Source organism: Erythranthe guttata, chromosome 9 (assembly GCF_056151865.1).
Source record: "Erythranthe guttata isolate IM_541 chromosome 9, IM_541, whole genome shotgun sequence".
Classification (NCBI taxonomy): Eukaryota; Viridiplantae; Streptophyta; class Magnoliopsida; order Lamiales; family Phrymaceae; genus Erythranthe; species Erythranthe guttata.
Genome location: NC_142541.1, coordinates 15828050 through 15954093, shown reverse-complemented (window position 1 = coordinate 15954093; position 126044 = coordinate 15828050). Strand labels below are relative to the sequence as shown.

Here is a 126044-nt window from a genome sequence, read left to right as displayed (position 1 = left end):
TCTGTTGGAGATGATGGCCTTATAAAGAATCCAAAAATATTAGGACCAAATTGTAGTTTTCAAAAATTCTGGTTTATACCTCTCTAGTCTCTCCGGCAGCAATGTGTCACCGGAACTACCATTAACTCGTCATCTTCTACTCGCCGGAATTACATCCCACCGGCGCCAGCATCTATCGTCATCAGTAATTTCGTCGGTGGGGAGGATTTTAGGGTGGCGGCTCCGGGCCGGGCCAGGCCGGGCCAACAGTAGAGTTCGAACACGGAGCAGGCCACTACTCAGCACAAGGCTCTCAGAATCTCTAATCTCAGAATCTCAGGTTCAGCACAAATGATTGGGCCGACGGGTAATTAATTTCTGGTGCGAACTTTTTTGCCTAGGTTTCAACAAATTGTTGCTGCAATAATTGTCGATTTCATCGGTGAGGATGAGGGATTGGCCACGGCGGTGCAGTTTGAGGCGAGGGAAACTGACGGAGGAGGAGGTGTGTGGTGGCGGCGCCATCGGTAGTGACCATCACCATCGTCGGCGGCGTTGTGTTGGTGAAGAGATGGAATGGTTAGTATTAGCGTATATTATTATCAACAATTTCATAACCTTCCTGCAACCCTTGTCTTACGCCGGCTGACACAAAGAGCAAGTTGTCTTCGACCACTGGACCCCCCGTTGCTGACCCTACTCTTTATCGCAGCCTTGTCGGTGCACTGCAATACCTCACGTTTACTCGTCCTGACATCTGCTATGCTGTGCAACAAATATGTTTATTCATGCATGATCCGAGGGAACCTCATATGGCTGCTCTCAAGCGTATCCTTCGCTACATTCGTGGGACTCTCGATCACGGCCTTCAGCTCTCCCCCAATCCAGACCTCTCCCTTATCGCCTACTCCGACGCCGATTGGGGTGGCTGCCCTGACACTCGTCGTTCGACATCGGGCTATTGTGTTTTCCTCGGCAACAACCTCATCTCTTGGTCCTCCAAACGACAGGTCACCACTTCTCGATCGAGTGCAGAGGCCGAATACCGAGCTGCCGCAAATGCCGTGGCCGAAACGACTTGGTTACGCAACCTCCTTTCCGAGTTGCTCTGCTCACTTTCGAAAGCCACCATTGTCTACTGTGACAACGTTAGTGCCGTCTACCTATCCAGCAATCCTATTCAACACTCTCGTACGAAACATGTGGAGATCGATATACACTTTGTCCGAGACAAAGTTGCTTTGGGACACGTTCGAGTTCTTCACGTCCCATCCGCCTACCAGTTTGCTGATATCTTCACGAAAGGTCTCCCTACTCAACTGTTCCAACAGTTTGTTTCCAGTCTCCACGTTCTCTCCTTTCCCGTTTCGATTGCGGGGGTGTATTAGCGTATATTATTATATATATTACGTATATTATTATTATTCTAATTTATTATAGTTACCTTATATATTAGGTTACCTTGTATATTAGATTACCTTGTGTAGTAGGTTAGGGTTTCCTACATGTAACTATATATATGATTAATATACGTAAGAGATATCATTCTCTCTTCTCTCCAAATATTCTCCTTCTATCAGTTAGTTACAGGGTGTCCCCGGCGTGTTTTACAGGGGTGCTGGAGAGAGAAATTACGTGCAATACTTTTTTTGGGAAATTACAATCAAGTCCTTTATTTAAGTTTCAGAAAATTAGTATAAATTACATATTTGGCCTCTTTATTTTTTGAATTCAATTGGCCTCTATTTAAATCTTTTTATAATTTTATACTATTTTATTTAAGGGTATATTTGTCCTTTCACATTGAGTATTTTGCTGATTTATTTATCACATAAGATTTTCACTAATTCGATTTAAAACGATGGTGTTTTTTTGCAGTTTACTCTAAAATCTCTAAAATCTCTAATCAACATAATTGAATGGGATAATTAGCAAGAACCCCTTTACTTAGGAAAATGAGTTAAGAAAACACCCCCTCCCAAAAATAATTAGAGAAAACCCCCTTACCTAATATCCTACCCAAATATTATTTAATAATTCTCAAACCACCCTTATTACTTCTAACCCATTGTCGTTCTCTCTTTTTTTTTCTCGTCTTCTCTCTTCTGCCGTTCTCTCTTCATCTTTTCTCGTCTTCTCTCTTCTCGTCTTCTCTCTTCTCTCTTCTCTTCTCGACTGAAATTTGGAAGAAAAGCAAGACATCAACAGATGGTGGTGGTGGCGGTGGAGAGTGTTTGTCACCGCCTCCCGCCGCCGCGTGAAGGGTGGTGATGGATCTGTAGTTCGCGGCGGTGGTTTCCACCAACGACGTTGAAGATGATGACTGAATCGTTTCTGTTTTTTTTCTTTTTTTTTTGACATTGAAATGTTAATTTGTGTTTTTTTGTATGAATTATTTAATTTATTTATTTTATTCTTGTTAGGGATTAGTTGAATAGTGTATTGTGGCAGCGGTATGGTGACGATGGGGAGGCAGATTTATGATTTTTTGTTGGATTGGGCGGATAACGGCGCGTGTAGAGAATTTCGCGCAGGCTGAAACCTTAATCAACTATGTACATATTCATAGTCGATTAAGCTAATCAACTATGTTCTGGTAGTCGATTAAGGTTGATCGACTCCAAATTTTTTTTTTAGTTTTTTTGGATTTTTCGTTTATTGATTCCAATTGTATAAATCAATTATAATGTTTGTATATTTTTTGTTTTTGTAATATATAGGTGATTTTGCATTTTTTTCGCAGTTGTGATTTGTTATTTTTAGTAGCAGATTCTTAATCGACTATGCGCTAGTACCGATTAAGGTTGATCGACTCCAATATTCTTTTTTCTTTTGGTTTTTTTTGTTTAGTGATTCCAATTGTATAAATCAATTATAATGTTCTTATATTTTTATTTTTTTGTTAAATATAGTTGATTTTGCATTTTTTTGCAGTTTTGATTTGTTGTTTTTAGTAGCAGATTTTTCATCGACTATGCTTCATCATAGTCAATTAATAAACCTGATATAAAAAAATAAATTAAAGAACAATTTTTTTTTTTTAAATAAAGAATTCCTTAATCGACTATGAAGCATAGTCGATTTAATACTAATCGACTATGCTTCATAGTCGATTAAAAAAACGTAAAAAAAAAAAAAAAAAAAAAAAGAATTGCGGAGCGCGTGACTCAGTGATGAGGAGGCGGGCGGGGTAAAGCTGGAAAACATAGTGGCTAAAAATGGGTGTTGACTTTTCTCAAATGGACTAAAATATTTTGGACCTCCCTCCATTAAAAAAAGTAGTGAGGGGGTTTTCTCAAAAAACCCCAAATTGAATACCCAAAAATGCATTATCGTCTGACAATTTAACTCAAATCAATAACAAAGTCAAAAGATTTGCATGTACCTGTGTTTATATACAATATTTTAAGTTTTTATGCACATATTAAGAAAATTAAAATATGCATTAACTAAAGTGTTTAAAATATGTTTTTCTCATTAATTGTTTATCCAATAATTCTCTCTTCGCAAATTCAAAGTAGTAATTGTAGTATGTGTAAAATTGGAAGAAAATAAAATCTACAAATCGATAAACAGTTTACCAAAATAATTATTTAAGATTTTCCCTTAATTATGATAAACATATATATATATATATACACCGATTAATTACAAATTTTTAGCATTCCATAATCCATAAAATAAACTTTACAATATGATACATATAATCACTACATACATCATATTTGATCACAAATTTGCAAAGAACCCAACTCCTCAAAACCATGCAAAGAAGCCGCCGCCTCCGCCGCCATGGCAACTTCACCAAGGTTTTGAAGATTCAGCTTCACAATAGTATCAACAAACATCCTCGTATCTTCCCAGGTATTCCCCTCCGGTATTTCAACACCGTACGACTCCAACACCACACAGTAAACCCTATTATTATTATCACTAATCACGTCATTAACGGAGGTTACCGACACGTAATCCCTCAGCCTGTGGTCCCCACCAACAACCCTGAAGCTCAGAACCCTATTCTCCTCGTCCAGTATCTCCAGCCTCTCGTCGCTCGTCGACGCCGGCAGCCCCGACACCACCGTCACGCGCCGCCGGCTGCCGACGGTGCGGCCGTCGCCCTCCACCAGCTCGCAGCTCTTGGTGAAGTGCTTGTACGCCTGCGGGCGGCCGAACGCGCGCACGAAGTGCCAGACGGCGGCCGCCGGCGCTTCGATGCGTTGTACTATGAGGGAGGTACAAGTGTTGCTGCTGCTGCTGTTCTGCATAGGATGGTGGTACCTTTGGATGATGGGTTCGAGGAAGGCGATCTCTTGTTCGGTGAGATGGGCGTGCTTTGAGTGTTGTACGTTGGAGGGTGGTTCCATGGCAATTTTCTGGAAAATATAATGGGATGATTTTGAACGAGAATTTATTGGGGGTTGATTGAATATATACTAGAATTAGTGGGCCATTTTTGGTATTTTCTAATCTATTTAGTGCCCCAATTTTGTTGTATGGAGAGAAAAAAAAAACACACAGAGAGAATGCACAATACAAATTGAACATTTATAAAATAAATAAAGGAAAAATTACATTTTCACCCCTCAAGTTTGCACTAATTACACATTTGGTTCTCTATGTTCAAAAAAAATATATATTTAGTCCCTCGTGTTTCAACAATTTGACATTTTTGTCAATTTAACGTCACTCCGACAGTTAAGGGAGTAATGGAAAAATGCTTGATTCCATCACTGCTAACAGAAAATTGACGGAAATTGCTAAAAGTGTTGAATTTTTGAAATATGAGGGACCAGATATATTGTTTGTGAAACATGGTAACTAAATATGAAATTGGTGCAAACTTGAGGGACCAAAACTGCATTTTTCCCAATAAATACATTAATTAGCAAGAGGACCAAATATATAATATAACAATACTAAATAAATTAAAAAGATTACTTAGCAAGAGGATCAAATATATAGCAATGGTTGCTCTTGGATGTGGCAATGTGGTCCATTGTTATATTTGGTCATATAGTTTTAAAATGTTTAATTTGTATAATTTTGATCAAATATACCAACATTTAGTACTTATTTTATGTTCTTTATGACAAAAAAATCTAAAAATAAAAATTTGAGGGCGTTACACTCGAATTTCTGTATATTTTAAGTCCACTCTAATACAAAATTCGATTGTGGAAGATATTTTTATTTTGACTTTATGAGTGAAAATGAGATTAATAAATAAATAAATAATATTACAATGTCAAATAGCTATATTATAATAAATTGATGTTGTAGAAGATGACTATGACGAATGAATCCATCGAGTATATATATTTGAAAGTTGAAGCAAAGATTTTTTTTGAAATAAAATAAATAGCTCTTTGGTACCAATAATTATCATTTTAAAATAGTGTTAATTAATTATATTCCAACTTGATGAATAAAATTAAGAAATTCACGATATTTCCCATGCAAGTTGGATATAAGAAAAATAAAAGTAATAAATTTAAATATTCTAAAGCACTAATTAGGTTGACAACTTGGACACAAAATTAATGAAATTATAAAAAGGTAGAGCCACTAAGCATAATTATGAAACTCTCTTGGATTTCCAATATTTTGATGGCATAAAATATGGTCAATTTGTATTATTATTAATGAATATATTAGGCCCCATTTGACCAAGTTTCTTTCAAAACAAGTGACTGAGTTATTATATTTGATAAGATATTTTAAGGGTTGATAAACTGTTAGAGCATCTTCCATCCATTATCAAATCCTATAATTATTACTTAATTTAGGTGTTTTTGGTCTCCTAACTTAGATCTCTAAATCACCATTACATCTAAAATTATATTGATTTAGTTTAGTCTCCTACCCTGATCAAATTATATATCACTATATCCCTAAATTCTATATTTTCAGCAAATGTTTTGGTGAAGAAATTTTCATCTCCCACTCATCCACCATTTTACCAATTTTTCCACCAAATCCTATTTTTTCTATCAAATATAGAAGTTAAAATAGGATTTGGTGTAATTAATACCATTTTATAATTAGGGGTAATATGCTAGAGGTCCGTAGTTGGAAACATTATTAGATGTGGAATACAACCTTAATATTTTTTTATGAACTAAATCCTTTTTAGAAAAATAAATATGAGTCACATCCTCAACTTTTCTTTTATCCCTAATTTACCCTTTATCTAAATCCATAAATTCTAAATTCTAAAGTCACGTTTCTCTCAGATTTATTTTTCTTTTTTCCTCCGTCTCTCAATCTCTCGCTCTCTCCGTCTCTCAGTCTCTCGCTCTCTCCGTCTCTCAATCTCGCCCTCTCCGTCTCTCAATCTCGCTCTCTCTGTCTCGTCTATTTCTCTCGCTCTCTCTCTCTCAATCTTTATCTCTCTATTTTTCGATATCGCTATCTCTCTCAGTCTCTTTCGTTCTCCACCACTCCAATCCACTATTGAGGGGGCGGTGGTTATGGCGGTGGAGACGGCAGCAATAAGCGGATGGTTGTAGAGGCAAGGAGACGGCGGCTATGGTGGTTTAAGGTCAGATCAATGGTGGAAGGCGCGACGACGATGTTGGGCATGGATGATGGCGTGATGTCGGCGCTCGGTGATGGTGGTGGTGGTGGATGGTGGTGGATGGTGGTGGATGGAGGAGCGGATCTAGGGTTTGGTTGGGAAAATTAAAAAAAAAATCGATTTGGATGTCTATGGGTGTCTATGGGTTTGGCGGCTAGGGTTTGTAGGAGGAGTTAGGGTTTCAAGATGTCTATCGTGACTACGGATTACTACGGTTTCCAATGGGTTTCTGAAGATGTCTACGACCGAAAAAATTAAAAAAAAATTCATAATTCACTTTATGTAGAATTGAAGGGGAAAATAGACTTTTATATAATGATAAAATACGGGAAAGAAAAAAACGTGTTCCACGTAAAAATAAAAAAAAAATGCTAGATGCACCTTAAAAATGTTAAATAATATCATAGTTCATCATAGTATATTTACAATTTGGTGTAATTTCGAATTTGTGAGTGGAGGGGCATTTTTGGAATGAATTTAATAAAGGATGCGAAACAAATTTTAGTTAGATTTGTCATTTAGTTCTAATAAGATTTATCACCAGGGACTTATATCTTAAGACCCCTTATAATTAACATATCAAATTATTGTATTAACTAATTTCATGTGATTACCAGCTTATAAATATATTTATACCAAATATATTAATGTTAATTAGTGAATTAGTTTTACGAATAACGATTTTAATGTCTTACAAAAATCAACTTTATTTCAAGCACCGACCAATGGTACATCTATACCAGTTAATTATTCAATAAAAGGTGGGATTTATAATGTCGGTTATTATTTAGCTGACGGTATTTATCCTAAATGATCAACTTTAGTACAAGCCATTAGTGAACCCAAATGTGCCAAAGAAAAATATTTCGTACAGAAACATGAATCATATTGCAAAGATATAGAACGGGCATTTGGAGTTCTTCAAGCTCTGTTTGCAATTATTAGAGGAGCAGCTCGATTTTGGAAGATAGAAGACTTACATGAAGTCATGTTTGCATGTATTATTATGCACAATATGATAGTTGAAGAAGAACGTGGTGGGTATCTACACGGCAACATTGACTATGAAAGTTTATCCACTGTCCCGCCTGCTAAACTTTCAAGAGATTTAGATAATACAAAATATGTTAATTTTCTAATCGACATTGAAATCTGATAAATCGAGGAGAGCATAATGAACTAAGGAGAAGATTGTTAGCACATTTGTGGGATCAACGTGATCAAATAGATGATGTTGAAGATGATGAGGATAATAATGGTGAATGAGGCTCATATGCTAATAAGGGGTACTCTTTACTTGTTAGGCTAAACAAGATTTTAACGAGACCCTTGTTATCAATGAAATAATTTTTTTGGCCAAAAAAAATGTTGTATTTTTCTATAATTAACTTATGTTGTAATGTTTTTATGATTAATTTATGTTGTAAGGTTTTTAGGAAATAATTAATTAAATTATTGTTTATTCATGGTTTTATTATATGTATAATAATCTAAGTCGATTTTGATTCATGTTTCAATAAATTTTTGATACTTATCATAATTTTTAAATTATAATACTTAATAAAATTATTATTTAAGATCAAATTCATAATCAATATTTCAATAATAAAATAGACTAAATTTACAATTAACATTAAAATTATAATTTTATAATATATTTGGTGAAATGCCATGAGAGACCAAACCAAATCATATTCTCTATAAATGGTAAAATAGTGAAATATTAATATTTTATTATTTGGTGTAAAATTTGATGGAATTGGTGGGTAACTAAATACACTATTTTGTCACTAAAAATAGAGAAATTATAGAATGGTGTACTACGGGTGGGAGATAACACCATTTTTTCACCACCAAAAATAGGATTTGGTGAAAAAATGGTGTTAAGGATGGGAGATGCTCTTATGCGTTTATTTCTTGAATTAATATTTAAAGTTTTGATAATGAACTTATAAGAGCATCTCCCACCCATCACCAAACCTCATATTTATCATCTAATTTAGTATTTTTAATCTCCCAATCTAAATCTCTAAATCATCATTACACCTAAAATTATAGTGATTTAGTTTAGTCTCCCACCCTGGTCAAACTCTATATCACTATATCTCTAAATCCTATATTTTTACCAATTTTTTTGGTGAAGAAATTTTCATCTCCCACCCATCCACCATTTTAATATTTTTCCACCAAATTCTATTTTTTCTATCAAATATAGAAGTGAAAATAGGATTTGGTGTAATTAACACCATTTTATAATTAGCATATAAAATTATTATATTAACTAATTTCATGTGATTACCAACTTATAAATATGCTTAAAATAAATATATTAGTGTTAATTAGTTAATTAGTTTTCACACAAGGTTTTAACGCTGTTATCTGTAAAAAAAAAAATTTTTTGCCAAGAAAAATGTAGTAATGTTTTTATGATTAATTTATGTTGTAATGTTTTTATGATTAATTTATCTTGTAAGGGTTTTAGGCAATAATTAATGAAATTATTGTTTAGTTGTGGTTTTATTATATGTATAATAATCTAAGTCGATTTTGATTCATGTTTCAATAAATTTTTGATACTTATCATAATTTTTAAATTATAATACTTAATAAAATTATTATTTAAGATCAAATTCATAATCAATATTTTGGTGATAAAATAGATTAAATTTACAATTAATATTAAACTTATAATTTTGTAATATATTTGGTGAAATGTCATGGGAGATCAAACCAAATCCTATTCTCTATAAATGGTAAAATGGTGAAATATTAATATTTTATTATTTGGCGTAAAATTTGATGGAATTGGTGGAAGACTAAATACATTATTTTGTCTCTAAAAATAGAGAAATTATAAAATGTCCTGCCACGAGTGGGGGATAACACCATTTTTTCACCACTAAAAATAGGATTTGGTGGAAAATGGTATTAAGGGTGAGAGATGCTCTAAGCTATTTTAGCCATATTTAAAATTTAAAAAAAAAAAAAAGAAAAAAAAAAAAGTGGAGTATTTAGAAGAAATCTTAAAGCACTCAATCAGCTCATTTTTTTGATTATTTAATTTTTTTTTTTTTAATTATCAAACACTTTGAAATAATTTATAAGTTCTTAAACACCTTATAAGCCCTTTTTTAACAGTGTTTTAACAAATTCATCGAGTCTATGGGTCGGTCTAACTTGAATATATCGAAGGTAATACCTCATTCGGTTTAACATAAATAAAACAAAAAATAATTTTAGAAAAATGAAGATTTAGGTTTCTCAAGGTCAATGGATTAAAGAATATCCTTTGTAAAAATTAATCACTTCGATTTCAAGAGATTAACAAAAAAGCCTAGCAATTAACATAAACATTATGGGCTTAGTTAATTAAACCATGACTTTATTTTGGGCCGGACTATGCTCAAGTAAACTTGAGTTTCAAAATATAAATGGGCCAGGGTTTGTAGAACCAATTAATATAAAAAATATCTCGGTTTTTTTTTTTTTATAAATAGTTTTTTTGGGATTCAAGGGTATTATAATTTTTCTTTTTGAGATTCAATTTATTAACTATTTATATCTTTTCTTTCTTCTTAATATTTCCCATGTTTCGAATATTTTCTTTATAACTTGTTTTGCTAGTACTAAGATTATTTGATTTCGAATACCCCTATTAATATTGATTAAAAAGGATGACTATCGAATACTGCACTATTAATGAAGCATAAACTTTACCCGACACTTATAGAGCTCGAACTAGTAGGTAAGAAATATTTCCCAAAAAATCTTCCAATCAGATTCGTTTGATTTTCACCCATATACGATATCGTAATATTAGCAAAAAAAAAAAAAAAAAAGGAAAAAAAAAAAGGAAAAACCATAAATTTGAGGAGCAAAAAGCATATTTCCATTTCTTAACAAAAAGACACCAAATTCTTACACACACAAAAACAAAACAAGAGAGAGGGGCCAAAGCTTGACTTAGTTTTTTTCTTGGCCTAATTTTGTTTTTGGCAATTTCCCTAATTACACAAACATGATCTCCATTAAACCCCTAGTGATGAACTCTAAGAGGTGGGGGAAATGCCTCATGTGCTACCATTGGAATTTTCTCGAACTTGCAATCAACCGCAGATAACAACTGAACTCCATTATTAGCCTCTTCAATCTTGATCTTCTCGATAAGCCCGATCAGAATTTGCTCCAACTCTTTCCCGTCAATCCACTCGAATATTTCCGCCTTCAAGAGGTCTCGATTTTCACATATCAATTTCCAAGCAGGGAAATCCTTCCTCGGCATCATAAAATCTCCTTCTTTAAGCTTCAAACTCGGGCAAAAATCGCCAACACCGTCGCCTAGATATATCATCTTTTTCTTTCCTTCGTTAGCTTGAATCCTCTCTATAATCATACCCTTCATGCAAATTAAATAAATAAAATTAGTTCAAGTGTTCAAATAGTAATTAAGTGATCACTAATGAGTGACAATATGATAGGGTTTTCGACTTTTAGGGACTAGAAATTAATTATCAAGATTTAGTGGGGTCAATATAAAATAAATATTTATAAAATCTATGCCTGTTTTGAAGTCCTTTTTTCGTGCAACTTTTATAGAGAGAGAGAGTTATATATATATACCTTGCACATATTTGGAGGGCAGAGATTGCAGCCATGGGGTGAGGTAAGAAAATCAACGTAAGGTGAGATTATCAGCCTCCCTTCGCCATTGACATAGCTCGGGTTCGAGTTTATTTCCGAGAAGCAATTTCTTATTCCAAGATGATCAAGAATCGTCTCGATGAAGAACATATTTGCATCACTCACTATCCTCAAATCACACCTAGAAAAAATAAATCAAAAATATTATTACCCAAAAAAAAACAGAGAGAATTTAAATTTTAAAAAAAAAATTAAAAAAAAAATTAAAAAGATAATGTATATATAATCTTACCCTAAAGAATGGGCAATCTTGATTGCAGGAACAACCCTAGGATGCATAGGAACCCTCTTTAGAACATCCTTAATCTCCTCAATTGTCTTCCCTTTTGCATGCATCTCTTTCATCATCCTCTCCTATTTTTTTTATTTTTTTTTATTATTAATAAACCCAATAAATATTTCAAAAAAAAAATGCATGGGATGTATGAAATGCAAAAAAAAAAAAAAAAAAAAAAAAATCAAGAACTCACCATTAGTGAATTCCACGGCATGGTGGGAAGAAGCTCGTTGAACAAATCGGTGGCGCCGAGTTCATCCACCACCCAATTATCGCTATCCACCTCGATTATCGTCTTGTCGAAGTCAAAAACCACCATAATTCCGGCCATCGGATTTTTTTTTTTTTTTTAAATAGTTATTTGATGTATGTAATAGCTAAAGAAATTCTTAGTTTTTGTTTGTAGTACTATGTTTTGGGCAATTAGGGCATATTTATATATATAGTGCAAAGAACCTAGTAGAACACAAATTAGATGCCAATGGAATATTACGCAGCACATGTTTTTTTTGGTGGTGAATTAAGAGCAAGGCCATTCAAATTGGTTTCCTTTTCTTTTGGTTGTTTAAATTAAGCCGTTGGATCTGATTTGATTAGGGTGTGGTGGATGATCTGACGGTCACGGGCGGCGCTTATTTATTAGGGGGGTTTAATGGTAATTAATGTAATATGCGGCAACTAGAGGAATATTCCGTGGGAATTTGAATTGTGCCAGAATGTTTACCTGTCTTCCTTTTCCCCTACTTAACGGGGGAATATTCCGTTATGTTTCAACGGAGATTCTTGGCGGCGTGTGGCTTTTCATCTATCGGTGCCGTTTGGCATATATTCACTAGGTTTTTCAATTTTGAAAATTAATTTTTTTATTCCTTTTTATTTTATGTATTTTATTTGCCAATAATAAATTAAAAACACACAATTTATTATTTACTATTTATTTAAAAAAAAAACTCAATATTCACTATATTCCTTTTCAGATAAATACGAATATTAGTACACAAGATTAGAATATATCTGAAATAAGTATATACTCTATCCAAACATGACATAGTGCATTTTTGATAGCAACAATCAATCATGGAACTATATTACAAAAAAAAAAGAGATATAATTATGATTTAAATTTGTTTTACTCTAATTATTTTATATAATAGGATTTCAATTAAAAATTAACATTTGTTCCTTTTGCAGTATTTTATTTATTTAGAGACACTTTAATTTCTTATTAATTGGTAATATGTAGAAATACCAATGAATTTTGATCTATTTTTTGAAAGAAAAATAAACAAATTTGATTTTTTTTTAATTAGGAATACATGATTAATATTTGTCTTCAAATTAAGCATCAAATAAACCATTTACCTAGATAATATACTCAACATATATTACTAATTAATTACCACATAAATAATTTAAATTATGCAGTTTATATTATAGACACTTGTATTATTAGTATTTATAAACTATCTGTCACGTGTACAATGAAACGATAGACCACCTTAAAATACTTATGAACAAGTGGGAGAATGTGATAATATTTATTAAGAGACATTGTTATCGAGTTTGTTACTGTTAATCCCTTGTTTAATTAGGGGATTAGCAAATAGTACAATTAAATTTAACACTTAAATACATAATTATGTAGCTACCTCTTAAACTATTCTTAATTAAAGGTGACACTTGACGACAATTGAATCACGTGGTTCTTAATCCTTTTTCTTATCTCATATTAAATAATAAATAAATAAATCAATTGTCACATTTTTTTTAATCAAAAAATTTATGTTGAATTTCTAAAAGATTAACAAAATGCCATTATTAATATACAATGGCCCAAAACACGATTATCCAGTCAGCCCATACTAAACTTAAAAAGGGCCATAACATATTTATTTTAATTGGGCTCAAGTAAATTAGTCCAATTAAGATCTTCCATAAAAAGGTCCATCTTATTTTTATTTATTTTACTTTATTTTATTTTTTAAGGAAAAATAGTGAAAGGCTATTGAGTTGTAAGTTGTAACCTTTCATATGTAATTTGATATTTTCCTTTTTATTTTCAAAATAATAATAATAACAAAATTTGAAATTTGATCAAATTCAAATTTTAAATCAATAGCGTAAAACTATATAGTGTATTTCACCAGATATAAGTTCTACAAAACTCGAGTTTACAGACATAAAATGCGATAAAAACGGATGAGAAATTGTTCCTCCTTCTGGGTAAACATATAAAATGAATAATTGGGTTTGATTACTAAAACAACGCATGCAATCCACTTATGATGTCCAAACCCCCCAAACGGCCCCTCCTTCATCAAGTTGTGGGGCCCACCTGCTCCCCCTTGTGGTTGTGGACCCCATCCTAGAGTTTGCCCCCCACCACACCCCCTTTTTTTTTTTTTTTTTAATTTTAATTATTTATTCTAATTTCATAATATTATAATAATTTATTGACATGAAATAGATATTAGTTGACTTGTTGTATGGACAATATTTCACTAGTGAGTAGTGTGACATTGATAGTCTAGTAGTGATATGTGAATCATATGTCATTTTATTTAGCCAAATTGAGTCTACAATATTTAAATCATCCAAAGACCAAAGTCTTTATTACACTTTGTCATCTATTTCTTCCTTTGACAAAATCATGTAAATTTCTAATTTGTTATAATTTTCATTGAAATGTGATCATACTATAGTCATCCCATAAAATTATGCAATTAATGACTTTTTATTAATTATTTTTTTATTTTTTTGCAAAACTTAATTATTGAATTTAGTAAGCTTTGAATTTGTTAAAAATATTCAACAACAAGAGATCGCAGAGTCAGCTAACTTGACTTCAAATTTTCTTACCAACATTTTCTATCGATGCTGAATTTTGTCACATGTGTCTTGCTTATTAGCAATTTACAGCTCTCGTGTACTGATTTATAAGTTATTGCACGAGACTGAAATTGACACAGTGCACCTATTTAGCTAGTTACGAATATTTTCTTCATAATCATAATAATTGTTACTTGAATCATATAAAGTCGTGTGTGCAACTCTCTCTACCAAGAAGTAGAACATATTTATGAGAGGCAAAATTCTAAAGTCAAGATATGAGTTATGAGGGTCGGTTAACCAAAGAGTGCAAATCCATGAATAATTAAAATTAATTCATTTAATAATCTTTATCATTACACGGTTACACCCACTAGCATTAATGGTTGTCGATTACGATTTTGTAAAATCTACACCTGGTCAAATATACTATATTATTTTACACTATTAATATACACATAATAACATATATCAATGTATATGTGTGTTTGGTGGATAATTATTTATGCAAATCTACAGTTTATAACCACATGGTATATTTTACCAGATATAAGATCTCGTAAGCCGTTGAATTACACTCATGTAGCAATATTTATGAGTTATTTTTATAATTATTTTCCATTACTACCAAAATATATATTTCGTTTTGTAATAATAATAATTTAAAGAAAATATAGAGACTTGACAGAGTGGCGATGTACACGTGGTTGATCCAAAATAAAGACATAAATAGGAGTGGTCCATTTAAAATGGGCAGTGGGCCTTCTTAGGCCCATTTAACAGAGTTCAGCTTCTGAATTTAATTGCCTTGTCTTTTTTTCCAATTTCAGCTCCAATCCAATCTATATTGTGATCCAGTTTTATATCTTTTTAAAGAGGACTCCCAATTATTCCAAAATAAATAAATATAATTAGTATATATATATATATATATATATATATATATATATATATATATATATATATATATATATATATATATATATATATATCAAATACTTTTTTTCATTTGAAAGAAACTATTAAAAGCTATCACATTATATATTCAAGTCCAAATCAAAATTGAACTTGTCTACAAGAGCCACTAGCATACAAAAATCAAGGAAAAATATTAATAAATGTTAGAGTGTGAAAGGTTTTGTAGCTGCTGCACCCGGTAAAATACGCCGAATGATCTATGTGTACTTAACTAGTGGTTATTTATACTAAGCTATTGTTAAAAACCACCAAATACGATTGATTACACCAGGTGTGGCGTCTCGAACAGCAAGAATGGCAAAAAGATCAGATATATCTTACACAAACATATTAAATCTTATTGATCAATCAAAGGAGAAAAAGTTCAAATCTGTCTTGTCTTACCAAGACAAAAACTGAGATATATAAATCTGCCCATTATATATATATATATATATATATATATATATATATATATTCCAACCCATTCCACCCAAATTATCCACAAAATCTTCAAGCCAGCAAAACACCATTTTAATATTATTTCAAACAATCAGAATCAGTTTATTGAAGTACATAATTATCATAAATTCAGACATCAAACACACATATATAAATTGATATAAATGGAAGCAAATATAAGTTTCCAATTTCAAGAACTCCCAAGAATAACTTTCATGCCAATCAATTTGCACTCAAATTCCCAATAAAAATACCCCATTTCATAATATATATATATATAATTATCTACACCAATAAATACTCAGGGCATCTCCTATCGACCGGGGGCGGCTCCCCCGGGGCTCCCCCTCCCCCGACCCCGACCCCAACCCATTTTTCGTCCAACCGACCAATCTCTTTCTTCTAATTTTTTCCAACACCACTCTCACCATATAATAATAATAATAATAATAATAATAATAATAATAATAATAATAATAATAATAATAATAATAATAATAATAATAACTTTTTCTTATTTTTCGGGCCAATTTTTTTTATTTAAGTGTTTACCTATAAATTTGAGTATTTAATTTTTTAAATTATGTTGTGCTATTATTAAGTTATTTATTACATTTTTATTTTTTAACTATGCTTTGTAATATAATAACACGTAATGTTAATATAATTAGTAGAATATTTATAATAAAATTACTATTTTAAATTAAATAGATCTAATTAGAGAAAAAAAACGAGAAAACTAAAGTAAAATAAAAGAAATTAATAATAAAATGAAAATAAATAAAGAAAAAAGAAAGAAACAAAAAAGGAAAAAAAAGAATTAAAATAAATTAAAATAAATAAATAAAATATACAAAGAAACAAAAGAAAAAAAAAAGAAAAATACTAAAATGAAAAGAAAAGAAAAAAGAAAAAGAAAAAAAGAATTAATGTGGAAGAAAAAAAAAACAAAAAAAACAAAAAAAAAAAAAAAATGAACAAAGCCTCAAACGTGTAACACACGTGAGGCAAGGAGAGTGAGAGCCCAGGGCTTCTCCCTGGGCTCAAATGACACCCCCAGCCACCCCAACCCCCCACCCCAGCCCCACCCCACCTCCTACCCCTACACATTAAACATCTCAGCCCCTCTCCCACCCCACCCCAACCCCCACACATAGGAGATGCCCTCATACAAAAGTCTCAAAAACCACACACAAAATCAGCAAAAAAAAAAAAAAAGGAAGAGGGGGGTGGGGTGGCTCATTCCCCACCATCACTTCTCAATAATCATACTATATATTATAATTAGATTTATCATAATATAATAATTAATATCAGCATCAGCACTATATTTTTAAAATTAAAAATCAAATCTTGAAAACCAAAAAAAAAAAAAAAAGACAAAAACAAGAAAACAGATCCCTTTCTTCTAGCTGAAATTTTGATTACCTTTTAGTACTAAAGAAAAGTTGACCCGGGTGTGTAAATAGCAAGATCAGGCCACCCGTTGCTTCCGCCACTCCAACCAGTTTCACCACCACCACCGTCGCCGCCGCCGCCGTCGCCGCCGTGAATGTTCAAGAATCCATCATCAGCATTATGGTCACCACCGCCACTATCCAAAACATGCGGATCCATATTCTGACCCGAACCCTGATCGCCAAAGTGATCGTTCATCTGCAAGCCCGACCCGTTGGGTCCAAGCCCTTCAAGAAAATTACCAAACTGCCCCCCGCTCGAGCCCAGCAGCGAGCTGAAACTCCCACTCGCCTCCAGGAAATTACCAAACTGCCCCACGAAATTCTCCCCCTTCGGAGGCAATACCGCTTCGGTATTGCTCTCGCCGTGATCCTTGTTCTGATCATTAGATGATGTCTCCGGCGCGGACGTTGCGGGGCGTTTGTTTGCGGTGGCGGCGGCGGAGGAGGAGGAGGTGGCGGAGGAGCTGCTGCTGCGCTTGGCGTTCTTCCTGGAACCGCCGCCGACGGGGATGTTCCTCAACGCGCCGCCTTTAGTCCAGTACCTTTTGCAGCTCTTGCAGAAGTGGCGCGGCTGAGAGAGGTTGTAGTTGTTGTAGTAGCAGAACTTGGTGTTCGCGGAATCGCAACGCGGGCATTTCAAATGCTCTTGCTCCGGGAATTGCGGCTGCGGCTGATGCGCTTGTGCATTGATCTGCGAATACAGTGATGGGTCTTGCATTTTTTTTTATTTAATAAAAAATAATAAATAAAAATTGAATCTTTGCCACCAAGCTTTGATCTTTGCTTTAAATTTCGAGGTGGGTTTTTATTGTAAATTGATGGTGAACAATCTGGAGTTGGGAAAATCAAGTAATTAAAAAAAAAAGGGGGTTTCCTGATTTTCGATTGTAGTAGAGGATCAAGAATTAAGGTAGATAGAGATCAAAGATGGAAGAGAAAAGTTTGACCTGTTCTCTCTCTCTCTCTCTCTCTCTCTCTCTCTCTATGCTGATGTGATTGTGATTGTGAATGATCTCTGCCAGTCCGCGTGATAGCGAAAATCAGAGCTCATAATATACATATACATACAACATATATAGAGAGAAGAGAATTCTCTCTCTCTCTCTATATATATATATATCTTCTCTCTCCTCTCTCTCTCTCTCTCTCTCACACACACACAGACACGCACTACAGAGTGTAGTGATGCTTGAAATCAAGAATAAATCAGCAGTGTCTGAAAGTTGGGATATTGGATATCTGGCTCAGGCTTAATTAGAGAGTGGGATTATATTTTCTTGATTATTAATTAATTAGATTAGATGATAATATTAATAATAGTTTTAAGTTTTTAACAATAATCAGATTCTCTCATTCTTTCTTTGGCTGCTCCTTGTGGACTATATTGCACATAGCCTTGGCTTATGGAATTTATTATTTTAATAATTTATTAGATTATTTTTATAATCAAAGTGAGGGACCAATGGAATAATTGTGATAAGGGACTAAAGATTATTTAAACATAATTAAGGTGACCAGAGGTCAAATACGATGTCCTTAATCCCCTTCGCAACCTTAAACAAGTGATGGTTCAGTGTTCAAATTAGTATTTTTAGAAGACTTTCCGTGCAGTTAGGCCTCTATTAATTAATACAGTTACGACCAGTAAATTCTATTAATTTATCGAAATATATTTTAGTAACATATTGTTCATGATTCAGGACCACAAAAATGTATTATTTTAACGAGGTTATTAATTTATCGAGATGTTATTGACTTATTGTATTGTGTAAAGTACTTCAGTATTATCTAATACTATTACATAAACCTACTCTTTGTGATAATTTTCCTCATGAACTAATGTATTAAACCAAAAACACTACTAGGAAATTTAATTAAATTAAGTGGAATGAAAAACAAAAAAAAATAGTAGTAAAACTATTAAGGGGCAATTTGCTATAGGTCCTCCTATAAGAGATTATATGTGTTAAAATCCATCTAATAAACTCTAATTTCCAGCAATTTTTTGTATTTATAATTTGTCAAAAGTACCCCTATCAATATCTGTAGTAATATACGGTAAAATATATCTTCAAAATCAAATCCCCCATTTCTCTCCCTATTATACTGCAAATCCGAAATTCCAATTGCAAAAATCTTGAATTCGATTTCTCCCCTTATTCTTCAAATCGAAAAACTCACCACGAATTTTGAATCCTTCAAGAGGTTTTGGGTGTTTGGTCGGTTGCAGTTTTACCAGGTCGTTTGCATTTTGTCTTCGTTTCGATTTGCTGTTCAATTTTTGGGTTCTCGGTCGTTTGCAGTTTTGGGTTTGCTGCAGTTCTTGGTTCTTGGTTGTTTGCAGTTTTCGATTTGCTGCAGTTTGCAGTTTTCGATTTTTGGGTTCTTGGTCGTTCGCAGTTTTCGATTTGGTCGTTTGCAGTTTTCGATTTGCTGTTCAATTTGCTGTTCAATTTTTGGGTTCTTGGTCGTTTGCAGTTTTGGGTGTTTTGGTTGTTTGCAGTTTTCGATTTGCTGCAGTTTGAAGTTTTCGATTTTTGGGTTCTTGGTCGTTTGCAGTTTTCGGTTTGGTCGTTTGCAGTTTTCGATTTGCTGTTCAATTTGTTGTTCAATTTTTGGGTTCTTGGTCGTTTTACCAGGTCATTTTGGGTACCAGGTCGTTTTGGGTGTTTGTCGTTTGCAGTTTTACTTCGTTTTGTTTGCAGTTTACAAATTATTGTTGCCCACTTTGACTTCGTTTTGTTTGCAGTTTACAAATTGTTTGTTGCTCGGAATCAACGGCTGGTGTTAGGGTTTGTTGTTTGGAGTTCATACGATGGCCAAAACACGATTAAGTCTTGGTAATCAATGATGCTTTTGTATTTAGTTTGTTTGCTATTTATTTCAAATATTTCAATAATAATTTGAGAAACCGTTTTTTCCCCCTTAACAGCAAAGGATGACGATGATTTCCAATCCCCGAAATCAGGTAAATTGAGGGGTTTGTGTATGTTACGACTATGGTTATGTTTATTCTAAAACAATACGTTTGAAGAACCTAATTATGTGTTCTGACTTTGCTATTTACATTTATCTGTTATGAGTGTGCAATTTGAATTTCAATATGTTCGTTTTGGATTTCCAAATTTTACCGGTTTTGTTCAAATAATAAAATTTTTGATTTTTTATTTTTTGGTACTTTGAAGAACCCATTTATTCGTTTTTCATTTGCAAAAAACTCATTTACTGAAAATTTTGATTCGGACGTAGTTGGGTTAATATTGCATATGGCAGCCTATTTTGAACATAAGACAGGCTTGTGTTTGTATAAATTAAAAAAAACAAAAAAAAATGTAAATTGAAATTACAATAACCAACCATGGGCTGCATTTTAAAGTTGCACATAGCTTATTTGAGGAGTTTCGTTAGTGGTAGTTTCAATCAATGTTTGTTTATTATGAGTTTGCACTTAGTAGTTTTGTTGTTATGATTTCGTACTTAGTATTGTTGTTGTTTTTTGTTATGAGTTTGCATCTTGGAATTCAAAGCGTACATTTCTTATTAAGTACCGTTTTGTTTGCAGTTTACTTTGTTTGCAGTTGCATATGATATTTGCTATTTTCAAGTACCGTTTTTTTTTTTTTTGCTAATTTTCGTGTTACTTACATATGATGCTTTTTGTTTGCAGTTTATATTTTGCAAGTCTTGTATGCACTTGCATAAATTATTGATGTTTGATATTTGCAATAACACTCTTTAGTTAATTCCTTCGTTATGAATTATCTTTCCTTGTTTGCTTTTTAGACAACCAAGCCAAAAAAAAGGAGATATCTCTAAATGGCCGTTCAACATCATCCAAAAGGAAGGAAACAAAATCAACTCCAACTGCAGTCAAAACCCAAGAACCACTAACCGTTACAGAAAAGAAACACCGCTTCACATCATCGTGCGAACCTCGTTTTGTTTTCCATGTATTGCACTTTGCAGTTTCACTCTATGTTTGTTGATAAAAGGATTTCATGTGTTTACACTCACCTTGTAAATTCCAAGTTCAAATTGCAAATGAAAATATTTGCTTTTTATATTTGCATTCTGTAATATTGTTTTTCTCAAACTAATACTAATATCAAATTTATATTTGTTGTTTTAACATTTGCATTATTTGGGGTAGGGTTTGTTATTTACTAAAATAATATAACAACACAATCAATAAAAAAACAATAAAATTTTTTTTTCGAAAAATCCAAAGAAAAAAGAAAGAAAGAAATGACATGGTGAGATTTGAAGAGAAGAGAGAGAAAGAAGAGGTCAGAAAAATAAGAGGAGAGAGAAAGAGAGAGGAAAGATAAAATACATGAAATCGTGAGGAGAGATAAGTGAGAGAAAGATGAGAGTGATATGGGGGATTTGTTCCCTTATTTTACATAAATATTAATATTAATTAAGGGTATTTAGGTCTATATACTAATAATTTAAATTAATTTACATTATTTTTATTGACTAAAGGACCTACACCTATATTCATCTTATGAAATGGACTTCCACCTATATAAGTTTCAAATAATGGGTGTCTAGCCAATTTCCCCAACTATTAAAGTTAATTATTTTCATAATCAAGCTGAGCCGCCGTTTAGGATAAGCCAAGCCGGGTGACGGCGGAAGCCGAGCTGCAAAGTGAGCCTGCGTGCTAACCAAGCAGTGGAAACAGTAGTAGAGCATCATTTGAAAATCCATCAGAAGATCTCCACCGTACACTTCTGGAAGTGGGCTAGTTGTAGCCGTCCATCTGGGAAGAGGAATATATGGAACCGTAATTTTGGGTGGATTAGGGTGGCCGTCATCTTATGGGGCCCATTTCCATTATGAGGCCCAACACTTCTTTTTACTTCTATGACCAAAATGCCCTTTTCGAACTATTGGAATTCCATGTCATAATTGTTGTCAAGTTGGAGGTTCATTTTTATGCAGTTAAATGAATTTTTGTTATATTTTAAGGAAATATAGTGAAAAAAAAAAAAGAAAAATTAATCACTGATCGAACTCTTTTCATTCATCGTTGGTTGTGATGATGTCAGTCTAGTCTCGTTTATTTCAATGTCGGTAGGAGTTTCGTAAGGTAGAAGCTCCGACGATCAAGTTAGAAAAGGGTTGTAGCATTAATTAGGGCAAATTACGGTCACCCTCAACTATGTATTATCTTACGAAAAGACCCTTCCATGGGTAAATTTAAGGATGTTAATTCGGTAAAACGAAACCGAAATTTTGGTACGCCAACATTTCATACCGTTGATCGAACTAAATATACGATTTGGTTCGGTAAATAACCGAATGACATGAATTTTATGTAAAAATATTTAGGAGAGTGTGATTGTAATTACCCAAACAAAAATGATTTTTTTTAATTTGGTCATATCTCATGGTGTGGCCATAATTTGGCCCATTAATTATGAAAAGAGTGAGGAGCACATGATGATTTCTCACTAAAAAAAGAAAGATGTTTGGTTCATACTATGAAATGCTATTTAGACCAACAAACAATTAATTAATTTTATTTTCCTTACAAAATAAATAAATAAAATTCACCAAAGTTTGCATGCCACGCCCATACAAAAATCCACTAGATCAAGATTTTATCATTATTAAAATTAATTAATTAATTAAATAAATAAATAATAAAAACACTAATCACTCCCACATGTTTTACTTCTCTAAGGCAGATGTGATGTAATTGTTCTTAGATTCAACATAATCTAACCTTAGCATCAACGAAACCTCGATATTACTCGGCTCAAATGTCGTATTGCCTCGTAACGTGAAAAATATTGTACAAATTAATAGAAGCCAAAGGGTTGAAGAATACTTTTACAAAATGAAAATCTATATCCAAATAAAAAAATAAAATTTAAAAAAAGAAAAAAAAAAGGGGGACAAAAAATCATCCTACAAGAGAGAAGATTTAAAGTAAGACTACATTTTACCTCAGAACTAAGTGACATTATAAAACATCTTCAGTTTATGTTTTTTTTTTGTCCGGAAGAGCTGTGCTGCAAATCACATTCCTTCAAGCCAAGCCTTTTTTCTACTGAACATGGGAAGAACAGAGCAGCATCGTTTTTTTTTTCTCTTCCGAACAAAAGACGTAAAAAAATAAAATAAAAGAAATATATAACTGTCTGCCGAGGTACAAAGACACACAATTGCTCCGTTTGTGAATTCTATAATCATCACTCTTCTGGAACCTGACATTCTAAGCCTGTCATAGATATTTTACGAGCTACTTAGAATGTAAGAAAGAATAAAAATACAAATAAATCATTTAAACGAAAAATGTTTTTACCTGCGTGTTTTTTTTAGAGAATTGGTATTTTACGCATAATACATATACAAGCTATTTGCAGCAGCACAAGCAATTGAGTTTTCAGACGGGTGCCATGCCAGGTGGAGCAGCTTTGTAGTGAAATCGAACGAGTTCCCATTTGCATCAACTACCGGACTTTCTGCACCTGAATTGTGGGCCCCGTAATTCTTTTAAGTAATGTCTAATGTTTGATATTTTTACTTCAAAAAAAAAAGGAAAAAAAAAAGACAAGGGTAAATTACCTCGTCTGACAGCACGAGTTATGCTGCTGCTTAATGATCTGGTGGGTCTTGAAGGGGTCTGAACTTGCTTTCTGCAAAGGCAATCGAATTATGGGGTTTTTTAGTAATAAGATAAATTTATATCTATGTTAGTTAAAAGTATGATAATTGCAAAAATACCTCATAGGATTTTTGCTTGCTTCGAGAGTAGTTGCTTCAGTACTACCAGGTGCACAACCAAACACACGGAACAGATTGCTGAAAATTGATTTTTCTTTTGTTAAGACATATGAAGGTGGAAGAAAAAAAACGATAACACGATAGAGATTCGAGAATTACCTGTAAGAACCAGTGGCAACTCGAAGACCATCACCACTCAGGCAGCATTCGAATTTGTCGAAAATAGAATCGTTTTCATATAAGTCGCATAGCTGGAATAATCAAAAAGTACAATTTAATCAGCTAAAAAAATATTTTTTGAAGAACCTATACGAAAATGGTCAGATGAGATTCGTAATTCACCTTCGGTCTTAAATACTCGTGAACCTGGAACGTTGACACTGGGCCAGAATCCATATTAATATCCCATAACTGAAACCAATCAATATTATTTATCAGACAAAAAAAAAACACTGAAATTGCAAAAATATTGAAGCTGATAGTGACTAGTTTCGATCAATATAATGTCTAAAATAATTTATTTACGAACGTTTTCCGACACCTTAATTTGTGTGTTTTACTGAAATTAAACTATGACCTGCTAATTTAAATTCGGTAAAATATACGAGTCTAAATAAGAAATCACAAAAGTGTTTTAACTAGCTGCATAAGAGATAGAACCTTAAGAGTCATGTAGTCACGACTCAGTATATATCTGCCATCCCTCGCAAACTTAATATCCGATACCGATGCAATTATCTCAGTGAAAAAGGATCTTGAGCCAGGTGCCTCTTGTTCCTCAAATCTGTTTACGGAAATGTATCGTTAGTAAACGGAGCATTCCTAAGCAGAGTGAATCGAAGTTATATTTGACGTCCCATTTTAAAATTACTGACAGGCAAGAAAAATAACAGAAAATATATAATCGGGAGCCTGAAATACCAAGGGCTACTGCCAAAGAACTTACAGCTTAGAATGTGAATCACACAATGCAGATTGCCGTAAATCAATGAGACGAATTGATCCTTTTGAAGAACTATATCCTAACATGTTGCAATGAGTAGGATGAAACTCTGCTGATGTTATCACCTCTGCAATAAAAAAAGTAAAAAAATTATCAATTAATTTAAATAGTGAACTGCTCGGGTTTTTTTTATGGTCAGATCATGTCCCAAACTGCCCAACCACCTTTATAAATGAATGTTCCGGTTACATTCCTACAAGAAATAAATAACATACCAGAAACAAAAGAAAGTATATATATAATAGCCTGAAACTCGTGACATAAGACAACAAATTTAAAGACGAAAAAGAAGAACAAAAAGGAAATCATCCATTGTTTACAGAACAAAATTCGGGTCTTAGTGGGCTCCTGGAAGATTTTAATCAAAAGAAAAGAAACAGAAACCTTTGAAACTAACGCGACGAATTAACTTACCAGTCAGATCCTCCATGTTTGTAGGCTTGACATCAACAATATTGAAACTTTGATTGCTAATTTCCAAGTTCCAGAGATTTATGCGCAGGTCGTCGGCTGATATAAATGTTTCACCATCACTGCAAAAAAGCATTAAGAATAGAAATTAATTTTCAATTCAAAGAAAAAAACGACAAGAAAGGAGTAGCAACTTGTTAAATTTGAGGTCCAATACAGTGGATCCTTCACCTGTTATTTGAGATAGAATTGATATGGTAATCGTGCGCGTGAGCATATACCCTCCTACATCTAGCAAGAAGATTGGTCTCACCGCTTGTCACCTACAAATCATATACATCAAGTGTTACTACAAGAAGTAATGAGCAGCAATTGTAACATAATTACCATAAAATCAAGAATCACATATCCAAGAAACCGAAATGTATAAGTACTCAAAATTCTAGACGTGTTTACAACACATAATGAAAGTTTAGCTTAGATATGTACAATTACCACGGGTAATCGAAGTGAGGGGATGCCGCCAGGTGGGAACAAGTCATTGTTCAAAGAGTCGAAAGATCGATCTTTACGGCTTCCATTAGCAAGGCACTGGTTACGACTCGAAGAAATACTAGAACTTGCAACACTACCATTTCCAGCAACTTTAGATGGGTCGACATTCATTTCAGATATTTTCTTGATTTTCTTCTCTTGGACCTGTTTAAAACAAAAGATTATAACCATAGGGAGGAAAAAAAAAAGTGGAGCAAAGGTTTTTCAGAAATAAACTAGAGGTAAATGAAAAGAATAAAGTCCCGAACAAAGAACATACACATTAATGAATATGATGAGAAATTGAGAACAAAGCTGAAGGTCCATCTTACCATAATGAATAATCATGAAATAAGAGTTATTACAGTTTAATATTTATCTTTTGTACTATAATCTATAAGAAAAGTTAAAGTACAGATCTCACCTTCCAATACTTGATGGTTTTGTCATTAGTAGAGAGAAGAAAGAGGGCACCATTTGCTGCCTGGCACCACCGGATCTTGTTGATTTTCTCCTCAATCTCCAAACTTTTGAGATAATCAAACTGATGAAAAGATATGCCGAATTACACGTCATTATAATTCAAACTTTTGTGTTTTTGACTTTTTTGAATAGAATAGTGCCAAATATTAACACAAAAGAAGAGACGCATTTAAGCAATTTGATCACTTAAAAACAGGAAATATAGAGTTAAAATAAAGCCCATACAACAGAAATAATGAGCTGAGATTTGAAGTAAGTACCTCGGGCTCATGGCTCTGGAATTCAGTTTTATAACGGAATTCCGGATGTCGAGTAACTGGATAGTCCATTCTCTCTAAGTCTCTCCGATTTTCACCATTCTGCAAGTTAATATGCAAAAGCAAAAACACATAATAAAATAAATACAGATGATCAAGTCAGCATAAAATTGAATTTCTTGATGTCAGATAAACATTACCTCTTTCGAATCCGTCCTTTCAAACAGCACCACCCTTCCTCCACGGTCACCCGTAGCAAGATGGTCACCAGTTTTATCGAACTCAATTGCAGAGATGATATCAACTGCAAATCAAGGACAATAACAATAGGGTCAAAATTCCTGTCTTCTATTGCGCCCTCTAAATTCAACTGTGGAGAAATACAGATTCACAACATCCAATTGGAGCACGACAACTAGAACATCAAAGGAGAGAAAAAAATCTTGATATAACAAAAGACAACATATGGTTCAACCAGGAAGAACAATGTTACACTAACTCATATATGTTTCACTAATTGGAAACTATCCGTGCTCTCTTTGAATATACAAAAACGGTAAATGTACGTCGATCACACGATACTTGAGAACTGTCAAGTAGATCATCACTATTTGGACTTCTGGAATGAGTATGATTTTTCAGAAAATCAGGATTTATGTTAGAAAAGCAGAAACGATCCTAAGACACACACAACACATTCAGCAAAATATCATTTCAGAATTTATATCCATCACTAGTGAGTATTTTTCATGAAATGAAACAAAACATGGATAAATCCCACTCCATTACATAAACACAATCTCTGTGTAGCCGCACCTTGTTAGTGGGTAAGCAAGATCATTTGCATCCATCAAAGGTTTGTATTGCACAATTCTAACCAATAAAAAAGATTTCATCTCAAAACCTGAGAACGGGAACATGATCGATGGAAATTAAATCATGCAAGTGCATCCATAAATGCAACAATATACAAAAAGGGATAATTTCCCTTCTACTGTGACCAGCTCATTACTTGACATTCTTTTTATCTATATTTTCAACATTGTTTTTGTTTTCTTTTCAACTTAAGTAATGCCAAAATTCGCACACTTCAGATGCTGGAAAAGCACTCGTAAAGTTCCAAAAACACTGCGGTATTTTGGAAGCATCTTCATCTATCATGACCCAAAAATACGAAATAGAATTAACCAAAAGCTCGAACCAATTACATCACAATGATTTCTCCGATAATTGCGCAAGGTTAATATGCAGTTAGTCGACCAGACAACGTTAAACAGCATCGTGACAATACTCGGCAATATATTGATACATATAAGCATATGGTTATGGATGTAACTACAACTATAACTAAAATATCTGCAAACAGAGATTTGAGAAGCGAACTCTCACTCTGCCGGAACACAAAATTTGATGATTGCAGTTCACACCATAAAACACAATTTCAAAGATCCAACCCTATAGTATGGATTATGAAATGCTCTTTTCGGAAAAAAAAAAAAAGAAAATTAAAATAAACATCAAGCCAAGGAAAACTAAAAATTGAACTCAATTCACTCAGCTCCAAACTATAATCTCTCAAAACGCTGATGAGAAACACTAACATGCAGATCACACATTGAAATCCCCAATCAATTTGTTCTAAATCAAGCCACTAACGATCCAAAAACAGATCAAATTCACAGAAAACCCAAACCCTAAACAACAGATCCAAACCCAAAGCAAGCAAGATATTTATCTCATTTATTAATTTTACCTTCCTGTACTTCTTCGCCGGCTGACCGCTCGCCGAAGACCTGAGAAAATTTCCACTCGAGCGGCGTAGGTGGACCTGCCGCAGCTGATGCCACCTCCCCGCCACCACCATCACCACCATCCATTCTTCTCGAAGCAACAAAAGAAAGGAAAAAATCAGGAAATAACAACTAATTTTTTTTTTTTTTTTTATTTTTCACTTCATTGAAGAAGAGACGATTTAGGTTTAGGAATCGAAACAAAGATCAGAATAGAAACCGAATGTCGGATTCAGATTCGACCATTTCTTTCCAGTGTGTTCATATTACAACATCGGATAGTACAAAAAGGAAAACGAGGATTCAGATTTCTCTCTCCATGTATAGATACATTCAATTGAACGTATAGAGAGTGGAAATTCTTTTTTCTTCTCTCTTTCTTTTTTTCCCCTCAAGTGTGTGTGTTTCAATCAAACCGTTCTTATTTTTATTTTTATTTTTATTTTTAACTAAATATTGTTTATTTATTATTTGTTTATGGAAAATTTGACAAAAACCGCACATTATACGACTGTCATTACAATACAAATGTTATTACAATGAGCCCAATTTTATTTAAACATTTTTTAAGATAATTTCAAAACAATTTTTATTAATTAAAAATATTTAATTATCACAATCATACCCCTAACTAAGAAATAACATATATTTAATCTCTCTCTCAATACGCGTCGCTCTATTCTAGCTATGCTTGGCACTACAAAGATCTCTAACAGCGCTAGGAGTTAATGTTGATCGATTCACTTCGTAGAGTTATTAATCCCAAAAAATATCAGTCTTCAATGGATTATCGAAGCCCAACATCTCAATTGGGAGTTATCTCGAGAGAATTGTAGAGTATGAACATGTTTGTTTTGCTTGAACGTTATGTTGTTGTTTATCCAAGTAAGAAATCGAATTAATTAGTAATTATACAGAGTTGTTTTCATGTTTACATAGTTGTTATACATAGTGGTTTTCGTGTTTATATAGTTGTTTGTACAGAGTGGTTTTCATGTTTATATAGTTGTTTATACATAGTGGTTTTCATGTATCTTCGATTTTCTCCTTCTTGAAATAATTTGGGAATGACTATAAGCACATGCAGAATAAATGAAGAACAATCATGTAAATTACTTGGAATTTTCAACTAATCGGTTAAAATCAACAAATACAGGTAGGGGTTAAAGTCGGATGAATCAGATCGGAATTAGTCTTTTCGGAAAATTTGCAAAAAAATTCGGAAGTACAAAATCAATTCCAAAATTTTGTAATTAAAAATGGCTGCGGCTATATGCAATTCTAATTTCAATTGTGCAAGAACAAATTAAAGAAAAAGGATTCCAAAAGATTTTATTTTATTAAGATGAAATGACAAATATACCCATAAACTAAATTGGATTTTGTTTGCTCGTGCAAGATCTCATAGCAAATAATGCAAAACAAAAAGTTAAAAGAAAACGTAAAATAAAATATATATACATATATATAAAAAAAAAAAAAAAAAAAAAAACCACGCCCTTGTGAAACCCTTCCCGTCGCCACACCTGCGCCGCCCAAGCTCCGCCGCAGCAAGCTCCTCGTCGATCGCCGACGCCAGCCCCGCCGCATACAACCATGAGCGACCTAAATTTGCCCAACAATGCTTCAAAAATGTCAATTCCTCATTTTATTTAACCTTAAAAAAAGGAAAAAAAAAGTAAGTTTGAAACTGGTAAAAATCGACAACAAGGTATCGAAAAACTATGCTAGAAATCGACACTTAAGCGTCGAAAAAAAACCAAAAAAAATCGACATCAACAGTAAAGTAGAACCTCGATAAATTAATAATCTCGCTTAAATAATAAATTTTTCCGGTCCCGACTCTGAGACAAGGTGTTAATTAATAATTCGCTAAATTAATAAGATAATACACATTCGAAAATTTTAAGAAGCCCCATATAATATATAAATTAATAATGCATAAATATAATTCTTAAATTACATGGTACAATTTATATTTTATAGATCTACAAAGGCTTAATAAAATATAATTAATTATCACTTATTTCTTACTGAAGTTCACATACCATCAATCTCGTCCCTCACTTTTGTTAACACGGTTAAAACTTCTGGTATAAGTTTTCTCATAATTCAACAAAAATATATTCAATATCATTACTGTTTTTAAGAGCTTTCGTTCGTGAAACGGGCTCTACAGTGCATTGACCTAATGGTACAATGAATAATATATACGTAAAAAAAGTTCAAAATGATGTGTTTATTGAAAATAATAATAAAATTAATTTCATAAATTAATAAGTTATTAATTAATGCATACATTAATAGTTATTAATTTAACAATAAGTTAATATTTCACTAAATTAATGAGATTTTGATGATCCCAGCTGTATTAATTTATAGAGGTTTATCTGTATGTCGAATTTGTTAGGTAAAAATCGACACTGAGATGTCAAGTTTATAGCAGAAAAGTCGACATTGTGAAATGTCGAATTTGCTACTACAAAATCGACATCTCAATGTCGATTTTTACCTATCAAATTCGACTTGTACATGTCGACCGCGTCTGTGCGGGATTTTTTTTTGGAAAAACGATATTCTAGCTGAAAAACACATAAATGCATACATTTTTTGGTTTTTCCACCGTAGAATCTTATATTTTGATGTCTTCTGACTCCATATTTTCCATCTTTGTAAGTGTAACAACAAATTTTTATCTGCGAATTTAACAAACAAGAAAATACTTGCATAAAGATAATTTATTGAATTAAAAATAAATATTGCGGGCTACAAACTCTAATTTAATCCTCTCATTTTTCTCCCAAGAATAATATGCGTTTGACTTTGAATTTCGGAGTCGGGTCGTTGACTTGATCTTCTCCGAATTTGATTTGGATTTGAATAACGCCTTCCGAGGGTCTTGCGACTTGAATCTCGGATCGAACGCTGAACTTTGACGGGTTTTGACTTGAAGATCTTGGAGTTCTTGATGGATTTGGCCCTTCAATCTTCCTTCGATCTTGATTTGTTGAACTTTGACGGGCTTTGACTTGAAGATCTTGGAATTCTTGATGGATTTGGCCCTTCAATCTTCCTTCGATCTTGATTTGTTGAAGAACGCCCTCGATTTGATGAAGAACGCCTTGAATTTGATGAAGAACGACTTGAATTTGGTGAAGAACGACTTGAATATTGTAGAGAGAATTTCCTCCTACGGTTTTTCTTCTTCTTGAGTTGTGTCTTGAATTGTGTAGGGAGGGTCCCTATTTATAGTGGTAGAATAAGAGTCCTACGTAAAGTCTTCTTGATGATGTTGCGCGATTTGATTGACTCTCTTTAAATTGATATTTATCTCTTATAACTTGGAAGAGAAGAAATAATCCTATTGGCCAATAATTAATTGATAATTATCTCTATAACTTATTTTGCAAGATAAATTATAATTTAATTTAGACACAATTTAATTGGCTAATTTAATTAACCAATTAATTAATTTTATGCGTCTACAGTAAGATTTGTTGAATTTTGATGATTTTGAATGTTTAGATTTTGTGGGTTTATGGAAGAGGAGGGAGAGAAAGATTTTGTAGGTTTTGGAAGACGGAGAAGATGAGAGTTGGTCTTGTGATTTTGTGAAAGACTTTTTTTGTGGTTTTGAGTTTTTGGTCTATTGTTTTAACAAGCAATGGCATTATAGTATTTATACATTGAAAAATATTAATTTGGTTTTGTACAATTAAAATTAGTATTGAATTCATTACAATTCCAAAAGTGCTGGAAATTTCGGAATTTCTGGAAATCACATAAGTTATAAAATTTCAAAACTTAGCGGAAGTTTTCTGAAAATTTCTTAATTTTCCAAAAATAAAAACATCCACGTCGATAAATGTAATACTAATAACTACTAAATTTCAGTTCAAAAAATAAATAAAAGTAAACCAAATTATAATATTCAATAAAACTTCCGACAACAATTCAATATGTCAAAATCTTAGAACAAAACCTAAATCAAATTAATGTTTCGGAAAACAAAAACAAAAAAATTAAGATAAGTATTATACAATACATTTAAAGGTGCATTTTTCAGGAAAAAATAGATTTTTTAGGAATTAATTTCGGAAATTTAATCGGATCGGAAATCAGAAATTTCAATTTTTTTATATGATTCTAGTTCCAATCCAAAAAAATCTGAAGAAATCGGAAATCGAAAATCGGAATGAAAAAAGTTGTTCCAAAATTGAAACTTTTCGGATCGGAACCGGTGGATCTTGAAATTTTCGTTCCAACTTGCACCCATAAATACATGACACTAATTAATAATATTTCGCCGCTAATTTTTGAACCATCTTGTCGTGCTAACGATTACGAATAACTGTGCCTTTTTTAATTAAAAAAAAAAAAGTGCTTTTAGTCTCTAATCCTTTTTTTTCCCCTTAGAACAACAATTTCCATTATTGGGTGGGCTTGGTGTAAACGGTGGACAAACGGTAATTTTCAAGTGGATTTGGAGCATGATCTAGGGACCGGAATTTTTGGTAGGTTATTTCGGTGCTATTAATTAGGGGATCTGCATTTATTAGCAGATTTTTTATTTATTTATTGGAATAGTTAGATGGGACATATAAAGTATTTTGTGTTGATTGAATTTATGTCATATAGCAATTAAAAAAATAGGCTTATCAAGAAATCAGGTTTTAACTTTTTCTTTTTTTTGTTTAGGCCGAGACTTGAGATCAGAGCCCAATTTTAATGGACACAATTTTAACATCGAGCCCTAGAATCTCTTTAATTCCACATAAATTCTGAACCGACTACGATTCTCTTCTTTCAACCTCCGTAAAAGTTTGATTATTCTTTTTCTGAACGATTAAAGTGAAATGTTTTTTACGGTTTGAAAATTGCTATTTACCGTTCATAAAAAAATTCGATATCTCTCTAAAACCCCAAAACCTCTCGAAAAAACCTAAAAACCTCCCAAACTGCAAATAGCAAAAAGAAAAATTCGAAAATTCGAAATCAAGCTTGAAGAAGGGTTGGGTTTCGATTTTTTGAGGTAATTTCGACTCATTTATGTGTAATATGCATTGGGTAGGTCAATACGGAACCAATTTCATGTTAAAAAGCCCTACAAATCGATTTGCAGGGCTCTTTTTTTTCGCACATACATGGTAGAACGCCAAAGACGGGCGCCCATGGCGTGTATGAACGCCCGTTCCGGGTGTTCATACACGCCATGGGTGCCCGTCTTGGGCGTTCAATTAAGGTGTAGCCGCCCGGTTTGGGCGTCCGGGCGAACGAACGCCCGGTCCAGGCGTTCGTTCGCTCAGAAAACGCCCAAACCGGGCGGTCGGGTTTTTTTTATTTTTTTAATCAATTACAATAATTTAATAAATTTAAAATATGTTTTATGTTTGTAGGATGTCTAATTGGATCAAAAAATTGGGAATGGGAAAAGGGAAGGGGCCCCTGATTCGTCCTCCAGCAGATCCGGTGGAGGAGACTACTGCAGAACGGGAGGGCAGAACACATAACCGTAATGTTACCAGTTCTAAACGGTGTGGAAAACGGACTGGTGCTTTTGTACAACCACGTACGACGATTGAGGAGGAGGAGGAGACAGAGGCTGAGGCAGAGCCCGAGCAGGAGATGGATGCACATATGGATGCATATATGGATCCGTAGGAGGACGAGTACGATCCAGGACTATGCTTTCAGCGAAAGTATCAGTTCCCGGTGCCTGATTTTCCATCCGATGACGATGACGAGGACGGTCCAACTCCGCCTCCGCCTCCTGCTTTTACAATGGCTGGTACTTCGGGTGGTTCTACTCCTGTCCCAAACCCGAGGTCCCGCACCCCTCCGAAAAAAAAGCTTCCTTCTCGACCGTGGAAGTTGACTGGTGAGACCCCCGGTGGACCAAAATACCCTCATTTGATTCCGAGTTTTGGAGCACATATTGCTTACGACATCTGGGAGGGAAAGGTAATACTTATTAATTTTAATACATTTTGTTTAAAATGCTTATACTTGATTATGCTATTCTTAAATATGAATATATCTTCAACAGGGCCGACATATGCTGAAGTTGCGGTCGCACGCAAAGTCTACTTGGTCGGGCCTCGACGACGATCAACACATCAATTTTCAAATACTAGTACAACTTTGGAATGGTTAAAAAGGATAAAAGAACTTTCTCAGCAAGGTATGATAATCTACTCAACACAGAAATTGGAAGTATGTTTGAGAAAATTGTAATCAACAACCATTGAAGTAATAGTTTACATTGAAACTATATTTGAGAACATCATGGGCAACAATACACAGTTGACAAACAATAATAGAGTAAAAAGCAGTTTGCCTCCTAAACTATGGGCCGATTTGCACTTTACCCCCCAAACAAAAAAAATTTGCACGTTTTTACCTGAACTCGTTAATTCGTTGCACGGTGCCCCCTAAACTCAATTTTCCGGCAATTTTAACCGGAATGTGAAAACATGTGCTTTGCACGTGAGATTTTTAGGGGTAAATTCGTCCATTCACTTGTATCTTTAATATTAAATACAAATAAATATTAAAAAAAAAAAAGAAAAAAAAAAAGAAAAAGAATAAATAAATAAAGGAAAAAGAAGTTGTTCTTCAAGCTTTTCTTCTAAACCCGTCAATGGCGGCCGCCAAAGAACAGAAGCGCAGTCTGCACATAGTAATGTTTCCAATCGCCGCCGCTGTAATTGCAATTCCGCAGCGTTTTCCGGTAGCTATTCCGACCCCCTTTTATCGGATATTCACTAACTCTTCCGTTTGGAGGTTTCATTTTTCTTTTTTTTTTTTATTGGTTGTGCTGAAAATAACTAGGGCTGGATTTTTTGCGTAATTTTGAATTATTCTCCGGTGGAGGCTCCGACTGCGGACCGGTGGCGGCGTGGCAACGGCCCAACCAAGAATTGCGTTTGATGGAAAATGAACGGTGGAGATTAATTGTAGACGGAGAGGAATAACAGGGGGTGTTGAAATTGGTGGTTGTGGCGGCCATAGAATTGCTATTCGGCGGCGGAGCGAGGTGGTGCTGGTGGTGGTTTACTGTAGTGGGAAAAGGGCAGGAGCAAGACGCCATTTTTATTTTTATTTTGCGCAATTTTCAAGTTTTTCTCAGTTTTTCTTTTTCCTTTATTTATTTATTATTTTTCTTTTCTTTTTTCTTTTTTTCTTTTTCTTTTTTCTTTTTTTTTTAATATTTATTTGCATTTATTATTAAAGATGCAAGTGAATGGACGAATTTACCCCTCAAAATCTCACGTGCAAAGCACATGTTTTAACATTCCGGTCAAAATTGCCGGAAAATTGAGTTTAGGGGGCACCGTGCAACGAATTAACGAGTTCAGGTAAAAACGTGCAAATTTTTTTTGTTTGGGGGGTAAAGTGCAAATCGGCCCATAGTTTAGGGGGCAAACTGCTTTTTACTCAACAATAATAACAAGTAACAATAGAATCTACTGAGGGCATCATATAAACAATATATAGTTGGCATCATATTACTTAAATACCAATATAAATACTTCAGCAACACTAAAACACATAAAATGGCAAAACTTGCTAATGAAGGTAACATAAGAAAATTCGTTAACCTGCTAACAAGGTCGACACCAAGAAGTCTCTTCACTGTATCGGCATCTTCACTGTAAAAGAAATGATATATATATATATATATATATATATATATATATATATATATATATATATATATATATATATATATATATATATATATATATATATATATATATATATATATATATAATATATATATATATATATATATATATTACATTATGATTAGTATACACAAGTTGCATCTGTTTAATAGTGACGAGGTAAGTATGTTACCTGGAACTAGGAGATTTCAGGGCTAATGAAAGGGTGAATAGAAGTTGAGTCAAGCACTCTTCAGCATCCTAGCAATAACGACACTTCTAGCATGAGAAAATTTATAAGGGAAAATGTGAAAAATGAGGTCAATAGCACCTATAATACCCGTTCCATTTAAATTCCAGTGTGAAGCTGGGCAAAATGAGGATACTTGCTCCGCAATGCCTAATAAATAGGAGACGGGCAAATTCTTTCCACTTAGGATTCCTTACACAATTGCAGAATGACAAAAATTAAGCAAAATTTGATTGTTCGAAAGGCATACTACATGCCAATAAACAATTTGTTTTACTTGCAGATAGAAAGTTAAGCAAAATAACTGAAGTTCATGTGTACAACAAGAAACCAACATTGAAAACACCTCGTGTTAACATAAATAAATTCCATACACGGAAATAACTTTGGAACCAACTGACGTTCATTAGCATCCAGAATCCCATGTGTTTGCAAGTAGATCTAACCACAATTTGACGAATAAAAATATTCTTGAAAAAACCTGAAGCCAATAAACATACCGTCAAAAATCGCATAGGTGCCACCGGCTACACATTTTTATCAAGATCATTAAATAATTCTCGTGTTGCAACAGCAAGTGAATGAGAAGATTGATCGACTGCATTGCTTCTGACTGGAGGAGGATACCTGAATGCAAGACATAAGCAACCAAAACAAGAAATCTTAGCACGGAAGACTGTTGTAGCACAACTGCCTTGAAGGCAAACTTTTTTCTTAGGAAAGAGACAACTTACTATATCAAAGCAGATTTTAGCTCTGGGGCCGAATGCAAACATTTACTGTGGAGTTCATATAGCAGGTATTTCCCAGATTCATTAAATAATATCCAAAAAAATATGCACAAGTGTGTCACACAATAGCATAAATAACCAAATATGTACGACAGTTATCCTTGAACTTGTCTTCCTTTCAGGAACATATTGATACTTTGATATGTCGTTAGAAAATGACTGAGTCTATAGAATAAAAGAAGTTTTGATTTTCGACTTGAATAACCTCTTCAGCAAAAACAGGACCCTTTGCTGGTGCCTTTACAACATCTGCAATTCCCATCATCATTAATTCACAGCAAAAGTTACTGAAAGTAAATTAAACTCAGTTCAACCAAATCCTTATCCTATTTAGATTCACAATGAAGATTAAACTATATTTTACTTAATTTAGGCATTCTTTATTAGTTCCCTGAATCTTTATTCAGAAGTGAGCAAATACTAGCAAAAATAATACTAAAGCAATAGTCAAACTCGACATAAGTTCTTTGAGATTCAGTTATTCTGTTTGGTCACAATCACCAGTTCACCACATGTGTAGCTAAACTGATGGCTTATGATTCTTTTACTTGTTTGTGTTGATTTTCTAATTATGGTCTATATTGAAGGTTATTGGTGTAGTAGTGTTACTGTTTTAAGTTTTTAAATCTATTCACAGACGATGTGATAAACATCAACTGAGATCAAATGGTGCATTCATTAACATACTTTGCTAACACCTGCAAAATAAATGAGGATGCAAGAATCTTTAACATAATTGCCAGTATCAATAAGAATGTTTTGTATTTTCCTGATGGTTTGGGGAAGCGAACAAGAAGGCTTGTGTTAAATCTCCTATTTTTGTTACCCGGTTCTACAACTTTGGAGCAAACCTATTAATTTCAAATAATAATATGCTTAGTTTTCGATCCCATTGCTCAAATCCACTCATGCCAAATTATTCAGATTAGAAGACCAAAAGAAGGATTCACAGAAAAAGAAGAAAGAACACTGGTTATAGAAATCTGCAATCCCCAGCCCTGCTGCCATGGCTTTTATTCTCCTGATTTGAAATCTGCAATCCCCAGCCCTGCTGCCATGGCTTTTAACATCCCACGGTCCTTGGCCGTGCTTCCTAGGTCTAGTTACATCTTTTATGCGGAAATTTTGTCAACATTATTCGAATGGCAAGTAAATCTGCGGCTGCACCGTGATGTATTTTTTTGTGAAAAAATCTTCGATCCTCCTATCCAATTTAGATTTTTCGGCGTCTTTGGTCTCAACTGCTTTACCCAGGCATATCTTGCATTTTTTTATGGCTCGTTCTTGATCGGTACCACTTGTTGGTGCTAATCCATCATGCACCATTTTCACTCTCATCAGATTCTGGGCCATCAATTTTTTTTTACCTTCGATAACCCAATCTTGAAACCCAATCTTGAAGATCGCATATTTCGTTCATTCTAAGCATGTAGCAATTGGATTCCCTTCGAATTACAGACCATTCAGTTTGCCCCATTGGTAGAGAGGGACGAGAGAGAAAACGAAGGTAGGGAGAGAGAAAGCGAAGGTAGAGTGAGAAAGACGTGTAGAGAGAGAAACAGGTAGAAAAGTTATGATTAAAGATATTTATTATTTGAATTCTTTGTTAGCTGCATGTCACGGACTTGTTCACTTAGCAACGAACCGTGCGGCCTTAAAAAACGAAGGAAGTACTTAAGAAGATAAGAGAGTTTGTAGGAAAGTACTTTTATTGTTTAATTGCTTGTTGGATTTCTTGGATGGTTACAAATGAGGATCCTACCTCTATTTATACTAGACCACCTCCTCAATGGACGGTGGAGATCTATTTGATCTAACGGTTGAGAGTGGTTCACTAGAACACTCCAAAGAATTCCTACAAAATATCTACAAGGGAGGGTTCTAAAATATTTTCTAGAATCCTCCAAGAATCTCTACTCCTCTATACATTTGGGTCAACTTGGGTCTAACCCTATTTGGGCTAAATCTTGGGCTTCTTAACCTCCCAACCCAAGGGAAACTGGCAAGGGGTTGGGCCAAAACTAGCGGGTCGTGACATGCAGCTGGAGAGATAAAAAAAAGGCGTCCCTGTGTTGTAAATATAGTAAATCTATTTGGGGTTTATTACCATTTATGCCCCTGTGGTTTCCAAATGGGCCTATATTAAAACCATCTTAAACCGATATTAACGTGCTCCTAGAATAGACTATTATTGGGCCTATTTGGCCATTCAGAGTAGGCACGGCCACGGGCCGGGTTGGACCGGGACCCGACCCGGATTTGGAATCGCCCCGCCCCGGAACGGAGCCGCACCCCTTGGACCTGGACCTGGACCCGACTTTACATGGGGTCGGTTTCGGGTCTTGATTTATTGGACACGAGACCCAACGGTCTACCCGACGGGGGGACCCGAGGACCCATCGGGTCCACCCGAATAAAAAAAAAAATTTTAATTTTAAAAATGCAACGGCTATAAACCGGATCCGACCCGGTCCATAAATTCAATCTTTTTTTTTTTTTTCCAAAAGCTAGAAACTCGGGTCCACCCGAAACCGACCCGGACACGACCCCGAATCCAGTCTGACTGAATTCAAAAAAAAATTCCAACGGTCAAGATTTAAAAAAAAAATCAAAATCAAAAGATAGTTTTGGACCCGGACCCGACCCAGACCCAGAAGGACCCGAGTTGACCTGGCTCGGACCCGCCTGCACATGGGTCAGTTTTGAGTCCCCAAAAAGTAGGACCCCGACCCGACCCTCCCGTGGCCGTGTCTAATCAGAGTAGATAGTTGTTCCATTTTCCCCATTTATGGCTACTATTTTAAAGTTAAACTTAAGAAAAGGAGAAATGAAATGATAAATACAGAACGATTTTTAGTAAATGCATGTTTTTCTTTTTCTTTTTTTTATTGTGGATTAAAAGCACAAAATAAAATGGTGGAACAATTCGATCTAAGAAAACTTCTCAAATTCTGAAGAAAAAAACGAGCATTAGCAGTAGACATTAGTCTAAGTTATGCACAAAATTTGATAAATTCGTGTTTTGACAACTAATAATGCGATATTCGGGCAAAATTAAGGTTTGAAAGAAAAAGATTGGATTAATACTTAGATTTTAATTTATTAAATAAAATGACCTATGTTTCCTGACAGACGTCCTGTATTTATCAAGTCCCATTAATAACGCATTAAAATATTTGAGTATTGTCTTTCTTTTTTTCTTCGAGAAGAAAACATTAACTAACTTCCCACAGTTTAAGCTATCTCATTCATAACCTAAGACCAGCTGCAGTTATAAATGCAGAGCAATTAATTAATTTACATAAACATTAAAAACACTTATTAATGCCCATTCTTTAATGCAATCCAATAACATCTTTTATTTCAATGTTTGCATATAAATAATAAAACCCCATTGCTTCAATTCTCCCTCACGTGTTCAACATCTCTATTTCTCTAGTGACATTTATCTATATAAATAAACATATATTACAAAATCTTTATAATATATCTATCACTTCTACAATTTTATGGTTTCAAGGAGTGTACAAGGCACACTATGGTGCTCTATTTGGGCTATTTCGATAGCCGTCCTATTGAATTCGGGCTTCATTCAAGCCCGAAGAACTATCGGGAACATGAACGTAATTGACAAGTGTTGGAGGACCAATCCCAATTGGCGCAGCAATCGTCACCAATTGGCGACTTGTTCCGTTGGCTATGTCGGCAAAATGAGAAACAATACCGGGCCGGACGTGACAAATTATAAGGTTACTGATCCAAGTGACGACGCACTTGACCCAAAGCCCGGAACTCTGAGATATGCCATGACCAGCATCAAAGGTAAAGTTTGGATCACATTCCAACGGGACATGAGCATAAAACTCGAGAAACCACTCCTCGTCAACAGTTTCACCACGATCGATGGAAGAGGAGTCATTGTTGATATTGCGTACGGCGCCTGCCTACTCCTTCAAGAGGTACGGAAATTCACAACTAATTTTTCTATCTTTTTTTGGGTTAATCGCATTCATTCTCAGAGCACTCGTTAGTACTGAAAAAAATAAAAATAACCTAAAAATATAGGCGAACAATGTGATCATCCACGGGCTCCGGATCCACGATTGTGTGGCTCAAGGGGCGGGCCCGGTGATGGGCCCGAATGGGAAGATCGTGCAGCTAGGCCCGGTGGATGGTGACGCTATACGAATGGTGGGCTCTTCGAAGATATGGGTCGACCACAACACATTGTTCGATTCCCATGATGGGCTGATTGACGTCACTAGGGGTTCTACTGACATCACTATATCGAACAATTGGTTTAGGTTCCAGGATAAAGTGATGCTTTTAGGTCACGACGATGGTTTCCAAGCGGATAAGGGTATGAAGGTCACTGTTGCGTTCAACCATTTCGGCCCTCATTGCCAACAGAGAATGCCGAGGTACAGTTTTACAGCACCTAACAAAAGTTCTATTCTGATTTCTACCTTCATCTACGTTCAATTAAAGACTTCCTCACAAGCTCGTGCAAAATTTATCGAAAACAACAAAAGTAATCGTTACCAAATGCTTATTTGTAGGGTTCGATTCGGATACGCACATGTAGTTAACAATCTTTACCTAGGATGGGGGCAGTACGCCATTGGAGGAAGCATGAACCCTAACATCAAGAGCCAAGCAAACCTCTTCATTGCACCAGAAGGAAACAACAAAGAGGTATGTATACACATATACATACTAACATACTAAAATTATAAAACTAGGTTCTCATAAAACTGTATAATCCTATATTAGCAACCAAACGAAGCCTAAGTTCACGAAGTAAAAAAAAACCAAAAAAAAAAAAAAAAACTAATTCATTCTAATGCAGATAACCTGGGATAGCAGTGAAGACGGCAATTTCATGTCTATACACGATGTATTCGAAAACGGAGCCTCGTTCAAAGAATCGCTCGATGAAGGTGCAGTGGTGAGCCCAGACTATAGACCTGACCAGAATTTCGAGGTGGCTGATGGAAGGGTAGTTAGGTCTTTAACAAAATCTGCTGGTGCTTTAAAATGTCCAAGAATTTCCAGATGCTAAAGTCGGAAAAAATTCACACAAGTCCTACGCATCTACTATACTATACTATACTATTTTATGTCCAGTACAAAGGACTAACTATCCTGATATTCTCTAGTAATACACCTTTTTCTGGTGAAATTTCTGGGACGGAATTACTACTGCAGAAGAAGATATAAATAATCCATATATTACGGAATATCTCCAGTACTAGTTTAGAAGTTAACTCTCTTTTTAGCTTTTGGAACACATATTTAAGTTTGGCTGATATTTTAACATCTGCCTCGGTTAATTTTTGAGATGTAACTGGTGAAGGTCTGAAGGAAGAAAAATCAAATAGAATGAACGGTATAATGGATCCCGATAAACTAATGCATTTAACAAATTAAGAGAAAGGCAGTTACAAACATGGTTTTTTCGTCAAATGTGGCTAGAGTCGGATAATAGTTTAATATCTCAACAACTGAACAGAAGCCGTTGGTTATATAGAAACTTCTATCGTCATCATATTACAGATAAAACAAAATGATTTAAATGAGCAAGAAATCGTCTGATCAAACCTAGATGAAGGACTACATGGAGATATCGCGGGCCTTGTACATGCAAATATAAGCCATGTGCCAGTCACCTAAAATCAAAGTAAGATAATTATTTGTAAATAAATATGCACAAGTGTGAATACTTTTCTAGAGAATTGAGTATTTAAGGAAAGGGTGATTTTGCGACTGCAAAATACTAAATAACGGAATGTTACGTACCGCCTCCCGAGAGTCTGGTGATGTCTTCCGCCCGTTGTGGAATTGGATTATCATCATCAAATTCAATCCATTTGCCTGCAGTTGCATAAAGTTGTATACATAAAATAAATTTGACAGTGGAATATATTTCAGCTTAGATAATATTTTGTTTCAAAAGACCCACCGTTTTCTTGCTTAACCCAGGCAACGTAATGCCCGGAATCAGCACTTCTACCCTTATGCGTGAGCACAGCAACCAAATCATATACCCCTGTCAGGTGCTTCTCTTTCTCAGGAGGAACACCTGAAATAAGATGTACAGGTAAATACCATATAGTGAAGAGATAAATTCGATCTGGAACAACCGAGATTTCCTCGTACAAGCCAAGAAAGGGGATAATAAAAGGAGATCGAATTGTTTACTGCAATTATTCAAGACTAGGAAATTTAAGCAGAGAATGGTATAACTATTAACAAAGATTCCATTTTTCCCATAATGCTTCTAAGCTTTTACCCTAAATAAAATTTCTTACAGCATGAGAATACCTTCTCCAGGAGCAGATTTAGATGAATCCCCAGTTTCATTTGATGACCCCTGCATGATACAAAGAAATATAAACTTAATTTAGATCTTAAGAAATCAGAAATAGAAAGTCTAATCGCCCTCTTTCTATCCTTTACTGTCTCTAGATCAGATAATTGCATACCTCAGCATCAGTCATCTTGACATCAGTGTTCGAAGAAGTTGAGCTGTTCTCATTAGTTTTCAGACCAAGCTTCTTGCCTTCTTCATCTCTTAGGTGCTGATTATTGATGTTTTAATGATTATAATCCAAACGAAAAAAAAAACAGAGAACTAGAGAAAAATGATGTATCAACTTGAGTTTTATCGAAGAGTAAGGAGAAAAGTTTGTACCTTTCGAGGAACTTCCAACACCTTGCGAAGATCATCCGAGCAAAAATCATACACATCTAACTCCAATGGGTAGTCAACTTTCTGCGAAATAATAGCAAATATGTAATGAGTGATGAATAATAGTCAACGTTTAACTGATAATCAAACTTAAGTACTAAAGAATTTGTTTCAATTAAATTGACCTAACATTGATACTATTGGAGAGGTTCGAGCATAATAAATGATGATATACATTTTCATCTAACTAAAATCCCTATTAGAATGGGAGGAGACACATTACTATACTCAATTATAACAAGTTCAATGGATTTTACATGATGACCTTATGCTCTCGCGATTTTACTTATTCAAGCCGTTTCATAATAAACCCGAGTATTTTGAATTGGAAAGAATAACAATATATTACCCGCAGAATTTTTGCCTTCTGGTTTGTTTCTCTTTTCCAGAAAAAGCGTACAAATTGAACAGTCAAGTATCTGTAATTTGGAGAATAAAGATTAGTATCCTACCTGACATGGAAATTATTCGAGAAAAGGTAATATGTAATTCAGGTTTCACCAGGACCAGCAACAATATGCAAAGAAACACATGAAATAGAAGATCCGACACGGACCAGAAAAGAAAAAGCATTTTAATAGGTCCCTAATACCTTGGCAAGCCATTTATGCGAGAATCTTTTGAATAAATAGCAGTACGTCCCAGAGCAGGGGAAGACTTCTCCAGTTCTGATTTCAGACCCTAAAAACATAGAACAGCAAAAAATTACTCCCAACATCCTTTACATGATAATGGAATGGCATCCTCAATAAAGTACACAAAGCAAATCTGCTGCATCTAAGCAACTCAAAAATTAATTTATGAAATTTATAACCAAAGACATTCGTCGTCCTAAGATAACAAGACTTGGATATCAACACAGCAATCTTCTGATACGAGTAAAACTTTGGAATGGTTAAAAATCATGGCAAACCCAACAATAAGATAAAAACAGCTATGCACATCCCCACTAGGAACAACCAAGACAATTTAAATATAGAGTAAGTCAGCTTTAACATATTCAGATCGCAATTCCGCAGACAGTAATGTATCAGAATTACAAGTGACCCTCTAAATCAGGCCCAGAAACGAGGCAATGTTAGCTCGGATTTGCACATTATAGTGCCAGTTCCTAGATTCCTAGAGCTCCTCTCACTAGTATGCAGATAATCAGAATACGTTTCAATGTGCATACATGCTAAACGTATTAAGATTTTTAACCAGCTAACCCTACCCCATCATTTCCAAGGGTTCATCACTATAATGACTATCAAGAAAACAAGTGACAAGAAAATTTATGTCTTAGGGACATAAGTAACCAAGGAAAGGCATTTGCAATGAACAGCAGACTCAACCCCATGTCAGATAATATTGAGAATGAAGTGGGAATCAAGCGAAGAACTATCACACAAGAATGTATTGTGAAGACAACAGTGTCAAACTTACATGTTTTAAACCTTCATGCAGATGGTTCACCTCTTGCGAAATATGGCATTTCAGTGAATAAACTGATTCTGTTTCGGTACTTTCTTCACCACTTTCAGCACAATGGACCCTAGCCACAAATCATTAACGATGAAAATAGGTAAATGAGTTGCTTGATATGTATTTTATGCACCAGATATATTTCCTTCACAACGGCACATGGAGAGCATAGGAAAGGGAAATATATGGTAGTAACAAAAAGGATATGAGAACTTTCTCAGCAAGGTATGATAATCTACTCAACACAGATTGGAAGTATGTTTGAGAAAATTGTAATAAACAAACATTAACGTAATAGTTTACATTGAAACTATGTTTGAGAACATCATAGGCAACAATACACAGTTGGCAAACAATAATAACAAGTAACAATAGAATCTACTGAACACAAGATTGGAAGTATGTTTGAGGGCATCATATCAACAATATATAGTTGGCAAACGAAGCAGAATTACTTAAATACCAATATAAATACTTCAGCAACACTAAAACACATAAAATGGCAAAACTTGCTAATGAAGGTAACATAAGAAAATTAGTTAACCTGCTAACAAGGTCGACACCAAAAAGTCTCTTCACTGTATCAGCATCTTCACTGTAAAAAAACGATATATATTTTACATACTGGTAAGATAATGCAGAGAGGACTTTTTTAGATACAGGATATAAAAACAAAAACTAATTAAAAGACAAGAAATATTCTGATGAGAAAGGACAGCAAATAGATGACATCAATTGGACCAGAAAGTAACCACTAAACTGTGTTAAATAGTTTGCTATACTGTTACCCCGAGATAGTATACACAAGTGGCATCTGTTTAATAGTGATGAGGTAAGTGTGCTACCTGGAACTAGGAGATTTCAGGGCTAATGAAAGGGTGAATAGAAGTTGAGTCCAGCATTCTTCAGCATCCTAGGAATAACGACAGTTCCAGCATGAGAAAATTTATAAGGGAAAATGTGAAAAATGAGCTCAATAGCACCTATAATACCTGTTGCATGTAAATTCCATTGTGAAGCTGGGCAAATTGAGGATACTTGCTCCGCAATGCCTAAAACATAGGAGACAGTCAGATATTTTCTACTTAGGATTGCTTACACAATTGCAGAATGACAAAAATATGGCGCCTTAAAGTGCATTTGATTGTTCGAAAGACATATTACATGCAATAAACAAAAAATACCTCATGTTAAAACAAATAAATTCCATACCGTCAAAAATCGCATAGGTGCCACTGGCTTCACATTTTTATCAAGATCATTAAATAGTTCTCGTGTTGCAACAGCAAGTGAATGAGAAGATTGATCTACTGCATTGCTTCTCACTGGAGGAGGATACCTGAAAGCAAGACATAAACAACCAAACAAGAAATCTTAGCACTGACGACTGTAGTAGCACAGCTGCTTTGAAGGCAAACTTTTTTCTTAGGAAAGAGACAACTTACTGTATCAAAGCAGATTTCAGTTCTGGGACCGAATGCAAACATTGTACTGTGGAGTTCATATAGCAGGTATTTCCCAGATTCATTAAACCAGCAGAATGACCCTGTAGCAAACATCAGAGGACCCTCATTGACCAAACTTAAATTTTCAAAAGAATGTCAGAGTGTTAAACTCACGAGCACAATAATATCCAAAAAAATATGCACAAGTGTGTCACACAATAGCATAAATAACCATATATGTAAGACAGTAATCCTTGAACTTGTCTTCCTTTCAGGAACATATTGATACTTTGATATGTCGTTAAAAAATGACTGGGTCCATAGAATAAAAGAAGTTTCGATTTACGACTTGAATGACCTCCCAAATAACGTAATCAAACTATGTACCCCACTAACTTCTTATAATACTTCAGCGCAAAACTAATATTAACACATTCAGCGTTCAGTTAGTGCTAAGAGATTCAAGAGTATTTCCTTTTCTATTCCAGATTCAACCTATCATATCAGAGTATAGGAAAAACTTTTAGCTCTTAGATAATATATGTCAGGCGTTTTCTGCTATAATTTAAAGAACATGATGAAACTTACAACAGCAACCACTAATTCTTCTTCGGGCATGTCTTCAGCAAAAACAGGACCCTTTTCTGGTGCCTTTACAATCTCATCTGCAGTTCCCATCATCATTAATTTTTGGCCCTGTACCAAATAAGAGAAACATGGAATAATTGAAACATATTCTACTATAGTAATCAAACAAGTCTCGTCCAATGCAGAATAACTTTTACCTCTTTCACTCCTACTTTTGACCAATCTGCATCGTCCTGTATAGTTTATTAAAGAAAAAAAAAAAAGGCAAGGCATCAATAACTTTATTCATCTCCAACGGTAAAGAAAATTTCAACGTTGTTGCAGAATCTACATACTAATATACAGTTGATTCGTTTAAACTCTAAGAGAATACCAACACTTATTTGCATTTCAAGATGTCACCATTCTTTATAAATGTTGCTCTATACCTTTAATAAACCACCTTTGACCATAATCTTTTGCCTTTCAGGTGGAACTCCAGTTAAGTCATACAGCTGGCACTTGAAAACATATGGGGTTTGGGTAGTATCTATCTCCACATTGGAGAGCAATTCCTTTTGCCACTTTACACTAACTGTAAAAATAAATCAGACATAATTAGCTTAAATAAACGTGCATTATGATGTTGCTTCAAAATAATTCAGCTAGAGTTAGAAAATAATGGAAAATGATAAAAAAAAAAACTAATTTCAATGCAATTCCTCAGATGACAGTCATGTTCAAAATATCAGAAACTCCTTACCATTAGACAACTGGTCATCTAGAACAATATGTCTAGCTCGAAGAAATATAACCAATCTTCTTTATCTCTCCTCTTCCTAACCTATATTTCTTTTGATCAGGATATCTGATTAGATATTTTTTTTATCAGGCTGATTTTCGAGATGGTATGGCGATTGAAGTCCAGAAACACATGAACCAGCTACACCCTTCAATACGACATTCAACGCTCTCCTACAATTTTCCATCGTTTCTAAACATTTTAACACCGAATAAATATTGTTTCGAGCATTCCAACTATAGTGTAGTATATCAAAACTTCAGTGTTCCCAAATGCACAAACTCTACACGGTGTGCATCAAATTCACAATTCTATTTCCTAACAGATCGGCTCAAAATAATTCAAACTAATTTCCTCACACTCAAGTTCCAAAAAATTGAAGTTCGAATCATCTATCGTGCCTCAATCGAGAATTAACTAGACCCACCAAAACCCTCGAAAAAATGATAAAAATTATATCAAAACACATACGCTGAATAACCTAAAACTTGCACAAATCATGCTCGAACATTGTGTCGACAAAAATTTAGAAAATCAAATACAAAACTATATATACATATGCTGGAGAAAAAGCTTCTTCCGAATTAATTGAAATATCCATTAAATTGGGAAATGATGAATAAGGAGAGGCAATTCTGACCTGTCAACATGGTTGCGAAGAGCTTCGGAAGGGGGAAAGATCGGAAGTCGGAGCTTCACTGCGTGTTGTGCGTGTTTCTTAGCTTGCGCAGAGGGGCAAATTATGCGAAGAGGTGTATATATAGGGCTAGCCAAATAATTAGAGTGTAATTTCAGTTTTCCTCATAATTATAAATTATAATTATACTTTTAAGGAAAAAGGGCTAAAATACGTACATTTATTTTGTCTAGTTTTATTACGGTTTAGTCCCTAGTACTATATTTTGTACATCGTACTCTCCCTTTTTAAGTTTTACTTATAGTTAACTTTATATCCAACCGAAATATCCGGAATGCTCTTCATTAATTGATTTTCTATTTTCTTCTTTTTTTTTTCTTCATTTTGGGTATACATGTAATATAACCAAACATCTCTTTATTCATCGTCGAATATATAATTATAGTTATCAAATATGTTTGAAACTTTAAAAAAAAAATAGGACATATGATTGAATTTTCCTTCTCGAGGCCTATTTTTGCAGCAACAAACAACACACAGTGTTGTCTTTGTTCATATACAAGTTTCGTTAACAAAACACGATAATAGCGAAGCAGGAAACCATCGTACTCTACAACACACTATCATACCAAAGAACATTCGTACTATTGGAATAATCAAAAAATACAATACATATCTCAAACGACGGCCTAATTGTCGAAAAGACTCAAAACACAACACACTGCTTTTAAAATGCCTCAAAATCGTGCGATGCAAAGATTAAAAAAATAGGGATCATCAAACTCCTACAACGAAATAACAATTTTTACTATATTGATAGGGTTTAAGATTAGGGCAAAACTAATTCAATAACTATTCAATTATGTAAGAACAAGAAATTGAACCTTCAAAGTAGGGTACACAACGGCTTTAAACTGCAATATGAATTTGTGAAATTTTCCTCCTTCTCCTCTTTCTTCTTCCTTGACCTTCCTGTATTTAATTTCATAGTCATCAGTTTCTCTCGTGCGACAGAATATTGTAACGTACAGTGATTTCGAAATAAACGAATACAAATACAAAGTTGATGTTGTCCGAAAAAGTTATTAGACACGTTTTCTCGAAAATATTTGTCGGAACACGTTTTTCAAGTATGTATAGAAAATGATTTTGTTGAAACACTTTCGAATATAAAGTTATTTCAAAAATATATTTTCTTTCCGAATACCTGTACCAAATATATTTAATAGTTACAATAGGAGATCCATCAAACGAATAACTTAGTGAGAAATATTATATTTTTTTTTATCTTTTTTTAAAAGTAATTCGGCACGATTTTGGTTTTCTTGCACTATATACGCTTGAAGTTAAGTTGGATGTAGAAGAAAATAATAATGTAATCTGTTATTTTGCACCCTAGAAAAAAAAAAAACCCAACAAAATATGAAATTGCCCTCATTATGTTTTAAATATTCAATTTAGGGTGCATTGTGAATGATATATTGTGGTTTAAGGATGCAAAGTACTAATATTTTTTTTATAGGTGCAAAATACCGAAATACTACATTTCAAGGGTGTAAAGTCGAATTAAGCCCAAGTATGTACCAAAACTAGGATATACGGTCTATTTAAAAAATAAAAAAATAAATGATTTTTTAACGGAAAAGACGATAAAACCCCCAATATTACCTAGCATAAAATTAGTATGGTAATTAAGCACAATTAAGGTTAATTACAGATAACAGAGGGCGGTGGAATTAGAAAACTGAAAAAACCCAAAAATTCAACTATTGTTGGTCGGCTCTGGCCGCGAGTTCTTCGTCTTCTCGACACTGGTCACTCCTTTCAATTCGGTTCAATCAATTCGTAAACATTACCAATTGAGCAAATAAACCCCGACCCGAATCCGAAACCAAATGTACGGCGGCTCAAAGATGGGTCGCGGCGGCGGCGGCGGGGGAAGTGCCGGAAAAAGGAACATTCACGCGCCTCCTATCAACCGCAGCGCCGCCCCCGCCGGCCGCCTCTCTGTGGGCGGTGGTCCTCGCGGCCGCGGCGGCGCATCTTCAGCTGCGATATCACCTCCATCAACATCTTCGTTGCAGTTGGAGGAGAGTTTTAGCCTTGTTAGGGAGAATCCTTTGAGTTTCGGGATGGCAATAAAGCTGACGCCCGACCTCTTGGAGGAGATCAAGCGCGTGGAGGCACAAGGTGGCACGGCGCGTATGAAATTCGATGTGAATGCCAATAATCCTAATGAGAATGTGAGTTTTGTGAATTTTTAAGATATGACATTCTTGTTGAATCTTTCAATTCCATTAGCGGTTGTCTTTTTTATTTATTTTTAATGTGGAGATTGAGGTTTAGCTGAACTTTTAGAACGATATTTTATGGACAGTTTGTGAAATTTCAGGACTAATTGCTCTGATTTTGTATTGACTTTTGCCTTTTACTGCTGACTGTCTAAATCGAAGCATGGATTTAGGGTTTAACTGTATGTTTAAATTTGTCACCATAGAAATTAGGCTGGATTTGCTTAAAATTCGTTCGGTTATTCTTTGCAAATGTTGAAATGGACTTTTCTATTGTTAAGGAGGTTGAGTTACTGGTGTTTTTGAATGCTAGTTTCTCATTCTGGCAACTCGGCCAGTTGCCTCTCCATTGTTATAGAAATTAACTAAGCATATACTTGAGACTTGCTTTTGTGGTGAGTTGAGTAGGAAAAAGACACTGTAAAAGCGGAGGAGAGAACTACAACTTGATTTGGTAATAAGAAAGTTGATAGTTTGGCTTACTATAGAATCTGGTCTTTGTAGTGGATGAGTGCTGCTCATATAATGATCTTTGAGTTTACCAAATGATGTTTCATCTGCATCAAAGATCACGATGGAGGAAGATATATATAAGCCGTAAGCTTTGGAATGAGCTATGCTCATAATTTTGGTCCTACAAATGGACTATTCGTTCAACTATTGTCTATTAGTTCTTTCCCCTTTTTTGTTAATTTTTTATTTTGATTCATAGTGATACATTTTGGAGCTTGGAGCTAGTAGAGATTGTAGACATTTTCTTTAGCAACCAAGTTTAAGGCATTAAATAATGTATTTTCTACATCAGCATGGTATGAGCGTTTTTTTTAGCATTGCTGCAAATAGGTTACGATTCTTGACATATTTACCTCATAAATATCATGGTAACCATTTTATTAGGATTTTTTCTAAAAATGAATTTCTTATACATTATGGCGCTATCTTCCTTGAGTGACTCGATGGAGATGAAGAGAACCTATTGACCTTGCTTGCTTCTCTGTGTGTTCCTATACAAAACCATGTGCTGTCATTCATCTTCTTTCAGTTTGATACGTCTTTCTAGAAATTTGTTATGCTGCTCGATAATATTTACCTACTATTTGATTATTGAATTATTTGCATTTTGCTTACTCATGTTAATATAATCTACATAATATTTTAATTTGTGATACATTTTGCTATGCGGTTTTGTTTAGCCTTCAGATTGAAATGTGGATCTCAATATGCGGTTTTGTCATGTGGTTTATAATTGGATCTTAACAAGGGCTTCAATATGATTAATTTCCCTGTTTTTTTTCACCAGGTTATTCACGTAGGGGATAAGAACTTCAAGTTTACATGGTCAAGGGAACCAGGGGACCTTTGTGACATATATGAAGAACGTCAAAGTGGTGAAGATGGAAATGGCTTGCTTGTAGAATCAGGTGGCACTTGGCGTAAGCTAAGTGTGGAGCGAGAATTAGATGAATCTACTAAAAATCACGTGAAAAGGCTGTCAGAAGAAGCTGAACGCAAGCATAAATCACGAACGTATGCTTTCTCTCCCTGAAGTTTTCATTCTATGTAAATCTATACACTTGCCTTTCCTGATTTGTCAGGGCACTACTTTTTAATTATTTGCAGAATGACTTATATTTCCATGAGCATTCAGCATACCTACCCTCTCTGAGGTTATACTAAGTTCGTAGTATAAAAATGACAAAAGGTCTGTAGCTTAATAAGTTGAAAATTGGGGATTTTAGTCATAATCATTTCATGCTTGTGGGCAAAACCATCAGAGGAATTTTGAAAGTGACTTTTTCTCTCTTCTCTCTTTTGGGTGGGTTGGGATGGGTGATGAGGTGATGGTGATTTTTAAATATATGCTGCCATGCTCATATTAGTAGGACGTGTAAGTTATAGTATCTTCCGTTGAACTATGCTAAATCTGACAATCCGTCCATAGAAACAATGGGTTTTAATTTATATCTTCTCGAACTTAGTGATCTTAAATAAAAATTATTTCATCATGTCTTAAATTTTCTCTGACGTGCTTGAAATGTTTGCAAAGATAGCGTTATTATAGACTAATATAATGGGGGAAGGTCCAAAAATTAAAAACTAGTCAAAGTCTCTGATGCTAGATTTTCTTCTGTCTTAGTTCCACTTTAATAGCGTAAGAATAGTTGTGCTGCATATTTCCCAAGTATATAGATACGATGAGCGGATGGATTAGTTGAAGTTGTTCAAAGTAAGATTTCAGAGAAGGAACAATATAAACTGAGCACATTTTGAGGGGACATGGGTGGAATTAGACTAAGTAATTTCTTATAAGTTTTTCACTAATCCCTTTCTTTTACCTGATACAGATCCATTGTCTTAGACGGTCAAAACCCATCTGTGAAGAATCAAAGAAAGCCAGAGTGTAAGTCATTTTACTTTCATGTGCATCTGTCTACCTTTGTGCATGCACTGTTTCATCATACTAGACCTCATTTGATATTTGCGAAAAGCTTTATCTGGAATTTTATCTTGTTCACTATTCAAAAACCCACTTTTGTGAATGTCAGAGGATATACCTTTGCATTGATCTCTTCTTTTGGCAGCTGCAGTCTGTAGCTATTTCTAATTATGTGCTGCTATGATTTCGGAAAATCTTTTTAAAAAAGAAGAAAAAAAAAATGTGCTGGACGTGAAGGGAAGAGATGGTTGTCCTAGAAATTATATTACCATTTTGTTCTGTTTCATGCATTTTGAAATTTCTTGCATATCCTTTATCTTAAAAGTCGGGGCTTGAAAATATCAGTTGCGATTATCTGTTTTATTCATTGATACGTTGACCAAATGACCATTTATCTGCTCTATTTTGCGAATAGACACAGCAAAAGCTCTGCTTTCTCCTAAAATATTTTATTTTCAATTTGTTTATTTTATTACTTTACCATGAAGAACTTTTGATACATTAAAAAGTTAATCATCTTGGAAAGATCTAACGAAATTAGTGAACTATCAACACTTATGATCTCTAAATACATCTTTGCATTATCGTGCACTGTGATTGAAATTACTCATTGGTGATGAGATTACAGGAATCTTCCTAATCTGGAAAAATGTACTCTAGTTTTAGTAACTTATCTTATATAATTTGAGAGCCCTCGGTGGTCTTTCATGGTATGGACAAATAATGAAATTTGCACTTTAAATTGAAAAAGTTTGAGCTTCACAATTCTAAACAGAAAATATTTTAAGATTCCATAGTATTCTCCTCATTTTCTTTGTAGCTGAACAAGAACGATATCTCGTGTTTTTTATTAAATTCCAACACTTCCAATTTCCCAGAGCCCATGCAAGAATAGGTTCAACCTGCTGCTATATAGCACTCGTTGTCTTACAAATTTGTCACTCATTATTTTTCCACGACATCCCAAAATACAAGGCCATTTTGTAAAAAGGATTTTTGTTTATTGTAACATTCTCTTAATTATTGATGTCACACTAATTCCCAAGAAGCATATACATAAACTTTTTACATTTGCAATAATTTGTTTGTGCGAGTCAAAATGGGTAATTAAGAGTGGAGTGGAATGGAATGTGGAATAGTATTTTGTTCTTGCTCGAAACCACCTTGATCATATGCAAAACAGCTACATCAAGTTTGATGCCGTGAAATTCCATTTTCAGCCAATCATTGGAGTAGCAATAACAAGAAAGAGCCTCCTTACAAGAAGCCAAAATCTGGACCACCTGCAGGTAAATTGGAGAATGATTTTTCATGATTACTTTGCCAATTTGTTTATTATTCGGTTCCTTTTATATATGTATCAAATCACTAGTGAACAATTTTCCCATTACATATATTATGAGAATTTTACATTTTGCCGTTGAATGTATTGCTATATGTATCTTTATGTTAATTATTTATTTCTGAATTAGTGCTTGTTCATGAATTACAACAGGTGGACCGCCTAAGCCTTTCTATAAGTCTGGTTTATCTACAACAACTATTTCAAAGGTTAAGCCCTCTTCTGGGTCACCTTTGTCTTTGCAATCAGACCAACATGGTGCTCCAGCAACTCCAATTGGAAGTGTCAATCTCGTGAAGGGACATCCGAGCGTACCAGATTGTACACCTGCTCAAAATATTAATAAAACTGCTGTCTCAGACAAAGAAATGCAAACCAAGCTGCCAGGTAGTGCTAACCATGATAAATCTAAACACAATCGGAACACGGAGGCCAAACCTACTGACTTGAGAAGTTTGATAATTTCTCTTCTTATGGAGAATCAGTCCAAGGGAATGAGCCTTAAGGTAAGATGATGAATTTGAGAAATTTTGTATCAGTATTTACTTCAGTTATTTTTCTTCTATCTGTTCCCACACCTTCCATTGAAAAAAGAGTGTGAAGGTGGGAAGGGAAAAGCCACAGATACGAGGAGGATAATGCATTCGAAATACAAACTATGTAATTAAATTTCCTGTTCTATTGATGGATTCCATAATTTCTTTTGCATATCACCCTTTGCTTTGTTTTGTTTATTAGGCTTTGGAAAAAGCCATTGGAGATGCTATGCCTAATTCTGTCCGGCAAATGGAGCCCATCTTGAAGCAAGTATGTGATATTCTTGATAAAAGTTGTTAGCAAGAATCACAATTTATTTATGCTTATCCAATTTTATTGTCAGATTGCAAATCTTCAAGCTCCTGGGAGATATTTCTTGAAACCAGGAGTGGAGATGGACAGCTTTAAGAAGCCACCTTCTCAAAGTGGAAGGTATGTCCACCTCATCAGGTGTTGTCTGCGTGTGTTTAATGCTTATGCTTGTTTGTATGCGTGCCTTTTCTGTGGATCATGATAGAACATAATAATGGTGTTGATTACTGATTATAAGCTTAGGTTTGTATGTAGCCATCTACTAAGATGGAAGACTAACGGTGGTGTATCAGAAAGGTCTTTTCATTTGCCCAAATTTGCAAATATGTTATACGATCAGTATGGAATCAATTAAGGGAAATGTTCAGAATAAAATGCATTGTAATATTTCCCATGCAACCTGGTCTTTTTATTCAGAAAACTTTTACAACGATACTTGTATTCTTGTCAATTCATAATTTCCCATGTGCATTGATGTTTCAAAACTTGCACGCCATACAAATATGTATTCTGCAACAATTTGTGAGGAAATTTTCTGTTTTTCCTCCCCCCCCCCCCCCCCCCCCCCCCCCTTTTTTTTTTTTTTTTTTTTTTTAAATCTATTACCACTCGGTTCTGGAAATTAAGCTAGTCCTATTATTTGAGGTTCCTTGACCATCTTTGACAAGTTAGATATATGTTAGATTCTGAGGTTTCTGTTGGCCATGTTCAAATGAGTGAAATTGAGCAGAATTATGAGTATATATGGTTCCTCAATATAAGTACAAAATGAATGGGGCAAGGCTCTCATGGGCTTTCTTTGAAGGACTGAGTATATGTTGGCCTGTCACTTTTCTTTTTGGAAAAATATTGCCCACAAATTGCAATCATTATATCTCAAGATAGAAAATGCTAACAAGTAATAGGAAACATAAAAGAGGAAGTAATTGTGTTTTTTGGAATTGCCAATGATGTCACGCATTGGATTTATTAGCACTCTCTGTTTACTTTTAAAGAAGTTTTGGGATTTCATAAATCTAGTTTGGTTAAGTTGCTGTAAACGCATCCATATTTGTTGCATCTTGCTTTTGGTGGGTGAACCTGTCCTTGCTACTGGGTCTTTAACATAATACTCGCCTTCAGGTCTCCAGAAATCAACCGTCAACAATCACATGCCCCCCAGAAGTTTGATCAACTTCCTGCTCAAGATCCCTTTTCCACCAAAACAACAGACAACAATGAAGAACATGATAAATTGAATACAACGCCTTTACATACAGTCGATGGCGTAGAGAAGATTGATATACTACACAGTTCACCAGAGCAGTTTAGTGAGAAAAAAGTTTCCAACATTACCGAAGGCAAGGCAGGCAGCTCTAGTGATAGTGGTAGTGACAGTGACACTGACAGTGATAGTAGTGACAGTGGCAGTGATAGTGGAAGTCATAGCCGAAAAAGTCGAAGCCCAGTGGGTAGTCAGAGTGGGAGTAGTAGCGATAGTGATAGTGATGCATCTTCCAGCAGCAAGCAGGCATCTGATGAAGATGTTGATATTATGACAAGCGATGATGACAAAGAATCGAAGCATAAATTGCGAAATTCTGAACCCGTCACTTCGAAATCCCCTGTTCAATGGGGTCACCCAGATAATGAATCTGTCGATATAGGAAATTATGATGATCATGTCTCTGGTGTGGTTGAGATTGAGAAAGACTCACCTGAAGATGACCATGGTGCTGAAAGGCCTGCATCTTCTTACTTAAATCCTAATAAAGAAGGTGAAGCAACTGTTGAAGCGCCTGTTGAAGAGATCAAAACTTCTTCAACTCATCATCAAGAACAAGAAAGACAAGTCTATGACAAAAAAACATATGATGGACCAGACAGTGTGGTCAGTGATGGCTTCAAACATGGTCAGCCTGTTAATCACGAAAAATCATCAAAATCCAAATCTAAAAGACGAAATGACGGTAAGCACTCTGATGAGAGGGCTCACAGCAAAAAGAAGTTGAAGAGAAAAAACTCGAGTCAACCGGTTTCTGGAACGATAAACTCAATTTTCGGTGATAGTCCTTATAATTCATCACCCGATAGGCCTCTACAAGTCCCCGACAAGGGGGGCATCAATGTAATGGGAAACAGAATGAATAGTGATGGTACTAGCAATCCCAATTCACAAACTGGTTATAACCAAGTAACTCCCACTAGGTTTGCATCTGATTCTCAGCTGCCAGGTCAAAGATCATTTGAAGCCCGTGGTGCTAAGCACTCTGAAAGAAGCCCTCAAACCAATAAGGGTATGCAAATCCAGAAAGGATTTAACACAGAGGCACGAAGTGAAGATGGTTTGGGTGGCGAGACAAGGCCAGTGAAACTTTCGGTGGAAGGTGTTGCAGACAAACATGCAGCAGTGAAGGACTCGCATTACAGAAAACCTGATTCTCTGGGGAGGGTAAAGGAGGCTGTCCCTCATTCTAACTCATACATGAGGTATTCTCCCAAGGATAACAATATTAGTATGACGGATAAATCTCCACCAATGAATGGTCGGGGTGGACGTGTACTACAGAGAGAGCTTTCAGAGTTGGAGTTGGGTGAATTTCGAGAACCCTTCCATGAAGAAACCGCTGGGCCTAAGAAGCAAATCGAGAGGAAAAGTACTTCCAAGCAATTGGAAAACAAACCAATGGATTCAGAATACTGGAACTCAGATTTCGGTAAAGGAAAAGGGTCTAAAAAGGTCACTGCAGATCCGGGAAAATTGCCCCCATTAAATTCAGTAGCATTAATTTCTGGCATTCCAGATGGACCATCTAAAAAGAGGAAGGCTCCAGAAATTCATATCGATAAAAGCACTCGATCTCTGGACCAGCATCATCAATCATGGGGAGATCATATTGAAGTTGGTTCCCAGCACAATAAAGTTCCAGAAATGAGTGCTAAAAGTAGATTTGCTGAAGCTGGAACTGGTCGGGGGGCAAGCTTGGAAGCTAACGGAGATACTTCTAGGAAAGTGTCTGTTACTTCAACAGAGCAGCCAAATGATCTTGTACGAGGAGTTGCTCGTCATACGGCAAAAGAGAGCAAGAAGCAGAAGTCCAATTTGGTAGGCGATTCAAATGATAGACGAAAAAGTGCTTCTTTGACAGTTAACAATGATGGAGGTCAAAAAAGGAAAGAACCTTCTTCAGATGACAACAGTTGTTCGTACACCAAATATGAGAAGGAGCAGCCTGAGCTGAAAGGTCCAATTAAGAATGCCTCTCAGTAAGTATAGATAGTTCCCCTTTTTTTTTTTTTTATTGTTAAATAAACGAAGGTTTTTGAAAATTACTACATTTTGTGGCTCGGTTTTATTTAACAATCTAACCTTTCAGGTACAAAGAATATGTGAAGGAATTTCAAGAGAAGTATGAGAGCCATTGCTCCTTGAACAAGATCTTGGAAACTTACAGGTATTTTGAGCTATTATCTGGTCCCATTCCGGGTTTGGTGGTCTATTTATCTGATTGGTGGATTTTTTGATTTGTTTAGGGATGACTTTAGCAAACTCGGGAAGGATCTTGAGTCTTTCAAAGGCAGGGATATGAAGAGATACCATGATATCTTGGAGCAGATGAGGTCATCATTTCGTCAATGTGGGGAGGTACGCTTAAACTTTATTTCATCAATTTCCTATTAAGAAAACTAATAACGCTGAAAACTGCAATCCTTGCTTTATAAACCTGTTTTATACTTTCAATCTCTTCGATGAATACTATTTCTGGACTTTAAAAGGTGACATTTTGCAGAGACATAAACGGCTGAAGAAAATATATGTCGTGCTCTATGAAGAATTGAAGGTTGCTACCAGCCTACCCTTTCGGTCTTTATTAATTTTGATACTTGATTTTATCAGTTTCTCTATTGTCCTTGGTTAACGCAATCCGTATACATCGTTCCTATTTGCAGCACTTGAAACAGATGATTAAAGACTATGCCGCATCGTACAGAAAGGACTGATTTATATACCACCATTGCCTGTTGGAATAACCTTTACATTCGATTTGGAAGTAATACAACACCAGGGGATTTTATTCCTTGTGAGTATTATTTACGAGAGTTTCACACTAAAACCCGGCACCCACGAAGCTTTCGACACTGGCATCCATTTTCAAGAAGATGGTTGGTAATAGCCTGTGTTGCAAGTGGATGAAAAGTTGCGGTGGATGAAGGTGGGACCCCACAATGGTGGTGTGAGTTATTTATAGCAATACTGAATGAACGAAAAATCGGGAATCAGTTTTGTGATATAACCTAATGTGTATATAGGTCTTGTACAATATTATTACCATGGCTTTTCATGGTACATTTGTATTTTATTGTTCTTGTGGTTTCTTGAGTCAGGTGGTACTTACTGTACAAGGCTTTTCTTTATCACTGACTTAGCAAGTTACTGAATAATGTATCTATTGTGAGTTGTGACTAATTTTGACATTTCTAAATTGTATTATTAGTTGACATTACCTGTATAAAATTATTTTTTATTAAATTTTTATATTAATTTATGCTATTGAAGTTCATTGTAATTGCAGAAATACCACTAGGATATGATTATTTAGTAGTTTTTTTTCTAATGAAGGAACTGGCAACGTATAGCTGCATTGAGTAAATCTACACTCTCGTATAATAGCTTGCAAATTATACGAGAGATGTAAATCACATGTTTGACAAGCTCGATCTAGCGATCGTTGGCAATGTGATTCAAACTTGGATCAATCCTGACTGTTGTTCTAACTCGGTGTTCTAACTCGACACAGATTCACTTGCTCCAATCGTTAGGCCATCCATCCCTTAGCCTTATAATAATAAGAGTAAATTACAACCATCTCCCTCATGTAAAGTCTATTTACCAAAAAAAACCCTAATATTTTAGAAATGACATCTAGCCTCCTGTAGTTTGTAATTTTCTTACATCCACCCTCCAACAAAAGGGTGTTAATGTAAGAAATTTAGAAATTACGGGGTGTAATGTAATTATCAAAAAACGAGGGGTGTCCTAACGGCCCAACTAATTGATAAAAAATAGCCCAATTAGTACTGTAAAGCCCAAATCATTTGTCCTGTTTTTCTCTCTCTACTGAAAATCAGTTGAAGGGTTTTAGCTGTAGCAGAAGAAGAAAAAAGGGGGGTTTGCCAAAATGGGGAGAAGAATTCTGAACGATGCCTTGCGAACAATTGTCAATGCAGAAAAGAGGGGTTTTGCTTCCACAGAGCTCAAGCCCATCTCTAATGTCATGTCTTCTTTCCTACAAATCATGAAACACAGAGGTACACGCACACACACACGTATCAATTATTGGTAATGTATCTGTAATTTTCGAGAAATTGGATTTGTGCGAAAGTTTCGGAACGGGGCAATACCACAATTTTCAATTTTTCTTCTTCTCAAGTTGCTTTAATTGATGCCCACTTGATAAATTGAAGATATTGGAAAGTATTGATTAAAATTATTTTTTTATTCTAATTTTTTTTTTGAAGTTTTTATTGTTTTGGAAATGAGAATGGTGAATAAGCGTGGATTTACGATGAAATTCGACAGGTTACATTAAAGATTTTCAAGTGCATGATCCACATAGAGTAGGGAAGATAACTGTGCAGCTGCTGGGTAGGGTTAAAGATTGTAGGGCTATCACTTACAGACAAGATATCAAGTCTCATTACATCGAGAATTACAAAACCCGTACTCTTCCCACACATCAGGTTTGATTTCGTTTTGCACGTAATTTTTACTGATTTGGTGATTTTGCACTGTCTTTGTTCGAACTGAAATTTGGATATGAGCTTTGTTGGTAGAATGCAAACTAGTGTATTTGTCTTCGATTTTATAGATTGTGACTCAACGTGTGTTTTTATGAAATTTGATATTTGCATTTTGGCGAAAGATTTGCAGTTCTTTTGTGGAAGTCAAAAGTTGTAGTTCGGAATCTCGGGATTGTCTATCAAAGCATCTTTTGGCTTGAAAAGAAGAATGCCATCTTATTAATTGACGTATTGAATTCCGCGACACTTCATATACACTCTAGATCATTAAGGATTATATCATCTCACTATCGGTGATTTGATTTAGTTAGGGCTAATAGGTTATTTATGCTTCTTATGAACTGAATTCTCATTTTTGTTTTGTTTTATTTGAGAATAACAAATGAATGTACCTTGTGAAACACGGATATGCTCCGTAAGTATATTGTTTTCAACATCTTAGGCGATGCTTCGCTTCGAAAACCGAGGTATCAAACTGTTCCTATTTTTCGACTGAGTGCCTGAGTATGTGTATATATGTGCGTGTATTTGCTTGCCAAAATGGGGTCACACTTCATAGTATTACGTTGCAAAACGATAACATCACATCTTCTATTCATTGTTCTCGATTTTTATGAATGGTGTTCTTATCTGATTTGTTTATAGATTTTATTTTAGTTTCCTCAACTCTCTTACACGATTGAATTTTTATCTTCACGTGCAGTGGGGATATGTTGTAATTACAACACCAAATGGAGTGTTGGATCACGAGGAGGCTATTCGACAAAACGTTGGTGGTCAAGTGCTTGGATACTTCTACTGAAGATTTTATGGTTCTGGAGAGAGAAGATGAATGATTGCCGTTTCCTGTTTTTGGTTTGTATCCTTTTTTTTTTCTTTTTTTTTTTTTTTCCGTTTAGCCAAGAAATGCTTATGAAGAACTTCAATTATGTGGAGCTCCCATTGCAATAGTTTCAGGCAGAATTCGGTGATTGTGTTGCATGTACTTAAACGTTACTGTGCCTTTTGCATCGTTTTCCAGCTTCTCAAGTAATAACATTATCTGCATTGAGTTCTTGATTGGTGTTACCATGAGATATAAATACATGTTTTTCTCTTTTTTTCCTCTCTTTCGCGGTCTTGAATATATTTTCTGAAGGTGGATAGGAGTTTAAGGTGATAGATATAGACATCGACTAGTGTTCAGTTGGTATGACGTTAGAAAATACGGTTCGTTTTTCATCTGTAAGAAGCTGCCATGTTGGGCATTGCTTGAAAGTGAGTTTTTTGGTTGGACAAAGGTGGAAACGAAGTGTACTGTATATAGTAGACAAATTGTTTCTCTTCTAACTTAATTACAATCCTATTTTACACAAAACATACTAAGTTGAAACGACGAATGGCTCCGCAAAACTTTCTTAAAAGTTATGAACTCCTTTCGATTAGGACGAATGCCCTTTAGGTACAAACACATGTTGCTGCCTTTCAAACAACTATCTATAATTCATTATTATCACCTGCTGTTTATTGTTTGGGCTTCTGCAACGTCTTGAGCTCGTCAAATTCAGGAGTCGAGCGTCGTGAATCCGTGCATATCTTCTTATAGTTTAGACCAAAAATAATTTATCCATAACGAACATAACTCCATATTACCAACACACGAATTCATAGCAAACAACGAGAATTATACAACTCATACGAACAACAGCAAATGAACACAACGAAACATGAAGCAAATCACACAAAATCTACTCTACTTAGTTAAATCCATATAAATCCCAAGCAGTAAAATCCCAATGTGGTACTTAAAATCCCAAGCTTCATCGTCGATATAGAACTATATTACCATTACGCTCTACTAAACATTCCTCTACATTCCATAATCAAGAAAATAAAATACCAAAGAGAACACAAAGTCGACACATCAACGGAACGGGTTCGAAATTTATACACATAAAGACATCCGAGATTTCGAGAAATCCAGACATTTTAATTTCACACCACAGGAATAAGCAGAAAATCAGTAATAAACCCTAGCTACATAGAATAATATAGCTCAGGTACCAAATAATTCTCCGGCCAAATTTTCTCAGCCGCGTGCCTTGAGCTCCGCGAGACGCCTGGTGAGATCATCCTCGTCGACCTTCTCGTTGTTCTTGACGGAAACTGCGTGGGCAGCGGCCTGTGGCAGGCCGACGGAAACCTCGAGACCGTAATCATCGGCCACCTGCTGCATAAGGCTGTTGACGTCACTTTCAGGGGTGGAGAGGGAGGTGCTGCCGGCCATGGAGCTCTCCATAAACTCGGCCTGGACTTCCATGTTGACGAACTGCTTCTCGAACTGGTCCATGGTCTCGGACATCTTCTGGAGGTTACCGGTGGCGAGGGTTGACTCGAGGGATTTGACGATGTTGCCCATGGACTTGCTGATTGAGGTCATCTTTGCCTGGGTGTCGAGGCGGGCGACGACGGCGTCGAGGCGGGAGGAGAGGCGGAGGTAATTCATCTGCTCGCTGCGCTTGCGGATGGAGTTCTCGGCGTAGATCCGGGCTCCGTCCATGTTGCCCTTCTCGATCGCCTTCTTCACCTTCAATTTCTCGGCTTTCTCCTCCTTCTCGCACTTGCGCGCCTGCCGCTGGAGGCTCTTCGACGTGAATTTCAGATCCATGATCTGCTGCATCAGCTTCTCTGCGTTTCCCATGGCGAATTGATTCCTGTTTAGAGAGAGAAAGTAGAGAGAGAGAGAGAGAGAGAGAATGAATTTGGGGAAATGTGTGGACTTTTTGATTTTGGGGGAGAAGATGGATTCTTATTAGGGTTCTTAACGACTACGCTTCCGCGATTTTTATTAAACGCGTTAAGGAATAAGTAAATATAGCTATTTACTACTATGCCCCTTTTAGTAAAATAACTTTAAGATTTCTGTGGTATTGATAATTATATTAACCCCTCAAACATATGTTTCTGTTAAAAAATCTAATGCGATAATGCATTGGATACGTAATTCCGTTAGGGTTCTAACAGACTATTACTTTTAGCTAGTGGTGGAGACAATATAGAGTTAGGGGGTGACATGACTTCCGCAACATTTCTTAAGTCACTCATAAGTCTTTGTTGTCTCCACCGCTTCCCGGAAACTAATAGTCCGTTAGAACTCTACGAAATACGTATTCAATGCATTATGCATTAGAATTTCTAACTATGTTTCAGGGGGTGAGTGTAATTATCGATGCCACATGAACCTCAAAGTTATTTTAACGATTTTATATTTTGTCCCTATATTTGCAAAAACCACATTTGATCCTTCATACTTCAATAATTTGACACTTTTAGTCATTTACGTTAATTTAACATTAGTCCACCAGATACGATAGTGACGGGCACACGTATCATATACCGAAAAACTCATTATCGAAAGATTTTAAAATTAAATTTAAAAATAAACGATTAACTTAATTTAAATGGATATGGCATTCTGTTCGATTAACTTTTGAGAACAAACGCCGTTTCTTATGATACGTATGTCACATAAATAAATTAGTAGTTGGTAATTTTGTCCACCCTTACCAATTATCATACTATAATATAGTTTTAGAAATGTCCGGCAAATGATGGCGTAACGATTGAAGCAAATGAATTTGTGCCGATTAACTTAAATTCAAATTCTTCTATCAATGGTCGATAGTTCGAACTTATTACACATAGTTAGTCAAGTTTAATTTACATTTTAAAAAAATAAAAAAATGGCAACATGCTAACATTCTAATTCGCATTAAATAAATAAATAAATGCAAGACAAATATTCTCCCCACCTGCAAATTGTTTTGCCCATCATCAAAACGTTACGCAAAACGGCTGAGCAGAGTAAGCAAGCAGTAAAAGCATCTTTTTTCATTTAATCTGAATTCTCTCTCTCATCCTTCATTTTCATGATTCTGCAAACCCTGAAAAAATCTTTATGCAGAATGCAAAACGATGAGTAGTGTGGTATGGGCTTGAAAATTGAGAGGTACCATTTTTCTTCTCATTGTGCGTGCATTGTTTCTCGTGCCTCAAATTAATTTAATTCAATTTTATTTGTGTAGTAATTATCAGAAGAAAGAGAGAAAAAGAAAACCCAAAAAAAGAGCAGGCCTCCACTGCCACGTGTAAGCCTCTCCCCACCATAGCTGTTTGTCACTTTATAACTACACCTCCTCTCTCCTCAGTTCCCGTTTCTACAGACACCTGTTTCTCTCTCTCTCTCTCCGTCTCTCTGTTTCTCTCTCATCTTTCTCCCGTTCGACAAAAACAAAGACACCCCTGATCAAGAATCGAATAGATATTGAAAATTTTCACCGAAAGCTCGAATCTTTATGCAGATTTGAGAATACCCACACACACACACACACTGGCGGTGTTTTAGCTGAAAAGGGTTTGTAATACACGCACCCATTTGGTTGTTATTTCAAATTTTTTCTTTTGTGTATAGTGTTGTTGGAAATGAGCGAGAATGAAGGGGAAGAAGGTGGGGTTGTTTATGAGATAGCTATTGCGGTTCCCAAATGGGGCGAAAACAACAACAAAAGTACTGATTTTGACAATGATTGTGTCGGAATTCTTGTTAATGAGCTCAAGAAAAAAGGGCTCATTGTTGAGCGAGTTGTCGGCCTTCAAAATGAATTTGTTAAGGTATATATATATATATTATGTATGTATATATATCCCATGTTTTTAATTTCTTGGATATTCTTGTTAAGGCATCTATCTTTGTTATGATTTTGATTTAATTGGATTTAATTCGACATGAAAAAAAAGTGGTGGTGAAAATTTATTATTTTGATTTATGTAGTTGGCAGCACCACTGGAAATTCTAGGAAAGGCCGCAGCCGAGTTGCGATTTAGAAAACGGACTCATATAGGTATTTTTATTGCGTTTTTCGGCAGCGCTCAGTTCTGAGTAAATAAATAAACAAGCCTTTTAGATTCCTTAATTTTGGTAATAATTGTTTTTTTAAGGAATGGATTTCCCGTTTGAATGGGACGAGGCGGAGGCTTTTGTTAAGCTACCCGATGGTTCCTTGTTCAGTTGGTGTGAACGGTTCCGATGCTACAATCACATCGTACATGGCATTGTGAGTCGCTTTTATTTTTCTGTCGATTATTTTGTAAATCGTCAATTTCTCGACTAATTTCTTGCGTGGTTAAAGATTTACGTTAGTAGTTTATTTGAATTTAGGACATGTTTCATTATGCTTCGTTACTAAATGTGCTGGTTATGTGATATTATTATGCAGGTCAACACAGAAAAATTACCCGTAATCTTAAAATACGAAGATAGAGCGATCGATTGGAAGTCGGGAGAATCTCTAGTAGCGAAATTGGAAGCAATAGGCGTTGTCAAAGAAGTATTTCCATTGCACGGTACTATATATTCTTACATCTTTGTAGTTGCCGATTTTTTATTTTATTTTTTAAATCCAGTCATCGAAAACCATAATTTATATATTATTTAGACGAGAAGAAGCGGAAGCAGCTTCTAAGAAGCTGGGCGATGAACTGGTTAGACTTCACATCACAGCCAATTGACGACATATGTTCCTATTACGGGGTGAAGGTAATTGCTTAATAATTTATTAATAAATTTCGTTATCACTTGTTTTGATTTTTTCGTAGAATTATTGAAATCTTTATATATACACAATATATCGTGTAGATTGCAACCTATTTTGCATTTCTCGGAATGTTCACAAAGTGGATGGTATTTCCAGCTGCATTAGGACTTACGGTGCAGTTAGTGGATTTCGGGTAAAATCTTGAACTTTGTCCTCGATTTTCGTTCAGCTTTTCTAATTGCAATCAGCTGACTTTCCTTTTTTCTTTTTTTTTTCTTTTTTTTAAATAGATCAATGCAGTTGCTGGTTCTCCCGTTTTTCTTTATATGCGTAATATCATGGGCCGTCTTGTTTTTCCAGTTTTGGAAACGAAAAAATTCAGCCATGTCAGCTAGGTAAATTTCGTTTCCTCTGTTTTATTTTTCAAACTTTTTGCTAACGTCACTCGATCGAATTTCTTGAAATATTCTTCTTTGGTCCCGTAATATATATAATGCAGGTTGCAGATATATCATTCAGCTGATGCGGAATCCGAATATAAATCTTTTCAGACAGATCAAAGCTCGTCCGAAAGTACTCCTACGGAACTAATGAAGAAACAAATCTCGGATCGAACGAAAGAGAAGGCAAATTTCCAAAGAGAAGAGTGGTTTAGATGGCTTATGAGATTTAGAAACGACGCATTTATTATAATGAGTATTATATGTTTACAGCTACCGTTTGAATTGGCTTACGCTCATCTTTACGAAGTTATACGCTCCGATCTACTCAAGTAAGCATGTCCATTATAAAAAAAATCTCCGTTTTTCTTTTAATCTAATTTTCTTGGTAAATAATTTTTTTTTTTTTTAAAATCGCTATTTTTTTCAGGTTTTGTTTGACGGCAGTTTATCTCCTAGCAATTCAATATTTCACGAGAATGGGCGGAAAGGTTTCGGTGAAGCTTATTAAATACGAAAACAATGAAAATGTCGAACACAGAGCAAACAGCTTAGTATACAAGGTACTAAATCGAAAGGCTTACACACTCTGCGTAGTTTTATAAGTATTATAATTTCCGTAATTGGAATTTTTTTTTTGGCAGGTTTTCGGACTTTATTTCATGCAATCGTATATTGGAATATTCTATCATGCTCTTTTGCATCGGAATGTCATGACCCTTCGCCAAGTTTTGATCCAACGTCTGCTAATATCCGAGGTACATAATAAATTTAATTGCCTTTCGTTTTTCGTACTTTCTTGAAAATGTTATTTATTATTGTCTCTTGTAAATATTTTTAGGTGATTGAGAATTTATTGGAAAACTCGATACCGTATTTGTCGTACAGCTTCAAGAAATTTAGAGCTGTCAGGTATACTATTTCCTGTATGAATATCACCATTTTAGTCTGCCGTAATTCATTTGTTATTTTACTCGATTGTGTTTGCATCTAAAATAAACGAGCTGCTTAATTCTGAAGGAATAAGCAAAAACGTGAAAAAGGGTCGGGAAAATCGAGTCCGATTCCTAGAGTAGAGAAGGATTATCTTAAACCTGCTTATGCTGCAAGTATTGGTCAGGAAATCGAAGATGGACTTTTTGATGGTAATATTTGACCTTTTATATCTTGTTATTAAAAAAAAAATCGTTTATCTTCAGTGGATTAAAAAAATAATTCAACTGTCGGCAGATTTTCTGGAGCTGGTTTTGCAGTTCGGAATGATAATGATGTTTGCTTGTGCATTCCCTCTCGCATTCGCTTTTGCAGCAGTGGTACTATTTTTTTTTTTTTTTTCACAATTAAAAAAACCGATTCTTTTTATAAATATAATTTTTATTTTATTCTCCGTTTTATGTGCAGAATAACATAACGGAGATTAGAGCAGATGCATTGAAATTGCTTGCAACGATGAGAAGGCCGATACCCCGTGCCGATGCAACAATTGGAGCATGGATGAACATTTTTCAGGTCTAACACTCTTTTTTTTCTATACGATAAAAAATATGAAATTTGTAACATTATTTCGATTTTTTTTTTGCTGATGTGGCGATTTGTGTCTGAATTTCAGTTTCTTATAGTGATGTCGATTTGTACGAATAGCGCACTGTTAGCGTGTTTATATGACCGTGAAGGAAAATGGAGCTTATCGCCTGGGCTTGCAGCAATTCTAATAATGGAACATGTGCTTTTGTTCATTAAATTTGGATTCTCTCGCATTGTACCGGAGGTACGACGAAAATCTATCTATAGAATATTAATTTATTGCATTCAGCACCACTGTGTTTACTTTAATTGTTAAAAAAAACCGTGATATAAATATTAGTAAAAATGCAAATTTTTTTTTTATCGAACAACCCCTAAAAAATCATTATTTAGGGGGTTGTGAGCTAAAAAAAAAATGCATCGAAGGTTTTTTTGTTAATATTTATAATACGGGGAGTTTTTAGCAATTCGATACAACACAAGGGTACTAAATGCAATAAAATCTATAATTAGTAAAAAAAATGTGGAAATTTAAATGTGCTCGTTTAATTAGGAGCCTGCATGGGTGAGAGCTGCTCGGAGAAAGAATGCAACTCAAGCAGAGGAGATGTGCTCTAAGCGACTCTTGAGGAGTATTTCGGGCGACGACAAATGGTTCCGAGAAATGAAAAAGAACGAGTAAAGTCCCAAAATTGAGTACCGTTTTTCACGCAAGTTTTGTTCGATTTTCAAAGAGTTGATTGTAAAATCTCCTTTTTAGCCTCGGTGAGTTCGAAGATACGATTCAAATTTTGCTTGTGTAGTTTTATGCTTCTGTTAGATGAGTTGTGTTTTACATATATATAGCTGTTTATAAGAGCTGGTGTGTTGTAGTAAGAAAAGTTTTGTACGAGGACTATATCGTAATTGGATATTTTTGAGCGAGCAATAGAGGCATTCGTGTAGGGCTTATCACAGGGAAATGCAATATTTTTTATTTTTTTGGCAAATTTTAAGATGAAAATTAATCACAACTTCTAATGCATGACAACGAACCTAAACATCGATAACAAATCACATGTAATACATGAGCATGTAACTCTATATAACGAGCCCCGAAAACACACATATTCAGCATAGTCAATTGTGCGATTGTATTATCATTCTTCTCCGATTTTGATGATCCTAAAAGAATCTTTTCAAGAATCTATCTATACATTTAAATTTTATTGGACATACATTTGTAGTTGAAGAATCTATCTCAATAGTAAAGAGCAAATCGGGCTTCAATGATCAGAACCCGTTCTACGGGAACTCCCAATACGAATGCTGACCTGGCGGGCATACGTTACCACAGCTTTAGCCCATTTCTTGATCCCATCTTTGAACTTGTTCGAATCCAGCTGCTTGAGAGATTTCACACCCGGATCTATGGATATCTCCATGAATGAGAAACACCTGTTCGAACGCCTTTTCTTCATGCTGTTATTTTCCTCATCATATTCATTATTATCGTAAATCTTCTTGTTTTTTCTTGTTTGAGCATCGTCTTCTTTAAACCACGACAAAGACTCCTCCATTTGATGCAGTAAGCACAATAATTTATTTTTGGCCCCAAGTCATGTATTTATAAGGGAATATTGGGTTGGTTTTGTTTATGCGTGTAGTATCGAATTGTATTGACTTTGACTTTTTTCCATCTTATTCAAATATTTGCACCCTGTAAAACGACGTAGTTTAGTGGTTATAATGATGTTTTAGAACTCTAATTTTGACATAATCCACTTCCCATTTCAATACATGTTATGCATTTGTGGAATGCACTATTTTAAGTTTACAAGTCTTCTAGTTGCAACATGGAGACGACAACGACCTTTCACGGTGTTTCTTAATAAAATAAAACTTTGACTTTTATAAAACTCGGAATTTTTTCGTGCAAGGAAACTCTCCCCAACACGACGCATTGCTTGTTCATCAAGTTATTGGACTCTAAACGAACAAGTAATAAAGGAATCCACCAAAAAGAGAGACGGAAGTAAATCACGACAATTCGGGTCTATAAAAGATACCATTACAACTTCGACTAATGCAAAATTTTGGCGAAAGTGCAGATGCAAAATACTCGAGTCTTTTCTATTACGAAAGAGTGTACCAACAGAAATGAAATAGCAGCGCAAACTAACTAAACCATATTGCGTCTTCACTGCCTGTTCTTCTTCTTCAAACCAGACTTAACAACCTTGAGGCTTCTATTCACAACACTTAATCTTGCAAGTGCTGCCTTCTTCAAATCGGGCCTGTAATAGTTATCACACACCTGCACACACGAAATAATTTTGTTAAATATCAAAAATCGAAATATCATCATTTCAACAGCAAATATATGTATCTATATAAAAATATGATCCGACTATAGATCAACATCAATTCAAAATATACAGTTCGTCGCCTTTTCCAGAACAAATCGAATAAAATCATGAGTCGAATATGCAAACTACAGAAAGAAAAGGAATATTGTTTCTTAAATAAAATACCCAGACCAATCAAGGAGAGAAACCCGAGCACGAAACAGACTCATTTGGTACAACAATTTAGTCACGGGATTTCATTCACGAGTTCCTTAATTATTAAGCATTAAAATAAATGATCTACACTGACGTTGCAGATTATACGAATAGAGAATCTCGGTACCTGATTTGAAACAGCCTTGGCCATGCGGTGGAATTCTTTCTTCATGAGAGACTTGTTCAGCAAGGTGGAGGGCTTGTTCTGCTTCTTTGTCTTTGTAGTTGCAAGAAGCACCGACTGATCCTTTCCAGGTTGAATGGTTACGGTTTTCTTGTTTGCCAAACCTATTAGTAATAATTTATTAAGTATTAATTCGAGATGTCAAATAGTTTAAATCAGATTGATGCACCAAAAAACAGTTCTATATTAACAGAAACATCCTATAAATTCAATTTCGTTCATAGTGATGTAAATCAAAGAAAAATACAAGTAAACAAATCAGTTGAACCACGAGCATTAGAAAAACCAGACTCGTATATTCACAAAACCGTAGTAAAAAGACAATACAAGTATACCATGACTCAAGTTGATGAACCAAAAAAAAAGTTCTATATTAACCGAAGCATCCTATAAATTCAATTTCGTGCATAATGATGTAAATTAAAGAAAAAGCCAGTCTGTTGAACCACGAGCCATAAAAAAACCAGACTCGTATATTCACAAAACTGTAGTAGAAAGACAATACAAGTATACCATGAATCAAGTTGATGCACAAATAAACAATTCTATATTTACGGAAGCATCCTAAACCTTCAATTTTGTTCATAATGATATAAAAATTCAAGAAAAAAGACAATTAAACAAACCCGTTGAACCAGCAACTGTGGCACGAGTACAAGCAAAATCAAACCAGTAATTCACAAACCATTGGTGCAAAGAAAATACAAGTATACCATGAATCACTTATTCCATAGAACTTCAACCCATTTCACAGTTACTAAAAATGAAATATAATCCAAGATCAACACTTTCTGCACAATCCAACCAATAAACACAAAAAAAAAAAAAAAAAAAAAGTAAAGACGAATTTTTTTTATGCGCAAACAACTAACAAGATGCCCAAATTAACACGGCAAATAAGCAAATCGATGTTTAGATTGAAAAGAAAAAGAGGGAAAAATACAGAAGAGTGAGAAACGAACCAGAGTGCTTGTAGGAGTGGACGTTGTAGAGATTGTTAGGCTCCTTGCTGAACTTAATGCCGGCAGTTCCATTACCGAATTGCTTCACCAAAAATGAATTGTTCTTCTTCACGATCTCCCATATCAGCTGCCCTGGAACTGTCGCCATTTCTAACACGAACAAACCCTAATTCACCCAATTAAATTAATAAATAAATATATTTATATATAGCGCCGGATCGTAATGTATGCAAGTGTATATAGATAGACGGATTACAGAGTGAAGAACAATTACCTTAAGAGAGATTGAGCTTTTGTTGATAGACGGCTTGCAGACTGAAGGTTGGATTTGGGGATGGAGCTAATGAATTATATGCGGGGATATTTGAAACCCTAGAGGTGAGTCAATGACGATAATGCCCCTCACTCATTTATATATGCCTTTTTTTTTTAATTGAAATTCATTTATAAATTCTTTAGTGTAAAATGAAAAATATAAAATAAAAATATTTAATTCAAATTAATTGGAAGTATTGATTATGTATCAAGGATATTACAAACAATGATTAAATCAAATTGAATGTGAGAAAATAATGAAAATGTAGAATAAAATTTAATTAAACCAATACATTATCATTCTTTCACGTGCTCGATTTTGATTAAAAAACTAAACTCGAACACAATTTTAATAATATACGAAAATCAGTTCGACCAGCACTCGATTTAGATCAAGAAACTAGGCTTGAACACAAATTTTTACTTGAAAAGATATTAAAATCGACTCAATTCATTTACACCCGAACTCGAATCAACTGAAAATATGAACATATGTAAAATCACATGATTATTGAAAGCTGCAACAGTCTACAATTAATTAATTAAATAATTAACAAAGTTCATTATCAGATTATCAAAAGTCTGAACTAAATTTTACAGTATTGTGTATATACATCCAAAGCAGCAGCTTAATATCAGATTAATCCTCAGTAACACACTTCCATAGTAAATTGTCAAAAGTACTTGTCATTTACAAAAGCGTTTTTCTTTTACCTTCAAGACAGAATTCACAGTGCCGGTAAAACCGATTATACTTTCATTTTGATCAAAGAAACACTCAAGAAAAACAAGGAGCATGTCTGATCGAGCTGTTCAACGCCGCGTTAATCCGACTGAATACCACATTAAGAGGAACACAAGCTACCGAAGGACCCTTTGACACCTTCTCCACACCCGTTTTCGTCTTATACTGCTGATGACTTTCTCCGTGGGGCCCACTCAGCGAAGACAGCTTCCGGATCTTCTTCGACAACACTCCGTTCCGTTTCGATCTTCGAGATTTTGCCGACGAGCGACTCCTAACGGCCGGCCTGCCACGTGGCTTCCTTCCACATGCCACATCAGCACCACCTCGAGAACCGGATACATATTTAAGGTTCCTGCGCGCAGGCTCGGAGCTGCTGCTGTAACACTCGAGGATATAACCGTCACTCAAAACCTCGATCGAGAGGGGGTGGCCCACGATCGGCCGGCCGTTCGACTTGCTCATGAGTGAAATATAAGGTACGTGCTGCGGACGATTGGAGCCCCCGGTCTTGACCTCCACACTGACTTTGACTTCATACAAGGCGGCCCCGGCAGCAAGGCTGTGGTGGGGCCCGAGAGAAAAGTCAGAGGAGTCGTACTTTGGGTTGACCGTGAAACGGGACTGACGGTACGGTAGAGGTCTCTGGGAATCTCCACGAGGGGCGTTCCAGCTCCATCCACGAAATTCCTCGGCCTCGATTTTGTGGGGCCCGCTATTTGGGCTCGAGCCTGTAAGAAAGTGGTGGTCCCCACTAATGGCTGTTGCCGGCACAAGTGTTTGAGCCTCGTTGTCAACTTCGATTTTCCTCGGCCTCGAATTTCTCTTCCCTTTTAACTGCCATTCGGAAGTAGATTTCTCTATCTTCTGGCTCAGGTTATTATGGAAATCGGAGCTAGTCGAACAAGTCTCATTGTGCTCCTCGTTTCCCAATGATAAACCTGCAAGCCAAAAAAAGTTGACTAAGTAAAACACAACAAAACTCAGTAGCGAAATACGTAAAACTGTCTCTTATCGGATTATACCTTTTGTAAAGTGCTTGTCTTCAGCTAAAAGAGGCACATCGAACAACCTTCCGGAAGATTCATCCTCGGGAATTTCAGGCATGCTCGAAATCTCATTCTCCCTCGATTTTGATACGAGGGAAGCATCTTCTTCGTGCGCAGATATATTCAGCAATAATCCATTCTCGTACGAAACTCCAGTAGTACTATCTGAGTTATTGTTCATCACTAACGAGCCATTAATATTTGATTGCTTCGATTCCAATCCAGAAACCTTGCTCTCATTTGGACTGGATAACTCCTCGCAAGAAACGGGAACACACACTGTAGGTGTAGACTCCATCACTTTGGCCAAAGCTCGTCTTCGATTCTTCCTTTTATTCAAGAACTCATTAGCATGGCCAACTTTAGATGATGCCTTCACATTCATTCCCAAGTCTTCGAGCCCTCTCATTCGCTTCTTCACTCCTTCGGTCCCGTCTTCCTCAGAATCGTTCGGAGTTCTCCACCGCTTCGACCCGTTTTCAACCGGGTCGACTTGACCCGGATCCTCGAACGAGACTCCGGAACGAGCCAGATCCGGGCCCGAATCCGATTCGACTTCTGATCTGCTGCTCGAAGCATTGTCTATGCCTTTGCTTTCTTGATTAGGATGTTGTAATGAAGAAGGCGGTGATTCTTCGTTCGCGTGGTGTTCTTGCTGCTCATTCTGCGTGTCTTTTCCGAGACGGGCATTTTCGATAGTGAGTGCGTGAAGAATGGCGTCTTCTCTTCGAGCGTATTTAACTGCCTTCTTCGAGGGAAGAGAAGAAGCGCACGCCTTTGCTTTTTCGATGCAGTCATCATATTCGCCACAGCGAAAAGCTTTCACTCGTTTCGATTTCTCCAGATTGTACCAGTCACTGAGAGAATGGGTAAACGAACAGGATCAGCATCGGAAAAAAATTACTGCCATACAACATTCGATCTCGTAGCACAAACAGTTTGAAGCAAGACTCAATTCAAACAAATGCCTCAACTTGCCTATCAACCAGAACCACACCTTCCTCAAAAATCGGAATTTTGTGGGCACCATTCATCGTTTGCATTTAGGTTTTAGCCATAACTATGATCTACCAAAGATCAAGAACTGAAATCGATAACGAAATAAACTAAAAGAAACACGTGTTCAAAAATCAACGAACACACAACCTCAATGAACACACAACCTCAAAAAACAACAACATAGATTAAAAAATCCGATCCCACAAACATTCAAAATTTCCGTCGAAAACTATGTTATGATTTGAATGGTTTCAATTACTAAACAAGCTGATCAAGGAAATAAACAAATTAATTATAAATAACAGAGATAGATAGATACATACACACTTGCATCTTCTCTGCCAAGGAGCTTAACAGGGGTTCCTGATCTCGGTGTAGGGACACACCCCTCAGGGAGTTCATCCGGGCCAAGAATCCGACCCGGCCACCACGACCCGTTTCTGCGGCGGACCCAAACCAACCCACCCACCGTCGGGTCAATGCCATTGTTGGCCTCCTCTTCACAACTCCCCATACAGAAACCAAAATGAAAAAACGGATTCTCTCTCTTCCGAATAAAAAATGAAATTAAAAAAAAAATCAGAAAGCCCTAATTTTTTTTTTCCAAAAAAAAAAAAATCTCAACCCTCCTGCAGCGGCGCGCACGTGCCTTCAGATACCTAAATCAGATCGCGAAACCGAAATTGAAAACACAGAGGAGCGGCGGCGGAGAGCGGTAGATCTGGTTAGGGATTTTCTGCGAAAGAATATTACTTTTTTCAGAAGCCATTAATTCGTGGGGGAAAGCTTCTAACCTCTTCCATAGTTTCTTCAAGCGGTTTGGACTTTACTACCAAACTATCAGCTTTTTGATGCGCATAAAGTACAATAGACTCGAGAGAAATCCATGTGTGTGTTTTTGTGTGTACTGTGTGAAATGGATGACGAGACATGCAGTAGAGAGAGAAAGAGAAGAGAGAGAGAGAGTTGTACTGTTTAAAATATGGGATCGAAGATGGTACAGAGAAGTCCTCTATAAACACAGAGAAGCATTACGAGAGAGAAGAAGAGAGAGAGAGGAGAGAGGAGAGAGAGAGAGGGATTTTTCTTGAATTTATTATTTATTATTTAATTAATTTTAGGTATCTATATTATTAAATAAAAATAGGAAAAAATAAAATAAAAAGGTGATGTAATCGGTATTTCTATTGCTACACTTGTCCTCCATGCATATTTGTAGGTGCAATTTTTTATTTGGGTCAAATTTAAATTATACCCAATTTATAAATTACTCCCCTAAACTTTTAAAATGAACCGAAACAACTCATTTTTTTTACTGTCTATGTCAAATGGAGGTGTTGTTTTGGTTCATTTGAAGTTTAAAAGGGACTTTATACATTGCGTATAATTCAAGTAGATAAAGTGAACTTTAATTAAACAAAAAAAAAAAATCAAAATTGAAATATTTTTAATAAAAAATCAGTAATTCGGTAATTTACATAATCGAACGTTAAACGATATGAGTATCAAAATTTCGGTACAAATTTTTACTGAATGAACCCCCTTAAATTTATCAACTGAAGGGATTTTTTAGTAAATATAATACATAGTTGAGGGTCAACTGTAGTTAATTAAAAATGCAGGGGCGGGCTGCAATTTACCCAAAAATATTATAACTAATAAACTAAGGTCCAAGAATTGATAACAAGCCCAATTATATGATGACAAGCCCAAAATCAGATCCAAAAAACCTCTAGGGCGTTGTGTGACCGATTACAGCAGATTAAAAAAAACAGAGCAGTGGGTCCCACCACACTGGTGCTAATTAGGTTTTCCCCTTTTCTGAACTTCACTATCTCTTCTCTCTGCAATTTGGGGAAAAATCATCCAACGGGAAGGATTAACGAAGCAACAATGACTGGTATTGAAGTTTAAATTCGTTTTGATTTTTTTTATTCATCGAAGATTTAATCGATAGGGTTCCGTCTGTTCTTAGTAATTTCAGTCAAGTTCTTTTCTCGACGTTTACTGAGCAATTAGTTTTGATTCTGTCGAAAGATTCAAACTTTGTAGCCGTTACATAACGTATGAGCTAATGTAATGATGTTTGGCAAATAATTCTACGGCCGACAATTGATTTAGGAATAACAAACAATTTACTGGGTCCTTAATTTGGGTTTTTTTATCGGTGCTTTCTTTTTGTTCCGATTTCTAGGGAGTTTGCGAATATGATTAAATGGTACTGAGAAGTAGCTGTGGGCAAGGATGGATAGAATAAATCGATTCTAGTAAGAATGTTATGAAAACTGATCCACTGAATGGAATTACTTGTTTTGATTGAGATTATGCAATGCAAATTCGAGACAATCTCGAAGTTTTAACTAAACTTGGATGAGTTCGTTTCGTATTTTGTTTAATTACTGATCTATAAAATTCATTTTTCGAGCTTCTGGCTTTTGTTTTCGAGATTGATCCACTGAATGGAGTTTCTTGTTGATTGAGATTACGCAATGCGAATTCGAGTTAATCTCGAAGTGTTACTAAACGTGGATGGATTTTTTTCATATGTTGCTTAATTACGTTTTCTTGGAGCCTGTATGGGAATACTGTATCTGCAAAATTCACTTTTCGATAAAATGCTTCTGGTTTTTGTTTTCGAGAAATTTAATTCGATGCCTTTTTATAGAATTATCAGTTTAGTTTTTGTACTGCTGGTTATAGTGTATAGTGTGTACTGAGTCTAATTTCCGATTATATTCGTATTGGTTTTTGACAATGCGCTGCACAGACTATAAGCAGGAGCAGGACATGGAAATTGAAGCTTTGGAAGCCATTCTTATGGATGAATTCAAAGGTTCGTATTTCTTGAAATTCACATACTTATCTTTAGTTTTTTTTAATAATTTTTCGTCGAGTACCGAAACCCTACCAACTTAATCAATTCTAGTGGATTCATTGTACCAGAAATTCATTCCAGTGAAAGTGGGATAAACACTTCGAACCGTTGCTTCATGATAACCATTTCTCCCGAGGTAAACATATTTTTTTAAGGAGGAAGATTGACTATATATATTTGCTTGTACTTAATCATAACCCTCGTCGTATTTTTTTTTTCTAACAGGATGATGATGCAGATGATTCAAATAACTTACCAGGTTTTAGAGTCTGCAATTTTTGTTCTTCTCAAAAGCTCTGTTTAGCTGTTAATTTTTATCTTACGGTGCTCATTTTTCTTGCAGTTCTATTGGGATTGATATTCTCGCATACGGAAAATTATCCTGACGAACCTCCACTTATCAACGTGACAAGGTTACTTCTACCATATTCTAGGCCATGTTTTAGATGTCTGTTTTGGACAACCTTTTTTGTCCACCTTATGATCAATAAATGTGACGTAATTTCTTCTTGCTGCTTTATGAGTTGATTCAGAAAATTTTGTCCGACTGTTAAAATATTTTTTAGTTAATAGTGCAAGCATACTTTGCCTAATTCCTTCACACATTTGCTTTCGAACTCTTCTGCATCTGAAGCTTCATCATTTTGTGTTTTCAGTTTGAAAGGAATTCAAACAAGCGATCTTAAAGTTCTGAAAGAAAAGCTTGAACAAGAGGTAACTCCTTTTAGTAAATAATTGTTTCTAATGTTCGGAAATGTAAATAAGTGTTTGTAATGTGTGACAGGCAACTGAAAATCTGGGGATGGCAATGATGTACACATTAGTTGCAACAGCTAAGGAATGGCTTTCCGAGAAATTTTCTCAGGATGACGGTGATGAAGATGCTGAGGAAGATAAGGCTGCAAAAGACGAGGTTTTCATTTTGTGGATATGCTTACTTCTTCTAATGTGATGCTGAAAAAAAAAACGGAAAAAATAATTCGAAATGATGACAAAAAAAGTTGTTGAAATTTTTTATGTCGATCGACCTAGAAATTTGACCTTAAAGGTTTAACTGAAAGTGTTGGATGACCGTCGTCTTTTCAGATTATTATACCACATGGAGAACCGGTCACCGTTGATACATTCTTGGCATGGAGGGAGAGATTCGAAGCAGAATTAGCACTTGAAAGAGCCAAGTGAGTTTCACTATTCGACTTCTTTGCTTGTTTTTTAACTCTTTTCTACATATGAATGAGTTAATGAATCTTAGGGGTAACTTATCGCGTAAAAAATGGCTTTAGCTAAGGTTGTAGCCAACGCAATCATAAATCAGAAGATAACTTTTTTAACTAGAAAGTAAGCAATTCATTTGCTAATGCACTCACGAATATGAAGATAATGGTTTCTTGATAATAGTTGATGATCGATTTTGGTGTTGAATTTTTTTAGACTAATGCCGGATTCAGCACTTAGTGCAACAAAGGAGAAAAAACTCACAGGCAGACAGTGGTTTGAAAGTGGAAGAGCTTCCTCGGTACTTCTTCACCCTCATTCTTCTTCTATTACGATTTGTCAATTTTACATCCCGAAATCAAAATACACTCATCGCTATCTAACTGGTTCGAATTCTCGTTTTACTTGATCAATATGCGTGAGCAAGTAAGTGCATGTATATATATATATATATATATATATATATATATATATATATATATATATATATATATATAGGAATTAAGGCTTAAAGATTTTAGACGGGGAAAATAGTTAGATATAGGCTGAAATTAGCTGGCATTGAATGAGTTGAAAAACGAGTTAAGTGAAGTAACACTTGAGCTGACATTAAGCTTATCCATTGATATGTTGAGTGAGTAAGAATGTTTCGTTTTCCATTTCTTTAACCAATGCTACTGAAATTTCATTTGCTTAATTGAATACTGGTAAAAAAGTATGTTAGTCAGTAAACTCTTTGGTGTATTCGTTCCTTCCCATGCAGAAAAGTGCAGCGCTCGTTGCTGAGGGCTCTGATGAAGAGGTCGAAGATATTGATTTCGATGATGATGAAGACTTTGAAGGTCTAAGCATCTCTCTCTCTCTCTCTCTCTCTCTCTCTCTCTATATATATATATATATATATATATATATATATATATATGTGTATGTATGTATGTATATGTTTCTCTCTCTAAAATGGTTAAAGATGGTGCAGATGACGAAGAAGACATGCTGGAGCACTACCTGGCTGAAAAATAAGACTCGTATGCCCCTTCATCAAGGAGAAGCAATGAAGCAACATAATTTGATACAGTTGTTAATGCAGCACAGAGAAGTACCACCGAAATACGGTATTTGTATGAAATCGAAGCTTACGTACATTGAATGATTCAGCCGATGAGAATTAGAGTAATATTATTGGTGGTGGTGGTGCTGAGAGAGATGAGAGCCTTTTATTTTATTGAGTTAATTATTTGAAACATTTACAACTGTTGTATCGATGATTTTTGGGAGATGGTATCCGTTTATTGGCATATTCTAGGGGTGTGATCGAGTCATAAACCTGCGCATTCTAACCCACCCTTGTCGCGTCAAACACGGTCCTTGATTTTAAGAAACTGGACTTGTGGATTTTCAACGTCTTTATAATTTATAAGTGTTAACGATTTGTAATATCTTAAATTGATATCAACATGAATAATGTCAATTAGAAATGTCAAGAGTAAACTGAATTCAAAGTTTTATAAGACAAGATTTAAAATAAAATAAATTATAAATATAAGTTTTGACACGAAAGATATACTTTGTTCACTTATTATATATTATTAGTTTATTATACTACATAATATAAGTAAAATGACATCGTTTTGTATGGTAGGGTGTGCCGGTTTTGTCAATCTTCTTTATTTCAAGACTCAATCCTACTGAGGAATCTATTTGTCCGGTTAAATCGTCGATCTATAAAATTAATTACCCACTAAGTACACATTTACATGGGTGTTTGTTATTATAAACAGATTTATGGTTTAAGAGGTTTTGTAAATCTTCTCTATTTCATGACCCAATCTTTTTGAGGAATCTATTCGTCCGGTTAAATCGTAGATCTATAAAATTAGTTACCCACTAAGCACATATGAATCTATCGGTAGATCTATAAATTTAATTACCCATTAAGCACGTATTTATATGAATGTTTGTTATTATAAACAAATTTATGGTTTAAAATTATCCAGCGTATTTTACCGAGCGTAACATCCGTACGACCACATTAACATAGTCATTAAATTAGGCAGGCTAGTGAGGGAATCTTTGATTAAATTTTCCCTATTTTGTAGTAATTAATAACAATCATTAGACAGAAAATTAATTATTTTATTAAAAAATCAATCTACATCAAAGTGGGCCCACTAATTTACACACATTATAAACACTACACACATTTATTTTTCTATACTCACAACTCACCACTTCCAATACGTCTCTCCTGCACACTACCAAAGCCACTGATAATAAATATATACATACATACATAATCAAAACACACACACACACACACACACACACACACACACACACACAAACACAAACATCATCAACTCATGACTCACTCGGCAGCAATTCTCTGGGTTTTCGTTCTGTTCTTGTTTCTAAGCAAACCCATTTCATCGGAATCGGATTTGTCGCCGGAGGAGCTGTCGGAGATCCCCAGAAATTTCCTCAGCTTCGCCCAAAAAGCTGAAATCTTTGATTGGATGGTGGGCGTTAGAAGAAAAATTCACGAGAATCCTGAACTGGGCTATGAAGAATTCGAGACCAGTAAACTTATCAGACAAGAATTGGATCAAATGGGGATTCCGTACAAGTACCCACTTGCGGTTACCGGTGTGCTAGGGTTCATCGGTTCAGGCGAACCTCCGTTTGTTGCAATTAGGGCTGATATGGATGCCCTTCTATTACAAGTACGCTTCGATTTTTTGTTCAATTTGTTTCATGAATCACAAAATTTTTGAGGTATTAAATGTTTGATGTTAGGAATTTGAGGTTTTGAGGTAGATGTTTGGTTCAGGTGTTTGATATTTCTTGCATTTTTTTTTTCTTTCATTGTACTGGTTGGATTATTATTTAGATTTTCGACTTTTTTAAGCAGCATTTTCGTTTTTCGACAGGAAATGGTGGAGTGGGATCACAAGAGCAAGAATGATGGGAAAATGCATGCTTGTGGGCATGATGCACATGTTGCAATGCTTCTCGGTGCTGCGAAAATACTTCAAGAGAATCGGCATCTATTAAAGGTCTATTTAATTCGGTCGTTTATCGTCGTTTATTTTGATGCTATTGATGATTCATCGGTATATATTTCTACGTTCAATTGAATAGCTTAAATTCGGGTTTTTATCGTCTTAAATTTACAAGAACTTGTACTACGTAGAGATATCAAGAAACACTAGTTTGATTTGTTTCGATTCTTGTATAGGGTTGTCTTACAACATCGTCTATTGAGAACTCGTAAAGTTGCATTTATTGGAGCCTTCGATTATTTCTATTCCAAATGTTTGCCATAATTGCATTACGAAATTGAATGCCTATATGTATCAATCAATGTCAGTATTGTAAATTCTCTCGATTATTTGGGTTTTATTACAGGGGACTGTAGTTTTATTTTTCCAACCAGCAGAGGAAGGATATGGAGGGGCGAAAAAGATGATAGAAGATGGAGCGCTCGAGAAAGTCGAAGCAATCTTTGGTATTCATGTAGATACTTTGTTGCCATTGGGCGAAGTTTCATCGAGATCCGGTCCTATATTAGCTGGCAGCGGCTTTTTCGAGGCTGTAATAAGTGGTAAAGGGGGCCATGCAGCCATTCCTCAACAGTCGATAGATCCGATTTTAGCTGCTTCAAATGTAATTGTGAGCTTACAACAACTCGTCTCTCGTGAAGCTGACCCTCTCGACTCGCAGGTACAAAACATTTTATTCGTTTTGTAATTGTATTATTATGGTGAGGATATTACACGTTTAAAGTGTTTCGATTTTCTTTATCTTGGGAATAATTTTTCGATCGTGTCGAAAACAGGTACTCACAGTAGCTAAATTCCATGGAGGCGGTGCATTTAATGTCATCCCCGATTCTGTTACCATCGGTGGAACTTTCCGAGCTTTTTCAAACGAGAGCTTTCTGCAACTTAAGCAACGAATTAAAGAGGTAATTAAACATGTTAAAACCAACTCATTCATCCACATTTATTTTCTTAAAAAATTCTTGCTTTTTCGTATTTTCTTACCCATCGTAATAATAGCATATAATTAAAGCTTGATCGTTAATTCACAGGTTATTATAGGACAAGCCGCTGTACAAAGATGCAATGCGAGTGTTAGTTTCGAATCAAAAGACAAAATTTTCTTTCCACCGACGGTCAACGACAAAGACCTGCACAAGCTCTTTCAAAGAGTCGCAGGGGATATGCTCGGTATTTCCGGAGTTAAAGAAATGCAGCCTTTAATGGGCTCGGAAGATTTTTCGTTTTATCAAGAAAAAATTCCGGGTTATTTCTTTTTACTAGGTATGAAAGACGAAACCGCAGAAAAGCCCGCTCATGCACACTCGCCGTATTTCAGAATCAACGAAGATGGGCTTCCTTTTGGAGCTGCACTTCATGCATCGATGGTTGTACGGTATCTTTTCGATAGCCACAAGGCGGGTCCCACTTATAGTGGATATCGCGCTCATGACGAACTTTGATTTGGTCGATGTTTTTATGAATAATTTTTGCGTCCTTGAAAAAAAATTAATAAAAGGCGGTGGCAAGATCGTGCAACCTTGGCAAGTTTATTGTAAATGTTCGTTCGTTCGTCTCTTTTTAGGAAGAATATCTTGTCCGTTTATTTAAGAAATTTTAAAATTTGTCCCGTTTATTTTGGTTTTCGGGACAAATTTTGCATTTTGTAATATAATATTTTGCTATAAGAAAACAATCTCAATATTTCTCATTTACTAAGATTATGGCATCATTACAATAAGAAGAAAGATCAAAACACTGTTCTATTACACGAAAATCTAATACTCGAAAACTCTGTGCTATATGACATACGCAATGCGCGTACATACTACGCCTATCTTAAATTCTCGTAACCGAAAAAAAAAGCAATTAAAATCTCGAGTCAAAAGCCGAAGAATTTGGAAGAATATTCCAACAAATGATCCAAAGCATTAGGAGCAAACTTCCTAGCAAACATGTAACAAAGAGAAGTAGGCTGGTTGTTATAAAAACACTCCCCACTATTAAAGATCCTCTTAAAAAACTCCTCGTTTATATCGCCCTTACCGAAAGTAGCAGGGTGGGCCCCACCTCTTGACCAGTCAACCCACGTCAGCGTCCGATTGGCCAACAACTCAGGCGACTCGATACTCAGCATAGTCGGGAAATAGTGCTCGTCCACATAGCAAGCTGGCCTACAGAACTGCTCGAATTTTGGGTAGTAAAGGCTGTCGCGAACAATGTCGACAGCCAGTTTTCGGTTGATTTCGAACCACTGCGACCCTTTTCGCCAGTCTGTAAGATTGACTGTCGGTGACATGCGTTCGTCGTAGCGGCCCCTCCCGTAGGGCCCGTCCTCGTCGAACGAGCCGATGAAGCTGTAACGGGATCTCGAAATGTAACGGTAGATTATGCTGAAGTTTTGGAGAGGTATGCATGCTTCGGATAATAAGACGAAGAATTCGTTGGAGATGTCGAGGAGTGCGTTCGCTAGGAGGCGTCTTTCTGCGTCGCACATGCTCATCATTCCCCACTCTGCAACCTGAGAAAACGAGGCAAAAAAATCGAGATTAATTATTTCTAGAGCAACGCATCTATACCGAAAAGTGCAAGAAATCTCGACTTCGATACGTGCCTAAAAAAACATGCATGCTTTCGTTGGTTCGTTTTATGATTTCATCCCTGTTTTTAGGAATTATTCAAGAATTACCACTTTAGCAGAGCAACTAGCAAAAGAAACGTATTTTTAACATGGACTACGTAAACGAAGTCCAGTAAAATTAATTTTAATGATACAAATACAATCAAGAACTACGTAAAAGCGTTGTACCTAATACATCGATGAAGGAAACGAGAATATGCTGTGCATGAAAACGAATCCCAAATCTTTTCCATTTTGGACTTTTCATAACATCCGTTTACCGTTTTAACTTTAGAGAATTTTTTTTTACAGTAGTAACATCGTAGCGCATAAAGCAAGAAATCAAGACGAGATTTTTTTTACATTTAGCAAATCAAGAAATGAAATTAAGACGGTTTAACTCGTCAAGAATTTAGTGGCAAACGAAAGCTATGGCTTACAACATGAGAAACATTCACAAATTATAACATAAGTTGATCAATAAAAGAAGGAACACAAATTTCCGAAACGAAAAATCTTCGGTAACTATATACATCATACAAAAAAGTAAAAAAAATCAACGCATAAAATCCAGCAGAACCTAAACATGAAAAAGATGCCGAGTTCATTACCTGGCTTGGAATTTGCCTGCCGTAAAAAACCGACGAAGACGGAAAATCTGGTTGATAAGACGGTAAAGAGTGAACGTAAATCGAATAAAACTTCTCATTCCCGTTAAAGAACCTCTCCCACAGAGGTGCCATAGGCAACGGCCCCCGTGTCAAGAACATGAACGCAATCTTGGGTGTTCTCTTAAAAGGGTACTCTTTAATCTGCGGCACAAACGAACCCCGCCAAAATAACTCGGTGTCGTTCATTTCATGCAAAATGTTCGCGGGCGGTTTGATCCAACTCGCTATAGTGTTTTTATCTTGAATACACGGTTGGAATCTTGATTGGACGACGGAAATTTCGCTCTGCACCTTAAGGAAACGGCTCGCGTACATACTGAGAAACGAGAAGAGTATGCCTAATCCCAACAGAAGCAATAGAAACTGAAGGAGTCGTAGCGGGAAAGGCCGGTTCGATTGGCTTATTGTTCGAACCATTGGTTCTTTGCCTTCCTCTAACGAACCGAAACTCCCGACCCTCGGTTGCATCTCTAACTCGAGCCTCGGTTAATTTCTAACTACTACGAAAAATTATCACAGAAAAAAACAAGATCAGAAATTTTAATCAATTTTATACACGAAAAAAAAAAAAAAACTAAAATGCAGTGAGGTTCAAGCATATCATAATCAAGAAAATCAAGAACTTCACTTTATTGCAAAAATATGAACAAGATCACAACATATTACAGAAACCCTTCTGAGAAAATAAGGTAACAAGAAAAATAAAACAACAAAAAATAAAAAAATCATAACCAAAGATCACGCAATTAGAAAAAAAATACCTTACCAAAATGAGAAGCTCCGCACATAAAAACAGCACTCCCAAAAAAAAAAACCTAATCTTGAAAAATAGGGCGAAAATCCGGATACAGAAGCAAGATTCCGCAGCTGATTTTTTTTTTCTTGGCAAAAGAAAACAAAACAAAACGCAAGAGAGATGGGAATTGGAGATGTTTTTATGAGGTAATAAATTGGCACGAAATGAAAATGGGTCAAGAAATGAAATTTAATGGTTCATTTCATTCAAAGGAAACGTTCGAGTTTCTTCCAAACAATGAAACTGATTTCTTGGCTTAATCACACGCCTTATTTTGGGCTGCTTATTTATTATTTTTTTTATTTTTCTTCAACTGAAAAAACAAGAAAGAAATGAAAAAAATGCAGCATTGATGGGTTTGTTTGTTTTGAATACCAATTCCATGAAACTGAAACAAATGATAAAAAGGGATTTTTGAGAGATGCCCGAGTGTTGTGGGAGAGGAAATTGAATGAGTATGTGTGTGTATTTCAGTGTGTGTATATATATATGTGTGTGTGTGTGTGTGTGTGTGGAAGAACCTAGGAGAAGCTGATGTGTGTGTGTTTGTTTGTGTCTCTCCACTGAAATTTTTCAAATTAGGTACAATTACAAAGATTGCATTATTTATTTATTTCTATTAAAGTTAATTGTGCAATGCCAAGGGCAATTTGGTAAATTTAACTTAGTTTTCATTTCTTTTTGTGTCACACTCAATAATAGTAATACTAATGAGTAATTAATGTAATTTTTGTGATTTTTATTCATCATAATTACTGATTACTACTTTCTCTGTCTCGTATTATTTATCTCTTTGGACATTTTTTTTTGTCCCGAATTATTTGTCGTTTCAGATTTTCAATGAAACATTAGTGGCATTATTTTCAATTTATCCTTGGGAAACAATTAATATCAAGGGTGTTTTAGTGATTTTTCTGTTTTTTTTTTACTATATTCGGTGCACAATTCTTGATTTTCCTATAACGTGTGAAACAACCCAAAACGACATTTAAATTGGGACGGAGGGAGTATAATCAAAAATATATTGGTAAGTTGGTGCAAACGTCTTAGGATCGAGTATTAGCAGCCGCAGTGTAGGAACTTCAGTTCCAATGAAAGTTGGTTTCTCGTAAGCAGCAGTCCCAAGTTCATTGCCCTAACGAATCGTTGAATTACCACAATTTACATTCCTTCGTAAAAAAAATCTGTCGGACCGGTATGAGAGTCCCGAGGACGAGAGATTTCACAATCTGGTCCAAGAATAGTTAAAATGCTTCATGTACTTAAGATTGAAAATTAAATCAAATTGAATTTTCGGTCGATCATTTAGCATAATTAAAATCAAATTTCAAGATATTTTGTGTAATAAATAATTATAAAACATGATCAAATGTAGAGTTCCCAATTGTGACATGGATTTCCATTAAAAGCCCACTTTGCCAAGTTATGGGTCAAATTATTTGTGGGCTTCTCTTGAAAATAGTCCTACCACGGGTATGGGCATATAGGAAAATTAATTAAAAAAAAAAAAAAAATATTTCTTTCAATTTAATAAATAAATAAATAAATAAATAAACAGTTATGGGGTTCATTATATTTACAAGTAATTAATCATTCCAGCATAAATTAATGAATATTTCTTTCAATTTAATACTTGTCATTTACTCTGTTTCTAGTTTTTAGATAAATCATGATTAATTAATAGTTGAATTTTATTTGAGAAAAATAAAAATGAGCTCTAAAGATCTTGTAATTTATAAGATGCATATCTTTATGGAGAACTTGAAAATGGATCTCATGGAGGTCGATTCAACATTCATCAAAATTGGCTCTTCTCGAATACCTTTCACTGATTCACAATCGTCAGAAAATTGCTCATTGAGCCCCGAGTGGAACACTCCAACGCTTAAATTAGTTAGGGAAATAGCGCAAAAAAAAAAAGTAAAATAAACTAGAGAAAACGATCTTAAGTTGATGCATTAAATGTGTGTTTCAGTGTGTGCATGAGCGTGTATTGTGTGCAAATAAAACGTAACATACCTCTTATAGTGGAAAATATGGTGTATATATTAGTAATACTTATTCACGAGGTTTTGACCTAATTTTGAGCCTATTAAATATAATAAAATAATGTCACGATCATTAATGAAATCCAATTCCAAATATTTACACGAGCTCAATAAAATGTCAATTTGACCTCGTCGTCAGAAACCCAACTCTTGTGTGCACTCTAAAGTATACCTTTGACATATATTTACAAATTATAATTAATAATTAAAAATACACTTTGAAAAAAAAAAGACATTTAATGTAGTCTCAAGAATGTCGTCACATTGTATATATATATATATACACGTATGTATATGTATATATATAGGTGTATATATATAGAATAAAAAGGATTGTGATATTTTGATATCAGATACTTCGTCACAAAGATAGGCCAAAATATAATAATGCTATCGAACAAGTGGCTTATAAGCACACACCCACCAGTAAATTCGCAAGGAGAGACTCGGTCTCACTGCCCATGCCTTTCTTGTTTCTTTCTCTAACTAAAAACAAAATATATTTAGGGTAAATTACGACCGCTCCCGAGGCATGGTTAATTTACGAAAAAATCCCCTCTTGTTTGGATAATTACATTTACATTTCCATACTCATGGTCAGATTCAACATAATCATCTAGATTCAGTGGAACGTGATCTACTTTGTACTCGTTTTGTGTAAAAATACAGTTTTTGATGCACCACAATCTGAAATATATACAATCCAAAAAACACATCTTATGATCATCTTGCTTCAAAATGCGGAGCTCGAATGAGATTAAAAAAGTACAAAAAGTAATAATATTCCATATAATTTAGAAGATTCTACTAAATTTGAAACTGCAAGGATGAACGTGTAAGAAAATTTATAGTTTAGGGGTTATTGTAATTACTCAAACAGGAGGGGCTTTTTCGTAATTTGACCATACCTCAGGGGTGATTGTAATTTACCCATAAATTTATAATAATAATAAGAAAAAAAAGAAAAAAGAAAACCAAAGTTAGTTTCTCTTTCTAAAACCAATCGATTTTCAGGACCGAGTGGCAATCTGTGTCTTCAGATTTCTCTCTCTCCCCTCATATATTGCTGACGCGACCCTTCTTTTTCGCTCTTTGAAATCCATAAATATTCACACACGTTCATATCTTTCTCCTCCATCTGCTTGTGACTTAAGCACTTAACCACCTCTCTTCTCTCTCTCTCTCTATCTCTCTCTCTCTTTCAGTACGTGATATTTCATGCCGACATTTTCTTTTTCTTTGAACAAAGTATTTGCCCACCAACTGTTTGTTATTTGGTTTTACGTTATTTTCTGTCTGAGATCTAATTCTTACGTTAAATTTATTTGAGCTCTTTCGAGGGCGACTGCGTACGTTATGTTTCTGGGTTTAGAATTGTTTGTTTGTTTTGAGGTGGGGTGATCGGAGTTGTAGTAGGTTTCCATATATTGTCTGCTGTTTTCTGTCTGAGCTTTTGGTTTTTTTGCATTCTTGGAAATGAGATAGAATTTGAATTTGGATTTTCGACGAGAACGAGTGGAATTTATTTAATCAATTGCAGCTCTGAAAATTCGGAGGAGGATGGAAAATGGGAAAGATGTAGAAAAATCAACAGTGGATCTTCTGTTTCCCAGACTGCATATCAATGATGCAGATAAGGGTGGACAAAGGGCACCTCCGAGGAATAAAATGGCTGTATGTGAACCGTACAAGGGGTTGAATTCCAATTCAATGAAAATGCTGTCTATTCGGCCAAGCAGTGGTCGTGGTGGCAAAGTAAGTAGGGTTGTGATATATTGCTATTGGTACTTTAAGAGGACTTTTTTCGTCTTTTATCTATCGAATGTTCTTCTTGAATTATGTTCATGTGAATATCGATTTGTACTATGTATGAATTTTACGTGAGATCTCGAGTTTGAATTCTGAAAATGGCAAGGGATGGTTCATGGTGTGAGGTTCTTGTAGTTGGTTTATGCTGTTTTCTTCGTGAAAAGATAATCGTTTACATCATTTTTTTGTCTGTTTTAAAATGCTGATAAAGATATAATGTTTGTTTGAAGTAATTTTCATGATTATGATCAATTAGTTTCGTTTTAATGACCGTAGATTTGTTGTTTTTCCCAGTGGCCAGAAATTTCTCACTCAGTGAATAGACACCATTCTCGTTCTACTGGATTAAATTTGGACACTTCGTTACGAGATTTTGAGCTAAGAATTTCGGATCCCCCGAATCATCGAAAAAACCAAAAAAAGGTCTCGATGAATTCGATCTCAACCCATCAAAATGAACACTCGAAGGAATCAAGAAACGAAGAAGGATGTGCTTATGCATTGGCTGATTTAGTAATTTCATCTCCACAGCTCCAATGTAATAAAGGTACAACTAAGATCGAATTGATCAAGAAGTGCTCTAAGGATATGGATTACGGGTTCTTGAAATTAGCATATGCTGACGAAAAGCAAGAAATTTCAGACAGCGCCTCAGTGTCAGACTCTGCATCGGTTCTCCGTATAACCCCGAATGATGTCATAGGCCTTTTTGGTGAGAGACCATTCATCGAAGCAAGAAACAAAATTTTACAGTATGTTTTTTATTTTATTTTTGCTCATTTAAATGTTCTAGAAAATATCTTCTGTTTTAGTCTTAATTACACTCTTTTCTTTTCTTCCGATTTCTTGCAGTCATCAGAGAATATTTTCTATGCAGTTATCCGAGTTACATCGACTGATTAAGGTAAAGTTGTTACATTAAACAATGAAATTATGCGAGTTTCTAAATTAAAATTGGATGAATCTTATTTTGGTTTAAACCAATTACAGGTACAAAGACTCATAGCAGAATCACCCGAATTGTTACACGAAAAAAACTTCGACGTCACCAAACCATCAAGCGAATCTTCTCAAACAAACAATTCGCTCTATACATCTTCTCTTGATCCATCGCCACATGCCACTAAACGCAAATTCAAAACCTTAAATTCCGACAAGAATTGTGGAGCAGAGCCTGTAATGAATAAGTTGCCACCACCTTGGTATTCGCATTCACCTTCAAATCAATGGTTAGTTCCCGTAAAATCTTCTTCCGAGGGACTAATCTACAACCCAATTATTGTGGGTCCCGTTCTTGGAAATTACGTTCCGAGTTATCTCCAACAATACACAATGCCATTGATCGAACCAGTTAGCCCGAATCTGAAAGCCGAGCAAACTATTCCTTTTATTGGATCTGATAAAAACGCATCAAAACTTCATGCTAACTTTGATATACTTGGTCAGAGTCTGCCATCGATTCCGACGATAAAGGAACAACGCGATGAGCAGAGTGTAGAAGTGATTAAGGTTGTACCTCGCAATCCTAAGTCCGCTACAGAATCAGCGGCTCGGATTTTCCGGTCTATACTAGAAGAAAGAAATAAAACGTGATCGTTGATTTGTAGCTTTCGCCGCCTTTCTTTTACGTGAGTCTTGTTTATTTTTGTTTTACTGCAAAAAACACACACACACACACAAACAAAATAGTAAAACACTGTCAATCAATTCTGTGGGGGTGTTTCCTTGGAAATGTCAGTTGTATTTCAAAATTTTGGTTCTGTTTTTCTTTATCAAAATAAATTTTCAACATAATTCATTTTATTTTATTTATTTTTTCATATTGCAACAGTTCAAAAATAAAGCTTTCAATGTGTGTTCTCCTTTTCTACTTAGCACACACTATTGTGTATTCTTCTATGCAACTTTGCAATGCTAAAACAGCATTTAGAGGACATTTTGAGCTGTCACTTTTAAAATATTATTTAATGTTATTTTCTTATATAATAGAGGGTTAAATTATGAAATAATCCCTCTTATTTGAATAATTACTTACAAACACCCCCCAACTACGAGTCCTTTTACACATCTACTCTTATGATGTCAAATTCAATATAATCTTCTCGATTTCGTGGAATGTTCTCTAGTTTGTGCTCTTTTTGTCCAAAAATGCGGTTTTTTGTGCACCATAATCTGATTTTTACTAGTCAAGTGACACATCTTTTGACCATTTTGTTTCAAAATATGCAGTTCGAATGAGGTAAAACAGGTACAGACTGGGGAATATTCCATATAATCTAGAAGATTCCACTAAATTTGAAACCGTAAGAGTGGACATGCAAGAAGATTCATAGTTGAGGGAGGTAGTTATAATTACCCAAACATTAGATGACTTTTTCGTAATTTAACCTTACTTAAGAAAATATATATTCTTATTGCAAATAATATTTATTAACTGTTAATTAATTTATAATAAAAAACTAATTGCATGAAATAGTACACTTATTCATTAAAATCAATCAATTAATATTTATATGTTTGTTGCTGAACTAATATGATACTCCTATATATATTTATTTATTGTTTAGGGTAAATTACATCTACACCTGATGTATGCTAAAGAAATTTTAAGGTCTCTGTCGTATAGTAATTATAATGACTCTCCTGAAACATTATTAGAAACCCAAATACAATAATGCATTTGATAAGTTATTTCGTTAGGTTCTAACTTCTAATGGACTATTAGTTTCAGGAAGTTGTGGAGACAACATAGAGTTAGGGGGTGACATGCCTCCCCCACATTTCTTAAATCCTTATTATTTTATATAAAACTTATAAATTTTTGTCTATGGTAGCATTAACGACCCTGCGAAAAATAAATATAGTTCATAGCGGTCCCCAAGACATGAAATCTTTGCTTGGGTAATTGCTTCAGGGGTACGGATGTAATTACCAATACCACAGAAACCTTAAAATTTATTTTAGCATAGCTCAGGGGTATATGTGTAATTTACCCTATTTTCTAAAACTGAAAATAAATCTAAGCAGGAGAATTAAACTTTTGGTCCCTCATGTTTGGCTCGATTCCACTTTTGGTCACCGTTGTTCAAAGTGAATAAAGTTCACCTTCAAGGTTCGATTTTAAACACTTTTGGTCCACACAGTTACATGTCCGTTAGCAAGTAACGGAAAACGCTATTTTGGGGCGAAAATTGAAATTTTAAATTTTTTTGGGACATGTAACGGCGGGGACCAAAAGTGTTTAAAATTGAACCTTATGTGAACTTTGTTCATTTCGAAATAACAAGGACCAAAAGTGTAATTAAACCAAACATAAGAGACCAAAAGTGTAATTTCCCTGAGCAATAAAATGCAAACAAAACAAAATTTGAAATTTTGACCAGAAGGCGGCCTGCAATTTTTGACTTCAAAGGCAAAAAGTAGGGACATGGAAAATCACCACCACAAAACAGTGTCCACGGTCCACCGTTCGGACAAGTCTTTGTTTACCTTTCTGCATATATCTCCACCAAATCAATTATCGATCAAAATATACATACACACAGAATTTAGAAAAAAGAAAGAAAGAAAAAAAAAAACTGTTAGAGATCGATAATGGCGGATGCAATAGTTTCCGTTGTGGTGGAGCGGATTGCAGCTACCTTAAAAGAGCAGATGCGAAACGGAGTAAATTTGGTTAGCGGCGTTGAGAGTGAGATTCTGAAACTTTCCGACGATCTGAACACACTCAGACACGTGTTGCATGATGCGGAGAAGAAGGGTTACAAGGACATAATCGTCAAAAAATGGCTGACGAGGCTCGAAGAAACCGCCTACGAAATGGACGACGTGTTGGACGTATGGAATATAGCCATTCTCGAACATTCGAAGCACAAGGTACACTCCTACATCGTTTCATCGTATTTATATTTTATGAAAGTTGTCGTACGTCGTGAGATTGCCTCGAAAATCGAACAAGTGAAAGCGCGGTTCGACATAATTCTGGAGGAGAAGGATCGGTATGGTTTTGTGATCAAATCGCAACCGTCCGATCCTTCTCACAGTGAAGTTCAGTCTACTTTTTTGATAGAGTTGGACGAAGTTTGTGGCCGAGATTTAGAGAGAGAAAATCTGGTGAGGAAACTTGTAGGTGAAGAATTAGGCCTCCAAGTTGTCTCTATAGTGGGTGTGGGGGGACTTGGTAAGACGACTCTTGCTAAACTAGCTTACAACGATAGTCGAGTAAAGAATTGTTTCGAATTGAGGATTTGGATTTGTGTTTCGAATTCTTTTGATGAGGTTGGGATTGCGAGTGCAATTATCGAGGGAGCAAGGGGGAGAAAAGCATATCCCAACCAATTGGAATTGGTACTAGACCGTCTGAAAGAGGTCGTTTCACGGAGAAAGTTTCTTATTATCCTGGATGATGTTTGGACGAAAGACGGTACGATGTGGGAGCCCGTGAAAATTTGTCTTAGAATTGGTGGAGCGGGGAGCAAAGTTTTGGTGACAACTAGAAACGAAGGCGTTGCATCTATCATGGGAGGGTTTGAGAATGAGATTCGCCGTTTGGGACATCTTTCCCACGAGGAGTGTTGGTTATTATTAGGTCGGACTGCGCTTTGTGGAAATGACGAGAAGGAACGTGAAAAATTCGAGAAGATAGGTAAGGAGATAGTCAATAAGTGCAAGGGGTTGCCGCTTGCGGTAAAGATTTTGGGGGGTCTTTTGCGTTTCAAGAATACAGTGGAAGAGTGGGAGAGCGTATTGAATAGTGAAATATGGGAGTTGGAGGAAGCAGAAGTCGAGCTTTTCCCTTATTTGCTTCTGAGCTACAACGAATTGTCTCCGGCACTTAAGCGTTGCTTCTCGTATTGTGGTGTCTTTCCTAAAGATACCAGAATTGATGTGGAGAAACTAATAACAGAATGGATGGCACTGGGTTACCTAGGATCGAAAGCCGGTGACTGGGAAGTTAGAGGGAGAGAGTACTTTGATATTTTAGCAGCGCGTTGTCTGTTTCAAAACTTCGTTAAGGGCTATTCGTTTCAAGACTTAGATAAAGATTATTCATGCGAGCACATAAAATCATTCAAGATGCACGATATGTTACATGATTTTGCTCGATTCCTCAGGAAGAATGTTGGATCAAGAATAAAGAGAACAACTTGCCGTGAATGTGGCCCCGTGTTAGTTTCCCAAGTGAGAGTATATCATAGCTTATTCCACCGCAAACATCCTCTTCTTGATGCGGACCCACATTTTTGCGATGGATTTACAAGCCTGAGGTTGCTAAGCCTAAGGGATTGTTGCTTGAGAGGTATTCCGAAACAAGTAGAAAAGTTGATTCACTTGAGGTCGTTGGACTTGGGTTGTAATAAGTTTCTCGACGAACGTGATCTCAAGGGCATTTGTAAGCTTTACAACTTGCGGTTTCTTTGGTTGGACGGGTGCCGGTTAAAAGAGATTCCCTCGGAAATTAGGGATTTGATTCATATGATACACCTTGACTTGAGCAATAACGAATTTGTAGAGTTGCCCGATAGCCTATGCGATATGCTTGAATTAGAAAGCTTGAAAGTTTGATAATTGCATAAGTCTTGTTCGACTTCCTCAAGGGATGCATAGACTCGTAAACCTGAAACACCTCTGCAATTTTGGCACCCATCTGGAGCAATATCCTCAAGGACTAGCCGAGTTAACCCGTCTTGTTACGTTGAAACAATTTCATGTTCAAGATGGGAGTAAGTTGGGGTGGTTGAAGAAGTTAAACCGACTTGGGGGGCAAGTGGAATTGTCGATCGTAGCAAGTATTGGTGATTCGAAAGAAGCGATAGCGGCGGTGGAGGATGCTCGTGAAGCGGAGTTGGGGAAAAAGACGCGCATTCAAGACTTGGGAATAAACTTTTGCGGATCGAGAATAGATGGTGAAGAAGTTAATGAATCGGTGTGGGTGGATATATTAGATGCTCTCGAGCCACATCCAAACACGCAAAAACTTAGTATGTGTTACTACGACGGCTCGCTACTACCGAGATGGATTGTGTCGCCACTCAACCAAGTCATGTCTATAAGGCTCTCCAGGTGTCCGTCCCTTTTGTGGCTCCCGCCGCTTGGTAAACTGCCGCTACTAGAGAATCTTGAGATTAGTAAATTTTTTAAATTGGAATTTGTTGGGCGGGAATTCTTGGGAATAACAACAACAACAACAACAACAACAACAACAACAACAACAACAACAACAACAAGAAGATCAGGGTTTTTTCCCAAGCTGAAGAAACTGATGATTTGGCAATGTCCGAAATGGAAGGAGTGGGAGGATATTACCGTGGAAGAAGACGAAGATTTTGGTGACGTGCCGATAATGCCTTGCCTGAGAAAGTTGGAGATATTGGGCTGCAGTGGCTTGGCCGAGCTGCCGGTACGCCTCCTAAAGAAGGCGGCGTCTTTGAAGGTGATGAATATCGGGGGTTCGATGCAGCTACTACAACTTTACGGGGACGAAAACGGTCAACCCTGGAAATCCATATCCAGCCACAATCCACACCTTCACCTCCTAAAAGATGGCACTCATTATCTTCCTGATTAAGGTAGAGAAAAAATAGATGCCCTGTATTATAGTTAGATTGCTGTTACAATCTTCAATTTTTTATTTATTTTTAATTGATTTTCCTTTTGTTAGTTGGTTCCGGGATTGGATTTTTTTGTGGGAATATTGTTGTATTTGGTTTAATTTATACATTATGTTTAAAGATTTGATGTTTTTAGGTTTATTTGAGATCTTTCTGAGTCTGTTTTGTTTTATGTTTTCTTGTTCCTTGCTATCAAATTATGGTCACAAATATGATAGTAATAGTAATAGTGAAAGATGATGATTAAAATAGAATGCTTGCTTAATTCTATTGGAGTAAATTTGAACACTTTTGGAATTATAGATATATCTGTTTTTTTTTTGGGACGAATTATAGACATTGGAATTGGATCTTTGGTCCATTAAGTTTACCTGGATTTCACATTTGATCCTCTTTATTTTGAAAAAGAACAGATTTAGTCCCTCATATTTTAAAATTTTAAACACTTTTGATAATTTCGGTCTATTTTTCTTTAGCACTAACAGAATTGTGTCATTAACTGACGTAGTAACGGCAAGTTGACGTAAATGATCAAAAGTGTTAAATCGTTGAAACATGAGGGACTAATTCTATCTTTTTGCGAACAAGAGGGACCAAATGTGGAATTGAAGTAAACTTGAAGGACTGAAAATGTATTTTTTTCCCGATTTCGATCCTTAAAATTAGACAACTTTTTTTTTTTGTTTGAGCAACACTAATAATTATAACTAGGCTAATAATTCTTGTTAAGGTGAAAATCAGACGGCCTAAATCAAATTCAACATTTTGAGAGAAAAAAAAAAGTCGGAAGTGAAAAAATTGATTCCAATTAGAAACTGGAATGTAAAAAATATTCAAAACGAAAAAGTAATTCCAAAGTCGAAAATATTTGGATCAAAATCGGTGAAATTCGTATGTTTTTCGGAGCTGGAGACACCTGTTTTTGTGCGTCTGAGAAATCTTAGAATAAAAGACCAAGACTTTGTGTCGAGTTGACTTAATTCTTCTATAATTAAATGCATGATGCGTGCACGTTCTCTTGTACAAGTAAAAAAAAATTCTTTTTTACAAAATTTGCTCCGGCAATAACTTTATATAAATCTGCTCTCCATGCCCACTTAGTATAAACACAATTATATACATACATATATACATAGATATATAATACATACTAAGAAAACATTCAAGCGATGGAAGGATCGAAATTGGAAAGTACTATTGCGTCCGCTGTTATGAAGGTGGCGACAGAAGTCATCGGAGATCAGATCCGAAAGGAGGTACATTCGTTGAAAGGCGTCGACAAGGAAATTGTCAAACTGTCGAACGACCTGAACAAAGTTCGAGAGATATTGGAAGATGCGGAGAAGAAGGGGCCGTTCGAGGACAAAATGGTCAAAGATTGGTTGGAGAAGCTCGAAGAAACTTATTGCGAAATGAAACAAGTGTTGGAAGAATGGGATGCTACGAAAGGCGACGACCATCATCACAAGCACTTGTCCTTTATCCCGGCTTCTCCCTTGCATATCAAGGATCGTCACGATATGGCAAAGAAAATCAAGATTGTGGAAGCGAAACTCGATGCGATTTTGGCGGAGAAAAATCGATACGGTTTCCATATTGTGGCCGCCGCTTAATTCCACGATTTAAAAGGCGCGTCACGATTAATGAAGTTGCATAAACAAGAAAGCTTGCATGCATGTCTGCAGAGTGTGTTTTTCGATTCATTTTCTATTTAAATTATGTATGTATTTATTCGGGAAAATTACATTTTGTATCCCTCAAGTTTGTACGTATTTCACATTTGGTCCCACATGTTCATAAAAGACACATTTGGGCCCTCGTCTTTCAAAAATAAAACACTTTTAGTCCTTTCCGTCAAATTTCCGTTAGTACTAACGGAATCAAGTGCGTGCTTATCCCTGCCTTAACTGACGGACTAATGGTAAATTGATAAAAATGACCAAAAGTGTTAAATTTTTGAAACACGAGGGACCAAATAAGTTTTTTATAAACATGGAGACCAAATGTGAAATGCTTACAAACTTGAGGGATGCAAACTATAATTTTCCCTGTGGGATTACCTTTAAGCGATTATTTTTGAAAGTTGTGTCTTAATAATTTTCATCGAAAACGGTGCATCATTTGGAGTTGTGTTTGTATAATTTTCATCTATTCTTTTTTTAGTTTTTTGTTTTAACTAAGTTGTTGTTTATTAATATAACTAAGTTGTTGCATATTAATATAACTTAGTTGTGCAAATCACCGCATCCCCGTTACTGTTAGTTTTTCTATGTTATTCCGTTAGAGAGACTCCAGATCTAGCGTCATATCTAGAGCGAAAAAGCACATAAGAACTTTTATCAAAAAACAAAATCCGTCTGTCCTTATAGCTATCGAGAATTCTTTACTTCCACCTAATTTACCATGACTAGGACTATTTCTTGATGCATACATCACTAAATTTTATTTTTTCCGAAAAAAGGGAAAATAATTAGAAGACTTTGTGTATGTTCACCAAGTCGTCGAGTTGACTTCCTCTATAAGTGCATGATGCATGCACGTTCTCTACAACAATAAAAAAAAAAAAAACTTTTGTAAATAAGATGATCCTGCAATAACTTTATATATATCTGCTCTCCTGCAATAACTTTACCATACATTCATAAATAATACTAAGAAAATTTCGAGTGATTGATCGATTCAATCGATCATGGAAAATGCGATCGTATCCGCTGTTGTGAAGCAGGTGACAAATATCGTCGGAGATCAGATCCGAAAACAAGTACATTCGGTGAGAAGTGTTGACAAGGAAATAGTCAAACTGTCGAACGATCTGAACAAAGTTCGGGAGATATTGGAAGATGCGGAGAAGAAGGGGCCGTTCGAGGACAAAAAGGTCAACGAGTGGTTGAAGAAGCTCGAAGAAACTTATTGTGAAATGAAACTAGTGTTGGAAGAATGGGATTCGGCGAATACGAAAAGCGACGGTGATCATAAGCACAAGGGATTGTCCTTTTCTTCTCCCTTGCATATCAAGAATAAACATGATACGGCAAAGAAAATCAAGAATGTGGAAGCGAAACTCGATGCGGTTTTGGCGGAGAAAAATCGATACGGTTTCCATATTGTGGCCGCCGCTTCCACGAGTTAAAAAGCGCGCCGCGGTTAATGAAGTTGCGGAAAAACAAGAAAGCTTGCTTGCATGCATGCATGCGGAATGTGTTTTTCGATTCAGTTTCTAATTAAATTATGTATGTTTTTTTTTCCGGGGATGAACTTTTAAGCGATTGTATTCGAAAATTGTCTGTATTGTTTTCATCGGAAACGGTGCATCATTTGGAGTTTTCTAGAAGAAGTTATGTCAGTTTGCGTCAAAATATACTTCTTTCGTCCCAATTTAAATGTCGTTTTGTTCCACATGTTTGTGACTGAATATCAGTAAAAAAAAGCAAATTCTCAAGAAAATGTTAGTTTGTATTGTTTAATTTTCCTTTCTTAATTTGACATATTTAATAGTTTTCAATATTTCGGAACTAATTATTTGTTTATGATTTCATCTGCAATATAAAGATTAATCTAATTAAATTTAATTTGTTGATAAAAAATAATAATTTAAAAGAGTATAAATTTAGAATAAAAAATAGTTTATAAAATAAAACTGAATATAAGAAATTTATAAATTACTTCCCTTTTGGAAAACATATAAAGCCATAGAAAAATTGTTTCAAAATATTATTCCCAAAATAAAAATTCAGAAATCGGAGACGGGGATTTCGGAAATTGTTCCCAAATCGTAATTTTCTTCAGTCATCTATTATATAAAATACATAACAAATTTACGATTATAAATCAACCCAAAAATCTGGAAAAGTTGAAAATCGGAATTTTAATCATTCAAAAAAAAAAAAAATTTAATGTTTCAAAATCGAGAAAATTTAGGATATGAATTATGAGATTTTTAATTTTTAAACCTTGCACCAAAAGGCGAAATCCCTCGCCCCCAGGGCCCCCATCCCTTGGCCCGACGAGGATTGATGGAGGAATGTAAATCATGGTAACTCAACGGCCCGTTAAGGTAGCGGACCCGGACCTGGTGCCCACAAGGAACCAACCCTCATTGGAGTTGAAATTCCCACACTGCGGCTGCCAGGATTCGATCCTAGGACCTTGCACCAACTTACCACCTCCAGAACCAGTTGAGCTACACCCATGCGGGCTTTAATTTTTAAACCTGGTTGACGTATTCTTTGACTATTAAAAAAGGAAAAAAAGGAAATTATGCTACTGCATTTTCCACGTCCAATAATTAAGTTATTTTTATTGTTTTATGAAGTTGACTTTGATCTAATTATGTAATAATGATTTACTTTGATTGATATTTTAAATCTATTTATAGTCAACTATTTGTTGGAGAAGATTCCAACTAACTGCCCCAAGAAGAAGTCAACACGTTTTTATACCAAGAAATGGTATTTGAAACCTGGAAGCTGCAACTGTTTACCATAGTAAATGTTTGGGAAAATTACAGTTTTCACCCCTTAAGTTTGCACGATTTACGAAATGGCCGACATACGTGTTGGATGAATGGAACATGGCCATTCTCAAATTTGAGATCGAACAATCCAATAATGCTAATGGTGTTCCGGCAAATTAAAGTACAAGGTACGCTCCTGCATCCCTTCCTCGTGTTTATGTTTCAAGAAAGTTGCTACGCGCCGCGATATTGCCTTGAAAATCAAAGAAGTGAAAACACGGCTTGATCTAAGAGAGTCTATTTCAGGGAAAAAAAATCTCATTGTCCTTGATGATGTTTGGAAAGAAGACGATACTAAATGGGAACCCCTGAAAAATTCTCTCAAACGTAGTGGAGCGGGTAGTAAAATCTTGGTGACAACTAGAAACGAAAGGGTTGCAATACCGATGGGAACCTTTAAGAATGAGATCCTTAACTTAGGACATCTCTCCCACGAAGAGTGTGGGTTACTATTAGGTCGGATAGCCCTTCATGGGAAGGATAAGGAGGAACGTGAAAAGTTCCGGGACATAGGGAAGCATATAGCTAATAAGTGCAAGGGGTTGCCACTTGCGGCAAAGACATTGGAAGTCTTTTGCGTTTCAAGAATACAGTGGAAGAGTGGGAGCTTAGAGCGTATTGAATAGTGAAATATGGAAGTTGGAGGAAGTAGAAGTCGAGCTTTGACTCTATTTCAAGACTCTGCGAGAGGTTCTAGATCGGATGGTCAACAAATAGAATCATTCAAGATGGAGGATATATTACACGATTTTGCCCAATTAGTAAGAAAGAATGTGGGATCAAGAACGAAGACACCAAAATCGAACCACTTTATAAAGTTTAAGGAGTCAATTGAATAATTTATTTATTTTGGCAGGGGCTAAAATTGTAAACACCGCTAAGTTACAGGACCAATTTATAATTTTGCTAAACCTAACGAGTAGAGTTAGACTGTGAGGCTGAAAATGATGTATTGGTGGTGGAATGACGTAATTAGCCCCATCAGGCACATATCTACTGTTTGAAAGCTTTTCAGTTTGTAACTCCGTCCTGGAATTCTAGAACTAGAAATTGCAATGGATAGATCTCTACGATGATTCAACTTTAATATAAACAAAAATAATAGATTCATCAAATGATACGATTAGGGGTTGAAAAATTGGAACGAAATTCCCGATTTCAGTAGAATTCCCGCCTGGGATTTTGGAACAATATTTTTTAGGAGAAAGTACAGTTTGCACTCCTGAACTATGACAATTCAGCCCCTCTTTTTTTTGGTCAAATGTTAGAAACTTAACACCGTTAAGGTAAACGTTTAATTACTTATGTACCCCTATGAGTGTAACATAATGTTGATGTGGACAAACTTCCCATTTAAATGTGCAATTATTTCTCTCTCCTATCCACCTTCTTCCTCATCTTATTTCGCCAATTTTTATCAACAGAGTTCTCTATTCTCTCTCTCTCCCCCTTTCATCTCCTCTCTCTATCTTCTTCTCCTCCTCCTCCTCTAATTTTACGTTTAAATCCCAAGGCTCTTCATATTCCATTGCGAGCTTCTATTTTCCATTCTCGTCGCCTGGCGGTGCTGAATTTCCCAGGGCGGCGCTAGGGTTTCACATGTGTTGCGGTTTTTTGGTTTTGGGCTTCAATGGACAAAGATTTCCTCCTTCATTTCAGGGCGTGGTCTGAGTTTAGTTGGGGCGATTTTCTTGATCTTTGTTTTATGAGAGAATGAGAGTGGTGGAGTGCAGTTGCGGCGATAGCATAGCACCTCCGCTGGTGGTTCTGTTGGGGATGATGGTGGCGTGGTGGTTGTGTTAAGAGTGAAGAAGGCCTCGCTAAGGTGTCGCAAATCAGCGTTTGCTTAATTTTGTATAATTCGTTGATAATGAGTATATATTTTTGGTGGAGATATATTTTTTGCTTAAGAGTGAAAAAACACACACATTGCGCATAAAAAAACTGCAGAGGAAAATAGGATCTAGCAAGATTATATATATTGTTAACCTGTAATGACAAGATCTGGCTTGGGGAAATATTCTCCAAAATTCTCCCCGATTTTGTTGAGGTCCCCTTGGACAAATGTGGCATTGGATATGCCATTAATATCTGCGTTACGACGCGCATCTGATATGGCTTGATCGACTATCTCAAAACCATACACATGTTTCGCCCTAAGAATATGGAATTAATTCGAAAAAAATAAAAACAGAATTAGCTAAAACGAATTAACAAACCATGGGAGTGAATAATAGAGTAAGCTCGAGAAAATTACCTTTTTGCAAGTGATAACCCGATAGTCCCAGTCCCACAAAAGAGATCTAGAACTATTTCTGATCCGTCTCCTTTCAGAAAAGAGCTTTCCTCTATTAGTTTATACAGAATCTCTGCCTGCATGGTACAACTATTTACAGATAGGCCTCGATTACTAAAAGAAAAATGTAGGGAAATTTACGGTTTATGTCCCTAAACTTTACCACTAAAACGATTTATGTTCTCAAACATTTCAATCTACGAAATATGTCCTCAAACTTGTCACTTTTGATCACTTTATGTTCCGCCGTTAACGTCGGCAGCTAACTTCGATGGAAATAGCACGCATGGCTCACGCGACGTCTATGTGGCCGTTAAATGTCGAGCTGTACAACACCCAGTGCCTACTTGGTCTACGAAACGTGATGTGGAGCGACACGTCATTCTCCTCCCCTATTTCTATTCTAAAATCCCTAATTCTCCATATCCCCAATGAACCCGTAAATCCAATCCCTAAAACCCCATTTCGAATCCTTCAATTGAGGTGAAATTCGAAAATAGCAGAATCGTCTGCGAATCCATGGCCATTTTTCGTGGTGTTTTGCCAGCAAAATAGCCCAATAAACAAATGCCGAATGTTTCCTCGATTTCACTTTCATCTTCGGACTGAAATATCATGTCTTCTTCCACTTCGTTGGGGAAGTCGGGGAGCTGGAATCCGTTCTTGGGCACTCTATTCTTGGCGAATTTTTTTTTTATGCAGCTTTGACAGGTGCTGCATGTTTTTTTTTTTATGGAATTGGTTCAGACATTTTGTCGAACACCTTCTGGGCAAGTTCTGAATCTGCTGAGTTGGGTAGAATTTGTGCCATCTTCACCAGCCTTGTGCTCGCTTCATCGAGACCACAAGGGGCACAAGCATCAGCAGGCGAAGAATCACACGACCCCAACATTCTAGAGACGGAGTTGGGAGAAGAATTAAAGCTTCCTCTAAAATCTTTTTCAGAACCAGAAGAGGAGTCGCGTTTACATTCTTCCTCTCGATTGCAGGCATGTGTTTGCACGTGAATCTGCTGTTCTTTGAGAAGGGAAAAACTCTTCAAATGTGAAAATGTTTGGATTTTTTATGGGTTTATGACTTCGATTTTAGTATGGGTTCGAGCAAGAATGCAGATTGGATTGAAAATTTGGGAATGGGTTCAGGTGATTGAAATTGTGAAGTGTGGGAAAATTAGGGTGTATGGGAATGAAACGTGATTTGGGATTTGGGATTTGGGAGAGTGAGTTAGAGGAAATTAGTATATTCTTGTGCCACGTCAACATTTAATATTCAATATATTATTCCACGTCACATTTAACGGCCACATAGACGTCACGTGAGCCACGCGTGGTATTTTCGTCGAAGTTAGCTGCTGGCGTTAACGGCAAAACATAAAGTGATCAAAAGTGGCAAGTTTGAGGACATATTTCGTGGATTGAAATGTTTGAGGACATAAATCGTTTTAGTGGTAAAGTTTAGGAACATAAACTGTAATTTTCCCGAAAAAACTAAAAACGAAAATCAAGCAAGTCGGGAAGCTCGGCTTCAGTTACCTAGTATCTTAACAGTATACGATACATAGAAATATAGAAGCAAAAATAGTGATGTGTTTTAGCTATAATCTACTTGTTGCATACCTGGTGTGTGTTAGTCTGATGTGTGTTAGTCTGGAAGAAAGAGTTGGCTGAAATTTGGAACTTTAATCCTCGAAGGCTCTCTGTAATAGTTGGTTTACCAAAGAGTGTATACTCCACCTCCCCGACGGATGTGTTTCCCACGAACGAGAATTCCTTGGAACAACAACAACAACAACAACAACAACAACAACAACAGCAGCAGGTATTCTTAATAAAGAAGAATCTTCGTCGAAGACTTGTGCGAATGGGTTTCCCAAGCTGCATGCACTGAAATTCTACAACTGCTCTAAGTGGAAGGAGTGGGAGGACATTACGCCTGAAGACGAAGAAGAAGAATATTCCGGTGGTGTCACGTTTATGCCTTGTCTGGCGGAGTTGACTATCGTAAACTGCAAAGGTTTGGCGGAGCTGCCACATCGCCTCCTGCGAAAGGCGGCGTCGTCGTTAAAGGTGTTGGATATTTTTGGTTCCTTACAGCTGGAACAAGTTTATGGGAACAAGGAGGGTCGAGCCTGGAAATCCATATCCCACCACAATCCACAACTTAACTTACTGCTGTAATTTCACTTCCATTTTGATTTAATTTGTTTGAAATCTAACAACTTCTTTTTATATTAATGGAAAGACCTTTTATATAAGTGCGTGTCGGTTTGAAATGTTATTGGACTTAACCAGATGTAACACCTAATTGTTTAGTTAATCATAATTTATCTTACCAGCCATACGAGCTCTTAGGTTAGTAAATAATATATCAATTTAATGGTAAACTGCTTAAACCCCCTGTGTTACGGAAAACTTGCACAAAATTCCCCTATGTTATTTATTTATTTAAAAAATGAATTATTTTTTTCAAATTAATATAATACGTACGTCCCGCTCATTTTCAAATATTATATTTTTTTGTATTATTTCTTTTTTACAACTATAAATTCGTATACAAGAGACGTACAGGGCCGAGTCTTCCAAATTCATCGTCGACACCAACGGCACCAAAAATAGAACCTTTTTAAATTTTAGGGAGTCAACTGAATTATTTATTTATTTGGCAGGGGCTAAAACTGGAAACATTCCTAAGTTAAAGGACCAATTTGTAATTTTGCCTATACAGAACTAACAAATGTTTTTTGATAATTGTACTTACGTGCGTCTCACTTATCTAATTACTTGTATCTAAGGCATTTCTTTCATAGAGCTCTTAAAACTACTATATGTCCACCACGTTCAAATATTAAATTGACTTGAAGTATAAAAATCAGCTTGATTGAATTAAACTAGAAAATTAGTTGGTCTATTTATATCTAGAAACCATTCCATAAACACACATTTACACACTCCATAAGAAAACTCGTTAGGGATATCGATCATGGCGGATGCTATCATTTCCGTTGTGCTGAATCGGCTTGCAGCTCTCATGCAAGAGCAGATTCGAAGCCATGTGAATTTGGTGCGCGGTGTTGAAAAAGAGGTTGAGAGTCTTTCCGAGGAGTTGAACACTGTTAAAAATGTGTTGGAAGATGCAGAGAAGAAAGGGTGCAAGGACAAAAGCGTCAAAGATTGGCTGACGAGGCTCGAAAACACGTCTTACGAAATGGACGACGTGTTGGACGAGTGGAACTACTCCATTCTCAAATTTCAGATCGAACAATCTGATGATTTTGTTCCTCCTAAGAAAAAGGTATGGTCCTTCATCCCAACTTCGTGTATGTGTTTCAAGAGTGTTTTTATTCGCCATGATATTGCCTTGAAAATAAAAGAAGTCAAAGCACGACTAGATCTAATCTTGGCGGAGAAAGATCGATATGGTTTTGTGATCTCTCAACCTATTGATCAATTTCGTGAACCATGGCGAGTTCAGTCTACGTCTTTGGTCGATTTAGAGGAAATCTGTGGTCGGGAATTAGAGAGAGAAAATCTGGTGAGCAAACTTTTGGTTGAAGGTGGTAGTGGAAAAGAATTAGGTATCCATGTTGTCTCTGTAGTGGGTGCGGGCGGGATTGGGAAGACAACTCTTGCGAAACTAGCTTATAACGATAGTCGAGTAAACATGTTTTTTCAGTTAAAAATTTGGATATGTGTTTCAGAGACTTTCGATGAGGTTGTAATTGCCAATGAAATTATTGAGAGAGCGGGAGGGAGTAAACCAAATACCAACCAATTGGAAATGGTACTACAATGTCTAAAAGATACAATTTCAGGGAAGAAGTTTCTTCTTGTCCTGGATGATGTATGGACAGAAGACGATACCAAGTGGGAATCCCTGAGAAATTGTCTCAAATGTGGTGGTGTTGGTAGTAAAATTTTGGTGACAACTAGAAATGAAAAGGTCGCAATAGTGATGGGTACGGTTAAGAATGACATCCACCAATTAGGACATCTCTCCCACGAACATTGTTGGTTGTTATTAGGTCGGATAGCACTTTCTAGAAAGAATAAGGAGGAACATGAAAAATTCGAGAATATAGGTAAGGAGATAGCCAAAAAGTGCAAGGGATTGCCACTTGCGGCAAAGACGTTGGGAAGTCTTTTGCGTTTTAAGAATAGTTTGGAAGAGTGGGAGAGCGTTTTGAATAGTGAAATATGGGAATTGGAGGAAGTAGAAGTTGACCTCTTCCCCCATTTGCTTTTGAGTTACAACGAATTGTCCCCAACACTTAAGCGTTGCTTCTCATACTGTGCCGTTTTTCCTAAAGATACCGAAATTACTTTGAGCATTCTGATAACAAAATGGATGGCACTAGGTTACCTTGGATCGCACGGTGACTGGAAACTTAGAGGAAGAGAGTACTTTAATAAATTAGCAATGCGTTCTCTATTTCAAGACTTTAGGGAAGGTGGCTTAGATGAACAGATGATAACTTTTAAGATGCATGATATAGTACATGATTTTGCTCAATTCCTTAAGAAGAATGTCGGATCAAGAACTAAGAAAACAACTTGCCAAACTTGTAACCCTTTGTTAGTTTCCAGAGTCGAACAATACCGTAGCTTATTTCACTACTATGCACCTGATCCGCATCTTTGTGATCGCCTCACTAGTTTGAGGTTGCTGAAGTTAAGAAAATGTAGCTTGGAAGGTATCCCGAAAGAAATAGAAAAGTTGATTCACTTGAGGTGGTTGGACTTGGGTTGTAATGAAATTCCGAACCAAGATCTCAAGACTATTTGCAAGCTTTACAACTTGCAATTTCTTTGGGTGGACGCATGCGGGCTAGAAGAGATTCCGTGGGAAATCGGGAATTTGGTTCACTTGATACACTTGGATTTGGGCGATAATAATTTGTATTTGGATGACCTGGAGGCCATTTGTAAGATGTATAACTTGCAATATCTGAATGTCGAAATGTGCAAGCTACTAGAGATTTCAGATGAAATTGGGAATTTGATTCACTTGAAAACCCTGAACTTGGGCTATAATAATTCTTTAGAAGTGTTGCCGGAGAGCCTGTGCAATTTGCGCGAGTTAGAAAGCTTGAATATCACTTCATGCAAGAGTCTTGTTCGACTTCCCCGAGGGATCCACACGCTCGTAAACCTCAAACACCTCTATAATAGGAATACTACTTGCCTGGTGCAATATCACGAATGACTAGCTAGCACAGCTAACGAGCGCCCTCGTCACATTGAAAGAATTCCGTTCTGGTCGTGGAATGTATTAGAATTTAAACCGACTTAGCGGGTCCCTCAAGTTGATAGTCGAAACAGGTACAAACAGATGGGAGCAAGTTGGAAGAAGAAGAAGAAGAATATTCTGTTGCTGTCAAGTTGATGCCTTATCTGGCTGTTTTGACTATCGACGAATGCAATGGATTGACGGAGCTACCACAACGCCTTCTACGAAAAGGTGTCGTTGGTTTCGTTGAAATTAGAGGTTCCGAACAGCTAATAAAAGCCAGGAAATCAATTTCACGCCACAATGCAGACCTTAGGCTCGTCCTATGATTAGTTTTGTGTAATTCTTGAGTTATCATTTTCATTTTTCTTTTTTTCATTTTTTTCTTTTTTTTGGTACTACAGTATGAATTATTTCCATTACTGTAGCTTTAATAACTATATATGCTAGTAATTCTTGTCGATCTTGACTAGAGGTGAAAATCAGAAATTCAACATTTTGTCCAAATTTGAACTTTTCGAAAGTAAAAAGTTAATTCTTAAAAAGAAAATATTATAATTAGAATTTCAAAAATAGAAAGGAAAGGGTAATTCCAAAGTCGAAGATCAAAATTGGCAAGACTAGTAAATGAGAAAAGACGAAGACTATGGCTAATTATTTGTTTACAACCATTAGGGGAGCCAGGATTTAAGGTCTGGGACTCGATTGCATTAATTAATTTTTTTTATAAAGGGTTGGTAATACACGATTTCTTTTAAATCCTTATATAGAAGGGCAAATGGCAAAGAGGGACATGACAAGAGACTTAAATGCACATTGATCCACATAAAAAATAGTCTTTCAAATAAAACCATCTCCATGTCTTTAGTCTAAAATACCATCCATAATATATTTTTTTATCAATTCCATTCATTATACTCTAACTTCCTCAATATTACACATTGACCCTGGATTTAAACAAATATATCACATTAACCCCTATTTTAATAATTTTTTGAAAAAATAATTTTTTTTCATGAAATAATTTTTTTTTCTGATTTTTTTTTCCGGCCAGATTCCGGTGTTGCCTTTTAATTTTTTTTGAAAACATTTTTTTTCTGAATTTTTTTTTTCGTCCGGTCTCCGGCGTTGACCTTTTTTTTGATTTTTTTTTCTTAGAAAAAATTAGTTTAATTAATATTACTGTCTTGCCTACTAAATTAATGTCTCATACAGTAATATTACTGTTTGGGACAGTAATATTATGAATATTACTTTTTCGAATGGTATTATGAATTTTACTTAAGTAATATTACTGTCCCAAACAGTAATATCATTGCATGAGGCAATACTATTATGGTCGGAGACACTAATATTACGGCCGAAGACAACAAAATTGCAGGCCAAGACGATAAAATTAATAAATACAGTAAAATTATTGTCTCATATAGTTAAATTACTGCTACAAATAGTTAAATTACTGTTGGAGACAATAATTTAGCAGCCAAGACAATAATATTAATTAAAATAATGTTTTTACGAAAAAAAAAAAAAAAAAAAAAAGTCAATTAGCAGATAATTTACTCTTCCTGGCAGTTAAATGACTGCTGAAGATAGTAATTTAGCAGCCAAGACAGTAATATTAATTAAGATATTTTTTAAGAAAAAAAAAAGTCAACGCCAGAGACCTCGCGGTGAACGGCGGTTGACCTATCGGAAAAAAAAAATTCAGAAAAAAAAAGTCAACGCCGGAGTGTAAATCATGAAATTGGTTAATTGGTGAAATTGGACTAAATTGGAGTGTAAATCATGAAACTGGAGTTGAATTGAGTTTCAAGGAATTGAGATAATTTTGGTATATATAAAATGATTTTCTTTTTTTGCAAATAAGTTTGAATGAGTTGAAAATATTTGAAAGGCTAAAAAGGTAAATGTCCATTTTTTAATTAAATACCCTTATCATTTTGCCTATTTGATATTAATCTTATATAAAATAACATGAGTTTGAGTAATGTTTGGGGGCCATACCGCCATAGCCCCTGGCCCTATACTCAACTCCCGCCAGCAACCTCTAAAATAGATTATGCTCCAGAAATGTAAATTAAAATTCCATAATTTGTTTTCCGTTTTTAATTTCATTTTGATCAATAATATGGATTAATTCTACTCCAAAATTTCGACCAAAATGAAGTATGCACCTCAAATTTTTTTCCCACACGATTATGTGTAATTGGGGTTTCCTCATCAGCTCGACGGTATGCCATCAGATCAATTATTATACCTCTAATTAATATTTTAACAGGGTTATGTGCCCCGGGTGATTGTTAACTATAGACATAATCACGCACACCTATAAGTATGTGTACTTAGTGAATGATTATTTAACCAGATTTACGATTATCAATCGCCTGGTGTAGCATCCAACTCCCCTTGGAGTTTCTCGTTGAACTTTCACATCAGGAAAATTAGCTAATAATCTCCAAGTATGAACAATCATTAATTAGAAGTATATGCTTAATTATCTTCAGTCAAGATTATAGCAATTTTCATTTGCTAAAAGTCGCTTAATATTGTTTTTTTAAATATGTTGTAACTACTCTGACCTTGATTTTTGAGTAAACTGCAAAAAGTACCCCTGTGTTATCTTGAAATGGTAAAAAACCCCCTGTTAATTAAACTAGCAAAAACCCCCCTGTGAAATTTAGTCAATGGCATAAACCCCCCTAGTGCACTTCCGTGTGACACACGCGCCCAACTCGCAGGTGGTAATGAATTTTTCAACCTGAAATGACAAAATTGCCCCAAAAAATGTATGAGTATGTATTTTAATGAATTTCTCAAAAATTCTACACAAGCCCTAATTCCATCTTCCTAACACCCCGTCCAGCCGCCTCCCACCACCGCAACACATCCTCCACCATGGGCTGCTTCGCCTTGTTGCTCTCCGAGCACCGCCGCCGCTTGAAGTACACACTCGAGCACAAGTGGCCAGACAACCGGAGGAGCTTCTGGAGATTGGGGGATCAAAATCAGTAAGGACTTCGGAGCAACTAATCTTCTTCTTCACGATGATTTGGAAGCTCCTCTACGGCGGCGGCGGCGGCGGCGCGAATTCGAGCCGAGTCTACAACCCCGATTACAAGCTGACATTCGAGCCTTTAATTATCCGCCCCATGTCAAATCTCTTTGCATACATAACTTTAGGAGGAATCTGCGTTGATATTCGACGGATTTTTGTGGAATTTTTTTTGGGTTGTTGCTGAGTTTTGCAGAAGCTCAAATCTTTCCCTTTTTTCTTTTTTCTTTTTCTGGATCTGGTTAAAGAAGGAGATTAAAATTTTTGGTTTATTGTATTTTGGGATTCAATTTCCAAGTGGGAAGACGGTGGTGGTGTTGTCGGAGATGGAGCGGCCAAGTTATTCCAGCATTCTCATTTTTTGTTTCTTTTTCTGATTTTTAATTTTTTTTTTTTATTTTGATTGTTTAGAAATTGAAATACTAATAAAATCTGGTAAACATTTTAAACTGACATGTTATTAAAAAATTTAGAAATCAAATTAAGTATGGATATTTAAAAATAATTACAAGATAAAGAAATGTATAATTAATTTTTTTTTTTACATAATTTAGTTGTCTTTTTTAATAAGTATAATAATTTAATTGTCTTTTCAGCCAATTCAAGAAGCAAATTTAAAATAATTTGAAATATGCAGAAATTATATCATAGTAAAAAACAAAATTAAAAAAAACTAAGAAATTAATTAGAAACTATTAATCTCATTTCTATTTTTTAATAGCTAAAAAATAATATAATTTAATAACTGAAAAAATCCCCAAGGGTATTACTGTATTTACACAGCAGGTCAACACTCAAATGGGTTATGGGTTGAGTGTGCTCCTTAAAAAATTTCATGGGGGGGGTTTTTGCTAGTTTAATTAACACAGGGGGGTTTTTTGCTAGTTTAAGATAACACAGGGGTAGTTTTTGCAGTTTACTCCTTGATTTTTCATCACTAATGATTAATGTGAACTAATTTTTTTTCTTTTACATTTTTTTTTTGTTTAAGCCAAACAACGAAATACGGAATCATCAAATTTGTTTATGAGCTATCATATTTAATTGATTCAATATAATTTGTTTCTTTTCTTGATTCGCCAAAATTTCTAATACTTTCAAATATGTTTTAGGCGTAGAGACGATTCAGCTCCATCGAAGAATTTTTCAAAGTCGTTTTTTTTTAGAGAATGGGATTGATAACTGTTCCCGTTTATACAACCATTATTACGTTGATTTTGTTAACGAATACTTTGATTATCCAGAGTAGGTAGTTCATTCAATTATTTGTTGGACAAATTGAAAGTTCGAACAAATGGCCCCTTACCGTTATCTAGAAGAAAAGAAATGGTCAAAACGCGTTTTCTACCAAGAGCGGTAGTTGGAGCCCGAAAGTTGAAATTGTTTATATATATATTCGAACCTGTTCCCCTTCATAAATTGATAACAATGGGGAAACAAGTGGTTAGCAGCCATATATTTTTAATGAATAGTTTATGCATTTGGGATTAAACTAGAGTAGTTAATAGTTCGTCTATTTATATCGAGAGAAATTTTATCCGAAAGAGGAGAGCACAAACACGTACGTAAGTATTTATACATAATAAGTAAGTAGTGTAAGCGATCATGGTGGATGTTATCGTTTCCGGAGTGGCTGCGCGGCTTACGGATCTCATAGCGAAGCAAATTCGAAATAGAGTGTATTTGGTGAGAGGCGTTGAGAGCGATATTCAAAATCTTTCCGGCGAGCTCAAAAGACTAGGAAACACGTTGGACGATGCAGAGAGGAGAGAATTCAAGGACAAGAGCGTCAAAGATTGGTTGAGGAAGCTAGAAGACGCGTCTTACGAAATGGACGACGTGTTGGACGAATGGAACATTTCCATTGTCAAACTTCAGCAAAAGAAGGTAGGGTCCTTCATCCCGTCTCCAATTCTATTTTTCAACAACTTTGCTATTATTCCTCACGATTTCGCCTTGAAAATAGAAGAAGTGAAAAAACGACTCGATCTGATTTTCTTGGAGAGAGATCGGTTCGATTTTGTGGCCTCTTACCCTATTCATGCCTCTCGCGAACCACGGCTAAGTCAAACTACTTCTTTGATTGACTTAGCGAAAGTTTGCGGCCGCGAGTCTGAAAATGAAAACCTGGTAGACAAACTTATGAGTGTAGGTGGTAGCAGAGACAAATTAGACGTATGTGTCCTCTCCATAGTGGGCCCGGGGGGTATTGGAAAGACAACTCTTGCTAAACTAACTTATAACGATAGTCGAGTAAAAAAATGCTTTCAACTAAGAATTTGGATATGTGTTTCACGTTCTTTTGATGAGGTTGGAATAGCGAATGAAATTATTTTGAGAGTAGGGGGAAGTAAACCAAATACAAACCAATTAGATATGCTATTACGTTGTCTAAAAGAGTTAATTTCTGGAAAGAAGTTTCTTCTTGTCCTGGATGATGTTTGGATAGAAGATAATACTAAGTGGGAACCTCTGAAAAACTCTCTCAAACAACGTGACGGGGTGGGTAGTAAGATTTTGGTGACAACCAGAAATCAAAGTGTTGTTGTAATGATAGGTAGTGTTAAGAATGAGATCCACCATTTAGGAAGTCTGTCAGACGATGAGTGTTGGTTGTTATTAAGTCGGATAGCCTTTTCTGGAAAGAACGAGGAGGAATGTAAAATATTTCATAACATAGGTAATAATATTGCTAAGAAGTGCAAGGGATTGCCACTTGCAGCAAAGACTTTGGGAAGTCTTTTGCTTTCTAAGAATACCTTGAAAGAATGGGAGAATGTAATGAATAGTGAAATATGGGAATTAGAGAAAGTAGAAATTGACATCTTCTCCCATTTGCTTATAAGTTACAACGAACTGTCCCGGCACTTAAGCGTTGTTTCTCATATTATGCTGTCTTTCCTAAAGATACCAAAATTGATGTGGAGAGTGTAGTAACCAAATGGATGGCAATGGGTTACCTAGAATCACGCGGGAGTAATGGCGGTGACTGGAAAGTTAGAGGGAGAGAGAACTTTGATAAGTTAGCGATGCTCTCTCTATTTCAAGACTTTAAGAGTTGTGGTGATAAGACGGAATCGTTTAAGATGCACGATATATTGCATGATTTTGCTCTATTCCTTAGGAAGAATGGTAGGGTAGGAGCAGCAGGAATGAAGAAAACAGCCTGCCAAGCTTGTAACATTTTGATAGTTTCTCAAGTTCAAGAATACCGTAGCTTATTTAACTACAAAGAACTTCCAAATCCACATCTTTGTGAGTGCCTCGCACGTGTGAGGTTGTTAAGTCTAAGGAAATGTGGTTTGAGAGGTATTCCGAAACAAATAAAAAAGTTGATTCACCTGAGATGGTTAAACTTGGGTCGTAATAATTTTCACGACCAAGATGTGAAGACCGTTTGTAAGCTTTATAACTTGCAATTTCTTTGGTTGGACATGTGCCGGCTAGAAGAGATTTCCTCTAAAATTGGGAATTTGGTTCACTTGATACACTTGGACTTGAGCTATAACAATCTTCTTAAAGAGTTACTGGAGAGACTATGCAATTTGTGCGAGTTAGAAACTTTGAATGTCGATGGGTGTGAGAATCTTTCCAAACTTCCCCAAGGGATACACAGACTCGTCAACCTCAAACACCTCTATAATTCTGGTACTGGGTCTCTCCTGCAATATCCTCAAGGACTAGGCCAGTTAACCTGCCTTGATACGTTGAGTCGCGTTGTTTTTGACGAGCTACACTGGAACGAGTTGGGATTGTTGAAAAATTTAAACCGACTTAGCGGGTGTCTGGAATTGAGGACCAAGTTTGGTAATCAATTAGAAGATGGGGATATCAAGGAAGAGCACCTTGACGCTATTCGTGAAGCAGAGCTGGGAAAAAAGAAGCACATTCAAGAACTTCGAATATTTTTTTCTGGACACGTGATTTTAATAGATGCTTTGAAGCCACATCCAAACCTACAGATTCTGGATCTTACCCTGTCCGGTGAGCATCGACTTCCATGGTGGATTGCCTCGCCCATCAACCAACTCATATCTATTACCCTCTCTGAATGTACACACCTATCGTCATTGTCGCATCTAGGTCAACTACCCCTCCTAGAGAACTTTGAGATCAAATTTGAATATCCTTATGATTCTCAATTGGAGTTTGTTGGACGGGAAATCTTGGGAATTACAACAACAACAACAACAACAACAACAACAACAACAACAACAACAACAACAACACCAGCAGCAGCACCACCAGCAGCAGCAGCAGCGAGAAGGGATCATATAAGTGAAGCTTCTTCATCTTCTTCGACGGTGGGTAGAAGAAATACTAACACTATTGGGTTTCCAAAGTTGAAGAAACTTCAATTTACGAATTGTTCGAAATGGAAAAAGTGGGAGGACATTACGGCCGAAGAAGAAGATTCAACTGCCATCACATTAATGCCTTGCCTGACGGAGCTGATTATTCGAAACTGCTGGGAATTGACTGAGCTGCCATATCGCCTCCTGCGAAAGGCATCGTCTTTGGAGTCGTTGCACATTTATGGTTCAACACATCTAGAACGATTATATGCGTACAAGAAGGGACAACACTGGAAACCCATATCAATATCCCACCCCAATCCACATCTTGTACTCAAGCATTTTTAATTGTCTGTAATTCAACTCCCATTTTCATTTCTACACTAACACAATAGTTCATTCAACTTCTATTTTATCATTCCCAATATTGTAAACATTTTTTTGGTTTAGCATCTATTGTTTTCTTATATTTCTCTTGTAGAGAATATAGACTCCAATTTCAGTTATTTTCATCTTACACAATAATTATTAGGGTAAATTACGGTGACCCCTGAGGTAAGGTCAAATTACGAAAAGCCCTCTCATGTTGGGATAATTACAACCACACCCCTCAACTATGAATCTTCTTACATGTTTGGATAATTACAACCACATCCAAAATTTAAGCTAATGATATTCGAAATTTAATACAACACAAATATAAGAAAAAATGTACGGAATAATAAAATTGTACATTTTTTATATACAATAAATTAGAACATTTTTCTTCCTATTTCTATATTTTGAAGAAGAGATTTTTTTTTTTTTTTTTTTTTTTTTTTTTTTTTTTTGCATTTCAATATACATTGTGTGATATTTATTTATAACAAGTCGATCCATGATTGATATTTAAAATTGAGAAACTTAATTCACTTTTATAGTCCATATAAATATATATAATTGGATAAGAAGTTCAATAACTCTATTTATATATTCCATTAGCACTTTATCGAAAGTGAAAAATTAGTTTCAACCCCGTGTTAAAAAACATTCAGCACAATCTGAAAACGGATTTCTTAACGAAAAATCTTATTCAATCATCCAAATTTTTCGAATTGAAACTGGCAAAAATCTGAAATTATTTTTTTGTTACTCGCCTATACTCTAAAATGTCCGAGTTTACTAATAGTCGTCATGCATTTATCATTTCAATCAATGTAATCATTAAGACTAATAGAAAAAGGATAAAAGAAATGGTAAATTCCACTTCCCTCTTGTATTCTTACTTTACTCCCTTCAATTCTTGATTGCATTAATTTGCCCCCTGCACTTAAAAATGTATCTCAATGTGGCCCTCGTCGTTAGTTGTCAGACATTTGACCTTAATACAGTTTGATCTAAGCTCAGAAATTACAAAAACGTCACCTCTCCCAGTTTAAATAATTATTAAAATAATAAATAAATACAAAATAAAATAACAAAAAATTCAAGACAACGAGAAACATAGTCCACGACACCAACCACAATTTATGTTTTATTCTTTTAATACTTATTTAAACTAGGATGTATGGTTTTTTTATAGTTTTCAAACTTAGATCAAACGGTGTTAAGGTCAAATGTCTGAAAACTAACGGCGAATGCCACATTGAGATAATTTTTCAAGTACAGAAGGACAAATCGATGCAATCGAAATTAGAAGAGGATGAAGTGATATCGAGTCACACTATATGGGGAAGTGGAATTTACCCTAAAAGAAAATGTAATCATTAAGACTAATTAATGTAATCATTAAGACTAATTAATGTAATTAGTACTAACGTGCGTCCCACTGATTTAATTACTAGTACTAGAGGACTTTATTTTTTTTGTTTTTTCCAAAGAGATGAATTTCTTCAAGTGCTCCTAAAATTATTGTCTGCTCTCCACGTTCAATTATGAAGTTGACTTAAACTAGAAATAGTTCGTCTATATATATAGATCGAGCCATTTGATTTATCAATACAATCATATTAAAAAAAAAAAAAAAAAAAAAAAAAAAAACCGTGTCCATAAACACACCCGAAAAAAGAAGAAGTTAGTGATCATGGCTGAGGCTATCGTTTCTATCGTGGTGGAGCGGCTTGCAGGTTTCATAGCAGAGCAGATTCAAAACGAAGTGAATTTGGTAAGAGGAGTTGACAAAGAGCTTAAGAGTCTTTCGCGTGATCTTAACACGGTTCGGAATGTGTTGGACGATGCGGAGAAGAAAGGATGCAAGGACAAAATCGTCAAAGATTGGCTGAAGAGGCTCGAAGACGCATCTTACGAAATGGACGACGTGTTGGACGAGTGGAACTACTCCATTCTCAAATTTCAGATCGAACAATCGTCTGATCATGATGCTGCTGATGCTGTTGTTCCTCCTAAGAAAAAGGTATGGTCCTTCATCCCATCTTCGTGTGTGTGTTTCAAGAAAGTTGTTATTCGTCATGATATTGCATTAAAGATAAAAGAAGTCAAAGCACGACTCGATCTAATCTTGAGGGAGAAGGATCGATTTGGTTTTGTGACCTCTCAGCCAATAGATCCTTCTCGCGAATCGTGGCGAGTTCAATCTACTTCTTTGATTGATTTAGACGAAGTTTGTGGCCGTGAGTTGGAGAGAGAAAGTATCGTGAGCAAACTCGTGGGTGAAGGTGGTAACGGAGAGGAATTAGGCATCCACGTTACCTCTATAGTGGGTGAGGGGGGACTTGGGAAGACAACTCTTGCTAAACTGGCTTATAACGACACTCGAGTTGAGAAACATTTTGAGTTAAGAATTTGGATTTGCGTTTCGGATCCCTTTAACGAGGTTGAGATTGCGAAAGGGATTGTCGCGAGTGTGAAAAAGTTGGATAACCCCCCGAATACCAACCAATTGGAAACGTTACTACAAAGTCTAAAAGAGACTATTTCAGGGAAAAAATTTCTTCTTGTCCTGGATGATGTTTGGACAGAAGACAATACCAAGTGGGAACCCCTGAAAAACTCTCTTAAATGCGGTGGGGCGGGTAGTAAGGTTTTGGTGACAACTAGAAATCAAAGGGTTGCAATAATGATGGGTACCGTTAGGAATGGGATCCACAATTTAGGACATCTCTCCGATAAAGATTGTTGGTTGTTATTACGCCGTGTAGCTCTTTCTGGAATGGATGAGGAGGAATGTGTAAAATTCCAAAGTGTAGGTATGAGCATAGCTAAAAAGTGCAAGGGTTTGCCACTTGCAGCAAAGACTTTGGGAAGTCTTTTGCGTTTCAAGAATACCTTACAAGAGTGGGAGAACGTATTGCTTAGTGAAACATGGCAATTGGAGGAGGCGGAAGTAGAACTTTTTCCTCATTTGCTTTTAAGCTACAATGAATTGTCCCCGGCACTTAAGCGGTGTTTCTCATATTGTGCCATATTTCCTAAAGATTCTGATATTAATGTGGAGAGTCTAATATCGAAATGGGTTGCATTAGGTTACGTAGGATCCAATGGGAGTAGTGTTGATGACTGGAAACTTAGAGGGATGGAGTACTTTGATAAATTAGCCATGCGTTCTTTGTTTCAAGACTTTAAGATAGGTTTTTTCAAAAAGCCGTGGTACTTTAAGAAAGGTGTTTATGGAAATGATATACAATGGGTTAAGATGCATGATATAGTACACGATTTTGCTCAATTCCTTAGGAAGGGTGGCGAAATGAGAGAAGAAATGACGAATAAAACAACTTGCCAAACATGTAAACCTTTGTCGGTTTACCATGTCAAAGAATATCATAGCTTATCTTGGTCCAGAAAATCACAACCACGTCTTTGCGATTGCCTCACAAGTATGAGGTTGTTAGATTTAAGAGGTTGTGACTTGCGGAGTATTCCGAAGGAAATAGAAAAGTTGATTCACTTGAGGTGGTTGGACTTGGGTCGTAATAAATTTCCCCCCAAAGATCTTAAGACAATTTGCAAGCTTTATAACTTGCAATTTCTTTGGTTGAACAATTGCGAGCTAGAAGAGATTCCCCAGGAAATTGGAAATTTAATTCACTTGAAACACTTGGACTTGGAAAGTAACGGAGTTCTAAAGGAGTTGCCAGAGAGCCTATGCGATTTACGTGAATTGGAAAGCTTGAATATTTCTTCATGCTATAGTCTCTCTCGACTTCCCGAAGGGATCCACAGACTCATAAACCTCAAACATCTCGATAATACACTTACTAATTGTCTGAAGCAGTTTCCTCAAGGACTAGGCCAGTTGACTAGTCTTAGCACGTTGCGTGGCTTCTATGGAGGAAGACATTGTAGCAAGTTTGGTTTGTTGAAGAACTTAAACCGACTTAGTGGGTCCCTCAAATTGGTGATCAAATTAAGTGGCGATGATTCGGTGGTTGAGGATGCTCGTGAAGCAGAGTTGAGGAAAAAGATCCACCTTCAGAAATTGAGGATAATGTTTTCTATATCAACAAAAGATGGTGAAGAAATGAAGGAGTGGGTGTGGATGGATATAATAGATGTTCTTGAGCCACATCCAAACCTACAGAATCTGGAAATCTGCAACTACTATGGCTTGCGGCTTCCAGGATGGATCGTGTCGCCCCTCAACCATCTAAGATCTATTCGCCTCAGCGATTTTGAATATATGTCGTCGTTGCCACCTTTGGGCAAACTACCATTCCTGGAAAGTGTTGACATCCGTTGCATGCCCGGATTGCAATTTCTGGGACGAGAATTTCTGGGGATAACAACAACAAAATCTGGGGATAATATGGATACTGAAGTTTCATCTTGGTCTTCATCTGGTGGTACTAACAATGGTAGTATCATACGGTTTCCAAAGTTGAAGGAACTGAAATTCTACAAATGTTCCAACTGGAAGGAGTGGGAGGACATTACTGCCGAAGAAGAAGAAGCAGACGATTGTGTTGGTGTCTCATTAATAATGCCTTGCCTGACGAAGTTGACTATCTTTAGATGCACAGGATTGACGGAGCTGCCGCACCGCATCCTGCGAAAGGTGTCGTCGTCGTTGAAGGAGTTGGATATTAGAGGTTCCGAACGGCTGGAACAAGTTTACGGCGACAAGGAGGGTAAAGCCTGGAAATCCATATCCCACCACAATCCAAATCTTCTCCTCAAACAATATTTTTAGTTTTGTGTAAATTCAACTTTCATTTTAACCATGCGAATTTATTGAGATAGGTTACCTATGTAAATGGTGCAAGATGGTTGCAAATTACAATATGCATTTCATGTTCGCCACTAGATCTCAAATGTTCGGTGCTCAGACCAGGTCAAAAAAAAACCCGAAAAGCGCTGATATAGTAATGAGTTGAGTTAGATAGGGAATGAAATGGATTGCTGATGGAATCAGCTTATACTTAGCTCCAACAGGCACACGCATTCAATGTGAGGAGTGTGCGGAAACATATCAACTGGTTGAATGCTTTTCAGTTTGTAGCATCCTTCAATTTTCTGCTCAGCCTGCATCAAACAATTCAGATATACAAACTCAGTCTCAATCAAATAGATTAAAAGCTTCTTTTTTTTAATTCAGCGAAAAGAAAATGCAAACTTTTTTTTTTGAGATAAAAAGAAAATGCAAACTTACCACACCATGACAAAGGTAATCGAGGTCACGAGCACACGTGGCTGGATTACAGGACACATAGATAATTCGTTCCGCTTTTAATTTCAGCAAAAACTTGATTAACTTCATGTGCATGCCAGGCCGATTAGGATCTGCGTCAATTCTTAAATGTTATAAAAAAAAACACACATTGCGTGAAAAATAACTGCAGAGGGAAATAGAATCTAGCAAGATTATATATATTAACCTGTGATGACAAGATCTGGCTTCGGAAAATATTCTCCAAAATTCTCCCCGATTTTATTAAGGTCCCCTTGGACAAATGTGGCATTAGATATGCCATTAATATCCGCATTACGACGCGCATCTGATATGGCTTGATCAACTATCTCAAAACCATACACATGTTTCGCCCTAAGAATATGGAATTAATTCGGAAAAAACAAACAGAATTAGCTAAAAATAAATCATGGGAGTGAATAACAGAGTAAGCTCGGGAAAATTACCTTTTTGCAAGTGTTAACCCGATTGTCCCAGTCCCACAAAACAGATCTAGAACTATTTCTGACCCGTCTCCTTTCAGAAAAGAGCTTTCCTCTATTAGTTTATACAGAATCTCTGCCTGCATGGTACAACTATTTACAGATAGGCCTCAATTACTAAAAGAAAAATGTACAACTCAAAACGAAAATCAAGCAAGTCGGGAAGCCCGGCTTCGTGTTAACTAGTATCTTAACAGTATACAAACACATAGAAACACAGAAGCATAAATAGCGATCTGCTTTAATCTATTTGTTGCATACCTGGTGTGTGTTCGTTTGGAAGAAAGAGTTGGCTGAAATTTGAAAATTTAATCCTCGGAGGCTTTCTGTAATTGTTGGTTTACCAAAGAGTGTATACTCCACCTCCCCGACAGATGTGTTTCCCACGGACGTATTTACATTATTCATGATGCTTACCTAAATTTCGGCAAAAAAGTATATAAATTGTAAAACTTATCTCCATCCAAACAGGTATTCAACGGGTTTATGTTGCTGGTAAGAGATATTTAAAAGGAAAAAAATGTCGAGTGCATCCTCCTTAACCTAACGTTGGAGCAGTATGCAATAAAATGATTATACGTGCAAAAGAATTAACAATATTCCTTCACGATTTAGTTAGACTGACATCAAATTAGGCCGTCCACTAGTAATAGTAAGTGACATATGCATTTGCACGTGATTCATGTGGTTTTAGTAAACTGTCCGTAAATCTTAGTGAGGCATGAAAATTATACGAATAATTCAACCACTCACCACGTCAGGAAAAGCTTCGATTTTCTCTATGAGGGGCTTCAGTAGTTCCGGTTTGTATGACGAAGTCACAAAATTAACCATAAGTTCAGGCTGGCCGGTCTCCACATTCCTAAAAATACTAAGTTACAAAGAAAGTCTACCAAAAATGGATCAGAAACGAAAAATGAGATGACTACCTGCCAGATCTAAGCATCAAATGCTTCAAAAATCCGTGATGGGAGTGCACATCATATGGAGAAAGACCTAATTCCGGGTCCCTCCAAAAGTCCTGAATAACTGCAAGGACCTAGTAATCAACGAGGGTTAAAAAATTCTATTAACACAATGTACTCGTGGATGTATGGCATTAGATATTAGGTTTGCTCACTGCAACTCTACTACATTTACATCCACACTAGAACTCGAAGAGCGACGGCAATAAGAGAACACAACCAACATGGCAAAATATACGAACCAGCATACCTTGTTCGCTGAATCGCTCTGTAACAAGCACTTGTTGATATTCAAAACCTTGTCGAAAAACCCCGGAGCATGCAATCCCAACGCGTATGTTTTGGTTTCTTCGTCACATTCTTGCTGCATAAGTTCAGCAGGTACCCATTCCTTGGTGCCAAAGGAGAACTCCATCTACACAACCGAAAAACGAACTTAAACTTATATCTCCTTTAGTTAGTAACTTGTCTCATTTTGCCCATTTTTCCCATTATTCGTGTGCATCTTAAATATCTCATGAATCATAACTCGTGATTTTGAGTGTAAATAATGAATGTGAACTAAAATAGCATGGCAACAAATTGCCAAAGTATAAAGTTTTGTGCGAAATCATCAGCAAGTAAGAAATTGAAAATATACACGATAGGCAACAAATTTAACAATCAGTAACAGAACACTTCACCAGCTCAAATTAAATTAAAAGACTATAAAATATTGGACATTTAGAAATAAATCAAAATACGAAAAATGTTGCACAGAAGCTATTTTTCACTGACCTTGTTCCGATAATGGAACTGAATATCACAAGGAACAATGGGCTTCATGATGCCATCGTATTCGGAATCCTTTACCGAAAACTTGCCAACGTGTACAATCAACTCCCGCACCTGGTGCTCCTTAGCCCTAACCTGAGCTTCGTACAACAAGTCCTGCATTTTGCAGCCTCCGCAATGTGAAGCAAACTCACACGGTGCTTCCACGATATCCCTGTGCGGAGTTATCGTCTTCAATTTCTTCACCTGCCAATCGTACGACATTTGATTTAACGAAATAAATTAATATGATCATTTCATCAAACACGGAAAACTCGAATAATTAACTGCACTAAATATTCGAATTATTAAAATGAAAAATACAAACAATTTCAGTAGATAAAGTAATAAACCTCTGCGTAATCATTCTTCTTACGGGTCACGCGCCCAACGAACTTCTCTCCGGGCAACGCGCGGTCGCACATGACGATGAAGCCGGTGCCGGCGACCTTACACAATCCCTTGCCTTTGTAAGCTAAGCTCTCACATACAAGCTCCAATGTCTGCCCTCGCTTAGGGTAAAACGGCGTCGCCGTCTTCTTATCCGTATTTGTGCTCGTGGAAGGTTGAGGCGGCGGTGCAGCTGTCGCCGTGAGTTCTTCGGCATTTTGAATTGGTAAGGCAGCGGCGAGTACTGAGAGCGGACGGGCCGCTCGTCTGAGGTTCCGCAGCCACGGCCGAGGGTGGAGGAGGCGAACGCCGCTGGCTGGAAACGCCGCCGCCATGATTGGGGTTTTAACGGCTAATATCGCCGCCGTATGGTGTTGGAGAAAAACGGCAAACGAATTAAGGATTAGAAGGGCGCATTCATCAGTTTGAACTAAAATCGCTAAGTAGCATAAGTCGCTTTTAGAAGCACGAGTTTAGCATATATCGCTAAACAGCATAAGTCGTCATTTGTGAAGCTAGTAGCATAAAGGTTTAGCATTAATTTTAGTATAAATAGCACTTAAACCCCCGTGGTTACAAGATTTTGCATTTGACCCCATATACTCGTAATATCAGCACATAACCCTCTTTGGTCTATGAGAGGTAGCTTCCGTTAGTTTTTCAGTCAAACTTTAAGGGGTTCATCTGCAAAAATGAAAGCACAAGGGGTCATCCGCAAAAAAAATACTTTGACGTTTGACACTGGCGGTTAAATTTGACAGAAAAATTAACGAAAGCTACTCTCATCAACCACGAGGGGGTTTATGTGCTGATATTAAAAGCATAAGGGGTTCATCT

The 126044-nt window shown here is 35.8% G+C and overlaps 22 protein-coding genes and 2 long non-coding RNA genes across 30 annotated transcripts; 13 read left to right on the top strand and 11 right to left on the bottom strand.

Annotated features, from left to right (window-relative positions):
- Nucleotides 1–3698: 3698 nt before the first annotated feature.
- Nucleotides 3699–4483, bottom strand: LOC105975438 (abscisic acid receptor PYL2). Its single transcript, XM_013000636.2, has one exon. The coding sequence runs from the start codon at nt 4341–4343 to the stop codon at nt 3699–3701; it is 645 nt and encodes a 214-aa protein (XP_012856090.2). The 5' UTR covers nt 4344–4483.
- A 5939-nt stretch (nt 4484–10422) lies between these two features.
- On the bottom strand, nt 10423–11951 carry LOC105975559 (inorganic pyrophosphatase 1). The gene is made up of 4 exons (XM_013000760.2): nt 11728–11951; nt 11490–11611; nt 11177–11378; nt 10423–10952 (listed from the first exon to the last, which is right to left on the bottom strand). The coding sequence occupies exons 1-4, from the start codon at nt 11863–11865 to the stop codon at nt 10593–10595; spliced, it is 822 nt and encodes a 273-aa protein (XP_012856214.2). The 5' UTR covers nt 11866–11951; the 3' UTR covers nt 10423–10592.
- Nucleotides 11952–17038: 5087 nt separating this feature from the next.
- On the bottom strand, nt 17039–18620 carry DOF2 (DOF zinc finger protein 2). Its single transcript, XM_013000753.2, has one exon. The coding sequence runs from the start codon at nt 17958–17960 to the stop codon at nt 17220–17222; it is 741 nt and encodes a 246-aa protein (XP_012856207.2). The 5' UTR covers nt 17961–18620; the 3' UTR covers nt 17039–17219.
- A 4414-nt stretch (nt 18621–23034) lies between these two features.
- On the bottom strand, nt 23035–28866 carry LOC105975906 (serine/threonine protein phosphatase 2A 55 kDa regulatory subunit B beta isoform). Its single transcript, XM_088823121.1, has 16 exons — nt 28679–28866; nt 28422–28546; nt 26869–26972; nt 26672–26770; nt 26353–26472; nt 25890–26093; nt 25626–25717; nt 25398–25516; nt 24927–25050; nt 24641–24764; nt 24323–24391; nt 24140–24231; nt 23981–24058; nt 23822–23892; nt 23559–23724; nt 23035–23474 (listed from the first exon to the last, which is right to left on the bottom strand). The coding sequence occupies exons 1-15, from the start codon at nt 28702–28704 to the stop codon at nt 23588–23590; spliced, it is 1584 nt and encodes a 527-aa protein (XP_088679247.1). The 5' UTR covers nt 28705–28866; the 3' UTR covers nt 23035–23474; nt 23559–23587.
- A 5916-nt stretch (nt 28867–34782) lies between these two features.
- LOC105959819 (uncharacterized) lies at nt 34783–35823 on the top strand. The gene is made up of 2 exons (XR_016033508.1): nt 34783–35188; nt 35332–35823. It is a non-coding gene; the product is annotated as an uncharacterized LOC105959819 (long non-coding RNA).
- Nucleotides 35824–36096: 273 nt separating this feature from the next.
- On the bottom strand, nt 36097–37002 carry LOC148768219 (uncharacterized). The gene is made up of 4 exons (XR_016033507.1): nt 36876–37002; nt 36466–36525; nt 36319–36386; nt 36097–36110 (listed from the first exon to the last, which is right to left on the bottom strand). It is a non-coding gene; the product is annotated as an uncharacterized LOC148768219 (long non-coding RNA).
- A 3571-nt stretch (nt 37003–40573) lies between these two features.
- On the top strand, nt 40574–42406 carry LOC105975824 (Pectin lyase-like superfamily protein). Its single transcript, XM_088823120.1, has 4 exons — nt 40574–41125; nt 41232–41587; nt 41726–41861; nt 42016–42406. The coding sequence occupies exons 1-4, from the start codon at nt 40676–40678 to the stop codon at nt 42226–42228; spliced, it is 1155 nt and encodes a 384-aa protein (XP_088679246.1). The 5' UTR covers nt 40574–40675; the 3' UTR covers nt 42229–42406.
- A 155-nt stretch (nt 42407–42561) lies between these two features.
- Nucleotides 42562–48995, bottom strand: LOC105975823 (ubiquitin carboxyl-terminal hydrolase 6). The gene is made up of 18 exons (XM_013001056.2): nt 48836–48995; nt 47843–47988; nt 47612–47647; nt 47415–47522; nt 46827–46927; nt 46594–46720; nt 46374–46433; nt 46227–46294; nt 45926–45976; nt 45343–45451; nt 44510–44598; nt 44267–44336; nt 43861–43941; nt 43652–43747; nt 43491–43539; nt 43129–43248; nt 42966–43040; nt 42562–42835 (listed from the first exon to the last, which is right to left on the bottom strand). The coding sequence occupies exons 1-18, from the start codon at nt 48843–48845 to the stop codon at nt 42780–42782; spliced, it is 1452 nt and encodes a 483-aa protein (XP_012856510.1). The 5' UTR covers nt 48846–48995; the 3' UTR covers nt 42562–42779.
- Nucleotides 48996–50525: 1530 nt separating this feature from the next.
- On the top strand, nt 50526–60292 carry LOC105975798 (dentin sialophosphoprotein-like protein). The gene is made up of 12 exons (XM_013001032.2): nt 50526–51075; nt 52424–52650; nt 53469–53524; nt 54781–54849; nt 55056–55408; nt 55641–55709; nt 55783–55871; nt 56874–58997; nt 59108–59185; nt 59265–59376; nt 59522–59572; nt 59682–60292. The coding sequence occupies exons 1-12, from the start codon at nt 50728–50730 to the stop codon at nt 59730–59732; spliced, it is 3627 nt and encodes a 1208-aa protein (XP_012856486.2). The 5' UTR covers nt 50526–50727; the 3' UTR covers nt 59733–60292.
- A 521-nt stretch (nt 60293–60813) lies between these two features.
- Nucleotides 60814–62586, top strand: LOC105975817 (small ribosomal subunit protein uS8my). Its single transcript, XM_013001049.2, has 3 exons — nt 60814–61040; nt 61312–61472; nt 62236–62586. Exons 1-3 carry the CDS (start codon nt 60911–60913, stop codon nt 62332–62334), a joined length of 390 nt encoding a protein of 129 aa, XP_012856503.1. The 5' UTR covers nt 60814–60910; the 3' UTR covers nt 62335–62586.
- An 849-nt stretch (nt 62587–63435) lies between these two features.
- Nucleotides 63436–64212, bottom strand: VPS46.2 (SNF7 family protein). Its single transcript, XM_013001048.2, has one exon. It carries the CDS (start codon nt 64210–64212, stop codon nt 63601–63603), a length of 612 nt encoding a protein of 203 aa, XP_012856502.2. The 3' UTR covers nt 63436–63600.
- Nucleotides 64213–65580: 1368 nt separating this feature from the next.
- On the top strand, nt 65581–69997 carry LOC105975722 (anoctamin-like protein). Its single transcript, XM_013000937.2, has 16 exons — nt 65581–66182; nt 66343–66412; nt 66510–66625; nt 66788–66914; nt 67007–67107; nt 67207–67298; nt 67396–67500; nt 67605–67877; nt 67976–68108; nt 68190–68303; nt 68387–68457; nt 68566–68690; nt 68776–68858; nt 68947–69054; nt 69155–69313; nt 69623–69997. Exons 1-16 carry the CDS (start codon nt 65994–65996, stop codon nt 69749–69751), a joined length of 1995 nt encoding a protein of 664 aa, XP_012856391.2. The 5' UTR covers nt 65581–65993; the 3' UTR covers nt 69752–69997.
- Nucleotides 69998–71061: 1064 nt separating this feature from the next.
- On the bottom strand, nt 71062–73525 carry LOC105975725 (large ribosomal subunit protein eL28z). Of its 2 annotated transcripts, none has more exons than XM_013000939.2 (4): nt 73033–73525; nt 72759–72924; nt 71740–71900; nt 71062–71365 (listed from the first exon to the last, which is right to left on the bottom strand). In XM_013000939.2, exons 2-4 carry the CDS (start codon nt 72904–72906, stop codon nt 71249–71251), a joined length of 426 nt encoding a protein of 141 aa, XP_012856393.2. In that variant the 5' UTR covers nt 72907–72924; nt 73033–73525; the 3' UTR covers nt 71062–71248. The 2 variants fall into 2 exon arrangements, with proteins under 2 accessions (XP_012856393.2, XP_012856394.2); XM_013000940.2 differs by having other exon boundaries at nt 72759–72908; nt 73033–73143.
- Nucleotides 73526–73584: 59 nt separating this feature from the next.
- Nucleotides 73585–77051, bottom strand: LOC105975724 (uncharacterized protein At1g51745). Its single transcript, XM_013000938.2, has 3 exons — nt 76190–77051; nt 74844–75724; nt 73585–74759 (listed from the first exon to the last, which is right to left on the bottom strand). The coding sequence occupies exons 1-3, from the start codon at nt 76378–76380 to the stop codon at nt 73852–73854; spliced, it is 1980 nt and encodes a 659-aa protein (XP_012856392.2). The 5' UTR covers nt 76381–77051; the 3' UTR covers nt 73585–73851.
- A 500-nt stretch (nt 77052–77551) lies between these two features.
- LOC105976071 (Ubiquitin-conjugating enzyme family protein) lies at nt 77552–81251 on the top strand. 2 transcript variants are annotated; one of them, XM_013001357.2, is made up of 11 exons: nt 77552–77766; nt 78634–78699; nt 78810–78877; nt 78967–79000; nt 79085–79154; nt 79398–79455; nt 79526–79654; nt 79828–79919; nt 80173–80257; nt 80720–80798; nt 80933–81251. In XM_013001357.2, the coding sequence occupies exons 1-11, from the start codon at nt 77760–77762 to the stop codon at nt 80974–80976; spliced, it is 732 nt and encodes a 243-aa protein (XP_012856811.2). In that variant the 5' UTR covers nt 77552–77759; the 3' UTR covers nt 80977–81251. The 2 variants fall into 2 exon arrangements, with proteins under 2 accessions (XP_012856811.2, XP_012856812.2); XM_013001358.2 differs by having other exon boundaries at nt 77705–77766; nt 78793–78877.
- A 522-nt stretch (nt 81252–81773) lies between these two features.
- On the top strand, nt 81774–84713 carry LOC105975836 (IAA-amino acid hydrolase ILR1-like 4). Its single transcript, XM_013001072.2, has 5 exons — nt 81774–82676; nt 82884–83009; nt 83362–83676; nt 83792–83920; nt 84047–84713. The coding sequence occupies exons 1-5, from the start codon at nt 82317–82319 to the stop codon at nt 84455–84457; spliced, it is 1341 nt and encodes a 446-aa protein (XP_012856526.2). The 5' UTR covers nt 81774–82316; the 3' UTR covers nt 84458–84713.
- On the bottom strand, nt 84672–87648 carry LOC105975837 (hypothetical protein). 4 transcript variants are annotated; one of them, XM_013001075.2, is made up of 3 exons: nt 87052–87648; nt 86226–86782; nt 84672–85515 (listed from the first exon to the last, which is right to left on the bottom strand). In XM_013001075.2, the coding sequence occupies exons 2-3, from the start codon at nt 86751–86753 to the stop codon at nt 84877–84879; spliced, it is 1167 nt and encodes a 388-aa protein (XP_012856529.2). In that variant the 5' UTR covers nt 86754–86782; nt 87052–87648; the 3' UTR covers nt 84672–84876. The 4 variants fall into 4 exon arrangements, with proteins under 4 accessions (XP_012856529.2, XP_012856528.2, XP_012856527.2 ...); XM_013001074.2 differs by having other exon boundaries at nt 86226–86785; nt 87047–87640; XM_013001073.2 differs by having other exon boundaries at nt 86226–86785; nt 87052–87584.
- Nucleotides 87649–90141: 2493 nt separating this feature from the next.
- Nucleotides 90142–92732, top strand: LOC105976105 (EARLY FLOWERING protein). The gene is made up of 4 exons (XM_013001396.2): nt 90142–90884; nt 91233–91690; nt 91791–91842; nt 91929–92732. The coding sequence occupies exons 1-4, from the start codon at nt 90690–90692 to the stop codon at nt 92529–92531; spliced, it is 1308 nt and encodes a 435-aa protein (XP_012856850.2). The 5' UTR covers nt 90142–90689; the 3' UTR covers nt 92532–92732.
- A 1014-nt stretch (nt 92733–93746) lies between these two features.
- On the top strand, nt 93747–97690 carry LOC105975992 (putative disease resistance protein RGA1). Its single transcript, XM_088823114.1, has one exon. The coding sequence runs from the start codon at nt 94533–94535 to the stop codon at nt 96501–96503; it is 1971 nt and encodes a 656-aa protein (XP_088679240.1). The 5' UTR covers nt 93747–94532; the 3' UTR covers nt 96504–97690.
- Nucleotides 97691–98718: 1028 nt separating this feature from the next.
- Nucleotides 98719–99162, top strand: LOC148768218 (putative disease resistance protein RGA4). The gene has a single exon (XM_088822802.1). It carries the CDS (start codon nt 98719–98721, stop codon nt 99160–99162), a length of 444 nt encoding a protein of 147 aa, XP_088678928.1.
- Nucleotides 99163–103452: 4290 nt separating this feature from the next.
- Nucleotides 103453–125704, bottom strand: LOC105975883 (RNA methyltransferase family protein). 2 transcript variants are annotated; one of them, XM_013001123.2, is made up of 10 exons: nt 125171–125704; nt 124782–125024; nt 124255–124419; nt 123969–124078; nt 123793–123901; nt 123301–123456; nt 123004–123119; nt 122745–122911; nt 122519–122649; nt 122136–122391 (listed from the first exon to the last, which is right to left on the bottom strand). In XM_013001123.2, the coding sequence occupies exons 1-10, from the start codon at nt 125540–125542 to the stop codon at nt 122278–122280; spliced, it is 1683 nt and encodes a 560-aa protein (XP_012856577.2). In that variant the 5' UTR covers nt 125543–125704; the 3' UTR covers nt 122136–122277. The 2 variants fall into 2 exon arrangements, with proteins under 2 accessions (XP_088679245.1, XP_012856577.2); XM_088823119.1 differs by lacking the exons at nt 122136–122391; nt 122519–122649; nt 122745–122911; nt 123004–123119 and adding exons at nt 103453–104218; nt 104320–104435 and having other exon boundaries at nt 125171–125682.
- Nucleotides 107319–109684, top strand: LOC105975844 (putative disease resistance protein RGA3). The gene has a single exon (XM_013001082.2). It carries the CDS (start codon nt 107338–107340, stop codon nt 109558–109560), a length of 2223 nt encoding a protein of 740 aa, XP_012856536.2. The 5' UTR covers nt 107319–107337; the 3' UTR covers nt 109561–109684.
- On the top strand, nt 114141–117440 carry LOC105975442 (putative disease resistance protein RGA3). The gene is given in 2 exon segments (XM_088823118.1): nt 114141–115496; nt 115499–117440. Coding segments are annotated over 2 exon segments (3036 nt in total). The 5' UTR covers nt 114141–114244; the 3' UTR covers nt 117283–117440.
- Nucleotides 118920–122077, top strand: LOC105975444 (disease resistance protein RGA2). Its single transcript, XM_013000644.2, has one exon. It carries the CDS (start codon nt 118997–118999, stop codon nt 122057–122059), a length of 3063 nt encoding a protein of 1020 aa, XP_012856098.2. The 5' UTR covers nt 118920–118996; the 3' UTR covers nt 122060–122077.
- Nucleotides 125705–126044: the final 340 nt, after the last annotated feature.

Coding starts and splice junctions, on each gene's coding strand:
- LOC105975823 (XM_013001056.2), bottom strand. Junction 46,928..47,414: donor AAGAATTAGTGGTTGCTGTT/GTAAGTTTCATC, acceptor TGTTTGCTACAG/GGTCATTCTGCTGGTTTAAT. Junction 45,452..45,925: donor GGTGTCGACCTTGTTAGCAG/GTTAACTAATTT, acceptor ATTTGTGGCTAG/GGTCCATTGTGCTGAAAGTG.
- DOF2 (XM_013000753.2), bottom strand. CDS start 17,960: ATGCAAGACCCATCACTGTATTCGCAGATCAATGCACAAGCGCATCAG.
- LOC105975992 (XM_088823114.1), top strand. CDS start 94,533: ATGGCGGATGCAATAGTTTCCGTTGTGGTGGAGCGGATTGCAGCTACC.
- LOC105975798 (XM_013001032.2), top strand. CDS start 50,728: ATGTACGGCGGCTCAAAGATGGGTCGCGGCGGCGGCGGCGGGGGAAGT. Junction 53,525..54,780: donor GAATCAAAGAAAGCCAGAGT/GTAAGTCATTTT, acceptor TTCCATTTTCAG/CCAATCATTGGAGTAGCAAT. Junction 55,872..56,873: donor CCACCTTCTCAAAGTGGAAG/GTATGTCCACCT, acceptor ACTCGCCTTCAG/GTCTCCAGAAATCAACCGTC.
- LOC105975724 (XM_013000938.2), bottom strand. CDS start 76,380: ATGGGGAGTTGTGAAGAGGAGGCCAACAATGGCATTGACCCGACGGTG. Junction 75,725..76,189: donor GGCAGAGAAGATGCAAGTGT/GTATGTATCTAT, acceptor CCATTCTCTCAG/TGACTGGTACAATCTGGAGA. Junction 74,760..74,843: donor AGACAAGCACTTTACAAAAG/GTATAATCCGAT, acceptor TTTGGCTTGCAG/GTTTATCATTGGGAAACGAG.
- LOC148768218 (XM_088822802.1), top strand. CDS start 98,719: ATGGAAGGATCGAAATTGGAAAGTACTATTGCGTCCGCTGTTATGAAG.
- LOC105975817 (XM_013001049.2), top strand. CDS start 60,911: ATGGGGAGAAGAATTCTGAACGATGCCTTGCGAACAATTGTCAATGCA. Junction 61,041..61,311: donor ACAAATCATGAAACACAGAG/GTACACGCACAC, acceptor GAAATTCGACAG/GTTACATTAAAGATTTTCAA. Junction 61,473..62,235: donor GTACTCTTCCCACACATCAG/GTTTGATTTCGT, acceptor CTTCACGTGCAG/TGGGGATATGTTGTAATTAC.
- LOC105975906 (XM_088823121.1), bottom strand. CDS start 28,704: ATGGTCGAATCTGAATCCGACATTCG. Junction 25,051..25,397: donor AAACATGGAGGATCTGACTG/GTAAGTTAATTC, acceptor TTTTTATTGCAG/AGGTGATAACATCAGCAGAG. Junction 24,392..24,640: donor GTGACTACATGACTCTTAAG/GTTCTATCTCTT, acceptor GATTGGTTTCAG/TTATGGGATATTAATATGGA.
- LOC105975438 (XM_013000636.2), bottom strand. CDS start 4,343: ATGGAACCACCCTCCAACGTACAACACTCAAAGCACGCCCATCTCACC.
- LOC105976105 (XM_013001396.2), top strand. CDS start 90,690: ATGGAAAATGGGAAAGATGTAGAAAAATCAACAGTGGATCTTCTGTTT. Junction 91,691..91,790: donor GCAAGAAACAAAATTTTACA/GTATGTTTTTTA, acceptor GATTTCTTGCAG/TCATCAGAGAATATTTTCTA. Junction 91,843..91,928: donor AGTTACATCGACTGATTAAG/GTAAAGTTGTTA, acceptor AACCAATTACAG/GTACAAAGACTCATAGCAGA.
- LOC105975837 (XM_013001075.2), bottom strand. CDS start 86,753: ATGCAACCGAGGGTCGGGAGTTTCGGTTCGTTAGAGGAAGGCAAAGAA. Junction 85,516..86,225: donor GCAGGCAAATTCCAAGCCAG/GTAATGAACTCG, acceptor TCGTTTTCTCAG/GTTGCAGAGTGGGGAATGAT.
- LOC105975444 (XM_013000644.2), top strand. CDS start 118,997: ATGGCTGAGGCTATCGTTTCTATCGTGGTGGAGCGGCTTGCAGGTTTC.
- LOC105975722 (XM_013000937.2), top strand. CDS start 65,994: ATGAGCGAGAATGAAGGGGAAGAAGGTGGGGTTGTTTATGAGATAGCT. Junction 67,299..67,395: donor GTGCAGTTAGTGGATTTCGG/GTAAAATCTTGA, acceptor TTTTTTAAATAG/ATCAATGCAGTTGCTGGTTC. Junction 68,691..68,775: donor CGAAGATGGACTTTTTGATG/GTAATATTTGAC, acceptor AACTGTCGGCAG/ATTTTCTGGAGCTGGTTTTG.
- LOC105976071 (XM_013001357.2), top strand. Junction 80,258..80,719: donor AAAGTGGAAGAGCTTCCTCG/GTACTTCTTCAC, acceptor CTTCCCATGCAG/AAAAGTGCAGCGCTCGTTGC. Junction 80,799..80,932: donor TGATGATGAAGACTTTGAAG/GTCTAAGCATCT, acceptor AAGATGGTGCAG/ATGACGAAGAAGACATGCTG.
- VPS46.2 (XM_013001048.2), bottom strand. CDS start 64,212: ATGGGAAACGCAGAGAAGCTGATGCAGCAGATCATGGATCTGAAATTC.
- LOC105975844 (XM_013001082.2), top strand. CDS start 107,338: ATGGCGGATGCTATCATTTCCGTTGTGCTGAATCGGCTTGCAGCTCTC.
- LOC105975725 (XM_013000939.2), bottom strand. CDS start 72,906: ATGGCGACAGTTCCAGGGCAGCTGATATGGGAGATCGTGAAGAAGAAC. Junction 71,901..72,758: donor CCACTCCTACAAGCACTCTG/GTTCGTTTCTCA, acceptor TATTACTAATAG/GTTTGGCAAACAAGAAAACC. Junction 71,366..71,739: donor CCAAGGCTGTTTCAAATCAG/GTACCGAGATTC, acceptor TCGTGTGTGCAG/GTGTGTGATAACTATTACAG.
- LOC105975836 (XM_013001072.2), top strand. CDS start 82,317: ATGACTCACTCGGCAGCAATTCTCTGGGTTTTCGTTCTGTTCTTGTTT. Junction 83,010..83,361: donor AGAATCGGCATCTATTAAAG/GTCTATTTAATT, acceptor GTTTTATTACAG/GGGACTGTAGTTTTATTTTT. Junction 83,677..83,791: donor CTGACCCTCTCGACTCGCAG/GTACAAAACATT, acceptor TGTCGAAAACAG/GTACTCACAGTAGCTAAATT.
- LOC105975883 (XM_013001123.2), bottom strand. CDS start 125,542: ATGGCGGCGGCGTTTCCAGCCAGCGGCGTTCGCCTCCTCCACCCTCGG. Junction 124,079..124,254: donor AGAGCGATTCAGCGAACAAG/GTATGCTGGTTC, acceptor GTTGATTACTAG/GTCCTTGCAGTTATTCAGGA. Junction 123,457..123,792: donor TCGAAGCTTTTCCTGACGTG/GTGAGTGGTTGA, acceptor GCCGAAATTTAG/GTAAGCATCATGAATAATGT.
- LOC105975559 (XM_013000760.2), bottom strand. CDS start 11,865: ATGGCCGGAATTATGGTGGTTTTTGACTTCGACAAGACGATAATCGAG. Junction 11,612..11,727: donor TGCCGTGGAATTCACTAATG/GTGAGTTCTTGA, acceptor TAAAAAAAATAG/GAGAGGATGATGAAAGAGAT. Junction 11,379..11,489: donor AAGATTGCCCATTCTTTAGG/GTAAGATTATAT, acceptor TATTTTTTCTAG/GTGTGATTTGAGGATAGTGA.
- LOC105975824 (XM_088823120.1), top strand. CDS start 40,676: ATGGTTTCAAGGAGTGTACAAGGCACACTATGGTGCTCTATTTGGGCT. Junction 41,588..41,725: donor TGCCAACAGAGAATGCCGAG/GTACAGTTTTAC, acceptor GCTTATTTGTAG/GGTTCGATTCGGATACGCAC. Junction 41,862..42,015: donor CAGAAGGAAACAACAAAGAG/GTATGTATACAC, acceptor ATTCTAATGCAG/ATAACCTGGGATAGCAGTGA.